The sequence below is a fragment of the Sphaeramia orbicularis genome, chromosome 13 (genome assembly GCF_902148855.1).
Source record: "Sphaeramia orbicularis chromosome 13, fSphaOr1.1, whole genome shotgun sequence".
Classification (NCBI taxonomy): Eukaryota; Metazoa; Chordata; class Actinopteri; order Kurtiformes; family Apogonidae; genus Sphaeramia; species Sphaeramia orbicularis.
In genome coordinates this window covers 24,918,235-25,062,413 of record NC_043969.1, presented here as the reverse complement: position 1 = coordinate 25,062,413, position 144,179 = coordinate 24,918,235, and the positions used below count along the sequence as shown (strand labels likewise).

The 144,179-nt window shown below is 38.1% G+C and overlaps 6 protein-coding genes and 1 long non-coding RNA gene across 10 annotated transcripts in view; 3 read left to right on the top strand and 4 right to left on the bottom strand.

Moving 5' to 3' along the window:
* cluha (CLUH binding protein of NUMT mRNA a) overlaps nucleotides 1-16,199 on the bottom strand; it is a 23,059-nt gene extending 6,860 nt beyond the window's left edge. Inside the window, exons 1-20 of one of the 3 annotated variants that reach the window (XM_030152062.1) lie at nucleotides 15,857-16,199; nucleotides 10,426-10,619; nucleotides 8,999-9,170; nucleotides 7,718-7,861; nucleotides 7,471-7,598; nucleotides 7,234-7,388; nucleotides 6,387-6,512; nucleotides 5,862-6,009; nucleotides 5,667-5,759; nucleotides 4,070-4,504; nucleotides 3,270-3,529; nucleotides 2,654-3,054; nucleotides 1,916-2,017; nucleotides 1,673-1,773; nucleotides 1,428-1,580; nucleotides 957-1,019; nucleotides 618-862; nucleotides 443-527; nucleotides 201-354; nucleotides 1-70 (exon numbers count right to left, since the gene is read on the bottom strand). The exon at nucleotides 1-70 is cut by the window's left edge and continues 70 nt beyond it. In XM_030152062.1, the coding sequence (XP_030007922.1) occupies nucleotides 1-70; nucleotides 201-354; nucleotides 443-527; nucleotides 618-862; nucleotides 957-1,019; nucleotides 1,428-1,580; nucleotides 1,673-1,773; nucleotides 1,916-2,017; nucleotides 2,654-3,054; nucleotides 3,270-3,529; nucleotides 4,070-4,504; nucleotides 5,667-5,759; nucleotides 5,862-6,009; nucleotides 6,387-6,512; nucleotides 7,234-7,388; nucleotides 7,471-7,598; nucleotides 7,718-7,861; nucleotides 8,999-9,170; nucleotides 10,426-10,619; nucleotides 15,857-15,992 (3,365 nt within the window). In that variant the 5' untranslated portion in view covers nucleotides 15,993-16,199. Of the gene's footprint in view, nucleotides 71-200; nucleotides 355-442; nucleotides 528-617; nucleotides 863-956; nucleotides 1,020-1,427; nucleotides 1,581-1,672; nucleotides 1,774-1,915; nucleotides 2,018-2,653; nucleotides 3,055-3,269; nucleotides 3,530-4,069; nucleotides 4,505-5,666; nucleotides 5,760-5,861; nucleotides 6,010-6,386; nucleotides 6,513-7,233; nucleotides 7,389-7,470; nucleotides 7,599-7,717; nucleotides 7,862-8,998; nucleotides 9,171-10,425; nucleotides 10,620-14,789; nucleotides 14,906-15,856 lie in introns of those variants that run through there. The other 2 variants (XM_030152063.1, XM_030152064.1) reach the window with 2 other exon arrangements.
* A 1,915-nt stretch (nucleotides 16,200-18,114) lies between these two features.
* Nucleotides 18,115-38,500, bottom strand: ccdc92ba (coiled-coil domain containing 92Ba). Its single transcript, XM_030151767.1, has 4 exons — nucleotides 37,871-38,500; nucleotides 37,443-37,582; nucleotides 28,088-28,135; nucleotides 18,115-22,307 (listed from the first exon to the last, which is right to left on the bottom strand). The coding sequence occupies exons 2-4, from the start codon at nucleotides 37,573-37,575 to the stop codon at nucleotides 21,577-21,579; spliced, it is 912 nt and encodes a 303-aa protein (XP_030007627.1). The 5' UTR covers nucleotides 37,576-37,582; nucleotides 37,871-38,500; the 3' UTR covers nucleotides 18,115-21,576.
* A 3,783-nt stretch (nucleotides 38,501-42,283) lies between these two features.
* Nucleotides 42,284-77,235, bottom strand: tlcd2 (TLC domain containing 2). The gene is made up of 4 exons (XM_030151768.1): nucleotides 76,656-77,235; nucleotides 74,400-74,482; nucleotides 70,296-70,378; nucleotides 42,284-45,496 (listed from the first exon to the last, which is right to left on the bottom strand). The coding sequence occupies exons 1-4, from the start codon at nucleotides 76,832-76,834 to the stop codon at nucleotides 45,116-45,118; spliced, it is 726 nt and encodes a 241-aa protein (XP_030007628.1). The 5' UTR covers nucleotides 76,835-77,235; the 3' UTR covers nucleotides 42,284-45,115.
* Nucleotides 77,236-80,178: 2,943 nt separating this feature from the next.
* Nucleotides 80,179-106,361, top strand: aifm4 (apoptosis inducing factor mitochondria associated 4). Of its 2 annotated transcripts, XM_030152881.1 has the most exons (19): nucleotides 80,179-80,282; nucleotides 89,178-89,271; nucleotides 89,389-89,498; nucleotides 89,582-89,691; nucleotides 90,842-90,886; nucleotides 90,998-91,079; nucleotides 91,633-91,745; nucleotides 94,433-94,519; nucleotides 94,604-94,695; nucleotides 98,652-98,782; nucleotides 99,301-99,416; nucleotides 99,507-99,578; nucleotides 99,665-99,728; nucleotides 101,610-101,686; nucleotides 101,900-102,017; nucleotides 103,552-103,650; nucleotides 103,738-103,813; nucleotides 103,908-104,012; nucleotides 106,118-106,361. In XM_030152881.1, exons 2-19 carry the CDS (start codon nucleotides 89,180-89,182, stop codon nucleotides 106,146-106,148), a joined length of 1,620 nt encoding a protein of 539 aa, XP_030008741.1. In that variant the 5' UTR covers nucleotides 80,179-80,282; nucleotides 89,178-89,179; the 3' UTR covers nucleotides 106,149-106,361. The 2 variants fall into 2 exon arrangements, with proteins under 2 accessions (XP_030008741.1, XP_030008743.1); XM_030152883.1 differs by lacking the exon at nucleotides 80,179-80,282 and having other exon boundaries at nucleotides 89,166-89,271.
* An 8,060-nt stretch (nucleotides 106,362-114,421) lies between these two features.
* Nucleotides 114,422-114,908, top strand: LOC115431472 (uncharacterized). The gene is made up of 3 exons (XR_003937105.1): nucleotides 114,422-114,467; nucleotides 114,555-114,719; nucleotides 114,811-114,908. It is a non-coding gene; the product is annotated as an uncharacterized LOC115431472 (long non-coding RNA).
* Nucleotides 114,909-121,671: 6,763 nt separating this feature from the next.
* Nucleotides 121,672-125,788, bottom strand: LOC115432283 (arsenite methyltransferase). Its single transcript, XM_030153183.1, has 10 exons — nucleotides 125,644-125,788; nucleotides 123,766-123,899; nucleotides 123,437-123,587; nucleotides 123,229-123,365; nucleotides 123,054-123,123; nucleotides 122,885-122,966; nucleotides 122,652-122,783; nucleotides 122,403-122,545; nucleotides 122,122-122,244; nucleotides 121,672-121,912 (listed from the first exon to the last, which is right to left on the bottom strand). Exons 1-10 carry the CDS (start codon nucleotides 125,677-125,679, stop codon nucleotides 121,835-121,837), a joined length of 1,086 nt encoding a protein of 361 aa, XP_030009043.1. The 5' UTR covers nucleotides 125,680-125,788; the 3' UTR covers nucleotides 121,672-121,834.
* Nucleotides 125,789-126,340: 552 nt separating this feature from the next.
* Nucleotides 126,341-142,876, top strand: prpf8 (pre-mRNA processing factor 8). The gene is made up of 43 exons (XM_030151691.1): nucleotides 126,341-126,513; nucleotides 127,205-127,325; nucleotides 127,418-127,586; nucleotides 127,721-127,885; nucleotides 128,050-128,268; nucleotides 128,390-128,602; nucleotides 128,766-128,891; nucleotides 129,037-129,142; nucleotides 129,452-129,642; nucleotides 129,796-129,915; nucleotides 130,054-130,243; nucleotides 130,420-130,539; nucleotides 130,690-130,824; nucleotides 130,953-131,082; nucleotides 131,223-131,419; nucleotides 131,523-131,729; nucleotides 132,195-132,358; nucleotides 132,467-132,593; nucleotides 132,755-132,947; nucleotides 133,082-133,269; nucleotides 133,524-133,762; nucleotides 134,359-134,505; nucleotides 134,587-134,797; nucleotides 134,920-135,036; nucleotides 135,381-135,628; nucleotides 135,746-135,925; nucleotides 136,209-136,344; nucleotides 136,431-136,600; nucleotides 136,812-136,941; nucleotides 137,038-137,184; nucleotides 137,329-137,489; nucleotides 137,639-137,830; nucleotides 138,110-138,347; nucleotides 138,478-138,606; nucleotides 138,929-139,042; nucleotides 139,139-139,312; nucleotides 139,495-139,688; nucleotides 139,926-140,165; nucleotides 140,641-140,782; nucleotides 140,875-141,015; nucleotides 141,130-141,269; nucleotides 141,737-141,939; nucleotides 142,224-142,876. The coding sequence occupies exons 2-43, from the start codon at nucleotides 127,217-127,219 to the stop codon at nucleotides 142,376-142,378; spliced, it is 7,017 nt and encodes a 2,338-aa protein (XP_030007551.1). The 5' UTR covers nucleotides 126,341-126,513; nucleotides 127,205-127,216; the 3' UTR covers nucleotides 142,379-142,876.
* Nucleotides 142,877-144,179: the final 1,303 nt, after the last annotated feature.

Genomic DNA, 144,179 nt, shown 5'->3' with positions numbered 1-144,179 from the left:
ATGGCTCCATACACATTGTTGAACAGGTTGAGTGCTTCATTGATCAGCTCGCAGCCCTCCTTTAGAAATCCTAGATACAGCAGGAGGTGCACTTAGCCAAAATCCAAAGCCAAAGGATGTGGTCTCCTCATTTCTTTCATGCAGAACTATTTATATAAAAACAACTTTGTGCATGTTAATATAAATCTACCAGGTCTCACCTTGCTGTACTTTGGCCTGGCCGCTCTGGAAGAAGTGGAAGGCGTCTGAGGCTTTGGGATTTACATGTTTCACAACAGGGAAAATATTTAGGATGTCCTCCTCTGTGAAGGCAGGCTTGTGACGGCTGTCAAAGTTATACTCCTTTATGAGAATCTGGAGGGGAAATCACACAGGTGTAAAAAATATGAAGGTCGTGTGACAGAGTAAGGTCAGAGGTCACTACTGATTAAATGGATGTTACCTGGATGCCAGTTTTGATAGAAATTTCTCTGAGCAGAGTGCTTTTCTGAAGGCCGTATTTCTCCACAACCTGGTCCACACTTTCACTGCACATGAAAAATGTTAACGAATTAAGCATTATTTGGAGAAGAATTTAGTACAAATTTAATTAGATCAGTGTTGGTACAGATTCTCACCACTCTATGGCGAAGTGATAGTAGCTCTGGGCTTCAGAGACAATATTCTTCCACAGCTCACTGGGTGTCAGACTGGCCCAGGCTGTGTTGTCGCCGCTGCCGGGGACCCTGTTGCGACGCTTGCGACTCTTGCGCCGAGATACCAGCTCGTCAGGAGGCAGATGGGCAACAGCATCAGGGAAGGAACTCAAGAAGCAGTTCAGGAAATGACTTACAGCAGCAGACAGAGCCGACAACTCCACACCCTGAATAATGAAGAATTACACAAATATATCCACCAGGACAGAAGTAGGGATTTCTTTTAACTAGAATAACTAATGCAAGTTGAATGCTACTAACCTGGAGGTATGTTTTGAAGATATGTTTTGCACATCTAGTGATAAGCTCACTGATTCCTATTCTCTGTAGAACAGAAAAAGGAAACGTTGACAAAACAATAAATTACATTCAGAAATGGTGTGATAACACTTGTTGACAAACATCTAGCTACTCATAAAATTATAAATCTATCATAATGACAACTTCATATTGAATATAGGGTCACAATACTGGTATACCATGTGGGAGACATGCCTTTTAATTGAGGTGCCTTGTTATCTCTAGCTTTGGAATTGTTTTTAATCACTTTTTATTATGTTATTGACTTCATTTCTTAACGTATCAAAATCTCCAAAAAGAAAATGGCTTCAGCAAAGGATCAGAGAGTTGTCTTTTGTCTTTTATTACTTGTCTGTACTGGCCTGGTCATACTCACTTTGAGCTGCCTTTTGTATTGAAGGAGATATAAAAATAAAGTCAAGTCAGACTCACATAGAAGTGCTCCAGCTGGGCTTTGGCAGGAGTCTTGTCCAAAAACTCCAGGACCGTGCCCAGATAACGGACATTGATGCCCCGCTGGTGCAGAGCCTCCGTCAGTGTGGCTCCATCCATGGGCAGAGCGCTGTGGTCCAAACAGTCTTTAACCTGGCCATGCAACACACACCGCATTAACAGACACAAAATCTGCAAATTTAAGATATTCTCCAACTTTTCTAGGATGAGAAGGAGGAGCTGACCAGTGAGGGGATCTGGCATGACACCAGGAAGGCAGCAGCATCTTTCAAAAGCTGCTTCTGTTTCTGGACGTCATCTGTGCTGTCATCTGGGAAGCGCACTCCTGGTTCAAAACAGTCATCATAAAATGCACTATGAACTGTCAATGACTTAAGAAAGTTTTAACAGCTCCAAAAGCAGCAAACAAATGCTGACAATTCCAGATATTAGTTGACAGAAATGCTTATGATCTCTATCGTATTTACCTGGAGAGAAGATGTCAGGGTTGAAGCGAATGTCAAAAGATGTGTTGCTGATGGAGCCGACTGCTTTGCAGGCGTTTAGGACGACTTCCCTGCTTTTGGGGTCTGTGTGAGATTGTGATCAAACAATGTAAGTATGGATGAGAATTAGTGGTGATAAATATTTTACTCTCCTGATGACACGTGTTAATTTTAGGCCACACCAAACAAATTATCACATTCTGAAAAACACATACACCAGACACTATAGATTGGGTCAGTGTGTTTGACAAGCAGATTAAGGTGATTTAGGATCAAATTGAGAAGCACACAAATCATTGAAGACAAGATTAAATTTGCATTCCAAACCACATTTGGATTAATGGACAAAAATGGTTATTGAGATTTTGGGGTCATTTGTCACAGCAGAAGCACTGCAGGCACATCAGGGAGAGATGGCTTGATTAGGAGCCAACACTCGTCCCCACTGAAAGCTGAGGACTAAACAGAGAGAGCCAGCCAGGTGGAGAAAAGCCACTATGATCCAGTACATGATACTTTAATACGCTATTCTACCTGATACTCTAATGGACACACAGACATGCACACAAAAACACAAATTAGTGTGTAGCTAATTTTATGGATTGATTCCAGCCTTTGCTGAACACTACTTGTATCTGTGCAGTCATCCACCAGAGCTGCTCTCTCCGTGTCCTCTTAGCTTTGTCATTTGTTTTTTGGGGTTTTATTTTTTAGACGTACCGATGCCAGATCCATCTTCGGCAACTAAGGTCTCCGCAAGCTCTTTGGCCTGAGCTAATCCTGGAATACTTTCCTCAAGCTCCTTACCCTCGAGTGGGCTCTTGCATTCTCCATTCTGTGTGGCTGTGGGGTCTAGAGGCCCATTAGAGGTGGGCTTCAAGGACTTTTCTTCACTGTCAGTTTCAGCCTGTGAAGCAGCAGAAGCACTGCTGTCTGAGGAGACCTCTGTGGTTGGTGCATTAGAAGAGTCTGAAGAAGTAGTGTGTGTCTGTGGGGTGTCAGCATTGCTCTCTGTGGGTGTGTTAGCATTTTCTGTGATGGCAGGCACGTCAGTCTTTGTCTCCTTGTTTGCTTTCTGTTGCATGAGCTGTAATGCAGCCATCTTCATGAAGAGAAGATACCTGTGAAGAATCAGAGGCAAAAGTTAAGTTCACAACTTCAAAGGAGCTCACATCAGTTGACCAATATTTTTTTTCTGGAGTCAACACTACCATTTCTAACACCAGAAGAGCACATAAAATGCTTAGTATCAGGTATGACAAATTAACCAGGCCCATAATAAAACAAACTATTTCTCAATGAAGATGATTACAAACGCCTCTACAGTAACACTAACCTGTGCTCTACAAAGGCCTCAATGAGCTCTTGGCGTAAACAGGCCAGGCGGTGCCTGTGTTGACGGGGGAACCCTTGACGTTGACTCTCTGGAGGCAGCTCCTCTCCCTCCACAGGCAGGAAGTTGAGGTCAGGAGGAAAAGTACGTAGAAGGTCCAGAATATAATGCCGCCCGTCGTTGCCAATGATGCCCTTACACTCAACAGAGGAGCACAGCTCCACTGTCTCGTTCTTCTCATTCAACACATTGTGCCTCTGGACCTAAGGTTGAGTCACATAAAAGAGAGAGGATTTAAATATGTAGCTTCTATGGGGGCTGGATCATTCAGCTCAATATAACAAGCAAAACAGGACACAATATAAATAATTTAGTGTGTCGTAAAAGATTTCTCACTGATCTACTACAGATATAGTTCCAATATAGCTACAAATTAACCAATTCAATTTATGTTAAAAGTGGTTATGTACAACAGTCATGGTCACAGCTGTTTGGCTTGTGTTTATCTTTTTTAATCTCTTTATTCAGCATACTACAATTTTTTGTGATAAGTAAGTAAGGTAATATAGTACCATTTCCTAAAATCTATTAACTGTCATAACTTAAAGACGCACCATACGGATAATATCAGGCTTTAACCTGTTTTTTTTTTCATGTAATCAGATTGGTGAGATCTTACAACATAAAATGGACCACTGTCTGCCATGAATCTGTACTTAAACTAATAAATAATTGTAACATAATCCCAAAACATTGTCTATGAATGATTTCTTACAACCAGAGATCACTATCTCATTACTAACCTTGAGAGGCCGGCTGGTCTTGTCCAGCAGCTCCAGGTATTTGTTGTGAGACACAACAGTCTTTCCAAAGTCAATCGAGCCATAGATGACACTTTGCTCTTGTTCGCGCTCCAGGATGCCTGGGATGATTGACTGTGCGGTGACACGGTAGCCTCTGTAATCCACCACCACAGTCCCCAGTGTGTACAGACCCTCCACATCCACAGCACCGTAAGCTCGTACGCCATTCAAGTCATTGGTGGGCGCTGCGTGAGCAGCGGCATCTCCACCCAGCTCACGATAGTGATCCCGCACATCAAAGCCCAGGCTAAAGAAGATGTTGTTCCAGATGAACATCTGCATGCGTGTTTCCTCACCAGGGTTTATAGCCATGACGTTACCATCAATGACTGCCATCGCACCGCGAGTGGCAGCTGCTGCGAAGTCACTGTGCACCTGCAGGAAGGCAAAAAAAGAGACGTTGGTTCATTCCACAACTCTCACCATGATTTTTGAAGTTTATCCAGTTCATGTCATGTGTTTTTGAAAAAGATCATAAGAAACCTATTAATATTGAGGGCTCTAGTTCAAATACTTTAACTGAATATTCACACTCAGAGTGAACTTTAAATTGAAGATATTTTAATTTAACAAAAATGAATACATTTTCATAGGCTTGCAATTAAATTTTTAATTCTTTATAGTATTAGAGGTACAATATTAGATGTTTTCATGTTTCACTTAAAATATGTCTGGTAAGTCATTATCTATCATCACATTAGTTGAATTATATGGAGGTTCTTGTAATGGAGTTTGTCAAGTGTCTGTGGCAACATTTCCAGAGAAAGAAATAAGCTCATCTACTGTGAATAATTGTGACGCAGAAGTTCCATCACTACAGTGACCTGTCACTGTGTGTTGTCAATGTAACAAACACACACAGAGGCGAGCTGTCAGCTGAAGGATGATGATGGATGACATCACATGGGGGACTGTTCCAAACTCTTTGAAGTGCAGCTCAGAACATACATGTAATTGCTATTTACCACCAACAGGGGCCACCAAAACAAAGAGGGTTTTTTTGAACCACTGATTTTTTATTTATTACCCCGCCTCCTGAAGGGGAGGCAAGGGGTACTGTTTTTGGTTTGGTTTGTTTGTTAACACTTTAGCAGCAAAACTATTGGTTGACTTCATACCAAATTGGATTTATAGATTGCCAGTGACCCAGAATAGATCTGATTACATTTTGGGAAAAGTAGGTCAAAGTTCAAATTTTTAAAATCTTGTTCCCCCCTCCCATTTACTTATAATGGCTGAAATTTGTCTGTGCTTTCTATGTCTATGCTGACATCAGCACACACATAGGCATGCTGACATCAGCTGGATTGATGCAAAAATAAACTGCAACACTTGCGAGGGGCGGGGTTTGTTGTGCCTGGCACCATTTGTTTATTTGTGGTTTCAGACGGACAGTTATTTTCACAAAGGGAGAAAACAAGTGCTGGGTCAGCTTTAACTGATGTATTGTTGATATACTGTTGACATTTAAAGGTGTACTCTGTGTCTACACAAAAGCAGCTGCTGCAGTACAAGTAAATGAAAACTAAAGACCCACCTTGAAGATGGCCCTCTCCCTCAGCAGACGTTCAGGCAGATTCTTTCGCGGCAGCTCTCTGGTCGTCTGCAGCTCCTCGTTCCAATCTCTGGTCTGAAAACAAACATATCAATTTAATCCTACAAAAATACCATAAAAATAAATACTAATTTTCTAGGCTGTAGCCTGATGATATCTGTGTGGAGCTCTGCTTACCTGTCCAGGTATGTGCTCCTCATAACCCAAGCGGGAAGTGTAAGCATCCTCTGCTCGAACACAGTCCATAGCGTGGTCGACCTGTGGAGCAGTCCAGCTGTACACCTGGAAAGGCGTGGCTATCCTCTCAAATGGGTGCCGCTGAACTCTACGGTAACATGCAAAAAGATGAATCACTGGTTTGATTCCTCACACAGCTGTGACTTAAGTCTTCATGTATATATTTGGACCTTTAGCTTGTTTTTTATGTCATCATTTTTACCCTGTTAATTATTTATGACAAAACAGTGCCTTAGACACCCAAATAGGTCAAGATATTCTTTGTCAACTCCCCGGTTAGATTAAGTTAATCAAATAAGGTTTGAGTCATTCAGCAAGGAAAAGCACTTGAAAGGGAAGAATGAAAATGCAAATGAAGACAAGTCTTGGTACACAGTAGGGAACAGTTTATGGAACACACCCTTGTTGGTCTGGATTACTAAAACCTGCAACCAAGGTCACCTACAATCAAAGTGAGATTTTTACCTTTTCTTTTGCAGGGCAGTGAAGTTCTTCTTGAAGGCAGGGCTGATCTGGCTCAGCAGCTCCACCAGAGAATGGCTCAGGAAGCTGGGGTTGGCTGGCTTAGGGTTGAAGGTGTAGGTAGTTGATCTGGAATACAGGCACAAATGTCATTATGGCTTTTTTCTGACAAATATCTTAAAAGAGATGCCCATGAAGTCAAAATAAAGAAATCACTGGATCCTCACCAAGCCTGCTTAAACACTGAAATGACCTGCTCTAAAACCGCTTGTTAGAATTGTATTAGTTTGACCCTAAGCACCAAATTATTACAGTAAAATTACAGATCTGAAGTCAAAAACACATAAAATGTTTGTCACTAAACGTTTAATATCTTGTTTGTGAAGAAAAAGACCCATACTCGCAAAAAGAATAAAGATGGTATCGATGAATGAAAGAATGGAATAAAAAGGGTTTTGACCAGACACATAGTTCAGTGAACCAGCTCAAGATGCTCACAGCAGACAGTTTGATCTAAATGTGAAGCTTTAATGAAAGGACTTCAATAAATCATCATAAGCATATCTCTTTCTGGGTGATTTTAGACTGAGGGTCAAAATACTAAAAAAAATTAAGGTTTGATTTGACTCTTCATTCACTGCGAAGGAGTTCTAAAATGCTCTGTATAATGAGCCATGAGTGGTGACTGTTTGTGAGACATTCTTTCTTAATGACTTCAGCTGGTATTAAATGTAATTTATATCCGTCTTGTCACATCTACTCATACGGAATGGGTAGTAACATTGAACAGGTGTCCAATCAGTAAACACATGAAGCTGTAAGGAGATACAATGCTGGAATGCAGACTCACTGGTTGAGGTAGAAGCCGCGTGTAGAGGCAGTGATGCTGACATGGCGCTCCTCCACAGTCACGATGTACAGGTACATGAGGTCCCCGTGCATCTTTCGGTTTCCAGGTGGAGGGTTCCAGCCACTCATGGTCAGGACCTTCAGGCACTGCATAGGCTATTAAAACAATTCATCACAGGATTAATTGCACAGTTTTATTCTTTCATACACAACCACAAGACAGAGCTATTCCTCCTACCTTCCAGTCCTTGTTCTGTGGCTGGAGGGGCACCAGGGGGCGCTCTTTGCTGCCAGGAAGGATGTGCTCTGGTGGGGTGCAGTCAATCTGCTCCAGTTCATTGCCCTTTTTCTTTCTCTTGCCGCTATCTGTGGTTGCATAAGGGCAAAATCTGCACATTACTGAATATTTAACCTGCTGCAAGTGGTCCAACATGACTGTGCAGGACAAAGTGAATCATAGACACACAGGTACCACAGTGTCCTACCTCCAAGATCTCCATCAGTGAAGATGCTGAGAAAGGACAGTGAGTTGCAGTCGACTCCGTTGTAAGCGTCAGAGGGGTCCAGGCTCTTCAGCAGGTCTCTGATGTGACGCACATGTATGCGGGCTTCACGTACTGTGTAAGGCTCTGGAGCCAAGACAAGAAGAAGACATGTTAGTCCACAAAGAAACAAAAGCAACAAATTAAGATCATTGTATTGAAGCCATTTACAGGCCAATACAATTGAAGGGTTGTCTGCACCTACTTATCAGTAAAACCTCACCATGCAGGCTGTAGACAGATGGTAAACACCAAGCAAGTGTATCATGATTGGCAAAAATACATAATGGGAAGGTGAAGTTCTAACAAAGCACAAAAAATACAAAACCCGAGGCACTCTCTTGTAATTTTAAAATGCCTTTATTAATTATGGCGTGTCTCAATGGACCTCAGTGGGCCCCATCGGGAGAAAAAACATGTTGGGGCTCAGTGAGGTCCATTGAGACATGCCATAATTAATAAAGGCATTTTAAAATTATAAGAGTGCCTTGGTTTTTGTATTTTTTGTGCATTGATGATGCCTTCACCGAAGAGCACCTCTTTTACCATTTTTCATTACGATTTTTCTTTACTGCCTGGAGGTCCATGAAGTGTTCCTCTTTACTGTTTGTTCAAGATTAAGTTCTAACAATGTTGGACATGGTGAGCATTAATTTTTCCTTCACAACCTGTATTTTAGTGAATAAGAATTCATGTCACTGGTCATGTGTTGTACAAATCCACTAAAATGCACTCATGTCACAGCCACCTCAAATGAAAGGATTCAAATTTTGTGTCCAGGCTTAAACAGTTAAACAGTAAAATTAAACAAACAAAAAAAACCCAGCACATTTACTGCAGCTTATGTTATCAAATGTCCTTCATGTTGATCAGGTTACGCCTGTCCTTTATAGCTATGCATTCTAATTTATCAGATGATAATCAAGTATTTGTTCAGACTGTCCCTTTGTTTCCTGGCAAAATGAAACCTAACACTAGCTGCTTTGTCATTTTCACTAAAGTTTTGTCGACAGTTTCAGACACAGACTACAAAGACCTATAAAGATGGTACCACAATGACTGACAGACTTAGGAGCAAAAAATGTGGCAAACCGACCTTAAAGGAACTTTCTACAGCCGGAGCATATTATATAGCAGACAACCCATCTTATAATCCTCCAAAATATAGCTTTCATTTCCCCATTCCCTACAGCAGGAGGAGTTCATGTGTGTATAATGTGTCACCTTCCACCACTTTGAGCAGCGAACCCTCTTGCAGGCCTTCGATGGACTTGAGCTCGGCAAAGTTGTCCAGTACGTTTCCATCCAACTGCAGGGAGAAGCAGGTGCGGTGGCAGGTGTCCTCACGGTCCATCAACACCTGATGGATCTCCTGCACCATTTCCTGGGGTGAAACCTGGTTCAAGTGTGAAAAGATGCAAATGAGGACAGGTTCTCGTACTCTGTGTGAGATGCATCAGCCAGCTGTACCATTATAATACTTCAGAATAAGGTATGGAATCTTATGCGGAAATTGTTTGTGGTAGACAAAAAAATTGGAATAATTTCAGCATTTTGAATATAAATGATGTATAGATGCATTAACATCAACACAGTTTCCTTAATGAAACAAATATAACCATCGCAATGTGTAATAAACTAAGGTTATTACACATTACAATACATGTCTTTAGTTTTAAGGCCAATTAAGTCTATTTAACCAGTTTTTATTATCAGCACCATGGCATTTTTATACAGTCAATCAGGTTCATTAGATAACAAATACAGACCCATTTGTTTTGATATAATGTCTATTTCACCTCATCAGTAAGTTAACTTGGCCAATATTCATTTTAAGTAGGCACTGCTTTAAGGGTTATTTTTATGCATTATGACAGTTAAGTCTGATGTTCACATATCATGTATCTCTAGTGTTGTACTTTCCACTGGTGTGAGTGTTCAGTGTTTGTTAACTGTCTCTCTAGATACTGTGTCTGCTTTCTGGTGCTTTAAATCCAGGACCTCCCATGATGCTTAGCCATACAAGTTGAACCTGTTGACACAACTGTATTACATTAAGGCCAATTAAGTCTATTTAACCTGTTGTGCTGCTTCATTCTCTTGCCAAATATATACAGCTTGAACAGGGTTAGTGTATGTTGAAGCTTGTTTTGATGCGAGTCTGTCAGAACTCAAAAGTATTTTTTTTTCTTGCCAGTGAGCCATAAACTGATGACTGAAAATGAAGTCATGCAGTAATCTGAGAAAGTGACTTTTATGAAAATTATATGAAATTAACTACTAAATAATTGACAGCATTATTACATACAGTATTAGTACAAGCATGCTGCATATCATTCTAAGTGTTGATGAGATTGAATCCTTATGTATGGAAATTTGATATCCAATGACAAGTCACTTTCTGACAATGGATAGTACTGAAGCAATTCAGCCATAAAAAGGTCAGTTTGGTACCCAAACTGGACAACACAAAGACTGTTAAAGTAAACTGCCAGAAATGTGTGTGCGCATGATGACACTGCCTGGTGTCATAGCAGAAGTTCAACCTGTGATGTGTAAACTCCTCACAGACATCCCACTGGGCTCACGGCATCCCACGCACAGGGCTCTTTGTCTGTTCTAGACGCAGTATACAGAGAGTTAATCCGTACCTGCAGGTCGAACGGCTCTGTTCCAGGTGCCTGGATTTTAACAGTGAAGCCTGTGTCCTGGATCACTATCACTTCCTGTTCGTTAGACTCCTCCCCTCCATCCGCTTCACCATTCCCATCCTGCTTTGAGTCAGATTCCTCCGTGTGCTCGTGGGCTCCATCACCATTCACCATCGCTGTATCTGCACTGTGTGCTGCAAGGAGGAAAACAGTGTCACATGCAACCAATATAAATGAATATCTTTAGTTCAATTAATCATTAATTTCTTATGTATTTGACAGAGTAAAAATAATTACACATAAACTCACCATCACTTAAGTTTTGTAAAACAAAAAAAATTTAAAATAGCTGAGACTTAAAGGCAAAATTCTTTTTTAAAAGATGTAAAATACTTTTAATGACAAAGAAATTTGGCTGCTGTTGGACAATAAGTTCACTGACTCCAGCTCAGACATGTAGTGATTCTTCAAAACAAAACGCACTCTGGTCCCACATTAAAACACTGATGCTGCCAGGCAGCCAAGTCATAAACAAAGCACAGACTCAAAGGCTGGATGACCTCACCAATAACCTCATCAAATATTCATGAATGGGTGAAGAGATCCGACAAACTCAGCTGCAGTGTGTGGGTGTGAAGGGCTGCTAACACAAAAGAAATTGGAACATCATGCAAAAGATGGATAATAAGATAGACACTTAGTGCCAGCAACATATTTTCATCATTTCTCCAAACACTTGCCATTATGTAACACATGTGAGCGTCTGTGACAAATACCAAAAACACTGTTTCAATGTTTGAGGATATTCATCTGGAAGGTCTCAAGGGACTGAAACCATCATTTCATCAATACAATGAGGAAATTAAAGAGATTTGTCTGGCTGATTGTGGCCCCTGCAATTGGAGAAAGACAACTTGCTGTGATTTGCCACTTTTCTCCACTTGGGAATATTTAACCCTTAAATCTGTTGATTCTTCATGTAGACCCAAGTCAGCTAATGCAAGTAAAATTATACCAGCAAAATAGTATCATAATAATTAATATCCTGAGTACTAATCATTTCAGTGATTTAATACAAAAACAACTAACTTTTGGACATCAAATGTTGTAATTCAGCCAATTTTCTGTCTCTTTTTATTAACCACAAAGGTCAGGGACATATGCTTAGGTTTTCAATTGTTGGTTGGTGAAAAGAAACATCCTGACAAGACATAATTTTGGGCAAAAGAAGATAACAAGGAGTTACTTTTACTAAACACACAATTACAAGGGAAAAAACACTGGATTAATCGGTACTCAAAATAAATGTTTCTTGTTTTAATTCTAGATCTGATCCTCTAGAGGAGAGGTGAGTAGGAATGTATACCAACTCGATGACAAATTATGCAAAATTAAATGGAATGCAGTGGACTGTGTGCACAACTGGGACACAACTGCTACCAGCCAGTGAGCCCTTGTTCACAGTCAAGGATATGAAGAAAGAGGGGCGAGCCTTAAATGCTAACCCCATGACCCTGGGTTGAAATAACTGCACCAAGAAGGTAGTGGAAAAGAGGAGGAGGCCATGCTCTAAATACAACACACAACAGCACCGAAGCAAGCAGACGAGTTAACAACGATACATGGCAGGAGAGTGAGGCTCGGTGTCAGGTGTTTCAGAGGAGTGTTCTTTATTAACTGCATCATGGAAGGTTTCATTTCAGCAGCTGAGACTGAAGCAATGTTGTAAGCATCAAATGCTTTGTGATCAATAATCCCAACTATTTCAAGGGAAAAAAATATTCACTTGCTCTATCTCAACGTTAGTTAAAAAGATCTTGCAAGCTTAATTTTTTCTTCCATCTTAAAGACAAAAAGTATATTAATGACTCAAAATCAGCATCAAACCTCATACTAAACCCAAGCAGTTGTCATAGTTTTACTTTTCTGTACAACAAGCTGTAGTTCAATTATTTTTCATTTGTGTTTAAATATAGTATAAACAGGCTGAAATGCAAGAGTGCAAAGTGCTAGAAACACTGTGATTAATGTGGTAATCAAGCAAGCCAAGTATTGCAAAACTGACCCATTTGGCCCCAGAGTAAAAGGGGGAAAGTTCAGCAGGAGGTGGAAGCTGTGACGCTATGATATCCACAGCAGAGGGCCAATGGTAGGTCTGACATTGTTTTAAGATACAATAGTGGTTTATGTATTTAATCTACTGGATTAGTTATAAAGTGTATCCAAAAGTTTCATTGAAAACATGCACAAATGTATTAAACACAGTATAACATTAGAGAAAATGCATTACCAATATTCATCTCTAAATGCCATGTGTTTGACTTAAAACTAACATTGTTTCATCCTCAAATACATCAGTCTTCATTAACCTAGGTGAGATCAACCTACCTGCCAAACTAATTCTGGATTTACTCATTATTTTAACGTAGAGCTGTAGCATAAAGATCTTTTGGCTGAGGAGCAAAATGAGACATTTGAGGAGAAAACCTCTGTTACCATTTCTGACATTTATACACAGGTAATTATTCAATTAATTGAGAATTGAGTCTAAATAAGGGCAAAACAACAGAAACCACCCATTTGTAACCTCAGGAGATTAAAAACATGCCCTTAAATAAACACAGAAGACCTTTCTTTTGTCACTGTGCTGTGGATTGTACTCTGTCCTTATTACACACAATCATATTCTACATGTTTAGTTTTTCTCAGATTTGACAGTTACCAGTCAGGGGCCACCAGAGCATGAAGTCAAGGCAAGGAATCAATCAAACATGAACAGCATCACACCAGTCCAAACAGCAGTGAAAAACACAATGACTCACAACAGAATAATAACTTCACTGCAACCTATTCACTTTTCATCTCACAAAAATGTTTGCCTGGGTCAAACTTCCTGCTTAGCCTAATATTTCACAGGACTGGCCATGTTATTTTAGATCCCTTGCAGCTGTGTAGCTTTTTACTGAACCAAAGCCCATTTCTCAACCACAAAATAATAAATCCAAAGCCAGTTATCTATCCACTCGACAGCCCTTGACATGGGGACCGTAGAAGCTGCCATGGCAACATTAACCAGCCAGACATCCTGAAAAAAACAAGGTCTCTCTGTAATCATGTTTACTGCACCACAAGGTGGCATTGTCATGGTGAACAGACAAAAAAAGGAAAAAAGACTGAGTCATGCATCTGCAGAGGAATTTTATAAAACTAACCACAAAAGGTCACTTAGTTAAAGTATTACAAAGCAGCAACAACCACAACTATGACCAACAAACGTAAGAGAGATAACAATCTACTGGAAGATCATATATTAAATCTCATTTTACAGTTGACAATTTGGGTCATTGACAAAACTGAATTGTCATCTTCCTCCAAATAAAAAAACATTATGATATGTTGTTTAAAATGAGCTTGTTTTTCCCAGATATTTTCATTATTAGTTGTATTAAAGACTGAGCGAAACTTTGAAAAAAAAATCTCCACATTAATCATGTTTTATTCCTGAACAAATTTTTAAGCAAAGACAAAAAATCCAGACTTTTGACATGACCTAATCTACCAGTGTGTCAGGGCCCTGAGGGGAAACTGTTATAAACTCTGTTTTCCTTTGCTTTTTCCAGCTAAAACTGTTCAACCGCTTTTACCATGTTTCAAAAGAGGCAGAGAAACATATAGACATAATAAATGTGAATGTGGACTAGTAAGGAAAATATCTAGCCAGAGGAGGAATAGTGCCAGGGTGTGAGGGATTATCTAGGTCACTCTTCACCCCACCAGAACATTAAGGCCTTTAAACCACTAAAAGTAACCTGCACCTTGATGCTGTGCCATGTGTTGTTTATATGTCACCTTACAACCCCTGTCACTGACATTGATTGACATGTATCAGCCTTGGCATCACACATGTTTAGACCATCAGTCCCATCTCAGACAGACAGCCTTCTACATCTTCTATTTCTAAGGGCTGCCTCTTCATATATATTCCCACAATATGTATTCATTACTTTGCAGATGCCCTTAAATGTCCATCTATTGATCCACATGATGATGAGCAAAATGTGTAATTCTGCAGGAACTGCCCTCCACATAAATAACCAGAAGATTGAAAAAGAAACCCGCACAAAGGTTTGCCTAGTTATGAAAAATAAAACCCTGCGGTCCGTCTAACTTTGAAACGAGGCAGGCAGTCAATTCAAGGTCCCACATGTGACACAGATCCAGACTGCAGTCACTTCTTATGCTGCACAAGTTGTGTAACATTAACTGTCACTTATGTCTTGACTCCACCGACAACACGCTGCTGCTCCACTACAGCCCCCCCCCCACACACACACACACGCAACTTTGACTGAAGGGATACTCACCTGTTTTACTCGGCCGTTCATGTATTATTAGCGTAACCTTCCTTTCACAGTGCACACACCATCATGACTTTTTCTGTAACAGCCAGCAGCTTCCGCTTCCCGGTCGAAGACGGACACCTGACTTTACCTCAGGCGGTAGGGAGGGGAGGGGGACCGGTCTGTGCGCTACGACCGACCCCTGGTGCATTATCGGCAATACACGTTTAAACTTGGACCAATAACATCAAATGTATGTGTCAATACTTCCTTAACGTAGCGTAATGACATATATCTAACAATTAAACTAAGCGCGTAGTGGCTGAACCCCCTCTGTTCCAGAGCATAATGTGCAGCTCCACTGAAGGTGACCTTCAGTTCATTCTCTTACTGAACATGTGCGTCAATACGAGTTTGCACAACACATGCTGCTACACCGTATTAACCCTGCAAGCCATATGCTGCACAGCCTCTGTCCGTTAAGCCTGTAAACCACAAAGTTTTTATGTCTACGTTTGTATTTTAGGCATAAAACCATGTACCTGCTGTGCTCTGCTACTTAGCTAACTAGCCTCGATGAGCTAACCGGCTACAAACTGACGGAGTATGCTAATGTTAGCATACCGGCTAACTTGTTTAGGTTAGTCTGCGCGCCGTACACTGTCAGTGTCTGTGCAATGCAAAAAAGCTCCAAAGTCATGAATACAGACATGGTTGTGATCAGTAGAGGCTGTTGTCATGTTAGTAGAGACAGCCACTTAAAGGGTAGACAGATGGTAGGTGCAGCCGTAAGAGCTGTGGATGCTCTTGGGACAGACTACCAAGGAGAAGGTTAGGAGGAGGGGATGAGCCAAACCCCACAGACCTCCACCTTGAGTCGGTCTGAGGACTTGGAAGTCAAACCAGCATGGAGAAAATGATTTAACAGATGCTGTGCAGGAACACAGCCAACGATACACATATTGTCACAGTAAAGTCGAGTCCATGCACGGAGATGCTGATCATGTGGAGATGTGTGTGTAATGTATGCATGTATGGATGGTGTATGTTCAGAGTGTGTTCAGTGTTGACAGAAGCCTGCAGAGCCTCACCACAGCCGCAGGAGTCCTTCACATGTGTCTTGCTGGTTTCTTTGCTGTCTTGGGCTCCATCCCCAGCTTCATCCGCAAGATCAACCGGATTACAGTTAGGCACTGACGCCGGGATGTCATCTGTCTTGCTCACCATGGTCGGCAGTCAGTGTGGCGACAGAAACCCCCCAGCAGCGATGGTCGAATAAGTCGATCTGTAAAAATACGAACTCTGCTTCTCAGGCTAACGCAGGCTAGCTGGCTACATGCGAAGGGTACACGCTTACAAAAACAAGTCTACCGAGGAAGGACAGTGCTGTACATAGTGGGGATCACACGTGGTTTCTCCTCCCCTCCTCTTGACCTCTTTGCCTTTGCGTTGCACTTCCCCACCCACTCGGCGTGGCGCTACGGAAAGCGACATGCGCCAAACTGTGTTTACCATCTCTTATTTGAGTAGAACTTTTTAGTGGCTTTTTAGGTATTTCTGTTAACTATTCTACAATAATGAGGGCTGAGTTTAAAGAGATAATGCCACGTATTGTTACTGGTAATAACACCACAAAGAGAGACATCACTGGATGACCTTTGACCCTTTGACCCAGGTGTCATCAGGTCTTGTCAGTCTTAGAGTCTTTTAACCCCCACAAAGTGACATCTGCAGCTTACGGACATGAATACAATGGAGTTTAACCTTCACAAGACTTAGTCACCAGTTAACCAGCAGTGGAATATGAATAGTAAACGTGTTGTACTTTTCAGGTAGTGTACTTGTGTACAAGTTTGAGAAAGCTGTACATGAGTATTTTCATTTTTATCCTACTTTATAATTATACCCCACTGTATTTATGGTACATTTTTAGTTCCTTCTCAAATGACGTGTGTTCCTCCCCTTCTTGTTCAGTGAAAACCTTGTGTGCTCCCCATAATGTTGTGTGGTTCTCATGGGACAGTGATCTTAATGAATATGATGCTTTGCTGTAGATCAAATTACCAACTCAAGTATATGAAGTAGATCAAAAGAGCTCAGCTTCAGCTGTCTACAGCAGTAAACTGTAACATGCACATTAACTGAATGATAAAATTATTTTAAAAACATCATAAATTATATTAAAAAACACTGTTTTCCCCTTGAAAGAGATAAAGTAATTATCTTTTTAATGTAGGAATCTATACAATTACTTTTCCTTTAGAGCCAAAATGTGTCAATAGGAGATTAAAAAAAAGATTTTTAAATTTTTGTTATTAGAGTGCCTTAAGCGTTTTTGATTATTCTCTAAATTATGTGTTTTTAGGGGTACAAATTATTGGGGATCTGGTGTTTCATTTGATCCAGCCCTGTCCTTTATAAGCACCTGATTCTTCTACGCTCATGTGTGTCACTATTTTTCTTTTGTGAAGTGGCAGAAATTCTAGAAAATTGGGGTAGCATATGATTGGCAAGAGGACCACATGGTGGCATTGAAGGATGGTACGTGTATTATAACCCCATATGAATGTAAATGGATTCAACAAAACATCCACAAAAAGACTTTTACATCACACCCTGTGTCAACACACTCACCAAGTGTTCTTAATGCACAACAGGAACCAGACAGTTTTCAAACAAAAGAAAACTGTGCAGATTGAGAACTTGAAGCAAAATTTAAACATTCCTTTAAAAGTAAAAAAAAATTTGCTCTGTAAAAATTACAGTAATAGCCTCTAAGGTGTAGTGGAGTAGAAGAAATGTAATTCCAATTAAATACCTCCATCTTGTCCTCCAACTTGTCCCCCTGTACAGCCACCCCTTCTTTTGACCCAGTCCACATCTCACTGTTAATTTTTTTTTTTTTTTTCAATACTTTAAGTGCATTTTACCAATAAAACACAGACACATTTACACTAAAGCAGGTTTGCATGGCATCTTTTACTTTGCATGAAATATTTTCACTGTGCAGTGTCAGTACTTTTACTTACATTAAGTAAAAGATCTGAATACTTCTTCCACTAATGCAGTTACCGAATATTAGGAATATAATTTTATTTTCTCTATACAAAAGTGTCTCAGCAGAAACCTTCATTTTTATTTGCTCATGTCATCATTTATTGTAATCCATATGACCAAAGAAACTATTACTTTGCCTCCAAAGGCAGACTCAAAAGTTAGTATTTAGTCCAAAGGATACAGACAAGAGGAAATATTGTTTCTGTGAAATTAAAAAAACATTTATCCATGCTTATCCATTGACATCAGTTTATTTGCAACAAACCATTCACCAAAAATAACAACAAGGAAGCAGACTAGATAATCTTTCATTTTATTCCAATTATGTGTACAGATCACTATAGGAAGCTAACACAGTATATGCGGTAATCGGTCAAAAGCTTATGCTCAACCACAAACCAGATGATACAGTGGCCGAGAGCAACATCTCTCTGCATTTTATGCAAAGTACTGACACAGCATTATTGCTAAAGGCCATGTAATATGTGGAAGAAGATACTTTGTGGTCCACTGAGACATTTCTCATTAAATGCGAAATAAACATAATGATCTAAAACCTGGGCTGAATGTAAAATGTGGAAGAATAAAAATGCCAGAGACAATGCTGCTTTGGAAAAATTTAATTATCATTACCACTATGGTTATATCAGCGTTTAAAGGATGGAAGACATTCTCTGTGAATGTGAGTAAAATATTTACTGTTGCTGTGTTTGAGAGGTGTGAAATATACTGTGATGTGCTGTGAAAAGATAAAGCAAATCAGGCGGTGAGGTTTTAGTCCCTTTAGCTGAAATAGTCATGACAAGACATCTTCATTAAGGCATCACACCATTAGTCTTTATGTTAATTTTAGTGATGGGCCTCTTTGGCTCATTAGCTTCTTCCCTCAAAGCAAACAAGTCATCAGTCAGTATGCAACGGTGCATACAGCTACCAGTCCGTTGATTATTTTTCCAAGATGTTACATAATACCAGAGTACAGATTGTTTATAATGTCAGGTAATGCTACAGAGTGATATGCAGTTTGCAAAGGGTGACTGGAGAGTTTAATCTACCTGCTGCTTCATTTGGATCACATTTGCTGCGACTAAATCATGAAGTATAACAGTCTAAATTCAGGACTCGTGTTGGAAAGCAAAATAGTTTCCGACAAGAGAGCCTTTTCATTTTCATCCCCTATTTTCTCATAAACTTGAGGAAGAATAGTGCACACAGTCATGCTAATGGCTTACCCGCTGAGAAGTGAATGAAAACCCATCTTCACATTTGCATTTTGCTAAAAAGAAGGTTTAGTTCATTTTCATCCAGGCAGTCTCAGGTGGCATAACAATATGCCCAAAAGCTTAATGCTGCGCCGCATGCAGCATATCATCAAACCCTACTTTAAATATGTCCCATAACATAATAATCATGTTCAAATTAAGTGACAATCAACATAAGCCAGTAAAGTTAAACAATCCATTAGGCAATTCAGAAAAATATTAAGCAAAACATACTTACAATAGCTCAACAGTTACAAAATACAAAGTTAAACAATCATAAAAATCTATTTTAACACCTCAAGTGTCCCCTAAACCACCTGATGTGACCTACTAAGTATATAGAAATATATTAATATATTGCTTTATTGAAGATATACTGCTAAAACATAATGCTATACTTCTAACCAGTAGCTGCTGAGGGTGAGAAAAGCCTCACAGCAACTCATCACAATTAAATGATATCTCACAGGAAGCCTCATTTCAGAGAGTACAGTCACTGATGCTCAGTCAAGTGATGGCTCAAGTATTGACAGACTGTAATACAACAGAAATAACTGAGGTGGTGTCACATAAAATACAGTAAAATTTCTATGCATATCCCAAATGGTTTCAGAAAAGTGTCAGTTAAACCAAAAGATAACATTATGACATTAAACACTGTGCCCGCTTCGACATTTCAGTAGCGCAATATAATCATTATATGCCTATGTGATGACATGAAAACGTATTTTCATTGAGATATTGCCAATTTCAGTATTAATGTTTAACATGTCATTTTGCACTTCCCTCTCTGTTCCACTAGGGGTCACTATGTGGATTTATTTTCATAACACAAGACACACATTCACACCTTTTGCAGGGTATTTTCTCTTGCCACTGATTCAATCTAGTTTTTCAGAGCTATGGTGGCGGTTTGTTAGTAATGAGAAAACAATGCATTATATATGGAGTATCCCCAATCAGATCACACCTTTAAAGTCCTGAGATGAGAAGAAGCCCTCAAACAGCTTCAAGCACAAATGTGGTAAATTAGTTGGATTTTCTTGTCTAAAGAGTAAACAAACTACATCATAGCAAAACACATAATTCAGTCATTCAGAGGAGATCATCACAAAAACAACAGTTACTACACAGGAACTGCAGCACACATGTACCTCCTTTACATCTGTAAAACATAAGGGCTGTGTATTCTACTGTTAATGGGTTCCACATGATAGAAATTATTAAAATAAGACATTGGGTGTTTTATGTTCATCATTCTGAATGTGCCTTGAGGAAGTTCTGTATGCAACATTCAGCATACGCTGGACACACAAGGCTGCTCAGATCCGTCTTCAGTTGTAAGTCTGGTTTGTCGTAGGATTAAGGGTTAAGGGGATGAGGAGACAGGGCTGCTGAGTCTGGAGCTGCATCTGTTGGGCTTGAACCAGGAAGGGATGACTGATTTTAGTGTCAACAGCTGCTTAAACGTTGTCTGCATCAGTTAAATGGGAACACGCTGAACACACCGAATTTCCAGTGAACTCTTACTTCACTGTTAATAACAGAGCACAGGTGTCCTATTTCAGTATAAAATAAGACAAACCAAGCCACATAGTACTTATTTTTCTTTTTTCTTTCTTTAAATTCCTTGAAGTCAAATTCATTGGATTCATGGTGCTTATTGTTTTATTAGTACACTGCAAATGATTACTTTTAGTATTGTATATTACACGGGTCACCCAATAATAAAGAAATATAGGCAAAACCCAAACAATTTTTTTTTTTTTTACATACAGCTAATGCCTTGAAAGATGAAAGATGTATCACAGTTCTTTCCATCTCAGTGTCACCAGATAAATTATTGTTAAATCTGTGGCAAAGCAATAATATGAAATACAGTTAAGGTGGATGAAGAAGTTAACATAGTGGCATATAACAGCTGTGGATTAAAAATTTGGACAAAAATGAAATGGTTCTAAGGTACTGTCTTCACTCTGGAATCATTTAGGTTTCTTAAGTAAAGGGAGTATTTATGTTTCACACGCAATTCCACACCTCAGATATTTTCAGCTGTGACCCAGTCTGAGGCCACACAAACATTTGGCCACACGAATCGATTGATGGTTGGCCTGAAAGGTCACAGTTGGCTTTGCCACATAGCAGTTGTCCACCTTAAATGACTGCCACTGAACGCAAACTCAAACATCATCAGAAGTCAGAAGGGGGGTTGCTCTCCAATAAGGCCCTACAGTACACAGAGCATATGACACCAGTGTAAACAGATACTGCAGTTCTAATGTAACTGAAATCTGACTTAAAGTGACGATTACTGAGTTTTGTTTTCCAAGTTATTTAAGGTAATATCAAAGTCCACGTTAGAAAAGTGTCTAAGGTATGTGTATTATAATTCATTTGCTAAAACCAGTCTCCATATCAATTCAGTCAAGGTGCAGGACAACAACATTAACAGTCTGACAGAATATAATCATACAGTGAACACACTGTAAAGTCTACTCTGCCTTGGTCTGAGCAGCAGGGGGCGCTGCCGCTGCAGACACCATGGGTCTGGCAGCTTCATCCTGGGGCTCCACCGGCCCCTCCCCACCTCTTTCCTCCTCCTCCTCCTCCTCCTCCTTTTCCAAGCCCAGTGGAGGCTGTCTGTGTGTGACGGTGTGCCTGGATCGAGCTCTGTGCCGTCGTGGGTGGAGGAAGAGGGCAGGGTCAGGCATGGCCGTGGGCTCTGCAGGGCCCATCACTTTCTCTATTGGCACACATTCCCTGGCCCGCTCCACTCTCAAGAAGGCCCTGGCACTCTTACGCTTCGGCTTAACCACAGGAGAAGAAGGGGAGGCTCCCGATGGCATTTGTGGGGTGACGTAGTCCTGCTCGGCACCGCACTGGGCCCCCTGGATGTTGGCCCTAGCTAGGAGCCCCTGCCTCTGCTGCATCCGCTGGTAGTGCAGTTTCTGCCGGGCAGCATGCAGCTGGAAGGAGAGGTACGCTGCTGCCTCTGTTTGTTTCTGCAGCTCTGTGTTCAGGATGGTCGAACAGTGGCTGCGACGCTTCAGCTCTTCCAGGAAATGCCGCTCCTTCTCCTTGAGGTTGGCTCGGAGGGCTCCCACCAAGGCCCCTTTGTGACTCAGCTCCTTGCGAAGTTCTCCGATGGTGCACTCCTGCTCGGTCAGACGGCTCTCCACCTCCCGACACCGGGTCTCTAGCAGCTCCTCTTCCTCCTGTAACTCTGGAACAGAAATGAATATTACTACTGATGTTTTGTAAAGCAAAATTCTGAATGATTATCACAACATAAAAAAAAATAAATTGAATGTCTATTTCACAACTGTAAACACTGCACAACAAAATACCACCCACAAATCTTTCATATCATGTACCCTGACAGGGCCTGAGGAAGAACTAGTTACAGACAGCACATATTAAATATAACTGAAATCTATTAGAGTTACTCAGAAAAATATGAGATTAAATTACAATTACTAATGGAAATTTTGGTTGATTACAAAGGGATTACATCCAAATGTGTTCTTTTGACAAAAAAAATAAAAATAAATGAAAATCTGTAACACTCTTTCTGTTACATTGTTTCTTCTATTAACAGTTGCCTTTGGACAGATTTGTGAGTTACACGGTCAGTGAAGGTGTTGAATTTGAGCACAGCATCATCCAATTATAAGATGACGCTGCGCTCAAATTCAACACATATTAGATTTTATTACGTCATGAAACAGCCATGATTCATTTAGTGGTAAGTGATGCACCACTTTCCATCTATCAGTCAAATCAATTATTAAAATAGTACATACTGCACTTTAACATGGTAACTTATTATATTCCATAAGCAAAATTCCCAAGTCTGTATGCAGATTAAAACACATATTTTATCTCAAAACAGGACCCCCACTCCCTTGTACATACAATATTAGCATAGAGTCTAAACCAGGACTTGACCAAAAGTTTTCCAGACCAGCTTGGATCTATTTAGCTACTTGTTGTTATGGGCCAAATTCTCTTTTTTTTTTGGGGTGGGGGGTGGGGGGTGGGGTGGGGTCTCATCATTTTAATTGCCTCATCATTTTAATTGCCTACATTGTGAGAACTTATATATATATATATATATATATATATATATATATATATATATATATATATATATATATATATATATATATATATATATATATATATATATACACACTGTATATATATAAATTTTATTTGTAACCATCGATTGATGAAAAAAAAAAAATCCCACACCCGTGGTTCTACTCATGCCTTTGCTACACCAGAGTGAGACAAACTTCAATGAAGCATGTATGTAAGCCTGCCCTTGCAGATCAACTCATCATAGATGGCAGGCTGATGAGGCAGTTTTTCAGACAGATGAAGGCTTGAGGCATCCTCTCCACTTGAACTTCAACCTCTGTGCCAAGGTCAGTCTGATCCACACTATACTGCTTATTTGTCCTTTTTTTCCCGCTTCCGTAGACAACCTTTGTGCTCTCCCATTCCAGTAAAACTCCCCAGAGGAGAGGGAGCTGCAGATGAAAAGACCTGAGTCAGTGCTGCAGCTCCAGGCTGATGGAGCTCAAGCCAGAGGAAAAGAAAAGGAGATTACATCCACAGAGGTCAGCGCCAATACCTCAACCTCAGAAATAGTCTAGGTTTGAGGGAGTGAAAGGTGGTGGAGGTGAAACTACAAAGACCGGAAGCCACTTTAGGCATAAATGTTACAAGGGAGTTCAGAGCAGGGGTGTCAAACTCACTTTAGTTTAGGAACCACATACAGCCCAGAATGATCCCAAGTGGATCGGACCAGTAAAATAATAGCATTATAAATCATAAATAATAAATAATGACAACTTCAAATTGTTGTCTTTGTTTTAAAGCAGTGATTCTCAGTCTTTTTCTGTCGGGCCCCTGGAGGATGAAAAATTTCCAGGCCCCCCTCAACCCCAACAACATTGTAACCGTGGTGCAATTTTAACTTTTATTGAAAGAAACATCAATATCGTAACAATACTTTTTGCTTTTCCTTTAGTAATTTGTTGTGCAAATCAAAAATAACTTGAGATTTACATAAGACTAAGATTTTTGCTTGAACAATACAAATAAACTCAACAAGACTGCTCCCTGAGACAATATTTTTCCAAATAAAAATAGGAAATATGCAATTATCTTACAACTATGACAATAAAGTTACTAATAAAGTTAGTTGGAAACAAAGATGAACATTTTAACAATATCAGTGGCTGTAATGAGCCCTTTTACATTGCACATCTCAGAACATCAAAGTGGAAACTGTACAAACTGTGCAAGAACAGAAACATTGCATATTTTTGTTTTCCAGTCCAATCCTTGTCCATTCTCCAAACCTAAACTCTTTGTCTAGTCTAGTGACAGATCACCATGGCAGTAGATTTGTTTGTTGTATGCCCCTAAAATGAGTCCAGGGTGCTCCGACACTAAAACATTAGTTCCACCTGCCGCATGTTCTAACCTGAAGAGAAGAAAGAAAAAACACCCAGGAGTGATCCCTGGGGGACCCGCCCCACAGTTTGAGAAACACTGTTTTAGAGCATTAAAGTAAAATTTAATTATGAAAATGTTTAACAATTTCAAACTATCCTTTCACAAAAAATGTAATTAACTTGAACAACCTGAAATTTAGTGGAAATATTATGTCTCAGCTTAGCATTTATACATGTGCATTACAGATCACAGTGGACCTACAAAGGCACAAAGCATTTAGTAACAGGCATAATCCTACTATAATGGACGTTGTGTGTGCGGTGCGTGTTTGTCCAGTGTGTGTTTGTCCGACGTGTGTTTGTCCGACGCATGTCCCGTTGTCCGACGCGTGTCCCAATGTTGCAGCACGGGAGGGCGTACAGGTGCAATGCCGCTGTTGCACCACAGGAGGGCGCTATCGTACAATGGCACCACGGGTACAATGCCGCTAGTATTGTTAAATTCTTGCTGTTTGTATCTATCCTTATTGATAAGTTATTATTATGCCGTTATTTTACTGCCTGTATGTGGCTCTTGAACAAGAATAAGTTTGATGCCCTTGACCATCAACATCTTCAGTGTAATTTTTGAAATTCACAAATTCATTCCCTGGGCCAATAAGAACTTCTGGTGGGCCTGTTTTGGTCTGCTGGCCATATGTTTGACACCCTTGGTTTAGAGCTTCATCTTTACACCTAACACCTCTTGTTACATTTCATTTCTATTTGTGTACTTTTCCTCTAATCATAATCCCTTTCAACACATTAAGCCCCTTCTCCGGTTTTATAATTTCCCGTTTTTACATTTCTTTCTATTTCCTCTATTTCATAATTTTCTTTTCATCTTCCAGGATGTATCCTCTGAGGACGACCAGTTCCAGGTTTTCTGTCGCCTACCACCACACCCTGCTTGAGCTCATATGCTAACTATAGACTACCTAATGTGATCTTTATATCCTTCCATCCCTCCATGTCTGCAGCTGACCGCATCCTGCCGCCTTGTCTTTTCCCTTAATCGCTCTCCTCTCTTTACCTCTCCCTTTCCACCTCTCGTTCTCTCTTCCTCTGGCTCTACATCTCTCTTGTTCTCAGCAAAGTCTGTAAACGGACACCTCCGCTGAGACCATGAGGAAAAACAAGAGCAGGAAAAGAAAAAGAGGATGGATCAATTTGTCAGGGTAGGAGGAGAACAGAGGGCTGTGCTGTATTGACAGGTTGGGGGATAACTTCTCCTGGCTGGAAAAAGGAGACGTGGTCTATTGGCTAAGTGAGGCAGCCGAGCACGACTACCCCCCCCCCAACTCCCAACATGCAGCCTTTTGACTACTCTCACCCTGATCTCTCACTCTTTCTAATTCACTGTGACAAAATGGTGCCAATCTATCTGTGCAGCTCTGCATCCGACACCACAGACAGTCCTGCAAATGTCAGCCGTGAACTGAATACGTGGAGGTGTGCTGACTTCGCAGATGTGTTTCAAACTTCACTGTAAGCATGTGCTACGGAAAAGACTGATGAACGCACATGCAACGCCATGGTCTGGCATAAAGACCTCCTCCTGCTCATGAGGAGAGATGAGGAAGGAGTGATAGGAAAGGATGGATGAGAAGAGGGAGGAGGGCGGCTGACAGGGATCTGTCCCCTGGGGGATGAGTGGGAAGGAAGGAGGGAGACAGAGAGGGATGCAGGCGTAGTGCCATCATGGACTGGGGGTTGAGATTCTGTGTGAAGACAAATTAAGCCCGAAGAGATACAAGCATGTGTCTGACTTTCTGTCTCGACAGACAGGGACGGCAACAGAGACAGGCAAAGACAATACTAGAGCTGAACGGTATGGATAAAAAATTTAATCTGGATTTTTTTAGTGTGAGGGATGATGATTTGGTTTTTATTTGTCTATATGAACTCAAGACAGAAAATGATTCTTTGGCTGTTTTCGTTTTCATATCTATTCACTGTGAATTCACATTATCCAAGGGAGTAGGTTTGATTCTGACATTGGCGGGGACACATACGTGCTCCAAGGCAGCACTCCTGAAACCTGATGTTTTTTTACTGTTGCAATCATAATTTCACATCACGTAGAGCTGATTAAATGAGCAAACAATCATAGTCAGAAAAAACTATTTGGTAATTGACATGTTTAGAATCCGGATCTGAATATCTAGAGACAATATAAGAATTCAATGCATTCTGCAGTGTTATTCTCATGACTAACATATCCATTTTTATTTAATCTCACCTGTGAATTTCCAGCCTCTCCTCCTCTACCTCCTCTCTCCTCTCTACTGTCTATCACTTGACATAAATATGTTGATGCATGATTAGGGATACAATGATCATAGAGTTTGATGGTACAGTTACTGCCTGAGCAAAAAAGGCTTTTACTTTTAATTATTACACATAATTTATTCCCCAAAAATATGGATAAAATCACATTTAGAATCACATTTAGAACCTAAAGTTTTATTGTATTTTCTCCACAAATTTTCTTTCTTTGTGCTTTTTAATCAGTCGCTCTCTTCCATAGAAATACATGAAAATAATTACTAAAAATAACTTTAAAAAAGTTTATCTGTTTGGCATTAAATAATGTCTTTTATTGTATTGATAGTGAGTACACAGTAGTGGCTGGACACTGGTAGGGATGTGTCCCTAGCGTCCCTACCCAATTCTACACCCCTGACATTATCACATATATTTTTACTGGATGCCAGTTATTCTAAAACATAAATAAATACCAACAACAACAAAACAGCTCACAACTGTGTTGATCTAAGTCATTTGCTTAATAAATGAAAATCAAGCCTCTAATTAGCAATGACTGGAGAGACATATTTACAAAATTAAGACAAACAGGCTGCAATAGGAATCACTAATCTAATGTATGATTTGATGATATGATGCATTTTAAAGTTATGAGAAAATAGTACAGTTGCTCCTTTGTGATTACTTCTAAATTTGAATTGACACTACAATGCAATATATGTGTAAAATCTCCCATGTATTTTTATATAGTGTATGGTGTTGCCTGGTCGTAAATGCACATTCTCACTTTTTAAATCAGTATTTTTTACTTAACCAATACTCAGTGCTTAGTATTTGTTTACTATTTTACTCATTACTTACAATTGTTGTAATTTTCATTTATTGTATGTTACTGTTCTTATGGGGTCTTTCATGAAACAAAAACTTGCTCCCATGTATTTGCCTATACTTACATGGTATTAATGATAGTAAAAGTGAACTTAACTCGAAGAAAATCTTTTAACTTGTACCTAATTACACCTTTATCTTTCACTGAATATGTAGATATGTAGAGACTGTATCCATTCATTTGTAATTTGTGAAAGTTGTGTGTACTGTCTTTATTTATTGCTGTAACACTTACTCTGTTGATCTACATGATAACAGACAATACACACAGGATTGCAGTGATATAGACAAGATTCCTAGTGGAAGAAAAACTGTTGTTGTTTTTTTTTTAATAACTTACCAATTTGGCTTCTTCCTGGAGGCTTCACCTTTGACTCACTTGTCAACTCTAAAACACACAAGAAATACAAGACAGTTAAAGATACAGATACAGAACAATGACATAAGAGGGGTATCAACAGTGATTAAACCCCTTAATAAAGCTGTTCTGACTTGTATTCAGTGTTGGTTAATACAACAGATGCTTGGTCCAGTTTTCAGCATATTTTCATTGAGCTCATCCATAATTCAGGGAGCTAAATCTGAAACTTAGCATCAAAAATAAGCTTTCACCAAGTTTTTCTTGTACAGGACTTGTCACAGTCTGGAGAAAAAGCTTCCTTTACTGTAAGTTCAAGGCGTATCATTAGCATTCCTTAGCAAAATCAATTTATGTATTAAAGAAAAACTACTGGCTTTGCAGTTTGTTTCAGGGGGAATATAAAAAAACCAAACAAGCACATAAAGAAACAGAGGAGTCCGGTACTTGTTTTCCATTAAGAAGAGCTGCTTTTGCAAAATATCTAATAAATCAGGCAAAACCTTCAGGAATATTTTAGAATTATTTTAACCCTGAATATTATTCTGTAAAGTGATGGATTACAAAGGTAATATAATGGTTTGATGTGTGCACGAGGACCTAGTCAATACTGCTGTTTTACATAAAATCTGGGAATGTATCTTTGTCTAGTCAGCTGATACATTTCAGGGTGGTTGGGAAAGTGTTATCATTTTTTTTTAGCTTACACATCAAGTGCTGAATTTGGACTATTTTATTGGTGTTAGGTTTTTATGTCTATATTTCTTATTTTGTTTATTTTTTTTTAATCAGCCAGGACTTTGATATGGTACAACTAATAACTTTTGTGATCCACTGACTTTATCTTTAGATTTATGGTAAAATGGGTCTATGACTTTTAGATGGGATGTGATAGTGTTTCAGCATCATCATCAGCAACAGTCACAACAACAGGTAAATGCAAATGAACTAAGACATTACATGCACAACTTTTATCTGCTATATACTAAAGGAAAACTTGCACAGTTCCCACACACCAACTAATCTACAAGAGAAGCATCTAATATAACATAATTTACCCTAATTTAAGAATAAACTGTGAGTGATACACAGGTTTCACCCCCACTAGTTAATTATTACAAACTGAAAATGAGCAAAGATGAGGAGAAAACAGACAGGTGGAAGAGTTGGTGCAAAATGATAATCAATGTCAGTTTCATGGAAGTATTTCAGCTACAGAAAAGATAATGCACCAAAAATGGGTAGTTTGTTGACAGTGCCTTGCAATTGTTGCCGCAATACGAATCAACACAACTAATTAGCTTATTATTTACCTTCAAACCACAATGGTCTGGAAGACAAGTGTCAGATCAGAGCATAAAAATGGTATTTTGGCCAGTATGGTTTTTAAAAATCCTGTCTTCTTTCATATTGCAAAATATATCAGAAACTGAAAAAATTGTTTATGTCATTAGTTTGTTTGTTTGTTTAGCATTACAACCACTACTGTCAATGTGAGCATTTTACATAAACGGTAAAACTTAACCCATAAGGACCAAGTGTGACTTTTGTGGTAGTTCTAAAATATTTGTTTCTTTATATATTTGTTTTTCTTAAGTGATTTATCACCACTTATTTATAATATTATTATTAATGTTTTGTGTTTTTTTCAATGAAAATCATGTATTTTCCTATATTTAACTCACTGATTATATAGATGTTCATATAAGCTTAGATTAAAGTTGATGGTTATCATATCAAAAACAGAGAAAACTACTGAAAACGTGCCTTTTTCAGTAACACATATCATTAACTGAACATAAACCAAGCATTTCCATCCACTGTCATTGATCAGACTCCATGGGTTTTACTGGTAAATCAATGTTGTAGAAGATGATGGTGTTTCCACGGTAACTACGGAACCTCTGAATGTCCAAATGGGTCATATCTGATGACCATGAAAAGATGACAACTGCAGAAAAGAAATAGAAACCGCATTTTACACCCATTATTTTCATGGATTGATAGGATTAATGGATGTACAGTTTAGATTAGTAGATAGTTTTGGTTGACAGTGGATGTTTGGGTCTTTATGGGTTAAAAACACAAAGTTATATTCTATCATAGACCAGCTGATAGATTTGCACAGTCTAGATTTGTTCCATATCAGATGGATTGTAACTCATGTGATGGTCTGGGTTTCATAGAGGATGATGGATCACATGGTACTCAGTCATGTTGGACGGCTGCTGATGAGGATATTTTCATTGGTTTCATTGTGGAGTTCAGGCAGACCATTGGTTGTGATTGGCCTGTCAGTCATATCAATGGTCATTCAGTCAGCACATACTCAGCCACAGAAAGGCCTCTGTCTGCACAGCTGCGGTCATTTTTAGATGAGTGTGGCTTCGGTTTGCTCTATTTCAATTTCCCAGTGTCAGTAATGTAGGCCAGTTCAGTCAGCAGGAGACGGATTTTAACATTAACACCATTAATCTACTAATATGTATTTATACACCAGTCTGTACTGCTCACTGAAACTACCCAACTCTACTTATTTATACCAATCTATCACCGATGCTGTTTTATCTTGTAGAAATAATTTTACAGTCCTGTGCAGTCATTGTATTTATGCCCAAACCCATGACTCCTGACTCAGATGTGCATCTCTCTCCAGTATTCCTGTGGCTTTCTTAGAAAAACTTAAAGAACATATGAATAGATACAAATATTTTAACCCTTTCACGCATAGTGGTCACTATAGTGGACAGATATTCTCCAGCTGTTCTCTTATATATTCATGGGTTTAGTTGTTTTAATTCCATGTCCTCCTGAGACACAGCAATGCATTTTTGTCCTCTGTAGGGGACTAAAGTTTGACAGTTTTAATTAAAAAAAAAAAAAATGCTGTTCATTGCAAAGGACATTCCATTCAAAAATAAGTAAATGAAAATAATTTTTAAAACGTATCTGAAAAAACTTGCATTTTGCAGTTTCCAATCAAGATGACTGTTTAATGTAAAAAAGCTACAGATTTTCACTTTATTGGATCTCAAGAGGATATCAACCAGCACAGTGGACGCTCATGCATCATCTACACTGATATTCAGACCATTACTGTAACTTTACTGTTCTTGATAAACCTGGTCTGCACTAACATGTTTGAGTGTAAATCAACAGCTAATTTTCTCAAACAAAAAGTTCTTTCTTTTTTTTTAATGTATTATCTCCATGAAATGAATAAAAACTAGTCTTAGAATATGAGAAAATATGAGAAAACATCAGATTAGCTGCATTAAAAATGTTTTTATTTCATAGTTTTCACACAGTATATCAGTTTATGATGATGGGTTTTAAATATATGTGTCTTTGTTTCAAAAAATTGAATGCATGGTGTCCAGCTGAGTGGACATTTTTGTAACTCCATGAAAAATAGATTCATAAAAAAATTCAATCGCATTGTTTTTTTCATGCCTAAATAGGAATAAAAACACTCAGGAAAAAAATCTTGATTAAGGTTCTCATAATTCATGCATGAAAGGGTTAATTAGAACATTTTGCTATCATTGTTGTCAGCCTAAGGCTATTGTTCTACTATTAAAATGTACAACCTATATACTTTTAATACACTGTCTTTTAATATATTACAATCAGACCTGGAGCCATTTTTTCCAAACGCAGATACTCAGTCTCCATTTGTTCATAGTTTGTCTGTTTCTAAGTAAGCATACACATCTCATAGTATTAGAAAAACAAAAAAATCCCAACACTCTTTCATTGTAGTTGTATGAAGTCTTAAATGCGCTACAAACTGGAATATTGTATTAGAAATGTTATAATACCAAAAAACAATGAATCGCTACCTTCTGGTTAAACATAGAAATTGTTAAATAGTTTTTCATTGCTGAGGACAGATGTTTTTATTTCTCGATCCAGTCAAAAAAGTCTTCAGTTTGTGAAGGTTGCTAATCCATAACCTAAACAGATAAAATACATGAAATATGATTCTAAAGAGAAATGATGCCATAATAACCTCACAAAGAATAAGAAAGGATGCTAAATTGTAATTATGTAAGACTTGGCGGCAGCTTTGTGCTATTTTCTAAAGACTGTATAATATCCTATAGGTCCAAAACATTTATGAGCAAAACCCTGTATGCTAGTTTTCAATTATTCATTCAATAGTTCATGTAAAGTGTATTTATAGTGTGTGGTGTATAGTGTGCATATTGATGGCATTTTCTTCATTCACTGCCTGTGATATACGTGCATTAAACTCTCTTGAATCTATCTTTAACATTAAATTATAATTTTCAGGAGCAAAAACGAGACTTATGGCTAAAAACTGTGAATATTCTGTGATTTAAAGCAGGTTATGTCCCATAAATTTTACGAGCTACACATACGTAAATTTCCGGAGGCACATCTGTGCAAATCGTACACAAAAGATCTAAGAACATCAGATTATTTGTAGCCTTTTCTTTTTTCTCCTGCTCTCCTTCTCCTTCCTCTGCAGTCAGCACAGCACGCCCACCCATGCAGCTGGTATGACAGAAAAAACAGAGGGTGGTGAAGAGGGGAGGAAGAAAAAGGCGAGGCAAGGAAGGAGGGACGCAAGAGCTCATCAGACAGACCCACAACTCTGACAACGAGACAGGAATCAGACTGCAGATAAACTACTGAACTGTGAATTCAGAATGTGTACGCTCCTGTTTTCTCTCTTTATTATCTCCATTCACAACTGAAAGAACAATTTATGAAGTTCAGTTATCTACACAAGTCAGCTCCAAAAGCTATTTCTTGAGTCAACAATATAGTAATAATGCACTGCTGACTGTGTGTAAAGCTTTGTAGGTCAGGCTTATCTTACGTACCAGGTTTTTGTTTAATGACTTGCATGTTGCACAGATATCTTGAAGGGCACACACACACACCCCAAACTGTGTGATGACAAAAAATGCACACGTGATTTTAGAGAAAAGGCCCACATTTCAATAGCGGGAGGGAAAAATTCATTTAGCTCAGCATTCACAGACAGAATTGTAAGCACCTTTCTGCTGATGAGGAAACACTGAGCGTTCAGGACGACAAAAAAAAAAAAAAAAGAAAAGAGGTCAGCGGTACAAAGGCACAGATAATATGCACAGCTACATCGTCAGCTCAACCTTGCAGTAACCTTCGAGAGCTACACGTTAGCAAACTGGCATCAAGCGGCGACTACATGTGCAAACAGACACTGTTTATAATTAACACTTCACTGAAAACAATCCAGCCATGATGACTTCTAAAGAGAAAAACACACCAATGTGACAGTGATAATGTAAACATGAAGATGAAGTGGATGTGATAGATATTCTGCTTTTAAGGCATTTGAATATATAGTATATAAACATACCCCATCTAATTAAATCAAGGCTTAAGTCTATCTTTCACAGCTTTAAGGTCATGAACAAAAATTGGTCCTTGAGATGTTTTTAATAATTAGAGTGAAATAAATAAATAAATAAAAAAACATAATGTGATATGTGAATTCATTCATTTGTTTTCTGTGGGGGTAATGGAGCCTACCTCAGCTAGCATTAGGTGAAGGTTGGGTATATGTGAATTACTTTCCTAAATAAAATAAAAGAACGGTAGTCTCTGGCAGAGTTCATAAATGCTCGACTACAGAAAAACCATGTAAAATGCAGGGGAGAGGCCTTAGTCAAATGAGATATAATGAGATGAAAACAACATAAAAGACATGATAAAGTGAATATATTGCGACGGTATAAAACGGAAGGAACAGAAAAGATATAACAAGATGAAAATGACATAAAAGATTAAACGAGATTAATACGACATATGGGATGAAACTAGACAGAAGTGTCACAAAAAGACAGAAAGACACATAACAAACATAACATAAGAACAAAAGACAGAGCAAAATGAAAATATAAAAGGATGAAAATGTCCCAAATGACAATATGACAAATGAGACAAAACAAGATGTGAATCTCCCATAGATTGATTCTACAAGTTGAAGAAATTAGGTGTAGTTTTCAATTTTTTAGTTAGTTTTACAAACGCATAAGAAGTTTTTCTTTCATTGTGACAAACTGTCTATTTGTACATGAGTTGTTATTTAGCATTGGGCTTGCAAAACCACTTTATTCCTTGAACCTTTAACTATTAAGAACTGATTTTATTTGCTTTTTTTTATCATTTTATTTCGAGTTACATGCTCATCATAGTTTTTATATAATTATCTTTTTAAAAAAATCATATTATTGGTTACTGAAACCCTTTTTCTTCAGCTAGCTTATCTTAGTTCATTAACTAAAAGAATCCTGATAGGCTTGAATTTCATTGTCCTTTGTATATGAATGTACAGTCACGGAAAAAAATTATTAGACCACCCTTGTTTTCTTCAATTTCTTGTTCATTTTAATGCCTGGTACAACTAAAGGTACATTTGTTTGGACAAATATAATGATAACAACAAAAATAGCTCATAAGAGTTTAATTTCAGAGCTGATATCTAGCCATTTTCCATGTTTTCTTGATAATAACCAACATCACTTCAGTTCTTACATCAATATCTATGGCATTGTACTGACAAAAACAGTGCTTTCAGGCATTCCATGTTTTCTTTTCTGTCTGTTTTAGTCACATGATACACACAGGAGTTAGTACTGGATTGCATAACCATTGTTTTTGATAAGTTTTGATGGTTTAGTCATTTTTTTCCGCGACTGAAAAATAATCAAATAACACATCTAATTTAAATGGAGCAGCAGTGACGTCTGGGTGTTTGGTGTTGTTTTTTCAAATATCACTCTGACATGATAATAGTATTTATTGTAACGGGCTGTAAATATGCTCAAATGGAAGCACATACTGATGGTTTGCTGTAGTGGGTGTGGTGTGATGTCCCTGCATACACAGTCCCACAGAAACCTCAGAGGAATGTGGAAATGAAAGGCTGTGTCACTGTTAGAACTGGGGGAAGTTTTATTGTTTGAGCTGATGCAGAAAAAACAATTATACTGGTGTTGATGAGTGACTGTTGACATTATGATACAAACTGTTGTTTCTCTGTAGATTTGACGACAAATTGTTAACAAAAATGATCAAACGATCTCTACACGCACCACATGGGCCACCCTCTGCTTAACAATGGGAGACCCCGCGGAGGCAGATGGAGGAAAACATCTACACATACACACTTTCTCTCCCTCTGCTGGTCTGGTTTTCTTCTTCTCTACACCTCTCAACACCTCCATGAACACACGCACACACACACAGACTCACGGTACCCACTGTGCACAGCTTTATTGACCAGATGCGACTGTGCAGCAGAGCTACAAAGTGACAGGAAGGAGGGGTCTTTTCTCAACACAACTGGTCACATTAGCTCTAAGCCATCACACACACCCTTCCCCCTGCTTCTCGCTCTGTATTCGTTTACTCCAATCCCCTCCATATGGATTACCAAAGCTATGAGATCTATGGATTAACCATGATAGCTGTGTGTGTGTGTGACAATACACAATTGCATGATTTTTTTCTTGCATCTTCTCCTTGTGTGTATAAACAATACACAAACAGGATTCACCTCTACCACACAGCATTTCTTTTACATCTCAAACATGCTTTTATGATAATAAAACATGAACAGTTAGTGTTATGTTAAGGTATGCGTTGGCTTCAGGGATGTGGCTGTGATAATTAATGACCACGAAATCCTCCAGGGAGTTCATAAAATCAAATAGAAGGTCTCCACATGGACAGATATCCCAACCTCACATCTGTGTGCATTGCTTGATTAAATGGACGGCATATCCATTAAGTCTCCTACAGGAAATGATGCAATCTACAGGAATTGGAGCATGACATCACCATGTAGTCATTGTCTGGCATTGATTGACAGAGGAGACCCACAAGAAGTGAAAAATGAAGCCGTGAATATACATGAGGAGATTTAGTTTCACTATTTGATCTAAAATGACACCAGAGGACAGGTAGTTAACACATGGACATTACATCAGCCTCTACTTCACATGTGGTCCATAAAATTATATGAGTGATCTAACTGGGTGGGATATGATGCTGTTTTCTTTAAAGTTTGGTTTGGATTTACTTATGCATTTGTAAGGGAACATGCACATCTGAAAAGTGTTAATCTTGGTATTGAATAATATATTTTAATATCCTATTTATGCACAGTCAAGCTAAAGAATAATACCTGTTTTAAGTCTGCAAAATAGAGTGATGGTTTGAAAAACATTGGTCAAATGCTCGGCAGAACTAATGGACACTGATAAAAGCTACAACTAGAGTGGTGTGCCCCACTTACATTTATTATTTTTACCCCAACCCCCGAAGGGGAGGCAAGGGGTTTTGTTTTTGATTTGGTTTGTATGTTTGCTTGTTTGTTTGTTTGTTTGTTAACACTAGCAGCAAAACTATTGGTTGAATTCATACCAAATTTGGTTTATAGATAACCAGTGATGCAGAATAGATGTCATTAAATTTTGGGAAAAGTAGGTCAAAGTTTACATTTTTCAAAAATTTTGAAAATCTTTTTTTTGTTCTCTCATTTACGTATAATGGGCAAGATTTCACATGTCTATAAAAACATCAATTTTGTTTCAATTTACTTCAAACTTGGCACATATAAAGAGGCAATTGATATGCTGACATCAACACACGCATAGACATGATGACATCAGCTGGATCAATGCCAAAATAAGCTGCAATATATGGAGTGGGGTTTATTGTGCTTGGCACTACTTATTATAATTTTATTTTATTTTTCTATTTTACTTTTTTTTTTCACCTTCCCAAGTTTCCATTTTGGAAACTTGCATTGTTGTGCAGTTGATTTTATTTATGTAAAAAAGTCAAAAAAGCACAAAAAATATATATAGTGATGGTATTTTCAATAAAATTCACTTTATAGGAGGTTTTAACAAGATTCTATGCAGGGTATAGTATAGTTAGTAACATGAACACCCAGTTACTGACAGGACTGGATAAAACAAGAAATTTGAAGATTGAAAAACGTTAACATACGAATTTCATTTTGTTATGAAAATTAATGGAAAAATGAGGGGTTGTAGAATCCTTTCTGCAGCACTCATAAATGACTGCACTAATGAAACCTTTACTGTCAGTGTCAACATGTAGCTTTAATCCTCATGAGCACTTCTTATGAGGATAACAGATTAATATAAGCCTGATAAACCCTATTAATGCAAAAGCTTCTGAGGTCACACTGAAATGACCTCTGACACACACACACACACACACACACACACACACACACACACACACACACACACACACACACACACAGCATCTCTCTCTCCCTCACCTGTGCATCGTTTCTGCAGGGACAGGATCTCCAGGTGGAGTCCGTGGAGCAGAGTGAGGTGCTCCTGTCTGAGGAACACCACGCTCCTTTCCACGCTTTCAATCTGCCGTGACAGGCTGCTGTCATCTGCCATGGCGAGTCTGCAGGAGGAAGCATCTTTAGTGGCTTTTAGAACTTTACATCCAACGCCAAAGACTGAACGTGCTGATAGGTGTATTTTTTTTTTTTTTTTTTTTTTTTTTTTTTTTTTTGAGTCCAGATCTGCTGGTGTCAGCAGTGGAGCAGGCCTGCAGTCTCTATCCTGAGGTCATGTGTGAGGTATAAATAAGATATTGATGAGCAAACATATCAACAGACGCGGAAGAAAGCAGGGAGCAGCATGGCGATCATTGATTAAATATTAAAGTCGAGTCAAATCCTGTCCTTACCTTTAATTGGAAGAGCCAAAAGTGAAGGAATAGGATTCACAGGGGTTATAAAAACGTCCTCCAGTCAGGGCATGCCGTCCTCCGGTGCTGGTCCAAATCCTGCAGGCTGCGGCATCCACGCAAACACATTTTATCAGCGGCATATAAAGTGCACATCAGCTGGATGTGACGCCGTTTGATCAACGGAGGAAACGACTGGATTTAAGCCTAAAAATGCACAACGGCGGCGATGCATGGCACCACGGACCTCTGGCAAAAACACTCCACGTTGCCATATCTGTACAGAGCGTCAAGAATCAGGAGTTGATCAATGAGGCCCGTGTGAAAGGTGCGCAGTCCATTTTCAACATGCGCACCTTTCTTTCCTCGCCCACCGACTGATAAAGCGGCAGCTGAAGACGACTGAGCTGGGAAATGATGAAAACAAGCCATCGTGACCAGAACACGCGAGAACATCGTACGAGGGGGAGAGGATGACAGCTGATTGGAGGGAGCAAACAGTATCAGCTTTACGTAGACAGAAGAGAGGATCAATACAGCTCAGAGAGAGTACAAAGACAAAATAAAGAAGAAATAAAAACAACAATAACAACAACAAATAAATGCATAACAAAAACTACTCAGTATATAGGCCTACATATTTTAGACTGTTTCTCTGGTTGCAAATTGGTTAAACTCATTCTTTCTGAATCCATTAGTGTAATTTTAATGGGTGTGATTTCAGCACCATGGACAGAGGGAGAGCCAACCGCGCCGCCGCAGTGGGTCTCAATCTGAGGGTCGCGGACTTCAAGTGCGATTTTTTTTTTTTTTTTTTTTTTTTTTTTTTTTTTTTTAGATTTTTAAACGCAATTATTTTGTTGCATATATTGAACAAACATGAAACAAGCCCCCATACTGAGTTGTGCTTACTTTGATCCCATTTTATAGAAACAGATAAAGGAGATATCTGTAACATTTTTATCATATGTGACAAGTCTGTTCCTGTTCTAAATGATTTTCAATTATTTTGTCACTAGTTTTTCTTTTCTATTTACAAATGGGCCTATAGTTGACATCTTTATTTCTGCAGGTCTGGAGAGGCAGTGGAATCCAGTATCTTTATCCTTAAGAAGATAGATAGATAGATAGATAGATAGATAGATAGATAGATAGATAGATAGATAGATAGATAGATAGATAGATAGATAGATAGATAGATAGATAGATAGATAGATAGATAGATAGATAGATAGATAGATAGATAGATAGATAGGTGGTGCAGTGGTTAGCATTCGTGCCTCACAGTAAGAAGGTCCTGGGTTCGATTCCACCTTCCTGGGACCTTTCTGTGTGGAGCTTGCATGTTCACCCTATATTAATTGGTTAATCTAAATTGCCCATAGGTGTGAATGTGAAAGTGATTGTTTACCTCTATATGTCAGCCCTGCGAAATGTCCAGGGTGAAACCCGCCTTCGCCCCTATGTAGCTCGGATAGGCTCCAAGCGACCCTTGTGAGGATAAATCGGGTTCAGAAAATGAATGGATGAACAAATAAATAAGTGTACAGTCGCAGAAAAAAATTATTAGACCATCAAAAGTCAAGAACAATTGTTATGCAATCAAGTACTAACTCCTGTGTGTATCATGTGACTAAAACAGACAGAAAAGAAAACATGGAACATCTAAAAGCACTGTTTTTGTCAGAACAATGCCATAACGATTGATGTAAAAACGTCACTGATTTTGGTTATTATCAAGGTGACCATGGAAAATGGCTAGATATCAGCTGTGAAATTAAACTCTTATGAGCTATTGTTGTTGTTGTCATTATATTTGTCCAAACAAAAGTACCTTTAGTTGTACCAGGCATTAAAATGAACAAGAAATTGAAGATGGGTGGTCTAATTTTTTTTTTTTTTTTTTTTTTCTGTAACTGTATAGGCCTACAATTGGTGAGGTTGTCCTAAATTACGATCAGAATAGGTTTATTGTTATTGCATTGAAAATACGATGAATTTGGAAGATAATCATGAAGAAGAATTTGGCCTGATAACTTTTTACATGATCAGCTTCAATGGTTCAAACAATTTCAATAAGATAGGCCTAAAAAGGAAGTGTGTGAAATATGACAGCTTCATGAGGCATCTGGAGTTCGAGAATGAGTTGAGTGTAGGTAAATAAATTTGTTGGTAAATAAATTTGTTCACAGTAACTTTTTTTGACCCCTCCACCCCACCCCCACCCTCCCCCATCACTACAGGTGATGAGCCTTAAGGACCCATTGACCAACTTCAAGTACCTCAGGCTGTGCAGACTCTGTTATTCATCTGAAAGTGAGTTTTCACAGTACATGAATAATCGGCACAAGAGTGTTTATGTTGGTTGTGTTGTGTGAGGAGAGATGCACAGTATTTCTATTCAATGTACTGAAATGCCTGTTCCCTTGGGGATGTGCTGGAGAAGACATTACACAGTGGTCTGACTATCTCTTCAGTATTACAGGCTCTTGGCCAAAAATTAATGCAGCTATGGATGGAATTAGTTTTATGACATTACTACGATTACATAAGCTTTGGCATGCAGAATGCTGAGCAAAATGCATCCTGGAATAAAAGCTAAGGGTGGTCCAATAAAATAATGTGCGTATGGCTTTTTTGGACGGGCAGTTTATGTGCTAATTATGCGATTTTACACATAAATCTATATTGTACAGCATTAGCATTTTCAATACATAAGACGTAGAAAAATCTAACAAAAATAACTATAAACTGAGGTTACCTCTTATATGAATCCTAAATGTCCCCAAAACATAATTAAATAGATGAAATGCAACAAATAGATGCATATGACAAATAGAAATAACTGGAAATTGAAATTATATTACTTTTCAAATGGATTTTAGACTTTAGTTTTTTTAGTATGTTCAAAATTACACATATTTTAAAATGAATGTTGCTTTAATCCTTTCATGCATGAATTATGAGAACCTTAGTCAAGATTTTTTCTAGAGTGTTTTTTTTCCTCCTTAGGCATGAGAAAAACAATGTGATTGACTTTTTTTTCATGGAGTTACAAAAATATCCCCTCAGCTACACCATGGATTTAATTTTTGAAGCAAAGAAACATGTATTTAAAACCCAATATCTGAAAGTGATATTTTAATATATTTTAATACTAGTTATTACTCACTTCATGGAGGAAAAAAAAAAAAAAAAAAAAAAAAAAAAAAAAAAAATATATATATATATATATATACACACACACACACACACACACACACACACACACACACACACACACACACACACACACAGACACAGGGTGGGGAAGCAAAATTTACAATATTTTGAGGCAGGGATTGAAAGACAGTGTATGACCAATTAGTTTATTGAAAGTCATGAGAATTTATTTGCCACAAGAAAATTTACATAATAGAAAATGTTTTTATTCTATGTGTCCTCCTTCTTTCTCAATAACTGCCTTCACACACTTCCTGAAACTTGCGCAAGTGTTCCTCAAATATTTGGGTGACAACTTCTCCCATTCTTCTTTAATAGTATCTTCCAGACTTTCTCGTAATAGTTTTGCTCATAGTCATTCTCTTCTTTACATTATAAACAGTCTTTATGGACACTCCAACTATTTTTGAAATCTCCTTTGGTGTGACGAGTGCATTCAGCAAATCACACATTCTTTGACGTTTGCTTTCCTGATTACTCATATGGGCAAAAGTTTCTGAAAAGGTATGGATAACAGTGTTAGGTATGATTATGACATCAATATATGTTTGGTTTCAAAACAATTGATGTAGTGCCTGCTGAGAAAAAACAACTAAATGTTCACTGTAAATTTTGCTTCCCCACCCTGTATATATATATATATATATATATATATATATATATATATATATATATATGTATATATATATATATACACATATGTATGTATGAAAAACCTTTGTGTTAAAAAAACAGTTAATTATAGTCTAATAACAATTAGCAATCGATTTACACTAAAACATGTTACTGCAGATCAGGTTTATCAAGAACAGCGAAGTTACAGTAATGGTATGGTTTGCAGTGTATGGGATGATGCAGAAGTGTCCACTGTGTTGGCTGATATGGAACTAAAACAACAAAATCCATGAATATACAAGAGAACAGATGTAGAATAACTGTCCACTGTAGTGACCTCTATGCATGAAAAGGTTAAGATCTTTTAGGCACAGATTATCACATTTTTATAGTCTTGTCACTTTTAATCCACACATGAACTCCTACAAATTACAATGACGTTCATATATTATATGCAACAGTTTCTACGGTACTTCTTGTATTCAATCTAAAGTGGTAGATCTAAATACTGGACATGCATCTAAATACTGAACATGCATTTTGATCTGCAGTTTGTTAATAAAAGAACACGCAAAGTTCCATTTGGATCTTTATTTTCACATTAAACAAAAATCATTATATAAACATACAAATTGGAGTTTTAATTACAAAACAATCTCTGGCAAAGCATGAAAATATAACTGTTGTCACACTGGAACCATTTGTGATACTCAGAAGAAGCAGGATTTTTTCTCTCAGGACCTCAGCTGGTCTCAGTTGCTTTATTATTCTTTTTTTTTTCTCCTGTAATGATGACTTTATAAGTCCATGACAAGCTGCACAGTGTGAAAAGTCCTAATTGCTTTATGTGTTTCATGTTAAATAGCAAACTAGGAGACTTAGAATAGAAGACTGTCAATGAAAAAAACAAGGAAAAGAGATGATTAGTTTTGTCTAAATGCTTTTACTCATTTCTTAAATATCACGGCGATTAAAAAAAATAAGTTCATTTGACATTTGTTGTGTATGATAAGAAGAACAAACCAGTGTGTGTTGATTATCATTGTAAAGTAGCTTTTGTTATGTCCATTATATATCATAGCTTCACCCTATGACCTTGGGACAACTGCATTTTTGCAACAGAAGCCATGTAATGACAAAATCTACAAATACACAGCATCAAAATGACCGATCTGGCATTATACATGTATAACATTGCATCGTTGTACGACACATTCACAACTATAAGACTGTTAGAAAAAACTTCATTTGTCACCATCCGTCTTCAATACAACCACGAAATTAAGCTGCCATTCAAATTTGCTGGAAAAAAAGACTAATTATTAAACAAAATCGACATTTACAATATTAATAATAAAAAATACTCTAACGCTTTGAAAGGCAGCTGTGAATCAGATGCAAAACTCAAGCCACAACTGCCTTCCTTCTTTAGAGGAGTGATGTCTGGATTTTAACACAGACGAACAGTTTTATCAGCCATCAGCGTCTGATTTCACGTCATCGGCTGCTTAAAACGGACTGTGTGTTCAGATGGAGTCTATTTTTTCAATTGTATTTGAGTCTAATTATGTCTAAATATGTTCCCATGTTTGGAGTGGTTTGGATTGTTGGGCTTGGATCATTTCAGGCTGATCAGAAAAGCAGATTAATACCCAAAGTGACCCGACGTTCTGCAACAACATGACACAATTACATCAAATTCACTATAACCAACCATTTCACAACAGGGAAATTTAATTGAACTTTTGCACATTTTTCTGTAATGCACAATTAATACAAATAAATTACTAATATACAAAACTGAAGCCCTCCCAGAAATTAACACACGAAATAACAGCACAAAAAATGAATGGCATCAAAGCTTTCTATACCATAGTAAAGACTGTACTGACATGATGCAAAATGAAAGCAGCCTTACAGAAGCTGTGTGTATAAATGTTTGCTGTATTCACAGATCTCAGACCTGTTGACTGAGAATCCAAGGCAGAATGGCATGAATCTGCACAGATGTTAAAAAAAGACATCTCTGGTGGTCTTGGCTTTGTAGAGGTCACTGAGGTGATGTTTAGGAGTGTACTGTCCTCCACAGGTCAGATTAAGAATAACAACCCCCCTGCCACGATGCAAAGATACAAACCACGGAAACATTATCGTCCGTCCGTAACGCAGCACAAACTACTGCCATTTAGCTTGTTTAGTTTTCCTGTTATTTTACAAGATTCAAGTGTACTCACAAAAACAGCAGCTGGTGTGAGGTGTGTGGTGACCTCCGTGTCTGCTGAAGTGATGGCTGATGGGAGGTCAGGCGGATCCTGATCCATCAGCCAAATGAGCCAGAATCTACTGCATTTAAAACTACTTCAGTTTGGTTCCTTCATAATCTATCACAACAACAACCTGTTTGGTCAACAGTACATGATGCACCAGTTACATTTTATATTTATAGTGAAAGTGAAACCTGTTAAACAACAGAAATTCACTTAAAGAATATATTTTCCAGGTTTTCTAGTATACTTTGGTGAATTCAATCATTCATGCATGACTTATATTGTTATTTTATAATTTAATAGCCAAATATATACTTTTGATTACATGAAGATTAACATTGACAGAGTTATATCTCCTGATTAGAAAATGCACTTTTTTACTCAATCTTTTTCTCTTCTTTCCAGCTAATAAGATCCTACCAAACACTGATGGCAAAGCTTGTATTAGAAGGAGGAAAAACTGTTAAGTGTTATCTGCTACAATTTTTCTGAGGTAGCAGGTGGTTTTTAGTAGAGGAGATTTGGCGAAAAAAATGGATTCTGTCATTGTGAAGTACTACTATTAAACAACAAGTTGAACCAGTTGTTTGACCAGTGCTAAATGAACTTGTCATATATTACATTACCCACGGCAATATATAATATATATCTGAATAAAATGCTGTTCTTAGAATCTGTACACAGTATTGTATATTGTTGCCATTCCCCATGGAAATATAGAAGTGTTACTTGGTTCCTTGTACAGAGTGCACCTTCACTTACAGTAAGCTACATTTAGAGCAGATCTAGCTGAAACACCCTGTGGGACAATAAGGCGTTTGGTGTTGTTTTACAAGGCTGAATGCTGTTCATATTATGACTCTAATGGCACTTGAGGATAACTGTACCACACATGTACAGAGGCCGTTGCTGCTAATGCGGGGTGTATAGTTTGTGTGATCTGTGTTCAGCGTGAAGCCACTTGATGTGATGATGCCTTGTGTGAAGAGTTAGAAAAACAAAAAGACTGCTCCATTTCCCAGCTGTGTACATGTCACACACAGGCAAAAACGGTACCAAATCTCCACCACAGGGTGCTGACATACAGTAACAGAAGTGTTTATGAGCCCAATCCTTCCTGCGTCCTTTCCTTGTCTGCTCCCTACATTTCTTTCTCTTTCTTGGCTTCACGGGTGCTGCTCTTAAGAAAGTCGCTCCTGAGCAGCCGGTAGAACAAGACGATATTCATGGCCGTCATGATGGCCATACCCACGCTGCCTAGCGTGTAGGCCAGAAGGGGCACCTTGTCCCTGTTGAGCACCAGCCAGCGGGTCATCCAGGCCAGCGTGTTGATCCGAAACACCACATATGTGCCCAGGTTGATCATGCTGTTGACGCGGTACAAGGTTCCTGTGGCGAGGCTGGCCATGCGCAGGATCTGCCGAAGGTGGAGGAACACCGAGTTTATCTCCACCAACAGGGCCACGACAGCGAAGCCCACGTAACGACAGGACAGCACAGACAGGCCGAAACAGGTGATCACCTACAGATGGACAGAAAAACAGAACAGGGAAGAAGACATTAGAATGGATGTGAATAGACTCAAATGCAATATTAAACTCATTAATAAGTGCAGTTCCCAAATGTTTTAAGCTCGAAACCCAAAAGACAAATCTGGTGTCTCCACAGGAACTTAAAGAAATATATCATCAAATGTCATAGATCTACATCTTTAATGACTCCATTCCTCTTCTTCCGACTTTTGGCCTCCATTGCTCAAACACTGTCTCCAAAAGTCTCTTGTTACATCTTTTATGTCATGTTCATCTAATGTCTTTTATGTTTTTTTCATTTTGCTACATCGTTTACATCATTTATATAAATTTTTATCTCGTCACATGTTTTACATTTTACACCCCTTCTCTACATTTTCTTTGTTTATAAACGTATTAACTCTTACAGGGAACACTTGAACACTTTAAAACACACTGGTTTAATTAGGAAAATGAACGTCACATAATACTGCCACATATTTTATTTAGCCAATTTATGACCCAATAAAAACTACACTGAACCCCATTTTGAGTCCTGATCATAAGTTTGAGAAACCCATTTTTACAGTGCAATAATATTAACACAAATCACTGCAGTCTATTAAATTTAGAATGTGCATGGTGACAACCCTACGGTGTGATATACAGTAAAACATGAAGACCTCATCACAAAGCTGGTGCAGAATGGATTTGGGAAGTCACAAAGAAAGTGTAACTATGAACATCATCTCTTTAGTGCTTCCAAAAGTGAACAATGCTATACATTTGCTGCTTGTGGTGGTACAGTTATTATTAATATCTGATATGTCTCCTGGCATTAGTTTGTCCCTTCAAAATGATCTGATACCAGCACCAATACAGATGTAGTACAGCCTTTGAAACATGACAACTTTAACATTATATGAGATATCAAACACCTTTTCTAAGACCAAGGAAAAACTGCCAATGCAAAACATAAAAAAGGTGACAGCTATGCAACTGGACAGAATAAATATGCTTTTGTTATCACTGACAAACCCACAACATATAACATTTTTTCACAGTTTCAACACTGATTTGTACTATTTTGCCCACTTTTTCACCTGTATAGTGTTTTGTTTTCTATAACCCTTACATTTATCTATTTCTTATCCTCACTTTGTGGAAAAAAAAAAAAAAATTATTAGACCTTCAAAAGTCATCAAAAACAATGGTCATGCAATCAACTACTAACTCCTGTGTGTATCATGTGACTAAAACAGACAGAAAAGAAAACATAGAATGCCTAAAAGCCCTGTTTTCGGTAGTACAATGCCATAGATATTGATGTAAGAACTTAAGTGATTTTGGTTATTATCAAGAAAACATGAAAAATGGCTAGATATTAGCTCTGAAATTAAACTCTTATGAGCTATTTTTGTTGTTATCATTACATTGGTCCAAACAAATGTACCTTTAGTTGTACCAGGCATTAAAATGAGCAAAAAATGTAAGAAAACAAGGGTGGTCTAAAAATTTTTCCAAGGCTATATATAGTATTATTATGTTTTTATCATGTTCATAGTCCTATGTATATACAGTTACCCTTTTTCTACGCTACCATCTGTATTTCCCCAACCAGGGATCAACAACATTGTTATCTAATTTTATCTTATCTTGTATCAGTGTATCTCTCACATGCTCATAATTTTAAAAGGATGCTCCTACAATAGAAATGTCTGTATTTGTCAAAGGATGTTGTGAAAGACATACTCCCATGAATGCTTTGTTTAATATTTGACAGTATTTTACTAGCACCTCAATTCCATCAGTCATTTCTGCTGAACAATGCTTATGAAATCACAGGCACAAACGCCCACAAGGTGGCAGCAACAACACAGCACGAGACATCACAAATCAATGCATGCCTTTTGAGAGGTAGGTGTTGTGAAAGGTGTTGTGTGCTGTTCAACAGCCTTACGGTGTAGGGTTAAAATCAGGATGACAGAAATGTGTTTATCCAAAAACAGACTGTTCAGCCAACTATCCGCAGGAGTTGACACAACTCACCCACTTACACTTAACATATTCACTGTCAGAGGTAAAATATGTGCAGTTAAGGACCGTTGTTACACTGCCACATTATGAATGTATGAAAACAGTAGCAGAAAATAACTTAGATTCATTCAAGTCCTGTATTAAGTACAATTTTTCATTTCATTCTACTTCATATATCTACTCCACCACTTCTTAGTTACTACTTAAATGAGGTTAAAGATTAAACCAGTGATCGCCAACCCTTTCGTCCTTGGACATCAAACAAAAAGCATTCTATAGACGGCTCACATTACACACATTGATTTTTTTTTCTCTCTGAATTTCTCCCAAAGGTTCAACAGGTGTTAAAATGTTCCAATGTCTCACAGAGAATCAAAGGGAAACTATCAAACACTATGTTGTGTATCAGAACAGATTGTCTCTATAAAACTGGATATACTGTAGGTTAAATAGCTCCATTTTCAGCAGCTATAACACCAATACTAACTTATGTCCCATTTTATGATACATCAGTCAGAGGCATAAAATTTGTTCTTTTATTCAGATTTTTCATGCAGGACTTTAACTGCCAATGCAGTGTTATTACATTATTGTATGGGAACTCTGAATGTTATCGCTACCACTGGTCCAACAAAAGTTAAAGTCTTAGTTAAAGTCTGTTAGTCCAGGCCATGGGATACATGGTGGTGTGACCTCTAATGTGAGTCACAATTCAGCTGATGAATCTTGTGTTTTACGTCTGTAGTTTGTGTAAGGTCACAGGATGTACTCAGTCACATGACACAATGTAGTAACTCTGCATTTGAGGAAAGTCAGCAGGATGTAGGACTCTCACTGCCCAGTGTTCAGCATGGACACAATCACCAACCCCAGTTAAGATGAATATACACCTATGGTTATATTGCTGCTATATTTTTACATTGAATGTCATTTTTAGCTTGCAATGTCTTTTCTATTGGTTTTGTCATTTCCATACTGCTACATTTTTTAAATCTGTACTTAATGTTACATCTTGTAAGTTTTTTTTTTTCCCCCATCATGACTTCATATAACATCATCATTTTATGGCCTGTTTCATCATTACAATGATGACTTAAATACATGTAGTCATCTTTTTTTCTCCATCTTATTAGGTGTTTTATATCATTTTCATCTTGTTATGTCTTTCACATTAATTTTGTCTTCTTACATTTTTATGATGAACTTTGACAAACTTTAAATCGGATTAGCTGGGCTGCTTTACTTCTCTAACCTGCTGCCGTTTACTATTCCTACAATAATTAATGGTGATATTGTGACAGGACTGAAACTGATATTACAGTTGGATACATCTACCCATAAACCTGTTGACAACCTCACTGTTGTTCCTCAAATGATGGAAGTCAGGGTTACCCTATAGTGACCTTTAGCTATATTATTCTAAACAGTGAAATACTAGTGGGGTTAACTAGCACGTGTCTTTTCCGTGATTCCAAAATATTGGCCAGTGCTGATTTTATGCCCATGAATATGTGTTCATAACTAGAAAAGGTGAGCTGAATATTAATATTTAACTGCTAGCTGCCTTTGTAAGGTATCAGCAATATTATTAAGAAGACCCACAGTGAACACTGTCACAGCAAATTACATGAAGTATAGTTTTTAGTATATGCTGTTAAAAACCTAAGCTTAACTGATGTAATTAATAGAAGGTCATATATATATATATATATATATATATATATATATATATATATATATATATATATATATATATATATATAATGCTCTGGAATATATGTGTCCAACTTGTTCAATTTGATAGTAATGTTTTATTTCTGAGTCAAGTGCATTGGCAAAAACGATGTGAAAATTATCTCACTTTAAGTTCATTCATTCATATAAGTTCGATTCATTATACATTTTGAGTGAAAATGTATATCTTTTCTAAATGCCTCTCATTTATACACCTAGAAATCAAACCAAACTCTTCAACAGTTCAGTTCATAATGGCTGATGAAATACAGAATGTATTTATGTAGTAATACTGTAACACCAGTTAGTCTACAGGTGTGTGAGAGGTGATCCAAAATAACCACCACAAAAACAAGGAGCATCAGTGACACCCTGTTATCAGTTCAGCAGCTAAAAGCCATTATACCTACATAATAACACACAATGACACAACATAGGAGGCAGAGTGTATGTAGTAAAAACACCTACTATTGTTTGAGACCTAAAGAGAAGAACCTAAAAGTCTCTGGACCTCTATCAGTCCCCTTGATCACACAAAAACAAGAGCACACCCTGATTAACCTGTGTTTATACCCACATATAGCTTCTATCACATCCATCTGCAGCTCGGATCTGAGGAGGTGAAAGGTGACAGAGAATGTAAGAGAAAGCCTTTACACAACCATAAGCTCCAGACACACTGGAAATACACCACTGCCAATAAAGTTTGAATGAAATATTTTTACTTGTTCTCATCTGTGAATGTGACAATGTGATTTATTCCTGATAGATAAAGTGTAACTGGGACTCCTATGTAATCATTGTACCAGGTCAAAGGTGATTTCTGACGTGTATAAAAAGGAATAAAAACAGGAATGTGTCTGAAAACAAAATTATTCAACACAAAGTAGATGATAATTAAATATATTCAGAGATGAATGATGCAACATTTTGAAATGTTGTATATTTAAGATCATGCTGTTAGAAATGTAAAGGTGTAAACTCTTCACATGTGCTCAAAAACAACGGCAGCAGCATTAGACACAACTCAACCAACAGTCTATGTGTTACATCAGTGTGTGTTTTTCTTCCATTCAGAAACACTAAAAGTCATGACTAAATACAACTAAATATATTTAATAGAGCATGTGGGATGTCAGGAGGATAAGTCATTAAAAGATTCCAACGTACTGATAATTGACTTTTGTGGAAGAAGCTGAAGGAAAACAAAACAGTTACATTTATTGAAGTTTTGTAATGGGGACACGTGTACTTTGGTCAAAAGTCATGAGTTTTACTACATTACAACAGCCAATGGCAGCTCTTGTTCACAAGTCATGGTATAAACACTGATAGCAAATGCATCTCAAGGCCACAATAACCATACATAACGTGTGTCAAAGTACCACAAACATAATTATTGCAGTAATGTTTTACCTTTTCAAGGTTACGGCAATAAATGTATAAGTGACAGGCCATAACATCAACTCTATTTGGATATGTTTACATTCAGTTCAGATTATTACTCAGATCTATTTGTTTGACAGCTTTAAAAGTGCCCAATCTATACTATACTTTTTTTTTAAATATAAAATATTCATGCTGATTTAATATGACTGCATATGAATGAAGTGTATCAATGTTGGTGCACATTTTTATTCTACTATAGTTGTTATGAATGTGTCATATCTTGTTTATAATATATCCAATGTGGAGCTAATGGAGACCCTTTCAAATAAACAAATGCATCATATTCTAGTGTGAACTGATCTGGTCCTAAACTGACCTGCATGCACAAAAAAACAAAAATATCCCAAGCAGCACGATGCCATGCTGGAGTAAACACAGAAGCCACTCAAGTCAGTGTTTATAGTTTCTATTATAAATAAGCTGATGTGCAATGGTAGGTCGCATTGCAAAAAATAGGACCAATGACCCTGTATCTCACTGGCATGTTCTATCAAGAATCAATAACAAGTTGAATTTGCTAGGTTGTCAAGTTCTGCTGCTATGTTAGCGTCCTGTGGTCTTGATGCAGGAGATCAATCTCCCAATAGAAGTGGGTGGTACTTTCACTGGGGGGGGGGGGTAACTCAACTAATTAAAAGAAAGTCCATGTCTTTTCTAAAACTCTAAACAATTAAATACATGTTGAGAGGGTGTACTGACAAGTTTTTCCACAAATTGCAACCCTTTATTTCTTATTTTACAAACTTAGAGGCTTTGCCCAATTGAATGTGTGCCTGTTGTCGTACTTTATAATACATAAGTAACCATTAATTTGGTGGGATTCAGGGTGGGAGGATGTAATTTGTTTATTTCATCATACATTTAATTTAATGTTTTTGTTGTTTTTGCTACACTCTAATTAGTGCTCTTTCATTTGTTTAGTATATATGTGTATGTGTGTGTAAATGTGTGTATATATGCTTATATGTTTATACTTACCAAAAAGGAAGGTAAATTGTAATTCTGTGATTGGAAGTGTCCTATTTTTCTTCAATAAAAATATTTGGAAAAAAAGAAGAAGAAGAAGAAAAAAAGAAAGTTCTTATACGTATAACTTCCTATTTGTGCTCAATAGTAACTATATTGATGTCTGTAACAATTTCCATGTTATAAGCCATCAAAATATGGACCATTATAAGTAAAGGCAATTTGTACTACTTGAAAAATTGCTCAAAAATTCCAAAATCTAAATTTCTCAAAAGTGTGAACACACTTTGTAGACATTGTCCCAAGGAGGCTACAGATAAAATTTGAAATGAAGTTGACCAGTAGTTTCATCGGAGAAGATGTTTGAAGAAATTGCTAATGGAGATGACGAGTGACACAGCACCCTCATAACAGCTCACGGCCAACTGACCTGGGAGCTATAAATAAAAGTAAAATGAAATACATAGATCTGACCTGAATCACGAATGAAAACACCAGATTCCATGTTTGTGCTGTTCAACTGTTATAAAAAAAAAACAGATCTGAGTGAAATATGAGGAAATATGAGGCCACTTTTGCCTGCAGCCATAAAACAGGCTTTGTGTTTAGAGGTCACCATCAACCACAGCGTGAGGTGACACTGACCTCATCTCAGACCAGATATCAGCATCTGCCCAAACTTATCCTGGCTGTTTTGTTTGCAAACATTGCTCAGGCCTCTGTTAATCATCCATGAAAGGTGGTGACCTGCTCCAACATCCTTTACCACTGTCAGAACCGACTAGCATCAGAGTAATCCCCCCCAGACCACCCATCGCCCCCCAGCTCTGGCTCTATCAGACAATTAAAATGACTCAGCGTTGGCTGGATCGTCCACTCTGACTCTGCTGAAACTGGGCTTTGACATTCAGCAGTTACGACAGTTTAACTAGTGACAGACAAATCACATTACATCACACATGGAAGCCAACAAGAGGATATTAATACAGATTCAGCTCTGCCACATCAACACATCCAATCTAATCTTAATACATAATCACATTATTTTTCCTTCGAGGTGAAAAGTTGGGAAATAGGACACTGGATACTGCTGGTAGGCCAAAAAGATTACACTATGAACACAGTACATCACACAATTTCTTGTTATTGATTATAAGATGAGTGCATTTGTTTTTGTTAAGTCATTAAAACCTCTGTCCTGCACACCTTAAACCTAATGTTAGAACCACCTGTATGAATTCCAGGCAAGGGGCTGAAAAACAAGGTCATGTAGGTGTTTGTTTCCTGCATTGTCTCTCTGTGGACTTAATTAGGTGTTCTTTGCACCCTGGTGAGGGACCTTCTCCTCTCCCCACCTATGGGGGGAAACACTGCATACATTAAACGGTGGCATTATGATGGTAAAGACCTGATGAATACAGATTGGGATCGTTTATATACTAATATTTCGTATAAGTGAAGAGATGGTTAATATCATAGTAATCTGATAAGGATGTCTGTGCTAAGATGGCAAGTATTGATAAAGATGCATTTAAAGAGAACCACGTGATCTGTACTTAGAGAGTTAAGCTGATGGAAAAATAAGGGCCAGATAAAGCATAAGTTTAGTATTAAGACTGCAAAGACAGATAAGAACAAGGAGCCAAAATGGTTCTGTGTTATATTTGCATGATAGCCAAAAGTAATTCTTAATCATAAAGACTTTCCTCTGTCACTTGTTGCTTTATGTTTGGCTCCTGTGAGTTCCAGATGTGATTATTGCTTCCATATTGTTGGTAAAGTTTCCTGTAAAAACACCCAAAGGCATTATTTTCCATCTGGACGCAAAGGAAAAAAAGACCTGTGATCATGACAGTAGTGTTGTTTCTTTAACTTGTATTTTTCTTCCTCTCTTGCTTTCAACCCCCTCCACTCAGACCTACATTTACCATTAATGACCACCTACGCATAAGTTTGAGCCATTTATGTGCGCCTGTGCAGATGAAACTCAAGGGTTAACATGCTGAAACACATGTACAACAATATGTCACTCAACACAGGCCAGGACTAGTTTTGTCACATACTTTAATAGCAGAGGGATAAAGGCCACAGATTTACACATATCGTCTTACTCTTTTGTAGTTGCCACATCTCTGACACCTTCGCTGCATAAAACACACACCACTAACATACAGGTCTGTTACAATAGAAGGTCTCATCTCACATCCTTTTGTAAATAATGATTGTTTGAGTGGCTCATACTTTGATCGCTTGCGTCTCCATCACACACTCAGATCCAGACTGTGACAACAGTAAGAACAGACACAAAAGAACATGAAGATTTCCCTAGTTTCCTTGCCTCCAGCTGATAACTCATTAGCTTCATTTATTATCCTTTTGAGAATTCCCTTTATGTCTGTTGTAGTTTTCAGACAAGCACATTAATGCTGGTGCAGGAATATGCAGATGACACTGTGCATAAATGTGTATAATGCCGACATGTCATACTACATACATAACATGCATACATGAACAAGGCTGATGCCATAAAAAATCCTTCTGCCTCTCTGAAGTCTAGCAGTAGGGTCAAAGGTTATGTGGTGTTGGCAGACAAGCCCTAAACAGCTGAGGGGAGAGTTCAGCCTCGCACCTGATCTTTTCTATAACCGACACAAACATGACACACATTTAGCTCCAATTAGATGTCAAATTACTCTTTACCAGAGGTGGAAAATCCCAGCTCCATAGAGTAAAAGTCCTGCCGTGTATTTGTTCCAACCACTCACTGAACCAGCACATTTTGATGAGCACAACTCCTCATCCCGGTAGATGGGATAATTAGTGGAATCCTCTGTGTTAAAGGGGTCATATTTAGCTAAACTCATTTTTATTAGTCTGTGGTACATTTATTTGTGTATTTGAGGACCCTAATAGTTCAAAAAGTTTGAATTTGAACCCTCCAGGTGCTGCAAAGCTATCATTATATTCATTCCAGCAAAACTTGAGTGGATTTCTACAACTCAATTAAATTCCTGCTTAATTTATTATGTTTTGTAACTAGGGGTGTAAGAAAATATCTGTTCTGCAATATATCACAATATTTCATTTTACAATACTGTATCAATATTAAAAAGTACTGTATCAAGATATTTAGGTGTTTATTCAAATGTAGATTTTGTGGACATTCATTTTTGTTTTTCTTTTTTGTTTATATTTTATTTATTATTATTTAATTTAACACTCTTTTATTAAATAATGTTAGTCCTTTGTTGGGATTGAACTAAAATAATGTTATAATGTTAGTTATGAACTAATAGAATATGAACATTTGAACAGGATCTTAAACTGTAATGTCTGTAAAACAGAATTTAAATTTGAACACAGGAACATTTTGTGATATAGCGTTAGATCCTGTTGTGATCAAATAAAAATGTGTTTAGGATTTGTGCAGATTTCGGGTGTAATTGAATTCTTCAAGGAAATAATAATTAAAAAAAGAAACAAACAAAACATGGCCTTTTTAACAGTATCATGATATATTGTGATATATCGTATCGTGATCCTAGCATCGTGATTTGTATTGTATCACCAGATTCTTGGCAATACACACCCTTATTTGTAACTAGTTATGTCACCACATTTGTACATATAAGGTCAAGACTTCTGGCGAACTGTTTGTCAGCAGCAGCGGTTGTAGTCCATACTGAAAATATGTCCAAACTTTGAGCCAAATATCTAAAATGTACAGTTGTTGGTTGAACAGAGCAGCACGGTCAACAACTTGGATTTGCATTTAAAGGGCCAGCGCTCCAAACGACCTGTCTCATGTCATCACTCAGAAATAGGGTTGAAGATGGACCTGTGGAGTTGAATTAATGAAGAATTCAGACCCAAGCAGAGCATTTACAGTTTATGTAGACCACAGGGAAATGTTCTAAAATGCATAATTCCATTTTAAAAAGCAAAATATCTCTCCTTTAAGTGAACAGGTAGAACCAATACATGACAGGACTTATACTCTATGGAGCTGGAATTTTCCACTTCTGCTCTTTACCTTGTGAAAAGAATAAATTTGAGAAAACCACCAAAACAATGTCAGCAGTAGCTTTCAGCTGCTTAAGTTAAAAGGATTTAAAGGGTAACCACAAGCACTCCAGATATTCCCCCATCAGCACTTGGAAAAAAGTATCTCTCATCATGTTTCACAAAAGTTAGCATGGTTTTAACCAGAGCTTGGACTGGAATAAAAAAGGTGCTACTCTGACTCAAAAGAATGATGGCAGAAGGTTTATTAATTATGAAACAACAGTAATTTTAAAAGGTAAGTAGTGTATGACCCTTTAACAGTAACAATATAAACACTCAAAAGTTTGGATTTACATTTAATCCTGAATTGTATATGATTAAATTGAACTGTATGCTTCAACTTGGTGATAGTATGATAACTGTTTGATAATGAAGGGGTAAATTTAGTAATGCTATTGTCATCAGCATATGATTACAGTAACAATACTGTGGGATTTGCAACAGGTATACATGTATCTGGATAATATCATTGTGACATTTATTTAATGAGGTAATAAGGGCTCAAAAACAAACAGGGATTATGGGCAAATAACAGTATACTAACCAACTAACAATAAAATGGTTACATGAGGGCATCATTTGAATTAAAATGACAATGTAGTGACACATACCACAGAATAATGAGCTGAAATAAGATGTTTTCATAGTATTACAGGTGTTTTCTATTCTGTAAGTAATTCTTTTTTTTTTTTTTTATAGCACTTACATTTCCATTCCTTTTTTCCCAGGTCATTTGCATTGTTTTATATTCAAAGAAGCTTTATAACATGACAAAAACAACTTGCTTTTTAACATAATATTAATATATATGCTGTACATGTTGCTTGCACTGACACCTTTGGTATAGAAATTTGGTGTAAAAAAACCCCAAAAAGCAATACATTTTTTGATACTTGATATGATCTTAGTTCAATGCCCAACCCTTTACTATTTATATTTGACCCTTTATTATGCTTTCATATACTTTTCAGTGTAATAAATCAAAGCTGAAGATTATTTACTACTACTTCCTCTTTACTGTCAAACTCTTACCCCACTATTACCATGCCATTTCTGTAATGTGAAGTCTTGCCTGGTAATGCTGTCTCCTTTTCCTTATACAACATAAGTAACTCCTATTGATTTTCTTTCCTGTTCCCTAAAAAGCAACTGACTGGGCTGGCAGCGCTTCCTTAACACGGGTCATAAAAGAACAGGAAATGACAGAGTGAAGTTGATAGAGAGAAAACTCATAGGAAACTCAATAGAGCGATAGACATCTGGCCATTGGCAGAGCAGCGGTGGGGTGATGAGCAGGTGGGAGGGTCTAACACCCGGAGGGATGGATGTGCAGCCTGGAAACATGATACATGGACACAGAGTTCAAAGTTCATCAAGACACACACACACACACACACACACACACACACACACACACACACACACACACACTCCTCTAGAGGACGAGAGCAGGATGGTCATGACTATTATCATGCGATTTTCGTTAACTCTCATCAGCTGACAGCAGCACAGTAGCCACTTCAACACTGTCACAGACATCTGGTTAGAAATCCACTGGATGAGCCCAAACATGATTATCTAGAGCAAATACCATCAATTAACATAGTGTGGATATTCATTAGTGAGGCTGTGAGTATTTTTCCTAATGTTTAGGGTGAAGTTGTGATTGTCCATGTGTGTGTTTTGGTGAATCGTGGTCACTTGAGGTATTCAGGCCCAGAGTGTGAAGGGAGGAGTATGTTCCGAATGTGTGTCTCAGCCATTACCTCACTTCTCTGAGTGGCCAACGAGAGATAAAAGCCAATGATGGCTTTTCCAGAGTGCGTTAATGCATGTTTGGAACAGGGGGCACCAGAAACCTCTTGAGATCTGATGATATTCCCAGAGTTCATAGGTGCAGTAGCTTCAGTTCCTGTTAATGCTACAATACGTTAACAGTTCCGCATTAAAGTATGTAAAACAACTAGGGTATATGTAATGTATAATGTCTGAGGTACCCTCTGTTTAGCATAATTTATTTACTGTAGGACGTCTATTTAATCAAAGCAATAGGGCACATTGAATTGCTACAAAAACCATGAAGGTAAAAACCATTGCAATAAATGCTGTTATTTTGTCTTCATCTCATAATTTTAAAACTTACAAAATCCTTTGTAATTTTACTAAGAAGGACTTAATTTTGCTCAACATTGAAGTTTTCTTTATGAACACAATTGTTCTACCTCTAGATATCTGAAACATTTGTCATGTTCTGATCATAATCATTTTATACCTCATGAAACGGTGTAGTTTCTGCAACTCTTTCTCAGGAGGAAAAAAATCAGTCTTTAACTTCAAGACATACTGGTTTATCACGATAATGACTAACGTGATCAATTAAATCATGATAATTTGTCAAATCAACAAGAAGGTGTGATGGGATTCAATATTTTAGTGTGTGTGATGACAAAATATGAAAATGTGATATATTTTGGGGGCAAACTTTGACAAATAATACAATACCATTAATATGTTTGTTTTTTTTGTACTTCTTCCTGAGCCATGTCATGCTCTGAAGTTGACCAGTATCACAGAATGGTCAAAAAACAAAATTACCTCAAGAACAAAAATCATATTGTGATCCACCAGAAGAAGCTGTCAGACAAAAGCTGGAGTAAATAACAAAACTAAATAAACAAATACAAAATCAGTATCAGCAGCAGTGAAATTATCATAAAAAACATTGGTATCAGCCCAGAATTTCACAAGCGGTATATGGTCAGAATAAACGTCATTCAATACAAGGTGAATAATACTTGAACGCAACACCTCATCTGTAAATGTGATTTCTGTCTGAGTCACATACTTCTTCACATCAGCCATTATAATTGTTTTGACCAATACACCCTAGTGACTGTAACAATTTCTATTCCATCACAAGCTTTGGTTTTGCAAGAAAGAATCATAAGATGCACCTGACACCAGACCTCAAAACCACTCTGAGACGGTTAATTCTACTACACAGGTTCTATGTAAAGTTCCCTCAGATGCTTTCTTTCACTCACACCCACACTGCTTTTGGATTCATACGCACAGACTCTGGTATTCCCAGAGCTGTTGGATCACAGCCAGGTTTGTTCTGTCTTTTCTATTTTCCGGTTTGAGGCCTCTAAGGTGTGGCAAACGGAGAGAACAAACTTGAGTGTTTCTCTTCGGCCCCACCTTGTTTGTCAGCTCTGACAGGCGGGTTTATAGAAAGACAACCTGCTCCGTTTCCCTCGCCTGCTGATGGATGGATGCTTCTACAAACAGCATTCCTGACTGCCAACGAAGAACAAATGCCACCTCGTTTTTACAGACGCTCTGTCTTCCATCTTAATCGAAACCCACATGTGTGTATGAGTAAAGAACCCAACTGCTGTTTGCTTCTCTCTACAAGTATTAAACACAATTTCAGCTGATTTTTTTGAAGCAGCAAGTTTCTGTAAAGCAACCTAACCCTAACCCAGCCATATTTTTACTGTCCTTTGCCTTAAAAAAATCACCATTTTCTAATTAACTATAAATATGTTGTGAGTTAACATCTCTACATAAAGCCTCATCTGAAAATGAGGATGTTTCATGATGGAAACCTTAATTTGTAGCTCTAAAGTTTCTTACTTTTTCTCGGCATAAACAATCATTCATGCCGTATATCAGTGTATATCATTTTCACTGATGCTTCTCAGCGATATGTAGTTTGTTTATTGTTTATCAGGATCACCCTTAGCTATGCCCTGAACACAGCTACTCTTCCTGGAGTCCACTTTTATATAGAAACAAAAAACCCCTTAGATGCTCATCTCAGAGTCTAAAGAAATGCATTTTGTATGAATAGTACGGGGGGGGGGGGGGGGGGGGGGCTGAAAAGTTCATAGCTTGACTAAGAAGGAGTTATTGCACAGCTATGAAACTTGGCATACATTAAATTCAACTTTTCCTGATACTAACTGCATGGTTTCCTTCCAGATAAACCCACAATGGATAAATATTTTAGGACTTTGAAAAGTAATACTACAGACATTTCATGAAAATGCTTGCTTTTCACCCCTCCCTCATTCTCCCTACCCCTCTTGAATTCCTCTTCCCAGTTTTGCACAGTTGATAAAGCTGGAGCATCATCCCCTATAGCAACCATGTCAGCATGAATGTCCTTGAGGGCTAACCCCCTTTTTATGCAGACATTTGATAAGACCACGGTGCCACGGATGGTTCACCAAATGTCTATAGTACTACTTTTCAAAGTCCTAAATTATTTATCCAATGTGGGTTTATCTGGAAGGAAACCATGCAATTAGTATCAGGAGAGGTTGAATTTAATGTATGCCAAGTTTCATTGCTGTGGAATAATTCCTTCTTAGTCAGGCTATGAACTTTACAGCCCCCCCCCCCCCGTTCATTGCTTTTACATCCACAAATGCATTTAGTTTAGAACAAATTCAGATCAGTTACAACAAAGCACATTTCCACTGATATATATGTATATATATATATATATATATATATATATATATATATATATATATATATATATATATATATATAGACAGATGATGAACATACAGTTCTGGAAAGAATTAGAAAGACTACAGTTTGTTCAATGTATAGGTATGTTTGAGTACAATTAACTTCTTTTTTATTATAGAAACTAATGACAGTATTTCTCCCAAATTTTAATATAAAATTCTCTAATTCACTGATGCTCCGTCTTACAAACAATGGCTTCCACTCATAGATGTATACTTGTCATGGAACATCTTACATATGAACTGAGGTTGAAAGAAAACGTCTTTATAAAAAACTGGGAAAAATGTCTGACATTCAGGAAAAAATGTGTCTATTAAAGGGCCTAAACACATTCTGACACAAACACAGGCTGTTCTTTTCATTTGTTGTTTTCTGTTCTTTTGTTTCTTTTCTTGCCTCTCAACCTGAGTAGGTTGTATTGTATTATACTGATGAAAATGAGAAATAAATAAAAATAAGAAAAAAAAGCTCTAATTCAGGGCATTTATTCTCAGAAACTGGATGGAAAATGCTGTGTTTTCAGAGTAGAATACAGTTTGACTCTGACAGCTTTTGATCACCCAGTTTCCATCTTCCAGTGGGGTTCTGGTCTGGAAATTTGGCGTTGATTTTTTCCAGAGCTGTGTATATTTCTCCATCAGATTCAGATTACAATGACAGCTCACGTGCTGGATTTAGCCTCACAGCAGCATTTCTGTCACTAATAAAGAGACAACTCGGTGCATGCAAGTATCTGTGCCGTCTGGATGTTTACGAACCAGCCAACAAGGAAATTCCTCAGTGTCCCAACACTCCAGACCACGAGAGACAAAAGAAACACAAAAACAAGATATAGTACTACGAGAGCAGAGGGGCTCTCATTGGTTTGTAGCCATGTGAGGGGGTGGTACGAGCTGCAGAGCGTAGGAGGGCAAAGGGGGGGGCTGGAGGAGATGTTTGGAGGCGATACAAGGATATGGGGGTGGAGAACAAGGCAGCGTGTGTGATATATGGAGTAGGGCTGCAGCTCAGAAATGTTCAGAGGGAGAGAGTGAATGCATTTGGAGGGCTCCTCTCAGGAAGCTGGAGGTTTGTGTGTGTGTGTGTGTGTGTGTGTGTGTGTCCCTCTTTTGGGAGCCTGAGGTTCATGTGGAGACCAGATGTCTGTCCTCCTGTTTGGTTACACTCACAGAATGGGGGGACCCGTGGGGTTCCCCGCCAAAGAGACACGACTGTTGAAACCAACACACACACACACACACACACACACACACACACACACACACACACACACACACACACACACACACACACACACACCACAAGCTTTACCCGCCAAAAACCTCAAGTACACACACATTCCTAAAAGCTCCTGCTCTCCTTTCCATCTTCTCTGCATTACAATATGTGTCTGTCTGTGCTGTCATTTTAGTTCAGTATGTGATCTGTCATGATATGATCCAATATCTTTTCATGCAGCTAACTGGAACCTCTAATAAAAGCTAAAAAGAAAGCAGAAAAACCTAGCTTACAGTTGTGTAGTAGTAGAAATAAAACATACTCTAGTTTAGTGGTTCCTAACTGGTCTCATTTTGGGACCTACATTTTCCCCTATTCATGAAATCACAACCTACTTTTATGGAATCCAATCAAACAAATGTATTATAGTATGCACAACAAAATATAGACATATTTCACTGCTACTTTCAGAGCAAATTAAAAGTATATATTAAACTGATTGAACATGTGCTGCTGATTCACGAATATGAGTAAAATTAATCTAAAAACTGCATAACTAACTTTACACACAAAACAAATATTAAGACCTATAAAACGTTTTCACTTAACATTTGTGGAGGCTGTTTCTAAATAATGATTTAATTTTCATGGTTTCAATTCCTCAGAGGGCTTCAGTCTCTTTTTAAATCAATGTATGGAAATCAACTTTTCCATCCTTGTAATGTGTCAATCAAATGCTGTTGTTACCATGGCAACAAATACATGGCCAACATCACATCGCTACACTTTTCCTTCCTTCCTTCCTTTTTTTTTTTTTTTTTTTTTTTTTTTTTTTGTGGGACCACATACTCTGTAACCCATTCCGAACCACTCTATGACTTTTGGGTCGTGACCCACCAGTGGAGAGCGCTGGCCCTTGTTCCTTGTGGTTTGTCAGTCAAACCAAAGTGTCGGTCAAAAGGAGGTGTGGCAGAACCCACATACTGTGGTTTGATGGAAATACATATGTGGGCTGGTTAGCAAAAATAAAAACATTCCAAACATGCTAAATGGGCTGTGACAGCGCCCCAGCCGTTCGATGAAAATAAAACGTGTAATCTCTACGCCTATATTATAAACTCTATTAATTCTCTTAAAGTTTTTGCTTCAACCATATAGGATTAATTCAGTTGAGGATGTACATCCATCAGGAAATAAACACCAGCAGGGCTTCGGATGTGTTTGTATAAACAGGGCAGCTTGGAGACAATGGAACCTCCAAAACAAATGAGACTCCAGGCTTATAACCCGCTTTTGTTTGTATTAACATTGTTGTTCTTTCATATCAGGCTAATGTTTAATGGTTCATTAGATACTTTTAATGCACAGTTAGAGGAAGACGTATCTAAAGCACGAAGTGGAACTGATTGGAAACACTGATGAACAGGATGCAGGAGACTGATGTACAGGATAATCAGGTTTTACAAAGTTGAAGGTGTGGAGATCCATGGCATTCCAGCAACATGTTGTCATGACGTGGCCAACCAAATACAGGATGTTCCTCTTTTCTATTACTGCAAAGCCTTGGCAACATGTTTCCATAAGTGACATTCCTTACTGACTATGTGAGACAGCTAAAGGCTCCTCCCACAAATATCTATTTTCATGCCCTGTAAACTGACACAAATGCCATTCTTATCTCTTATGACTGGTACAGGATGAACTTTCGAGATGAAAAATGTCACTAAGGTAAAATGAGGGCAATAAATCTGGTTATTATACAAAACAAAAGTACATATTATTGTTTCCCTCATAAATGAACCTGACTGTGTGTATTTTGTTGACAGAGGATCAGAGGTCGACTAAAAGTCGATTTTTAAAGGACGATGTGATAACATTAGTTGTAAACTGGAAAAAGCAATCAACTGATCTGTACTTTGTACTGTATACTCCACCAGTTTAAGACAGAGATAGTAGAAATGGAAACCAAATTTGGAAATGATCAATGTTACTATATTTATGCTAACTTCTGGCTTTGTACAATAAATAATGTCAAATATATGATCTTTTGCTCACTTAGTAAATGTAATCAGTTTAAAATATTGAATTTTTAATTAATTTCCTGACAAAATAAGGTTGTCAATAGCACACAAATTCTTAAACTTTCTTCCTCAGTATCAAATTTTAGGTATTTATATTGAGTATGGTAATATAGGATTTGCATATACTAGTTTTCCTCAAACTGTTGATCATTTTAAGCCTTTCAACCCACACAGAACACTTCCCAGACTGACTAAGAGTAAAAATAGGTTGAACCTCTTGTATTATATGGACCAGCACGTTTCAGTTGTGGTTTTCATCGGGGCCATGACCCTCTTTAGGACTTTGACCTCTTTAGACTTTTCCCTTCTCCATGACCCTTGGAAGCAGGTGAAATTGTGCCAGAACCCTGCACTCTGGTTCATTTAACTGACAAGTCACTCATGATCAAGAGAAAAAATGCACTTAGAGCCTGTAACAAGTTGATACAGCTAAACAAATAGGTTAATGACAAAATAGATTATTTCTTCTTGACCTGTTTATGGTGTCCTAATTATGAGGTTTTTATTAAAAGAATAAAACGCCAGTATTGCAACAAGTCTTGTGTCATCCAAAAATGAAGAAATAAGACTAATGATCATAGGTTTTATATTTCACGGTATTTGTGTCAGGCCACTTGGGGTAATTTAGTGACTAATACAATTCTGGAAACAGCAGAAGGGGGTTATAAAATAAATTAATTCCCCCAGTGGCTTTCAACATTCCTCTAATATACAGTATGTTTGCAATTGAAACTGTGGAGTGAAATGAACTGATGTTATTATTCCAAGTAAAAAAAACGATATTCATTTACGGCAACACTAATTTGAGTAAGTATTAAGAACAGATTAAGACCGTATTAGTGTGTATGTTAATCTAAAAGTGAAGTGAGTAAGGCAGGCTGTAGATGTGATTGGAAACAGCACGGATCCTTAAATAGCTGATTAACCTGTAGCGCCCTGATCTGCTTTAGAGGAGAATCAGCCTCACCCCTCTCTACGACGAAAATTAAATTCTATCTAATGAGAGAGGGATGAGAGGCATTTGTGGAAGGAAACAGCAGACACACTGCAGAACGTCAAACCCATGCGAGAGGGAAAAAGAGTCCAGAAGAGCAGAACGGACTATCTCCATGTTTTATCAATGAACATCCTGATAGACAATCCAAGGCGTACGGTTTCTCACATGCTTTCCTTCACGGAATGAAAAAACATAGTCATGCTTGTGCTTGGCGTCTCTCTCAGCTGGCTCATGTTTGTTCTTTGCAGCTCACTATTTCCAGGAGTCATGCACAACTGTGGCTGGAGCAGAATTAACATGGGAATGACGGATTTTTACAAGGCAACAACAAATCCTTACATACTGCAGTTAGTCTAAGCTCGCAAAACAGCAAGAATCACTTCCGTTCACTTTGCAGTTTCTTGAACACAATGGTATACTAAGTACTTTGAGAAATCCTATCAATGTATGCCTAGGGTAGGTACTGTATACACACTGGATATATATAACCTCCCCTAAAGAAAGAGCCATTTCTGACTGAATTATCAGGACTTCCTTTTTTTTTCTAAAGGAAACACAGGGTTCTGGGTGACAGGATCTTATCGGGCCTCAGTGACTACGGAAAAGCTGAATTTCTCAGACAGAAATAAGAAGCTGTAATCTCCACTTGAGTCAACAAGAAGCTAAAAAAAGTTTCCATGCAGAGTTTGACTTGATCATTTCTTCTGGGTTGCAACAACAGAGATCAGCAAAACTCTGCAACAGAAAAACCCTTGCACTAGACACATGTCAATTAACATCCATATCATCTAAACCTCAACTTCAATAAGTCATTACTATCAGGGGTGTCAAACTCATTTTAGTTCTGGGGGCACATACAGCCTGATAGGATATAAAGGGGGCCGGACCAGTAAAATAATATAAATAATAAGATAAGAACTTTTGAGTGAAAAAAGTAAAATTCCGTAATGAAAATGTTTAAATCCACGAACTGTACTCGAACATAACATGAACAAGTATGAACAACCTGAAAATTCTTAACAAAAATAAGTGCAATGTTAACAATATTATGCCTTAGTTTATCATTTATACATGTGAATCACAACTTAGAGGTCACAGTGGATCTACAAATACACCAAACATTAAATAACAGGCAGAATATTATTAAAATTTCACATACTTCTCTTATGAGAGTTCAGATATTCACTTTTTTTTTTTTATAAAAGGCTTGTCTATAAACGTAAATATTCTTGTGTAATGTAACTTTTTTTACACTAAAACAAAGAGAAAAAAATTGCATTTTCATAATTCATAGGTTATTATGATAGTATTTCACTGGTCTGATCATTTTTAGATTGAAATGACCTAAAATTATTTGAAGATCCTTGTTTGCTAATATCTTCAGTGTAATTTTTGCATTTCACAAATTCATCCCAGGGACTGGATTGAACCCTTTGGCGGGCCGGATTTGTCCCCCGGGCCGCATGTTTGACACCTGTGCTATAAATGATCAGATTTTTGATTGATTTTTCCCCTTGTTTAGACCGACAATGAGCACATTATGAAGGCTGGTGTTTTCCATTTTACAGTCGTCAGCATATGGATGTCAGCAACAATAAAGGTAATCAAATAGAACACAATAACTGTATGTGAGTTTTTCCACTTAATACACACACGCACACCTACCTATCTGCTTCAAAACTGACCCACTGCGAAAGTCAGATGACCAGCGGGCTTGTGTTGGCAGCCAGTGTTTGGTGCTTTATGAGTCTTATAAAACCCAACACAGTATCCTAATGTGTAATGATTACATAACCTGAAGGAGTAAAAGAAAATAGCCAATGAAACACTGAAGAGGCCAAACAGGGACAAAATATCAAAAAGTGGTTAAAAGAGGAAGCTGTTTAGAAACATAAATGTGAAACTTGAAGTGAACATCACAGCAAGGCATGAATGAATGTCTTGATGTCGGTTCAATAGACAAAATGAACAGAGTAAAGAGAGTTTGCTGGCTGACCAGTTCAGACAGCTATGTGAATGAGAGAGAAGTCTCCATCCCTCCCACACTCCAGTGACAAGCTAAAGCCAGCTGGCCTGACCAAAGGGCCTATTCAATGGGCTTCCAGGAAGTGAAGGAGTAAAAAAAACATAAGACTTTGAGGAAAAAATAAAGAGGGTGATGTGACAATCCTCTCTCGAAGTCTGTTAGGCTCCTGCCATCCAAAACAGGCAGCGCTGGAACTGGTTCTCACAACAAATGGGAAAGAGCATTTCCACGCCTGAAGTAATGGTTGTACCCATTAACCATTGGTTGAGCCTCAGGCGAGCTGGTAGCATAATAGTTAAAGTGCATATCATGTTACCATACCATATGGTCCATCCAGACATGTCACAGTCTACTCATTTCCTTTATTTCTAAGCTGTCAACTGTCACAATACATCAAAAGTAATATTGATAATAGCGTTCCAATATGTAATAATTATTAAGAAAAAGCATTATGAAGACACACAAATATTATCTATCTCAATATCAACATTATCAGCATACTTATTTAAGTGTAATATTCACAATTATCTTGACTCTGAACCAATACAGTCCTGGCAAAAATTCACAGTTTCCTTTGTTTATGGCATTTATTCCTTAATTTATGGCAATATGGTCAAATATCACCATAATGTTACACTTAACATGATTCTTATCTAGATACGGTTGTGTCTGTGTGACAGTTGAAGCTAACATTACACAGCTGTGTTGAAATCTTGATTCTGATCAATGACGACATTCTTCAGGCATTTATTTCTGTTTTGCACTGTTTACATGGCTACACAGTGCAGATCATAGCCTCTAGAAAGCATGTTCTAATCCATAAAATCACATTTAATATATCTAGTATTGAAACAAGTACTTAATCCTTGATTTCTTTATTAAGTAGCCATATAATAAGTAGGATAATGTGTAGTCAACTGGTCATTATTCAGGGTGATTCACAAGCCTTCAAATCTCTACATCCCTTATCTACATGAAAAAAGGTCAGACAGATACTTTATGCCTTGTTTTCTTTAATGAATTTGTGATCGCATTAAATCACCATGCAGTGTGGTGTATTTCTATTTACTTTGAACATGGGCTGTAAAGTATAAATCCACTCCAGTCCTGCTGGCAACAGAAGAACCAATAAAATTTTGAACAAACATCGCTTGTGTGTAATGTTCTACAATAAGGAGACGTGGGTCTGCCAGTGTGAACACCCACAGCATGGACTTAGATGTAGGTCACACAGCCAGAGGCACAGGGAAAATATTCAACCAGGTTGTCATTTTACATCCTTCTGCAATTTCCTTATTTTCTACAATGTCTTAAGAGCTAGATAGAGGAAAGGGTTAAATGATCTGACCTATTATTCCCTCAAAAAACATCTCCCATCATGACAGCCTGTTGTGGGTCACGATGTCATGTGGACGATGCTCTGATGGGAAAATTGGCCTCTGTTGTGTGTTTAAGTGGATGGCAAGAAACGGAGGGAATCGGGTGGAGTTCAGATTTCTGAAGAAATAAAAGAGGGTTGAATGGGTGGCGGGAGGGGGGCCGTCACACTGGAATTATTGTGTCTTTGTTCCTCCCTCCCTTGTTCTTTGTCACTTGACAAGAAAGACGGGTATTTTGTCTTTCCCATGTCTTTGCTTCTGACAGGTGCGTTGGTGATTCAGACCTTCACTCATGACTGGTGCGGTGACTAACGTGTGTTGGATTCACACAAGTGTAGCAGGTGTAAACTATACATACCAAACAGGAAAAAGTGTCATAAATTGCCAAAATGTTGTGAAATATAACGCCAGAAGAGATAATATTGACATTTCACACCAATTTATAAAAACATTTCATGAGAAAATGGCTCAATATATCAATCTACTGTTTTAAATCATTCTAAATCTGTCTGTTAAGTCAGGTTTCTTATTTGTATATTCATCCTATAGATTTTGAGGTTAAAACAAGAAGCATGCAATGTAGAATGCACTCATGTTTTTACACTTGGAGCCACTCAGTCAACACAATGTATCTTCCACTGTGTAGATGAGTATAAGGACGAAACTGCAGGAAAAGCAAGCTGGCTTACATAATGGAAAATGCGCCTGGATGCGGCAAGATATCCTGGTGTTTTCTGACATTTTACATTTGGCACACTATGTACTGCAATGTACGAACGTCATAAATCAAGATTGATCTCCACCCTTCATTTAAGAGCTGGAGAAAGGTCTGAATGAACCCATAATTACTCTGGATCAAGTGAAAAACTGGCTTGTTTGGCTAGTTTACATTACTTTAAATGAATCACAATGGTCTTGGGTGGCACACGATTTGCACGTGAAAACTGCGCAAGACAGAAAATATACCACTGTAACATATTGCCATATCAAGCACCAGCTTAACATATACAGTAAAGTGGCGGCCAAAATTATTAGAAGGCCTGCCCGCCAAAACATGATTTCATTCTGTAATGTTCATGAAAGATGCAGATGGTTGCTCTGAACACAACAAATATCAGATGAAGTAAGTCCTAGTGTTTTCATCCATTTTTAACTTAAATAATTACATAATGAGCAGCATCAGCCAGGTACATTCTAAAGAATCACAGTGTCCTAAGACTCACTATAATTTTAACCACAATCACACCTGACAATGAATATACGTCACTTGGCTTCTTCTGAGAACAAACATGATTGCATGATACTGACAGTGAAACAGGCTTGTTTTAACTTGTTTTTTTTGTGAGGAAAATGACCTAAATCTCCTTATGATGTCTCTATTCTATGGTTTATAGACCATAATGATGACTTTGTAGCTAGTTCATTCATTTTATGGGTATTTTAATGACCAATTAAAAAAAAAAAAAAAACAGATTAAACCTCTTAAATATGCAAAGTGTTCTAATATCCTGGCAAGATAATTACAGCAGACTACTTCTTGTGAGCCAAATTAAGGACAAACTTCTGCAGACTATTATAGTAAAAGAACACAGGGATACTCAACCATTTGGGTCATCTCTATGTGATGAAATATACTGTTAAACGTTCTCTAATCAGAAAAGTGCAGCCTCTGGCGCATGAGTGGGATTCTGTGAAACCAGCTCATTTTCAGATATAGGCTGATTGAGACTCATCATTCACAGGAGACTGCCCTCATCCACTCCTGCCCGGGGGCTAACGACCATATAGACTGAAGAAGAATCTCTCTTTGGTCTTCTGATATGCTACAGAGTTGTGTTGTACTACTGGAAACTAGTCCGGCCACTTTTTCAAGGTCTTGGTCTCATGTGCGTTTTTGTGTTTCAACCACTCATTCTTATCCATCTATCATATTTGGTGTTTGGTGGTTGTAATGCCCATGCTGTATGTCTACTCTAGTTTTGTCTGGACTTGATTCCTCTGCTGTCGTCTTCATCTTGACCCCTGAGACACTTGTTTTAATCTCAGTCCTCATTTAGGTGGCCTTACTGCTTCCTTTCCAGACCTTTTGTCTCCTGTCCACCCACTGTTTTTGGCTCTGAGTCGTAGCATTGCTCTATTAACTGAGAGCCAAACGTCTTAATTTCATCACCCTGGATGCTTCACACCTATACAAATGTACCTTTTTTCTCTGTTTTGAAGCCCACCATACACCTAATCCGTCATATTTAATCAACGCTCCATAACAGAAAATTTATTGACTTTATGATGAGGATTTTCTTCCACAAGACCTACCACAATGTGATGAAAAAGAAGCTCCCAGGACTGGCTCAGCTTCTGGCTTAGCACCATGTCAAAGAAGTCGTAGATGAAGTAACCTGTAGAGAATGACAGAATTTAACCTCCATTAGTGACCTCTTTATTTTAGGCAATTCATTAATCAACCAAAACACAACGTCTGCTCTCAACAAGAGCTGTCTTAAGAATATCAAGTGTGTCGGGGGGCTGGGGGGGGTGGGGGACCCTGCTTCCATGACGACTGCAGCGGCAACCAAGATGTGTCTTGGAGAGGGGCTATTCATATCCACCACCCCCACCCTTTCCCCTCCACCAGCTGTATCCATGGTGACGGCTTTTCAGAACGCTGGTAAAATAATGAAGTGTTGAAGATGGAGATGAAGGGGTACAGGGGGAACTTGGGGCTTTGCTGAGGCTGGAATTAAGCACATTGTATTAGGAATTTGACACCAGGACCCATCTACCTCAGTCTTGACATTTCTACTTTTAACTAAATATGTGTCTTAACAGTTGCAGGGCAAATTATTACAACATCGCCACCACAAAAGTGCTTGTTTGAACAGGTTAGTTTCAACAGGTAATGCATCAGTTGATATAAACCTGTGGCCAATTGTACTTTTCACAAGGGTGAAGTTCTGCCTAGAAACAGGCAACGGACACATGGCTGCTGGCTGGCAACCCCCCCCCCCCAAAAAAAAAAAACAAAAAACAAAAAAAAGAAACAAAAAAAAAACAGGAATCTGTCACCTTCACCAAAGAAACCAGTTAAATGGCAAACGGTGCCAAGTAATAACATGACATATAATATATGGTTTAAAATCCCTATTTATAGTCAAAATATGACAAATATTTCAGAATTCTTGACAACACAACAATTATTCAGTCACGGAAAAAATAATTAGACCATCAAAAGTCATCAAAAACAATGGTTATGCAATCAAGTCCTAACTCCTGTGTGTATCATGTGACTAAAACAGAAAGAAAAGAAAACATGGAATGCCTAAAAGCACTGTTTTTGTCAGTACAATGCCATAGCTATTGATGTAAGAACTTAAGAGATTTTGGTTATTATCAAGAAAACATGGAAAATGCCAAGATATCAGCTCTGAAATTAAACTCTTATGAGCTATTTTTGTTGTTAACATTATATTTGTCCAAACAAATGTACCTTTAGTTGTACCAGGCATTAAAATGGACAAACAATTGAAGAAAACAAGGGCGGTCTAATAATTTTTCCACGACTATAGGTATAAAAAAATTCTATTGAGTAGAATGAAGTAAAAACAAACTCTGAAGCCTTTTGTAGATGGTTTAGATGACAACATAAATAAAATTAACCCTAAAGAAGAAATAAAAAGGCTTAGAATGATATTTATTGCAATATAAACTATATGTATTGATTTGCAGCCAGGTCCTTTCAGTCATTAAAGATGTGAATTCAGTGTGTGTCCAAATACTTCAGTCTATACAGTGTAAAAAATATTTAAATAACTCAGATTAAAAAGATATGTTGCATATGACCAGAGAGGTTTTTAGTGCAGGATGAAAGTAAAAACAGTTCCATGTGAGACCCCTGGTATACCTCATTTATTCCATCAAAAAATTAGCGGGTATCTCTGATCATAATGAGGAGTAGGAACCGAGGATTTACACTTGACAGCCCTGTTTGTTTTAAGAGTAGCTATATGACTCATACGTATACATTATGACAAACCTGTATCTAAAGTGTGAGAGGAGGAAGGAAGGAAGGACCGTCAGAGAGAAAACTCATGTTGCATCAGAGTTCGTCTCTTTACGTTCTGAACTGTGCCAATGTGAACCACTGACGCCTACGCTGAAAACAAGGAAAACTGAAAATGTTATGATCTCTATTACCAAGACATTATAAATAAAATGATCTAAAATAGTAGATCTTTACTTACTAATCAGAATTTTTATAATACATCAGAGGGATGTGTGATCATTTGTATGTGAAGGGGGAATTCCTTTTAAAACAACCTGGTTTCAAGCGAACACATACCAACCGCACAACCCTGATGGAATAACCGACTTAAGATAATATTCTAAGAATGAGAAACCTGATTAAGACACCAGGCTCTGTCTGAAACTGACAGACCTCCTGTTGCATGTAAACATCTTACTGCTGTGGCTTTTTGTTTTCACAGTGTCTAAACTCAACTTGTGCTGCAATGAACAAAGACATAATGTCTCTTCTCTGCAATAACGATGGCTGTAATTTGGTCGTATGATTTATGCTTACATGTTTCGATGAAAAGCTAAAGGGCGGTAGAAAGTGTTTTCATTACAGGCTGTGATTAAATAATCCTTTAAAAAGATTATTTTTGTCAACAGGAACAGTCTACTTCCTCACACAGAGAATGAGACCCACAGTTCCGTCCAGTTACAAGACAAGACCTTCATTCAACAAGGGGACAGTCATTTATGGCGTGTCACTGGGACTCAACCAGGACTGAATATATATATCTGGTTTAAAAAACTTCTCTCTGAACTCTCACAGTGAATTTCTGGGAGGTTCAGGAGATGCATTCACCATAGATGACTCCCCTCTCTGCTACCTCTGGCATTTGATGCGATAGAGCCAAATAAATCAACTTCTTGCTCACTTGCTGCTATGGTGATGTCACATGACTGTACAGGGTTACGCCCGGTGCCAGGGACCGATCACAATGCCCTCCATTGATCATCACATACTGACACAGCCACTCGTTTTGCCAGCTTCCAGGGCCGGGGTTCTTGAAAGAATGTCAAACATCCTGGGAATCCCTTGTTTCCCGGCGCAGATCCAATAAATTTGCAGGATTAACAGAGCTCACGTGCCACTAGTTGCGCTAGAATACTTTTAATGATTAATGAGAAAATTAAAAACAGAGTGAGCTGCTATTTTAGGCATGTGGTGAAATACACCGATAGATTTGAGAAGTGAAATGAAAAACACAAGCTTTTAATTCAGTAAATGGAAAACAGACTGTAAAAACAAGTGAGTTAGTAACACAAATATCATCTATAGAGTAAGTGGACAAGTCAGTCTAAATGGATGGAAGGTTGTAACCCAGATGTAGTAGTAAAGTGATTTTTTTGATATACGGAAATGATTTTCCTTGGAGATCAGCAGTTATGACTATTAGAATATAAATATACCCTGTAATGACTAGTGTTATGATTGTCTTTTTGACATTACTGTCAAAATGCAAAATATTTAAATGTTTTGTTCTGTTTCACTCAGTTTTTCCATTTTTAACCCTTAAAGGCCCAAACATCCATCACAGACCAGAACTATCTACTGATGGAACTGTTTAATACCTGTTGATCCACTAATCCTATCACTACGTGTCAGTAATTGGTGTAAAACACAGTTTGTCATCTTTTCATGGTCATCAGATATGACCCATTTGGACGTTCAGAGGCTCTGTAGTTACTGTGGAAACATCGTCATCTTCTACATCATTGATTCACCAATAAAACCCATGGAGTTGGATCAATGATAGTGGATGGAGACACTGGGTTAATGTTCAGTTAATGAGAGACTGGACAGAAAAAGACACTTTTTCTTCAGTTTTCTCTGTTTTTGATACAATAACCCTCAACTTTAAGCTGAGCTTTTGTGAACATCTACATGAAATAAAATACAGGAAAATGCCTGGTTTATACTGATAAAATGCAACATACAGAAGATAGTATTACAATAAATGGTGATAAATCACTTAAGAAAGGTTAGATATAGCAAAAAATTCATTTGGGAACTGACATAAAAGTGGCGCTGGGCCTTCATGGGTTAATCATTCTAATTTTACATATTCATGAACGTTGTAATCAAAATAATCCTGTTTCATGTTCTACCTTTAGATTTCTGAGCAAACTTTTGACCATAAAGAACAACTTAACACTGCAAATAAGAGTCACAGCCCTACAACAACTGGCTTCAGTTAATGCAAACACAACACACTTTACAGACAGGTATTTCAATATGTCTCAGCTTGCAAATGATAAATGCCTTTTATAAAACCAACTATCTTTCCCTACTGATAACAGCTCCATATAGGTCTAGCTCTATTCAGTACTGGATGCTGTATGACCACTCACCGATTGAAAACGAAACCAGAGCATGTGAAAACACTGAGTGGGTTTCTATCAAATCTTCCGCCATCTGTGGGTGAAGGAAGAAGCTGAAAAGATAAATGGAAGAAGTTCAGAGTTAACTCTACTCACTCCAGTCAACTTTACATGTGCATCACTCATTATAAATCAGCAGTAGCCTATAAAATTCATTCATCCATTCATTCATTTGTTTGTTTATTTCGAGCATTTATAAAATGCATGCAAATTCAAAATTAAAAAAAAAAAAAAAAAAATCATTCATCTATACTCGAAAAGGAGTGGAAAGAAGAAAAACGTATTTAATCCCACCCCCATTCTCATCATCAAATAACTGAACATAATAACATTTTAAATACTCATTCCTGTCCTTTGACTTCAAGCCAGAACAACAAACAAAACAGAACAAAATAGGCCTATACCAAATTAGAATAAACTCATATGACAGTATTTACATTGCATAACCAAAATGTGTGTAAAAAAAAAATTGAAACAAAGTACATTCCTGGTGGTGTTACCACAGATAACAGTTAACCGTCAACTTACATGTTAATAATTACATACCAACAATGGTAAAAACAAAGAATAAAATAAACTTATGATGCATGCTACTTAATCTATTCCAAAATAAGATAAATCCTGCAAGAAACAGTTAACAAACAAGTGCACAAATGAAGTAAATAAACCATGCATATGCTACTTATAACAGCAGAACATGATTTAACCCTCTGGTATCCAGGTGTGCCTTTTAGGCACACTTTGCACTTTGTGTTAAAAAACTTCATATTATTTTTCACAATTTCAATAAAGTTAGAATTCAAAAGTTGTTCATTTTTGCACTATCTTTAAAATTCTGGCCACCAACTAAAATTTGCACAATGTAAACAAAAGAAAATTACCAGACTAGCATCTGTCTCCCAAGTGTGCCTAAAATGCACTATTTCTTCCATTTGATATGTATGATTAGGGCTGACCTGGATTTACAAAAATCAAATCAAATTAGAGCAGAAAAATAAATCAATATATAATATTTAATAGTTTGATTTATAGGTGTGCATTTTACGCACACTTGGTGACAGATGCTAGTATTTTTGAGCATTTGACCTAGCACCAAAAATAATGCAAATTAACCAGTGTTGCTGTTAATCATTGACATATGCCAGGCTGCAAAAATCAAATGCTATGTAACTGACTTTTTATGTAGTATACTGAAAAAAAAATTTTTTGTGTGTTTTTTGCATCCAAAAAAATGGTTTGTTTACATGACAAACACGGCATTTAAAGGGTTAAAAAATGTGACAATTAGGGCTGAAAGATATATCGTTATCGTGTCAATATCTAGATATGAACATTCACGATATTAATATCGAAAAAGCAACGATATAAACGATATAGATTTCCCCTGTGCTCGCCCTGCATGTACAGCTCTGGAAGTCACAACAAATTTCATTTATTCGTACTTTATGTTAATGTTGATGACTGGCAGTGAGTTCTTCTAAATAAAACTGCACTTTCCACATTCTTTTGTATTATGATGTTTGTATTTTTCTGAAAAATGCTTGGTTTTCACCGAACCTGTAGTCATATCGTATCGATATCGAGATATCTGGCATAAATATTGAGATGAAATTTTGTCCATATCGTTCAGCCCTAGTGACAATTATTGAGTATTTGGTATTTTATTTACGGCTCAAGTTGATGAAATAGAAAAAAAGTGTAAAAGAATTAAAAACAAACTGAATGAAAAAAATTTTGACAATATTCCACAAGTGTGCCAAAAAGGCACACTTGGTGCTTAGTAAGGACCTTGCTGGATGGGATACTGGAGGGTTAACAAAAACTACAGATAAAACAGTTGATTTGAGGTGTTTTGGGTTGTTTTGACTCACCAAAGCACAGCAGAACATGATTTAACCCTCCGGTATCCTGTCCAGCGAGGCCCTTACTAAGCACCAAGTGTGCCTTTTTCGCACACTTTTAGGCACACTTAGCAGACAGATGCTAGTCTGGTAATTTTCTTTTGTTTACATTGTGCAAATTTTAGTTGGTGGCCAGAATTTTAAAGATCATGCAAATATGAACAACTTTTGATTTCTAACCTTGTTTAAATTGTGAAATATAATATGAAGTTTTTTAACACAAAGTGCAAAGTGTGCCTAAAAGGCGCACCTGGATACCGGAGGGTTAACAAACACTACAGATAAAGCACAGCTGATGTGAGGTGTTTGGGTTGTTTGGACTCACCAGAGCACAGCCCAGACAGCAGTGATGAGGCTGTGCACGACGGATGTGGAGATATTTCTCCATTTCCATTCATTTCTACAGGCAGACTCAGGCATGGGGAGTTTACTGACCCCCAGGTTGACCAGTCTGAAAAACCCCACGGATCCCCCTGTTGTTAAAATCACTGAGCTGAACTCCATGGCTGAGGTGTTCTGTCTGCTGTGTGTGGACTGTCTTCAGTGGGAGCTGTGCGCGCGACGATAACCAACGAATCAAACCGAAAGTGGGCGACTTATTTTTGACGACCGCGTTAACATACCAGACTAAAAACCATATCTGCTTCTCAGTAAAACCAGGTCATACACAGGCTTTTCTACAACCAAGGAGGAAAAAAAAACAAAAAACCGCGTGTTTCTTTGAAGGCTTCTGTCCAGGTGGAGAAAGCTCCCACAGACACGGGCTGAGTGGATATTCCACTGTGATAAATCCACAGACAAAGATGCGTGTCCGCAGGTGGAGGTGAGAGGCTTTTGTAGGAGTCAGCCTGCCTTTATCGTTGTGAAACTCCTCTGTTGTCAGATCTCGCTTGTGTAACTTCTTGACATCAACAAAAACCAAACATCGCCGTCTCCCCGCCCTACTATAAAGGGGCGGGGCCAAAACCATGTTACATGTGCTGAGACACATTCAGATGCAGTCGGAAAAAACACTATCTATGAAGTATTATGAAAGGGGGTGTCAAAGTCATTTCAGTTCAGGGGTAAGTGGGCCAGAAAGTGAAAAAAAAAAAAGGAAATTATGAAAATGTTTATCCTCCTGAGACCCAGGGAAGTGAAAATTTGAGCTTTCTTACATTAAACAGTTGTCTTGATTGGAAACTTCATATCAGAAAAATTAAAAAGAGATCATTATACATTTTTCTTAAGAAAAACCAAAGATCAAGAGAGTGATTACTGAAGTATTAATGTATACCCAAACAACTCTTATAATACTAGAACCCCAGTAAAATAAATAAATAAAAATAAAATAAATGAATGAGTAAACAAACAAAGGTAGGACTAGGACAGAATCAATAACAAAAACCAAAAACAAAGAAACAAAATAATAATAATAGAAACACCATCACACCAGTCAGGTATTAATAAACTACAGTCAGCACATCGCAAGTCTGAACAGTGGTAGATAATTCTCCTCACACCAGGAGTAGCATAAACAAAGACAACCTTTGTGTCAGTCAGGGGTGAGTGAAAGCTCTGTCTTCTTGACTAATCGAAGAAATGAGTCCCATAGTTTCCCAAGAGAGTCTGATTTTTTCCAGTTTAAGAAAATAAAGAGTATCTCTAATCCAGTGGGTATGATGGGGAGGTGTTGTTGATTTCCAGTGTATTAGAATTAATCTTCAAGCTAATAGAGTAGCAAAAGCAAGTACATCCCCTTTGAACTTAGAGAGGTAAGGGGGAGAAACTCCAAATAATGCGCACAGGGCATTTGGCTTTATGGACAACATTCTTTAAATAAAACTGTCAAGAGGACAAAAATGAATTGCTGGGTATCAGGAGGATATATCTACAAAGTTTGCCTCAAAAATGTGATTAACATAAACATCCAAGAACAACTTGAAATTTATTAAGAAAAGTAGTGCAATTTTAACAATATTGTGCCTCAGCTTAAAATTTAAAGGTCACAGTGGATCTACAAAAACACCAAATGTTTATTAAACCGGCATTACAGATTGTTCATATTTGTTCAGGTTATTCATATTTTTTATGAAAGGATAGTTTTTAAATAGAAACATTTTCATATAATTTATTTTTTACACTAAAACAAAGAGAAAAATTTGGACTTGTCATTATTTGTAGGTTATTATGATAGTATTTTATTGGTCTGACCAACTTGAGATCGAATTTGGCAGTATGCGGCCCCTGAACTAAAATGGTTTGCAGCATTGAAGTGTTGGATATTTTTTCATGGGGCCCACTGGGACTCAGTATGTACGTAAGAGGATTAGTCAGAAGTCTGACTTCTTTCTCAGAATTCTGACTTTTTTCTCATAGTAATAATTATAGTAATAATAATAATAATAATAATAATAATAATAATAATAATAATAATAATAATTATTATTATTATTATAAATATAATTATTGGACCATCATTTTTATTTTTTTCCCAGTGGCCCTAATCCTCTTCTGTACTGTATGTAATCATTGCATCAGGTCAGAGGTGGTTGCTTATGTGTATAAATAGGAATAACAAGACAAATGTGTCTGAAACACTTATTCTAGCTTCGCAGTAAAGAGTGTTCGTTCAGATAAAATTAAGACATAAGTAAATAAAGAGGAGCAGGGAATTTCAAAGAGCACAGTTCAAAAGGAAATGCACTATATCCCTGCAAGTCTTTTTTCTGTTTTTAAAAACTGATTTTAAAGTTACACTTTCTCTTGCATGAGGAAAAATATTTCAAAAATCATTGATAAACCAGACAAAAGAGGATATACTATATCTCCATTTGTGCAGTGAAAATAAAAAAATAAAAAATAACTCAAATGTAGCAGAATCATTAACACAAGAAAGACAAGTAATCATCAGTCTAACCATCTATCCAGTGTGTAAAAGGATCATGAAGATGAATGAGATGATGCTTTGATTTTATGACATGATTGTTTGACATCCTTCCAGGACCAAGGGACATGGTCGATATTTTACAATCACGGTTGTTTCATTCACTAAACAGACGTGAGTGACTGATATAAAAGTTGTAACACAGCGCCACCTTTCGGTTCAAGTAAACTTGAGTTGTAACATTAGCCCTTAATTAGTAACCCTTCTCAAACACAGATGATCAATCATAATATAGCATTTCACTACAAATGCAAGCAGCAAAAAATACATTTCTCTGATAAAAAAAAAAGTAATACAAATTACTAATAATAAAATAAATAATAATAAAAGCTAGGACAGTTTCTACTATGATTCTGTTCTTATCACAAACATTCCTCACAGGCTCCTGTTTCTGAAATACTGCTGACTACATTTCAAACTTGTATGCACTTTTATTAAGATTTGATTTGTTTTAAATGTACTTATTAAACAAAGATCTATATCATATTTATTTCATTTTATACTATTTATACTGTCTCTCTGTAATTTATTACTTTAGTACATGCTTTGTTGTACATTTTCCAGCCACAACTAATTTGCATACCATTGCTTTCTAATTTAAGAATAAAGGCAAAAAAAAAACAAACAAAAAACAAACAAACAGAAAAGTTTAACACAGGAATGGAGACTAATATTAAGAGGAAAGGAAAAAAAAAACATGTCACTAAAGTCAGCATTTTACTATTCAAGCTTCTCTTTTTAAGCAAACTTCAGACCGGAGCCCCATCCTCAAATATTGATCTGCCTCTGCCGCTAATCTCTCCATCCTGGACCAGAATATTGACATCACCGGGAACCAATCACATCTGCGTCTCCGGGGTTACAGTCTATTATGGGAGGAGCCAGCACGGAGCACAGCACCCTGGGTGACTGTCACATGGTAGCCCGCTGGTTCCTGAACGCCTCATTTCTGCACATTTCTCCGATGTAAAGAGACAGCGAAAGAGAATACAACATCATTATCTGCGCGGTTTGGTGAAGGATAAGGTAAGAGCACTGTTATGGATATTTAGTGATGTTTCGCGGCTTAAAAGAAGCTAAATAAAACCACATTTGAGGCGCGTTTTTAAGGTGATGCACCTTGTAATTAAGGCATCCTAGTTGCAATGTATGTGTATTTGAGATTTTTTCAGTAAAGATCATTTCCTTATTATTATTTCTCCTAAAGCTTTAATTGTTTAGAAAGCTCTAAGGCATTGTTTCAGATATCAGACAGAGAACACTTAGTCCAGGAGGTTACGCATGGTCATGTTTCTTTTTTTTTTTTTTTTTTTTTTACCCCATGGCCAACTTCTGACCACAGGGTATTGTTATTATGAATCATTTTGTCATCTATCTGTCTGTCCATCTGTCTGTTTGTCCATTCAACCACATAATTGCATTATCTGAAGAATGCTTTGAGTTATCTGCACCAAATTTATGCTGTGGATGCATGGCATGGAGCAGAAGCCTATTGAAAATGGGTCACCTTGACCTATTTTCCCAAGATCAAATGGAGACATGTCCTTTCAACGATGCAGTCATGTTATCTGAAGAGTGCATTGAGATATCCACAATTTATACTGTAACTGCATCTGTCTCTGTCCGTCTGTCTGTCTGTCCATTCAATGGTGTAACTGCATTATCTGAAGAATGCTTTGAGATTTCTACACCAAATTTATACTGTGAATGCATCTTGACATGGAGTAGAAGCCTATAGAGGGAATGCACATATATCACTTCCCCCTTGGGCCACGCCCCTCTAAGTCAGACTGAGTGGTAAAAACAAACAACATGACGAAGCATAGCAGTAACTACAGTGAGACCGGGAAAAATGTGGAATATAACATGAAATTAAAGACAGCTGGACTCGACATACAAGTTACCAAACAACAAGTGGTCTACGAACATTGATATATGGACAGAAATCACGTATCCTGACATTTATATGGACCTAATTTCAACGCCAGGAAAATCCACAATGCAAAGGATGAAAGCATACAAAAGCCAAAGAGTTGTTGACATCCTTGTCATCGTTTATTAGAGGATTACAGCTGGTGAGTGCTTTCAATTCAACACACTATTGTTTTTGAGGTTTTATGTCAGTGCAGACGTATTTTCTTGGTGGTAATTGCCAAGGTAAAGGCCCAGCAGTAGTGCTGACAGTTCACTACTGATTTACTGGAGGTGAACCCTTCGTATTGACCCAAGTGAGTGGATGATCTACTGGTACTGTGGATATTTAAGTACAGTTAACATCAAATACTTGATACAACACAGCTACAACAGCTTTGTGCCAGAGTACCCCCTTATTTGGAAAACTAGGTTAGCCTCAGTTTAAGCTAGTTTTCAAATCATGTAGAGCACAAGGTTCAGAATCACACAACTGAAGACAAAAACGTTTCAGTTATGAAATATAGAACTAAATGACAGATGCTAACATTAAAAGCTTTACTAAGAAGTAATGTTAGCCAAAACGATATGTAATTTAAGGTATGATTTTACACAAGAATACAGCATAAATGAACGTTACCTGACACAAATCCAGGTTTCATTGCCTGGATTCCAGTTATTTCTACGAATTGCAGCGATCCATCTGCTTCTTCTGTCTTTGGCTTTAGGTAGCCACTAAAACAATAGCTCAGAGTGCTTTTTAAATGTATTTGCGCAATCAATGGCACAACAGCTCTTCCCGATTTTTTAGATTGCTCTAAAGTTTTCGCAGTATTCAAGCCAAAGCCACTACTCATCTCCCTCTTTCTGCCACTCAGTGGACAGAACCGTGGTGACTTCCGCTAGCGGTGACATCACGTGCATACCCTCTATTGAAAATAGGCCACTTTGAACTGCATTTGATATGGAGCAGAAGCTTATTATTGGATACATCTTAACATGGAGCAGAAGCTTGTGAATTTTAAGGTCAAATGGCGACAGTTCCGTTCAAAGGCATAAATATGTTATCAGAAGAGCGCCTTAACATACTTGCATTAAACTTATACTGTGAAATGCATCTTGACATGGAAAAGGAACCTATTGAAAATATTCAGGTATGTATTTGAATATATGTGATATATTTTTTTTAAATTTCATGAACATGGTAGGAGTAATGATGATGCTGTAACTGCTGACTAGTGCAACTTTATGGCACACTACAACAGTCTGAGCTTATCATATCATACACTCAAATTTACATAATATTGTTTTTGGATTTTTGTTACGGGGCTGTCCACAAATGTCAACATGTCCTCCTACTAAGTTAACCAAGCATTCATAGGGGGAGGGGGTCAAGGGTACATGGTCATAACTTTGCTAGAAAAAAATGTTGAAAATCTGAGCTGCCTGCCAGTTCTTAAAGCTGCAACATGTATGCTCAAGATGAATGATACAAAAAAAATATTTCCCATTTGAGTCAGTTAAGCACACTAACATTCTTTCTTATTAATCAGATGATAGTTCACAAAGGGAAAATCTAATCAAGTATACTTTTATGTTATTGCATACACTTTTACACAAAGCTTCTGCCCAGATCACAATGTATTATTAATGCTCTTTATTTCTTTTCAGAAAACAAAATTAACTGCTGCAATGCCGAAGACGAAGAAACAAAGCAGTGACATGCGAAGAAAATGCATAAGAAAACGAGTTCAAATTTTACGAGCGACTGTAAGGTGCAATGTGACAAGTGTTCCTTCATCCACTTCCAACCAGGCATCTGAAACTGAAACGTCCAGCATGGGGAACCTTGGAATTGTGATGGTACACCAAACAACAGACAATAGTATACAACAAAAGAAAAAAACAGCAGTTCACGAGGCTGAAGAAGGAAAAATACCTGCAGTAGAAGAATCAAAAGAAATTACTGACCTTGGTTCAAAGCTGTACTGGAAGGAACAGACGGAGCTCCAGAATTTGAAAAATGCTGAGAACAAACAGCATGAGACAATTTCTTCTTATGAAGCTAAGAAGAAGTATAACACAGAATGGAGAAGAAAGGCAAGATTGGATCCAATTAGAAGACAACGTGAACAAGAAAGAGATACAGCTAGAAAAAGGATTATGCGGCATAATCCAATTCTTAAAAAAAGAGAACAGGACCTTGATACTAAGCGAAGGTCACAAAAAAGGCAAGATCCAGCCGTGAGACAAAAGGAACAAATATCTAACACAAAGAGGAGAAAACTGGCAAGGAAAGATCCTGAAGTGAGACAAAAGGAACAAATGTATGACACAAAGAGGAGAAAACTGATAAGGCAAGATCCTGATGCGAGACAAAAGGAGCAAAATTTTGACATGAAGAGGAGAAAACGTGTGAGGCAGGATCCAGATGTGAAACAAGAGGATCAAAGTTCAGACATAGGCTACTTTTATACGTAGCCGGGTATTTTAGGAAACGGATATTTCCCCCTCTCTGTTTAAAAAAAGAAAAAGACAAAAAAACCCAAAACAACCTCATTCAGAAGTGATCGTTTTCAGAAAACTCTGCGTTTACACGGCCCAGTATATCTACATCCAGGTCTGTGGATGGCAGTGTAGTGAGACGATCGAGTACCATTAACCAATCAGAATCCTGCAAAGAATCACAACAAAATGTTACTTCTGATATGAACCTATGGGGATGCAGTTTTCCTGTGTCCAGGTCCAAACAAAGCATGCACCAAACTTTCCCTACTCTATAACATAACACAACACAATATAGTGTCACGTCCTATGATAGTTGCTCCGAGACACGTCCAGAACTCTCCCTCCATTGCTTTATTGTTGATAAAAAGAAAAAGAACAGATGACTGCAACTCATTAGGTGGATATAACAAAAACACCTGCTAATTTTTGAGAGAAATGGGAGTGTCAATGGAGGGTCAGGTTTACTATGTCCAGTGCAGTAAACTGACAGGTGACCTACGCTTGTACAGTAATATACGATGGTCCTTCCAGCAGGTGCAGTCAGGGAGTTTTTGCAGTGAATTCTTATAAATAATTGTATAGTCATAGTGCTGTTTTGGAGTATTGTGTGTTTTGCTATGTTTTTGTCAAGTTTTGCTATTTTGTATGTATTTTTCTGGTTTGTATTGTTCATTTATAGTTGTATTTTAGCTGTAAAGTAATATTATATATGTATATGAGGATGAAGCTGGTAAGTGAAGTTACAGCATTAAACAAATGAGAAAATAAAGAAGTTTGGTGCTAGCAAGTGTTATCGTCTTTTATGAAGTGTTTCCACATCTTCATGCTTCATATTTTGTTTATCTGTCCTTTATCTGTTCTGTCCAGTTCATTGAAAGGTAAATGAAGTAATAATTTACATCCATGCTGAGCGGTCTTCGAAAACTGTGACGTCCGTCTGAGATCTCCACTTCCCTCTGTTTATACGCAAATGCAAATATGGAGATTTGCCGAAAAATCTCCACTCTGGCTGGAGTTTTTAGAAACCTTAGTTTTCAGTGCGCGTGCCCATAGTTGTCATGTAAACGATAGGCACAGGCAGCAAAAAATCTCCATTTTCAAAAAATCCCTGGCTACGTGTAAATGTACTCTCAGTAAAAGAGTATTTGTATTATTTACTATTATTTCAATGAGCTTAACAGGCCTTGTTCAGCTCCACCTCTATAACTGGTAAAATAAAGTGGAAAATTGAAGGAAAAAAAAGAAATATCATTCCATCCTTCTCCAAAGGAGAAAGCTTCCAAGGCAGGATCCAGATGTGAGACGAAGAACAAAGGTCCGACACAAAGCAGAGACAACTTGCAAGGCTTGATCCATCATACAACGAACGAGAGAACGCTAACAAGATGCACTCAAGGCAGTCCTACACAGATAGCACACATACAACTACTATGGGTGAAGTGATAGACTGGTTTCACTAAAAGGTAGCTGAAGGGCCTGTTTATGCATGCAGCTCATGTGATCAACTATTTTATGAACACAGTCTGGTCTCTCATAACAATGTTACCTTGCTTGAATGTGAAGCTGTGGGAGATTGTACAGATAAAAGGCCTTATACTTGTTGGGTGTGTAAAACCTGCCTGAATCATCTGAAGAATAAGTGTTTTCCTCTGTGTTCAATCCCCAATGGCATGAAATTCCCAGAAGTACCAGAAGAACTAAAGGAACTTCACAAACTTGAATGGCGACTACTTTCTCCTAGGATTGCATTTAAAAAAAAAAAAAAAAAATACAGTCTGCACTAAGAGGAGGCCAGTTCAGAATTAAAGGTGGAGTGCTCAATGTCCTTACAGATACACTGACAATCACTACCCAGACTTACAAGTGAAGATGCAACTGTAAAGGCCAAGCTCAAGAGACATTGTACTCTCAGAAAATATTAGACTTGAGAAGGTCAGGAAGGCTGCTGCATACTTGGCAACAAAAGGAACATTCTTCAAGGAACAAGGAGTCGCCTATAACCCTGAATGGACTGAGGAACAAGGGTCAGAACCTGAAGAATCAAATCAGTGTCTAGAAGGCTCAGGCACTCTGCCTGACAAAGAGTCTACAGTTAAAACCATAAATACTGAATATGGTGTTTCACCTACAGCTGCTGCTGTTCATGGTACAACTGTGTCCGATCATACTTTTTCATCAGAAGAAACAACAGCATCAGTGGAGCCTGTTCCTGGTCCTTCAACAACAGGGAATCATAATGACCTAGAAACACCTGTTAATACAGATGATCCAGAGGCTCCAACCCAACTACAGATAATCTCATCTAAAGATGAAGACAGTGATTGGACTGAGTCTGAAGATGATGATGATGAAAAAGAAATGTCAGCAGTAATGGACACTATGCTGATGTCACAAGACTTTTTAGACAACAATGAATGTGATTTGTTACATGGTTTTTGCACCTGGGCAAGACAACACTCCCATCAGTATCTTCAGGGTTAAGCATTCTGAAGAACTGTGTTTTCCAAGCGCATTCTGTGGGGAAAAGCGAATGGATAATTCAGAAAGAAAAGTTCCGGTTTATTACAGTGAGATATGCAAAAGTGAAGCTCAGCGTGCTGATAGGAGAGTAGCAAAGGATGTAGATGACCTGTTCTTCAAAGTGAAGAAAATTCAGATGACGCAAACACTTGACAGAATTCAGATTGCTATGAGGAAGTGCAAGTCTAAAGGAGTCAAACTAAATTCAAAAACCTTCAAAGACAAGTTAAATCTTGAAAACTTTGTATTTTGAGACATAGGATACAGATTTCTTAATACCATCGGAGGGCCCCCTCCATACTTTCAGGCCACGAGTAGAAGTCTTTTCAGCATGATTTGCCAGATGGTCTCATCTCCTGAAAATTCTGGGCAAGGTGGTTGAGGGTCAAGAATACACTGACACACAAATCAGTGACATGACATGGAAGGACGAGTGTCGATTGATTTGTAGTGACCCAATCACTGTTGCACGACACTTTGATCACCACCAGTGCTAAAAAGTAAGCTGGCACCTATTGGAGAATGACAAGATTTCTTCAGGTGTCCAGAGTTTCAACAAAGAGGTAGTGGCCACATGCATTGTCTCTTCTGGATCAAGGATTCCCCCCAGACCTGGAACAGACTCAAAGACATTATCAGTTATGTCAATTCTGTGCTGACATGTTACAAACCAAATGAAAGTGAAGATGCAGAGCTAGCACGCTTGGTTTCCTATCAGATGCATCGGCATTCTCACACATGTAAAAAAAGGTACCAAAATCAACAGGCAGTGTCGCTTCAAATTTCCTTTGCCACAAATGGTGTCATCACAAATTTTGGAACTTCTGATTAGCAATGAAGACTCAGATACAGAAGAACATGAGAAAAACTGGAAAACAGTCCAAGCAGAGCTAAAGAGGATGAGAATGGGAGAAAACATATATGAAGAATTCCTCATCAGAATATATTTACAGTAGTACTAAATTGCCAAATATGCCTCATCAGGTATGTAAACATATACCCAATATATAGATAATGAATATTTGTGCCCTATTTGCAGTTGTAATGTCAAAGTATATTATAAATCCATAAACCTAATGTAACCTATATAAAGCTGTGTATGACTTTTGTCACCAAGCAAAAAAACGGAAATTTGTTGCAATGTTCACTGTGGGAAGCGGAATTCCACGCTTCTTTCACTTGATCGACATGTTTGTTGTTGCTGCTACTGTGGCTGTGTGGAGTTCCACTTCCCACAGTCCACGCCACAGCAAATTTCTGAAAATGCCTGAGTGACCTACCGGCTCCGTTTGTAAACACATGGAGTGTTTATGGTGGAGTGCACTTTGAAATTGTTCACTTTGGGAAGAGATTCAGATGGATAATCATGGAAACACTCATGGATTCGTGGTACTTAGGCTGTGACTTGGGCTTTACAAATTTGATGAAAAATTGTTGATGAAAATCATATGCAGCTTTAAGGAAGGGAAACTTAATATTGCCATGCATTCTCACAACTGAGCGACTGCTCTATACAAAGAAAGGTGATATCATGTGAGCTTTTACACATCACAAGCAGTGAACATAAAATATTACTGTTGATGTCACAACACCCTGAAAATAAGAAATAAACTTTTTTCTTCAGTAATTCAACAGTTATATTGGTTTTAGTATAGGCTGATAGAAGAAAATAAATTATTCCACATTTTTGAAAGCTTAATTAACTCTAGCAGTGTTAAATTGCCAGTTGTTTGGTTTTTGCAGCACCTTAAGACACCTGTAGCAAGGGCCAGACTTGACTCACAAAGACCTATTTCCAGATCTGCAGTACATTGCATTGAGTATTAAAATGTTTTGCGTGCTGGACGTGCTCACAAAAATATTTCCATAGGTTTGTTGGGGTGATATGTTTTGCTTGAAACAGCCTTGTGCATTTATAATATCTGAGTACTTTAAAATGAAAATATGTATGTAATAAGTTTTACACAAAGACAGCCTAATCAAAATTATAGGGCACTAACTTTCAACAGATTCTTACACTATATTTGGCTGAGGGGTATTAAAAGTGCACATCACATTATGTTATTTGTCCTCTTCTGCTTGGTTTGCTTATAGTTCTGTCCTAATATATCATAAGAATGAAGTGAGGTTAAGAATAATGCTAATTGTGAGTAAAAAAAAGCTGTAGTTAAATCAGTCTACAGTGACAGGTTCAATGTGATGTGTGAGATTTTTGTTATGGAAAAACACAAATGTTGGAAATGTTGGAATCAGTTTCAGTTCTGTGGACAATTTCAGATGGTTACAGACAGACGGATGGTTTCCCCCGTTTCTTTTTTTTGTGTTTTGTTTTAAGCTTCTTCCTCTTACAAATATTACTCTTTTATTACCAGTCCTTTTGCTTGTGTGAATGTAATGGTCTGAAAACAAAGATAAGACACCATACCTGACATTTATGTAGATAGATTAGACAACCAGAAAGAAGACTATTAATAATACAGTGCAAAATGAAAGACAGTGCAGCAAATTGCCACTAACATGTACTGTAGGTAGTTATTAAATAGATTAAAGTGTCTAAATAACATTTGCCATTAAAAACATGTTACAAAGGTGTCATTGAATCTTCTACCAAAGTTTACTGGACAGTAGGCTGAAGCTATTACTGTTTAATTTCTTAAAATCAACAACACTAGTTACAGCATCAAATAATAAAGTATGAAAAGCACCTATATAAAGTCTTATTGTATGTATTAATAGTAAAATTCACAAGCACAGAGTGCAAAGAAATTAATCAGAAAAGTGATATGACCATGTACTGTATGTTACACCTTTTTGTGGCAAAATAAACTGAAGTTAGACAACTTCTTCAAAAACAAAACCTGTTGAAAGAGGAACAACAAATCATCAAAGTTGACACAGTGTAAAATAGGGTGTGTTTGTGGTCTGTGCCACTGGATAAGCCGGTTGGACTGATGATGATCTCTGTTTTGATTTGTCTTACAGTTATGAATCAGAGTCATGAAGAGGGAGGAGGAGGTAAAGAGGAGGAGATGATCACAGCATTAGTGTGTCCAGAGGAAGATCTGAAAGATGGAGAGTAAGTCATAAAAGACTGACATTGAGAAAACATGTGATGGACTGGACAAAGGGTTTATGACGTGGCTGTCTTTTCTTCCCTCTACATCTCCCTGTTTTATTCCTTTGTGATCTAAAGGATGAAAGTTGTGACTGTGGGGGATCAGAAGGTGTTGCTGGTTCGTACTCATGGTCAGTTCAGTGCTCTTGGAAGTCAGTGCTCTCATTATAATGCCCCTTTGGTTAAAGGTAAACCCTTCTCCTAGTTTCTCGGTCTCGCATCACACCAAACCATATGTAAAATAATAAAATAATGTTCTCTAACAATCCAGGAGTACTGATTGGTGACAGAGTTAGATGTCCTTTTCATGGCGCGTGCTTTAATGTCAGAACTGGAGATATTGAGGAGTTTCCAGGGCTGGACTCTCTTCCCTGTTATAAGGTAAAATTTATCTGGATGAGCCAACATTCACACTCATTTATTTGTATGTTCATGTGACAATTCAGGAAAAATAATTATGCTTTATGGTGGTATAGGTTGTTATTATGTTAGTTATTGTCTAGTTTAATGCATATACCGTACTTTCCAGGCTATAAGGCGCACCGGAATATAAGCCACACCTGACTATAAGCCGCAGGTGTCCACGTTGTGACATGAGATATTTACACAGAAAGATGGTAAACAGAAAGATTATTTAAATATTTATTTCCATACCTTGACTGCTTTTTTCCAAACAGTGCTTGTAACACGGCAGTAAAATGGCAGTAACACGACTGGTTCAAAAACCCAGAAAAGTCATTGATCTTTATCTTCATTTTCCTTCTGCTCATTGAAACCACTGCAGTTGTCTTCTTCAGTGTTGGAGTTGAACAGCCTCAGAAAGGCTCTGTCACACACCTTCTACGTCTCTCCTCCATTGTTGCTCAATGGCACTTCCGTGCAGCAGCTCTATTTCCTTCTTGGACAGACAAATCGATTGCTTTTAACTTAAAATCTGCATTTCTTCGTGTGTTTTCCATGATGAGGGTTTGTGCATGACACGCAAAATGATTGTTAAAAGTTAAGATTAAAACTTCTCCTCTTCATCACCTCTTCCACCTGTCTCAATTTTGCGCTTCCTGCTAGAGTACCCCCTGGTGGCTGTTAGCTCGTATAAATCTATACTCGAGCTGCATCGCTGTATAAGGCGCAGGGTTCAAAATGAGAAAAAAGTAGCAGCTTATAGTCCGGAAAGTACGGTATATCGCTATTTGCCACTTTGCAGTTTGTCATTGAGTACTTGTACCTGAGCAGTGATCATAAAATTAAATATGATCTAAAATCTACACATGTCTCATGTAAACAATTGACTAAACAGTGTGTGCTGAGTATGAATAGATTTGTAAAACAGTGTACGGGAAAACTTGCACAGAGAGTAAGTTTTCATTTTAATTCAAAAGGATTTCTTTTGTGATCAGTTTTTCAGCTTATACAACTTTTATAAAAAAAACAAACAGCCCTGATTATATTTCCAGATGAAAACCAAATGCAACAGTTTTTAGAAATATTTTTTGTCATATATTATCTTTTTAATTCACCTTATATTTGGCAGGTCAAAGTTGAAGATGGCCAAGTCTATGTTTCCATCGACAAAAAAGTAAGTCAAAGCATGGTAAATAGAAAAAACTCTAAATCATGTGTTCCCTCTCTGTTTATTTGTTACATTACAAAAAATAAGCACATATTTGCTTGTTGATAATTCCTGCAGACACTGACGCTGACCAGGCGGGTGAAAAAGATGTGCACGGTGGCACCAGATGTCAAACACATTATCCTGCTAATAGGAGGGGGTAAGGACAGAATGTTAAAAATGCAGGAAATTCCACTTTGAACCTTTGAACTTTCTCTTAGATCTTGGAGACACCACACATTTTGATAGAGAGCTCATGTGGTTAATGCAATATTTTACTGATCTCCTGTATGATAAATATTTTCAAATCGGTAAAAAGAACCTTGTAGAGACTTTATTAACAGGTGACGAGGTGGCGCTCATCTAAACTTGGTCTATTGATCAGTTCTTAACTTACCGGCCGATAGGCTGTAAAAGCTATTGTCGTCATGCGGCCTCTGGCGTCGTCGTCGTCTGTCGTCGTCGTCGTCTTCTTCTCCAAAACTACAATTCCGATTGACTTCAAACTTGGTGTACAACTTCTTTATGATGATGTCAACAAAAGTTAGTGAAATTATTTGGATCTGGATCTGATTCTGGATTTGGTGCGACTTTGAAAAATTTCCCCATTATAACACATAAGAAGTGCCGGTAAGGTACAGGGCCATTGGTCGTATTTTTCTCTGAGGAAACACTCTGAACAAGAAGAGTGACTGTACATTTTGTGATTTCAGGCCCTGCTGCCCTTCTTTGTGCTGAGACACTGCGGCAGAACTGTTACCAAGGACGCATTATTATGGTTACCAAAGATACCTTACCTCCTATTGACAAACCCAAACTGAGTAAGGTGAGAACCCAAGCACACTCTGTATAAATACAATGGCTTCATGTATGCCTAGATAAACTGTCAACAAAGGCAAGGCAAGGCAAGGCAAGTTTATTTGTATAGCACATTTCAGCAACAAGGCAATTCAAGGTGCTTCACACAGGACATTGAAATAAAAGAAACAAAAAGAAACACATTTAAAACATTATAAAAGAAACATATAAAAGGTGATTAAAAACAGCAAGTAAGAAAACAACACATAAACTCAAAAAACAAACAAACAAACAAAAAAACACACATATTAAAGTAAAAGTTGCAGTGCAGAGTTTCAAAGAGAATATAAAATTTAAAAAGTCAAAAGCCTTTTAGTCAAAGGCAGCAGTGAACAGGTGAGTCTTTAACCTGGACTTAAAAGAACTCAGACTCTCAGCAGACCTGATATTTTCTGGTAGTTTGTTCCAGATATACGGAGCATAGAAACTGAACGCTGATTCTCCATGTTTCGTTTTGACTTTGGGAACACAGAGCAGACCTGTACCAGATGACCTGAGTGGTCTGGATGGTTCATACTGAACTAGAAGGTCTCTAATGTATTTTGGGCCTAGACCATTCTGTGCTTTATATGCTAGTAAGAGAATTTTGAAGTCTATTCTCTGAGAGACAGGGAGCCAGTGTAGAGACCTCAGAACTGGGCTGATGTGGTCCACTCTCTTGGTCTTAGTGAGGACTCGAGCAGCACCATTCTGGATCAGTTGCAGTCGTCGAATAGACTTTTTAGGCAGACCAGAGAAGATACTGTTACAGTAGTCAACTCGACTAAAGATAAATGCATGGACAAGTTTTTCAAGGTCCTGCTGCGACATCAGTCCTTTAATCCTAGAAATGTTCTTGAGGTGATAGTAAGCTGACTTTGTAATTGTTTGTATGTGGTTTTTAAAATTCAGGTCTGAATCCATGACAACACCCAAATTCCTGGCCTGGTCTGAAGTTTTTAACTGAAGTGACTGGAGCTGTATGCTGATTTTAAGACGCTCCTCCTTGGGTCCAAAAACGACTACCTCAGTTTTTTCTCTGTTTAACTGAAGAAAGTTATGGCCCATCCATTCAGATATTTGCTCCATGCATTTATCCAGCGCTTGTATGGGGCTATGGTCACCTGGGGACATTGAAATGTAGAGCTGTGTGTCATCTGCATAGTTATGGTAATCTGTTTTGTTTTTTTCTATGATCTGAGCCAGTGGAAGCATGTAGATGTTGAACAGAAGGGGCCCCAGGATGGAGCCTTGGGGGACTCCACATGTAATTTTGGTCTGCTCAGATTTAAAGTTACCTATTGACACAAAATAATCCCTGCCCTTTAAGTAGGATGCAAACCAGTCAAGAACTGTGCCAGATAGTCCCACCCAATTTTCCAGTCGATCAAGTAATATATCATGGTCGACTGTGTTGAATGCCGCACTGAGATCCAGTAACACTAAAACTGAAGATCTGCCATGATCTGTGTTTAAGCGAATGTCATTAAATACTTTGAGCAGAGCTGTCTCAGTGCTGTGATGTGGTCTAAAACCTGATTGAAAGATGTTAAAGCAGCTGTTGACTGTTAAGACGTAATTTAGCTGTTGGGACACAGCCTTTTCAATGACTTTACCTAAAAAAGGAAGATTTGATATCGGCCTGTAGTTGTTCATTGAGGTCTTTTCTAGAGTGTTCTTTTTTAGGAGCGGCTTAATAACAGCTGTTTTCAGGGTCTGTGGGAAGACTCCTGAGCTTAGAGACACGTTTACAATCTCTAACAGGTCAGATGCCATGACGTGTGAAACTTTTTTGAAAAAATCTGTGGGTAAAACATCTGGTCAAAGTCTAGTCAAATTTACTCCCAAACCATGTGATATATGTATATTTGTTTAGTCAACAAAAAGCTAAAAACAGAATTAATGGATGTATTATTGAGTTACACTATAGAAAAACATACATTTGGAAATATATGATTTATGTTTGGTTTTCAGAATCTATCCAGATAGACCCAACAGCATACGTTTATGGATCTTTCAGATATCCACAATGAACAAAATGAATTTAAAAAAAATCTGCACCATCACAAATGCTTATCGATGACGTTGTCCAGATCTCCAACATATCCATTAAATTACCAGAGTCATATATCACAAAGATCACAGATCTGGAAAAAATTACATGAACAGATTTTCAGAAAACTGCCAGTGCTGTTAGAGTGGAAATGTGACCTTCACTGTTACTAGTCTGAATGATGTCGACAACTGAAATTCAGATTTATTACTCTTTCAAAAGATAGATTTATCAGAAATGCCAAATGATATCACTGTCAGGTATCTAGTTTTAGTTGTATCAAAGATCCACTTAATATGTAAAAAGATTAAAACAAAAACATCTTAAGTGCATCCAATTTCAATATATTACATACAGATTTAGGATGTTTATGGGTCAGTGTGTTATCTTTTTGACACTGTCTATATCTTTAAAGAACATGAATATTTCACCCCTGTTTTGGGATATTTTGAACAATCAAGTGATGTTTTAGCTTTTTCTTAATATCTTTAGCATATATAGGTTATTTGTGTCTACCTAAACTTTTTGAGTCGATCGTCAGTATGTGTGTATGTTTAGATGTTTGCTGTCAGTGAATGATGCTTTAAGAAAGGATCAAACATTTTACAGATACATCTTTACAGGCTTTAAATCAGGACAGCAGCAGCATCCTCCTGCGGTCCAGTGACTTCTATCAGCAGTATGGTATTGAAGTGTGGACACAGAAGGAGGTAACTAGAAGCTAAAAGCCTCTCTTGTTTCTAGTGTGGTCAGATGATCCATGGTTGCTTTAATAAACCCCTGTTGTTTTGCAGGTGGTGTCAGTGAACGCAGCTGAGAAGGTGGTGAAGATAAGTGACGGGACTTTACAGCATTATGACCAACTTCTCATCTCAACAGGCTGCAGGTTAGATTCAGTATCACCTTACAATCATTAGAAGTGTCACTGACACGACTGAAGACTGGAAAAAATGACTGTTGAGGAGGGATGGAAAATAATGAAACACTGTATACTTTTACCTAGCCTCCTTCAGGTTTGTATTATTGCACATCACCAGGAGTGTAGAGGAAGACAATGCACTCTCCATTCCATTTATTAATATTCAAATGAGGAAATTACACAATGGATACTATAATAAGCTTTAAAAACAACACATTGTTAAATAATAAATCAACCTTTTCCCCTATATTAAATACATATATAGTTATATAAAAAAAAAATTGTATGTGTCTTTTAAATTGAGATAACACTGTGGTGTTTAACCCTTTCATGCATAGTGGTCACTACAGTAGATGGCTATTCTATAGTTGTTATCTTGTATATTCATGGATTTTGTTGTTTTATTTGCATATCAACCAACACAGTGGACGCTTATGCATCGTCCCATACACTGCAGTTCATACCATTACTGTAACTTTACATTATGTTCTTGATAAACCTGATCTGCAGTAACATATTTGAGTGTAAATCAATTAGACTGTAATGAACAGTTTCTTTTAAAACAAAAAGTTGTTTTTTTTTGCATATTATCTGAGTGAGTAATAGCTAGTATTATAGTATGTTAAAATGTGAGAAAACATCAGATTAGCAGCATTAAAAAAAAATATTTCATAGTTTTCATATAGTATGACAGTAAGTACATGTTTCTTTGCTTCAAAAATTAAGCAAATGGTGTCCAGCTGGGTAGATATTTTTGTAACTCCATGAAAAATAGGTTCATAAAAATATTTCTATCACTGTTTTTTTCATGCCTAAAGAAAAATAAAAACACTCAGGAAAAAAATATCTTGATTAAGGTTATCATAATTCATGCATGAAAGGGTTAAGCTTATGATCCACTGACAGTATATGGAAGTTCTTATATTCACAGTTTTATGATCAGGGTGTCTATAGCAACCCCCCCCCCCCCCCCCCCCCCATTAACACAATAAACATAATCTGTGAACAGCAGTGATATGTGTCCGATCACCATAGTGACCTACCAGTGTGTGTGTGTCTGTGTAATTAACACAGACACACACACACATAGAAGTGAGACGTCAGCTGACTGATGATGCTAGATGACATCACATGGGTGACCGTTCTGATCTCCTTGAACAGTACTGACGCATGTCTTATCACCATGGTAACCAGTGACCAGTCACCACACGTGTTAATTTAACACCTGAACACACACAGAGGCGAGGCAGACAATGTGTACCAAAAATTCACTCACAAAGACTTCAGTGGGCGCCAGTGATATTAATGACCGCCAAAGTATCTGAGGTTCATAATGAATATTATATGTTTACCTTCACCTGGAGGTACAGTCTGCTTCAGGCTAACTTCACCGGACAAAGACACATAATAAACTGAAAATACCGTAGGTGTCCTAATGTGAGCTCAGGAGGCAAGACATTTAATGGCAACACTAATCATCATTAATCATCTGGTACTGCCTCAGTCAGAGAGTAGAGTCTTCATGACAACACTGCATGCTTTATATGCAACTGTATTCATGAAAAAAATGCATTCCCATAGATTTATGAGTCTACACATACATACACATAAAGCTTTTTATACATGTGTTCATACACTTCATACTTATGGTTTTACATTAAAGGTGGGGTCTGAGATCTTAGAAAAACGGTTCGAGCAAGCTACATTTTGAAAATACTCAATTCAAAAGTCCAAACTCCTTTCTTCGGACGTCCCTCCGAAGTCACGCCTCCAGAGTAGTGGCGCGCGCAGTGCTTATTCCCGAGGGTTCACGAGCACTGCACAGCAACAATACGCCGGCTGAGGCTCTGCTCTGCTCCATACCTGAGTTGGGCTCCGGTCCGGCCGAACCGTCTCCGACACCGGCTGAGGCTCCGTCCCCTGCTTCGCTCCTGTACGCCTTGGGCTCCTACCCCAACTACGGCCCCGGCCGAGCCTCCGGCTGGCGTATCCATGCATAGCTCATTCACTTTCCTTTAACACCTCCGCTCTTCCAGAACAGCCCCAGTTCAGACCTATGTGACTAATGTTACATTTCCTACTGATTTATGTTAGTGACAAAACAGTTTGCCGGTGAACTTTCCATCCTAATATAACTAATATAGCCAGGTTCTGGCTACACTTCCTGTACAAGCGCTCCAGCCTCTGGGAACGTGAAGAGGGGTATGTGCAGAGGGGGGAGGGGTGAATGGCAGTTGAGTTTGATAGACATATCACCATCCAATCATTTTGAGTGGGCGCTCAAAATGATTGGATGGTGTTTTTTCAGTCCTGCCCGTTCCACAGGTGACTGATTTTTAAAATTTTTGTTAGAGCATTTAATTAATTAGTTGTAATCGGGGTGTGAAGGGGATTTTGAGGAATGTAATAAAAAATGCTTCAGAAAAACATCTCAGACCCCACCTTTAATAAAGCTTAAACTGTAACAAGAGAAGAGTCTTATTCTATTATTCTTTTACTACTGTTAAATGCAGTTCTAGTAGACTTGCTCCAACAGAAACTAATTCTTAATGTAATAAATATAACATCTGTGGCTGAACTACTGTTAGATTATCAGATGAAGCATTGATTATGATGATGGCTCAGGATTAATTCTACTCCAACTGATTCCATCTGTATATGATAGCTGAGTCTATAGAAAAACATTGCTCCATGAAAGTGGGCTAACTAAACACTTTTGGTGTTTACAGATCAGATGCACCACCACAGATAAAAGTTTCTTTAATGGGAGTTGCTGTAAACATTATGGTATCACAGGTTCTAACAGTCAGATGACTGATGTTGCTAAATGGCATCACACAGGTGATGGTTTTATTCTCTTTAAAATGTAGGACAAACAAAGCTGCAGTTACCACTTATTAATAGGAGTCACAACAGAGAACAAAACCTTAGAAATTGTTACTTATGATACGGAGCCCCTTTGGTGAAATTGGGGGAAAAAAAAGCGTGGCCACGAGATAAGTAACTCATGGCCATGAGCTACTTATCTCATGGCCATGAGTTACTACTAATACGTGACCATAAGACGTTTCACCCATGAGATTGCTATACAGTGTATCACATTGATTTGATGCTCTTACCAACATGGAACAACTCAATTTGATTTCATTTTACTTTCACCTCGGTATGAACTACCGTGATATACTTCAAATACTTGCGGTAAGGCCTGGGGTTTTAGTATGGGACATTAGTAACTCGTGGCCACACCTACCTTATCTCATGGCCACACATTAATATTTTTTTCCTCACATGTCACCAAAGGGGCTCTGTACTGTAAAGTGGTTACTATAAGTGGCAAAGATTTTGTTTTTTGTTAATTTTTTTCTACATTTCAACGTTTTCATTCTACATTTGTCCTTTTGGTAATTTGTTTTTGAACTAGACAAGAGATCTGAATAGTCACCTCTGTGACATCTACCATCATTCGTCAGCTGACAGCTCATCTGTGTATGTGTTCCTTACATTAACACACATGTAATTGCAGGCCATTGGTTTCTGTGGCGATCAAACATATAATGCTTTTTTTGCAATCAAATTTTTATTTTCATTTAATAAATTAAATCGAACAGAGATATTTCAGGTTATATAATATTACTGGAATGGATTCTCAGAGCAAGAATACGATCAAACATATAACTGCTGTTTACAGAAGGTAATTTTAGTTTTCGCTAGAATGATGTCACAGATGCCCAGATCATGAAACTGTAAATACAAGGACTGTCATATAATATTGTTGGTGGATCATAAGCTCTGTCACAACAGTTTTATGACAGGATAATCAGTGCACATTGTCAACTGCAGGACCTTAATTAGTTTTCCACAACTGCTGTTGAATTGTTGGTTTCCATGTGATAACGGTAGTATAATTATCCTTTTGCCTACAGAGCACGTTCACTCAGCTGTCCTGGGTGGGATTTAGAAGGAGTGAAGATGCTGCAGTGTTATGAAGATGCCAGAGACATTGACAGCTCCTCACTGGGCCAGAGGACTGTTGTCATTGGAGCCTCTTTCATAGGTGATTCTGAAAACTGGTTTGTCAGGGTGTTTATTTTTCAGACTGATTAGCAAAAGGGCCTGTTCTCTGAATATTTACTTAAATTTGGTAACATGAGATGAAGTAATTTTGCGCATATTTTATGATGTTTTGAGGGTTCTGTAAGCTGTGTTTTTTACCAACAGTGTGCAGCTGTTTACATTTTCACCATGTTGGTAGAATCAACTGTGTTTTTCCAGACAAGCCAAAATGTGTGCTGTGAAAAGGGTCTGTAATATGTGGACTTTGTCATTGGTCCATCTGTCATATACTGTCTTCCTTAACTTGCAGTTACAACTTTTGAAAAATTACCTCTGAAATGGAAAAAAATGCTTTAATTACTGATCAGTGAGAAATACTCCATTTCTGACTCCTTTCTCCTGAGCTTTTACAGTTCAGACAGATGTTTTCATTTTCAATGAAGAGTGTTTGTTTGCGGCAGAGTTGCAGCTATAGTTGCAGGCTTTTATAATTTATTTTATTTTTTTGGAACCAAACAGGTATGGAAGTGGCATCTTATCTCTCAGACAAAGCCGCCAATGTGGCTGTGGTTGGCACTTCCAGATACCCATATGAACGGTCTTTTGGATCAGAAATTGGGAAGATGTGTATGCAAGTAAGACATAATAATGACAGTAGCCTTTACCTGACACAGCTGAATGTCCCTTGTTTGGTTTTATTAAATTTCTGAATCTGTTTCTTGAAGATGTTGGAGGAGCGTAATGTCAAGTTGTACATGAGTGATGGAGTCAGTGAGATCAGAGGGCAGAACGGGAAGGTAACGCTACCTTTACTCTCAGTATTAACACCCATATTTAGAAAACCATTCAGCTGTAGATCCATTTACTTTGTTCTTTGCTGCAGGTGAAGGAGGTGGTGCTGAAAAGTGGGACAGTCCTGGAGGCTGATGTAGTGATTACAGGAATCGGTAATTTTTTCTGCTTCTCTGTGGGTGGGGTATGCAGTATTAGGCAGCAAGTGAACATTTAGTCCTTGAAGGTGATGTGTTAGAAATGGCAAAATGGGCAAGAGCATGGATCTAAGCAGCTTAGATGAAGAAGAAGTTGTGATGGTCAAATCACTGGGTCAGAGCATCTGAACATTATTACCATCTGTCTAATATTGTCTAGGTCCACCCTTTTCCACAAAAACATATCTAACCTGAGGCTTAGACACCACCAGACCTCTGAATCCGTGCGTTTCCATGACAACTTTTATTCCTGGTTTAATCTGAATAAACGTTAGATCCTATTTAAGATGCCCATGTAAACACCTTATTCCAGTTGAAAAAGAATAGTTTGGATTAAATTTAAATCCGAATAAAGTCACTGGTTTAATCCACTTTTTATTCTGAAATAAATCATTCCTCGGACATGTAAACCCTTTATTCTGTTTGGACTTTATTCCTGCCATTCTACACATGCTCGTTGTCTTGTCCTGTCGCAATGACGCACACATTCTGCGCTGGCGGAGGAATATGCACTGCAGTCTAGTCAACCCAAACCGTTCCAGTGGGCTATTCTGATGGGATCTACCAGCCTCTAAAACCCTGAAGGAATAGTTCACCACTTGTTTTTTATTAATTCATTTGTCATGCACTAATGAGTTTGATAAGTGGGCAACTCAGTTTGCACTGCAGTGCACCGACTGCTTTGTTCTCGCAGCCCTTCTGTTAGCTTAGCTTAGTTTAGCATGATCACTTCATTCCTAAGGTCAGACGTAGTCAGGCTTTTATAGATGATTTCGAGTATTTTATGAGTGATTTTGTGAAATTCTGTTCTCCCTAATCATTACTTTAGTCCGGTGAGGTCAGTATGATCACAAATTGAGGCTCAAATCATGGCGATGTGACTTACTGCAGTAATAAAATCTTGGCAAATAAAAACTAATGCAAAGCTAAAACGGTAAAGCAAAGCTAATTTAGCGCATGCATCCCTTCCAACAAAAAGATTTTCCAACTTCCATCAACACAACAGTCCCAAGATTGTATGAGTGCAGTAAGTCGCAGATCTAAAGAAATAATTAGGGAGAATCGGATTTCAGAAAATCACTTACAAAAGACTACAAATCACCTTTAAAAAAAAAAAAAAAACTGGCTACGTATGACCATGGAAATGCAGTGACTATGCTAAGCTAAGCTAACAGAAGGGCTGTGAGAACAAGGCAACGTGAGCACTGCAGCGCAAACCCTTTTACTCACTTATCTACCTCACTAATACCTCATGTAAACCTTTATTTGGGTTTAACATTTCCATGTAAACAGAAGAGGAAATACTTTAGTTCCGAATTCATTTCTTCTGGAAAAATAAATCAGATTTAAAAAACATCATGTAACCGTACTCACTGTGTGCTGTGGTATCTGGACCAAGACGTTAGTAGCAGACCCCCGAAGTCTTAGAAGTAGAGAGGTGGACCTCCATGGATCAGATTTTTGGTCAGTTGTGGCAGATGCTCTGACCTGGTCACCACCATTGGTCCATGTTAGAGTGACTCAGTTCGTTAAGTTGATCATTTTTTCCAACACATCAGCTTCGAGGACTAAATATTCACTTACTGCTTAATACCCAACCCAGTGTAAGGTCCCATTGTAATGAAATAATCAATATAATCACCACTTCTCCTGTCAGTGTCAGAATGTTATGTCTGATTGGTGTGTGAAAAGACTATTACAAGACATTAAGCAACTTTGAGAGTAATTTAACATATTGGGGATTCACTTTTAACTTCTGTCTTGGTGGTATACTGAAATATATGAAATATTTTCTGTGGAGTTCTGTACAAAATAAATTTACACATCTCTGTTTCTCAGGTGTAATCCCTAATTCAGATTTCCTGTCAGGAAGTGGGATTGAAGTGGATTCACACAAAGCTGTCATTGTTGATAAGGTAGTCACACAGCTATCACATGACATAACCGAAAGCTGAATTAATTACATTGACTTGAAAGAATGCAGTTGAAGTAAAGCACATCCTTTTAAAGATGTAATAATGTAAAATATTTTAGAGAATTACGCTTGAGGACAACATAGGCAGACATAATCTACACTTTCTTGTTTGTTTACTAAAGCTGTGCTGTAAACAAATGCTCTTTTCTAACAGTTTATGAGGGCCAATGTACCTGATGTGTTTAGTGCTGGGGATGTTACTGCCTTCCCTCTGACCATGCGGGGAGACCAAAGGGTCAGCATCGCCCACTGGCAAATGTCACATGCTCAAGGTAAGAGACCATAATACTCAAAGAAACATCATGATGCATGTTTTGACTTTATGTATGATGCTTGGAAATAATATTACTATGGTGTAATATTTGGGGTCAGCAACTCATAATACTCTTAAAAAAAAAAAACACTTTTCTAGTAATTATTCAAAACCGTATTCCTTCATAAAATAGTCTGTAAGTGCAGACTGTGTGTTTTTCAGTGGACATGAATCACTGTAATTATACATTATCAGTATAATGAAACTCCCACTTCATTAAAAATACACTTAATGTCCAGCTCATCTAGCTTTACTCAATGATGTTATGGGGCACTTGCAGCTAGAAAAAATACAATACTCCCTAAAGGACAAAGTAGGCATATTTTATTCAACATGGCAACCGTATATACCAGGGGTGTCAAACATGTGGCCCGGGAGCCAAAACCGGCCCGCCAAAGGGTCTAATCCGGCTTGCGGGATGAATTATTGAAATACAAAAATTACATTGAAGATATTAACAATCAAAGATGTCAAAATAAATTTAGTTCAATTCCATGTAAAGCGGGTCAGACCAGTAAAATACTATCATAATAAACTATAAATAATGAAAACCACAGATTTTTCTCTTTGTTTTAATGTAAAAATAGTAAAATTACACAAAAATGTTAACATTTACAGACTAGCCTTTTACAAAAAATGTGAAAAACCTGAACAAATATGAACAACCTGAAATGTCTTAAGAGATTTAAGAGTAATTGTACCAATATTCTGTCTGTTATTAAATGTTTTGTGTGTTTGTAGATCCACTGTGATCTGTATGTTATAATGTACATGTGTAAATGATAAACTGAGGCAGAATATTGTTAAAAATTACACTTATTTTTTCAGTTTGTTCATGTTGTTCACATCTTTTGAAAGGATAGTTTGTAGATGTAAACCTTTTCATAATGAAAATTTACTTTTTTCACTCTAAAACAGAGAAAAGTTTGGAGTTGACATTATTTATATATTATTATGTTATTATTTTACTGGTTCGGCCCACTGCAGATCAAATTTAGTTGAATGTGGCCCCTGAACTAAAATGAGTTTGACACCCCTGGTATATACCGTATTATATTAAAAATAACTCATCATACATAGGTAAAAAAACAAACAAACAAAAAAAAAAACAAAGAGCATATGACATCCTGTTTGTGTTTTTTTCCTCTCTCTCTCTCTCCTGTTGTTACTTTGTTTTGTCTTGTTTTGTTTGGTTTGGTGCATATGTTATGTGTGTATTTATTTATTCACTCATCTTCCATTTCCCCTTTTGGGAACTTATAGTATTTACATATGTATCTCGTTGTACCTTGTTTGAATTGTACTTGTATTTGTAAAACCCCAGTAAAAAAAAAAAATACACTTCATGCCTTGTACCCAATCCCTCCAAAGTCCTCATTACATATATGAGTCTGTGTAGATGTAGATGTAAACTATAATTTGACTGGTTGGTGGGGGTGCAGAAGCATGCACTGTTATTTTAAATTTTCCCACTTTTCTTTTCTTTGCTGCAGGAAGAGTTGCTGCCTTAAACATGCTAAAGAAACCAACCAAATTAGAGTCGGTGCCTTTCTTCTGGACTGTGTTACTTGGGAAAAGTATCAGATACACAGGTAAAGTTTATAATGAGACCCTCCCCCTTGCTGCTTGCATTATATAATTTATAGATGGTAATTTCTCCTTCTCCTTCTCCACTCTAGGTTATGGGGAAGGATACACTGAAATCATATTTAAAGGCAAAGTTGCAGAACAGAAGTTTCTTGCATTTTATATAAAGTGAGGGAAGAACCACAGATACAAATACAGCACAGACACAATACGAACACATGGCAGTTACACTGAATTGTTGGAAATTTTCCTTCATTAACAGAGATGAGGTGGTGGTAGCAGCAGCTAGCCTGATGTTTGATCCAGCTGTGGCTCGACTGGCAGAACTCATGGCTAAAGGCCAGATTATAACAAAAGCACAAGCACAGTGAGTGTCACCTTATATTTACACAAACTAAACATTAGACCCATGGTAACATTATGACTACTGACAGATGAAATGTTATTAATATAATTTTGTGACAATAGCACCTTTCTGGCAGCAGGATGTATAAGGTAGCAAATCAATATTTATTTGATGTGTAGAAGGAAAATGGACAGCATAAAGATCTGAGTGACTTTGAGATCAGCCAAATTGTGATTGTGTGATGACCAGATCAGAGCATCTCTAAAATAGCAGGTCTTGGTGTGTCATAGTAAGGATCCTGAAATAAGTGACCTAAGAAAAGGCAACCCAGTTTAAGTGCATTTGAGCACGTATGGAATATCCTGGACAAACAAATCCATTCCATAGAGATCCAATGCCACAACTCACTGGTTATAAAGGATCTGCTGCTTATATCTGCTGTTGTTTACTCAATATTAGACAAGTGGGAGTCATGTTATGTTTGCACAGATGCTCGATCTGGTTGTCCTTATTGTAGGATATAAACCACTATAGATCAGAAACACCCAACATGACCTGTACTTTTGGAGATGCTCTGTCATTTGGCCATCAAAAATCTAGCCCTTGCAAGCTGTCTGTGATCTTTATGCTTTCCCATTGTACTGTTTAACACATCAACTTGGAGGGCTAAATGTTCACTTGCTGCCTAATATATCCAACCCACAGACGGGTCCCTTTGTAACAAGATAACATTACAACCACTATACCTCTTAGTGCGGGAGTGTCAAACTCATTTTAGTTCAGGGGCCACATTCAGCCCGATATGATCTCAAGTGGGCCGCACCAGTAAAATAATAACAGTGAAAAAAGAAAAATTAAATTCTGATAATGTTAACATCTACAAAAATCTGAATAACATGAACAACTGGAAACATCTTAAGAAAAACAAATACAATTTTAACAATATTATGCCTCAGATTATCAGTTTATCATTTACACGTGTGCGTTACAACTTACATTACAATTACAAATGAACGAAACATTTAATAAAAGGTAGAATATTGGTACAATTGCATTTACTTATCTTTAGACATTTCAGGTTATTCACATTTTTTGTAAAATAACAGTTTTTTAATATAAACATTTTCATGTAATTTTACTTTTTTACACTAAAACAAAGATAAAATTAGCTGTTTTCATTATTTATAGGTTTAATATGATAGTATTTTACTGGTCTGACCCACTTGATATCTAATTTGTCTGTATGTGGAATCTGAATTAAAATGATTTTGACATCCTCGATTGTTAATATCTTCAGTGTAATTTTTGTATTTCACAAATCCATCCTACAGGCCAGACCTTTGGCGGGCCGGATTTGGCCCCCAAGCCGCATGTTTGACACCTGTGTCTTAGTGGGTATAATGCCATGCCTTATTGGTGTATGTGTATATATACTCAATGTGCATTATATATGACACTGATGGATTTCACAGTTGTGATACTGTCTAATGTCATGTAATGGTGCTATTGTCTTATTAGTGACATTAAGGGAAAGAGGACATTGCACAAAACCAGAAATAGATGTTAGGATATTTCTTACTTTAATTATTTTGCAAAACTCTCTTTCCCTTTGTTTTGTCTTTGTCTTAGTTTATCTAATGGGCCTAGTCCTGAGTTTTTCCTCCTTCATTCTCACTAATAAAAAAATCCCATCCCATAAATGTTAAATAACCAGCAATCCAGATCATTTCAGCTCAGCAGGTGGTGTTATTACCCTAAAGCTATATCAGTATGTTGCACACTGACAGCCAAGGTGATAATAGCCTGCACTCGACTTAACGAGCCAAAACAATAAAACTGCATTTGCATGTAGACATAAAACCAAACGTCCATGTATGTGTGGGCTAAGCCTGTATCTCTGTTTGCAGTTATGTTATGCCTACACATTACATTGTCCCTAAAAGTTCATTATATGAAAAATCTGAGACTAAAACTAGAAATATCTTTCTATCTCAGTTTTGGCTGCCATTGTGCATTTATTTTGATCCTAATCATAAGTATATAGAAATGAAAGTAATAGATACAATCTGATGCCTGTGAACATATTATTTGTTGAATTTCTCTTTTGTTACTTCCCGTTTGTTCAGAGCCGATGACCTGAGCTGGCTGCAGATGTAACCACAGCTTCCCCATATCCAGGAGGAACTCGTTGGACTGATCTATTGTTCAATTCTTGTTCCATTTACTGCCTCAGGCTTTTGGAAGGGAAATCAGAGTGCCATTACCATAGCAGCTATCAAACCATTATTGATTTTTTTACCTTTTGCATCCTGTAAATGATCTGTCAAATACGTAAAGATCAGATAATCCTAACAGACTTGCAGCGTTTATTCATTACCTCAGTACTGAAGTGGGATTTCTAAACAATCACATATTGATATTGTTAATGAATATATTTGGTAACAATGACTGTACAAGACATTTTCTGTCAAATAGTACTGAGTAGTAAAGACATATTACTGTAGTAGAATTTTAACGGTTTATTTACTTAAACTTTGAAAAATGCTGACTGTAATTCATTTAAACATTGGAGGAAAAATCCTGATTAAAATGTTTATTTTAAATTATATTCTGCAATGCCTTAATACTTTATACTCCTACTATTTATATGAAGAAATGTAGCATGACTTTATCAGTTACTGTAAGAAAAGATTTATTTACTTGGTGTTTTATTACTTTATCGTCAGGGCTTAAAGTTCACAATAGGACAAGGCAAATAAACTCCTCAGGTATTGAACATATTAAAAATTTCCACAACATTTATTACAGTTGTTTGTTGCACTCACATAAATGATTTATTATCTATAAATCACATGTGTATTTGCTTTAATTGGTCATATGCTATTGGGTATATGCCTTTGGGATTATTTAGAAGTATTTCTAAGTCAAAAAAATAAAGTTGGACAAAAATCTTTTTTTTTGTCTGGACCCCCCCCCCCCATGATTTCCCATACTGGTGGTCGAAAAGGACCCTCTTCAAAAATGGTTTCAAACACTCTGAAATACCTCACATGTGACTAAATGATACCTTTGGAATTATTTAGAAGTATTTTTAAGCAAATAGAAAGTTGGGCAAAAATCTTGTTTTTTTTTCTGGACCCCCCCCTAATGATTTTCTTTTTGGTAGTCGAAAATGACCCCCTCAAAAATTTTTTTCAAACAGTCTGAAATACCTCACATGTGACTAATTGATGCCTTTGGGATTATTTATAAGTATTTCTAAGCCAAAAAAAAAAAAAAAATTGGACAAAAATCTCTTTTTTTCTGGTTTTAGATCCATTGTAAAAACAGGTTTTTATCATCTTAAGAACGTAGACAGAGTCTGTCCAATTCTCTCTCGAGCCAACACAGAGATGCTGATGCATGCTTTTGTTTCCAGTAAAATTGACTACTGTAATGCCCTGCTTTCTGGTCTTCCCAAAGATAGAATTTCACAACTCCAACTTCTTCAAAATTCAGCCGCTCGAGTGCTGACGAAGACCAGAAGGCGGGCTCACATTACACCGGTTTTAAAATCACTGCATTGGCTCCCTGTGTGTTTATGGATTTAATTTTAAGGTCCTTTTAATAGTTTTTAAATGTGTTAATGGTCTTGCGCTTTCTTATCTTTTAGACTTGCTTGTACCTTATGAACCCTTGCGGACCCTGAGGTCCTTTGGCACTGGCCTTTTAACAGTTCCAAAAGCTAACACAAAAACTCATGGCGAGGCAGTTTTTCAGCATTATGCTCCTCGCCAGGGCTGCAGAGAACGTTGACATTTTTAAAACCAGGCTCAAGACCCACTGTTTTAATTTGGCTTTTAACTAATGCCTCTGTTTTATCCACTCTAATGTTTTATAGTTATATTTTAATATATATATCTTAAGATGCTTTTAACCAGTGCTTCTGTTGTATCATTTTAATGTTTAATATTTTTATTATATTTATATGTCTTACGTTTAGCTTCTTTTAATCAGTTCTTTTATATCTGTTTAATGTATCTTATCTATATTCTCCAGTGTTTCATGAGAGGGAGCCCTCCGTGCCGGGGGGGCTGTGGACTCTGGTGGCTGTGGCGCCTTCTTTCACTGGGGTCTGCTCCTTGCTGGTGGGTGGGGGTCCCAGTTGGCCCTCTCCCACTGGTTGGGATGCAGCGCTGTGTCGCTGGTGCCTGGTTGCCAGGGTCGACGGCTGCCTCCTGGTGCGGATGGCTCCCTGAGACAGCGCTGCCTCTTTTACTTTTACTTTTTGGTGCTCTTGTGCTCAGTCAGTCTTTTTAAGTATGTGTGAGCTTGTGGGTTTGGATATGTGTGCGTGTGTGTGTGTGGGTGGGGTGTGGTACTGATTTTTCAACTTATATGTAAAGCACTTTGTGCTACATTCCTTAATGTATGAAAAGTGCTATATAAATAAATATTGATTGATTGATTGATTGATTGAACATAACCCCCCTTATGATTTTCTGTTTCGGTGGTCGAAAATGACCCCCTTGAAAAATGGTTTCAAACAGTCTGAAATACCTCATGTGACTAATTGATGCCTTTGGGATCGTTTAGAAGTATTTTTAAGCAAAAAAAAAAAAAGTTGGACCAAAATCTCTTTTTTTTCCCGGACCACCTACCCTTACGATTTTCCGTACCAGTGGTCGAAAATGACCCTCTTCCAAAATGGTTTCAAATCAACTGAAACTTAAGGATAATATAAGGTAAGGATAAGATAAGGAAAGGATAGTTTAAGGTTAGGATAAGTTAAAATAAGGATAAGATAAGGTAAGGTTAACTTAAGGATAATATAAGGTAAGGATAAGATAATGAAAAGAAAAGGTAAGGATAAGTTAAGGTAAGGATAAGGTATGGATAAGATAAGGAAAGGATAGTTTAAGGTTAGGATAAGTTAAGGTAAGGATAAGATAAGGTAAAGTTAACTTAAGATAAATTTAAGGTAAGAAAAAAATAAGGAAAGGATAAGTTAAGGATACGTTAAGGTAAGTATGAGGTCAGGATAAGATAAGGAAAGGATAGGTTAAGGTTAGGATAAGATAAGTTTAACTTAAGGATAATGTAAGGTAAGGATAAGATAAGGAAAAGATAAGTTAAGGAAAAGGTAAGGATAAGTTAAGGCAAAGATAAGGTAAGGATAAGATAAGGAAAGGATAGTTTAAAGTAAGGATAAGTTAAGGTAAGAATAAGTTAAGGATAAGATAAGGAAAGGATAGTTTAAGGTTAGGATAAGTTAAGATAAGGAGAAAATAAGGATAAGGTTAACTTAAGATTAAGGTAAGGAAAACATAAAGAAATGATAAGTTAAGGATAAGGTAAGGATAAGTTAAGATGAGGATAAGGTAAGGTAAGGAAAAGTTAAGGTAAGAATAAGGTAAGGATAAGATCAGGAAAAGATAAGCTAAGGATAAGATAAGGAAAGGATAGTTTAAGGTTAGGATAAGTTAAGGTAAGGATAAGATAAGGTAAGGTTAATTTAAGATTAATATAGGGTAAGGAAAAGATAAGATAAGGATAAGGTAAGGAAAAGTTAAGGTAAGGATAAGATCAGGAAAAGATAAGTTAAGGATAAGTTAAGGCAAGGATAAGGTAAGGATAAGATAGGGAAAGTATAGTTTAACCTACGAACAACCTACGAAGACCCTATGAACAACCTATGGACAACCTAGGAAGAACCTGAGAACAACCTACGAAGACCCTACGAACAACCTGTGAACAACCTACGAAGACCCTACGAACAACCTACGAAGACCCTACGAACAACCTACAAAGAACCTACGAAGAGCCTACAAACAACCTACGAACAGCCTGTGAAGAACCTACGAAGAGCCTATGAACAACCTACGAAGAGCCTATGAACAACCTACGAAGAACCTACGAAAAAACTACGAAGAATCTACAAAAAACCTACAAAGAACCTACGAAAAATCACCAAAAGCCTGAGTCACAGAGAAAAACCTAAGAAAAACCTGATGAACTCTGGTCGTTCGTGCAGCAGTGCATGCTGGGAGTTGTGCGGCGTCCACACAAACACAGGTTGACCTTTGACACCTGATTAATATTTTGCTTGTTAACTCCGCCATCTTGGCTTATTAGTGACATCACCCTAGGACCGCCCCCGGAGCCACATCTTGTACTCACTGCTCATGTCCAGTTTCTTGCAGATTCCCGGCGTCCTCGCCACTGTTGTTCTCGTCGCCGTCATCCTCCATTTGGCGCTCAGACATTTGGAGGCTGACAGTTTGGAGGCGGTGTGCAGAGACTCCACCCTCCCGGCGCTCATGGTGGATCTGCTGGACCTGGTCTCTCCGCACGAGGCTTTCTGCATGATGGTGGGGTCCGGCGTCGGAAGGGCGCGGCGGGAGGGGCCTCGGGTCACCGGGGCAGCAGCGGGAGGCGAGCAGGGAGGGGAGGGGGGCAGGGAGGGTTTGAGATGGGAGGGGGCGGAGTCAGCGGATCCAGAATCCACTAGGTCCTTAGGTAGGATTGCCTTGAAGGTCCTGGAGTCCCAGGACATTTTGACGAACAGCGTGTCCTCATCACATGATGCCTTTGGGATTATTTAGAAGTATTTTTGAGCAAAAAAAAAAAAGTTAGACCAAAATCTTGTTTTTTTTTCCAGACAACATACCCCCCCTTTATGATTTTCCATACTGGTGGTCAAAAATGACCCCCTTGAAAAATTGTTTCAAACAGTCTGAAATACCTCACATGTGACTAATTGATGCCTTTGGGATTATTTAGAAGTATTTTTAAGCAAAAAAAAAAACAAAAAAACAAGTTGGACCAAAATCTCGTGTTTTTTTTTTTCATACCGCGCCCTTATGATTTTTCTTTCTGGTGGTCAAAAATGACCCCCTTCAAAAATGGTTTCAAAAAGTCTGAAATACCTCACATGTGACTTATTGATGCCTTTGGGATTTATTTAGAAGTATGTTTAAGCAAAAAAAAAAAAAAAAAAAAAAAGTTGGACAAAATTCTCATTTTTTTTCTGGACAACATACCCCCTATAATTTTCTGTACCGGTGGTCGAAAATGACCCCCTTGAAAAATGGTTTCAAACAGTCTGAAATTACTCACATGAGAGTAATTTATGCCTTTGGGATTACTCAGAAGTATTTTTAAGCAAAAAAAAAAAAAAAAATTGGACCCGGATGACATACCCTCCCCTTACAATTTTCTGTTTCGGTGGTCGAACATGACCCCCTTGAAAAATGGCTTCAAACAGTCTGAAATACCTCACATGTGACTAATTCATGCGTTTGGGGTTATTTAGAAGTATGAAACGATAGCTCTGCCTTGAAGGAGTACTTTTACCCATTTTTAATCTGTTTTTAAGGACATCTCCTACCTTTTTACCATCTGAGCTTTAACTGTATATCCCTGGGCTTTTATAATTCAAGTGTTTTTAATAATCAAGCCTCTGTATCGAACGATCGCCGATTAAGAAACCGGGTACACATTGGCGCCAAATTCACATCTGGAGAGCCTGGTCTCCCCATGACTGGAGCTACAATGCCTACAACACCTCACTTTGACAGTGAGCCTCTAAAAAAAGCAAATAAGAAAATAGCAGACCTGAAGGAAGATATCCATCGTCTGTCGGAGGAACTACGAAGGAAGGAGTCCCTCCTGTCCAGCTTCACGGCTCGTTCGACAAGTGTGGCATAAAATACGGACCTTGTAAAATTTGGACTTATTTGGAATTTGCGCACGCGCGGGTGTGCACGAGATTGTTGCGCATGTGCGCTAATGAGCTCAGCCTTACCGGATGTCAGGTTCAGCGAGGCTTATGAAATAAGTACCTTGCGAGTAGAATTGTGCGCTTTTGGGTTGTTATCACGTTTGTCTCGTTCAGATTAGCTCCCCAAGCTACAATTAACACCGCTATTATGAATTCCACACCACCTATTTCTTTAAACAACAAATTTGTTACAGTCATGAAACATAGGTCCTGTATCGCTAAGGGGACATGGGTTTAACTTTAAGCATTTGACAGTTAGCACTGTTGAGGCCTATCCCCTAGCTCTGCTGGACGTGCAAGATATGTATGTGGCTTCATTTTACTCGGTTTAACCTGACAGCTACTCCTGATAACTGGAATAGCGATTGCAATTAGGATGCTCAATAAATCCGCCTGTGCCGTAAGTGCTTGTGCCAAGTTTGGGGCTTCAGTGACACTGTTTTGGTAAGTAACCCTGTGGCATTGTTTTGGCATGACAGTTAATTTCTAAGCACCTATATATATTTCAAGTTAGGTCATAGATCTATCATAAAGTCTAAGCAAAATCAGTGATCATGGGCAGGAAAGATCCCGACACACAAATAGAACACGTGTATCATTTTTTACTCAAACAGAAACCCCACCCAGACTGTCACAAAGCAGAGTACAATGGTATCAGAAAAGCAGCTAAGAAATTCATTCTTGGCAAAGGTAAGTTTACATGGCAAATATTAGTCTATATGGCCTAACCCTAAAGTTTATACCTTTATACAATACACTACAAATAAAGTTATTTGATCCTTTAGCATGTTTATACATATCAGAATAATAGTTATTATTGATGAAAAGGAGACAGAAAGAAATTTAGGCATACAGACTATATATAATGTAAAACAATAAAAAAGGAACAAATTAAAATAAAAAAAAAAGCTGTCAGTTTATATGATCCAACAGCAATATGACGTATAATAGCAAACTATATATCTTTTTTAGCTGTAGTTGTTTTCTTAAAGCATAATGGTTTTGCTTTGCTTTTAGGCCAGGACCTCTTTTACATTGGACCAGATGGAAACCAAAAGCGACTTGTTATACGCAGTGATGCAGACAGAGAGAGTGTTTTGAGAGAGTGCCACAATGATGCAACAACTGGTGGTCACCGAGGCATCATTATCGCGCAAAGAAAAGTGGAGGCGTCGTACTACTGGAGTGGTATCACAGAGAGTGTCAAGAACTGGGTAAGTGAAGTTTGCACTTAAAATGTGTCTGGGGTACTTATTTGTGAACGAGGTCATACATGTTTGTTATTGCTCGACATGTCGCGCAGGACGTGGTGTCTTAAAAATGTGTTGGGTTATGTATTTTACAAAACGGGGTACAAATCTTACAAACAAAAATTCCATATGTCATTCCAATTTTTGCTAAAAGAAAATGTTAAGTTTATTTTTATTGGGTGTTGTTTTCAAAGTTAATTGATTGGTTTCTGAGATCATACATGCACGTTATTGCAAGACATGTCATGCATGCCTTAATGACTTGAAATGTGATGGGGTACATATTTTACAAAATGGGGTACAAATCTTACAAACAGAAATGCCATATGTCATTCCAATTTTTGCTAAAGGAAAATGTTAAGTTTATTTTTGTTGGGTTTTGATTTCAAAGTTTATTGATTGGTTTCTGAGATCATACATGCAACTTATTGCAAGACATGTCATGCAGGCAAAATTAATTATAATGTTTTGGGGTACATATTTTACAAAACGGGGTACAAATCTTACAAACCAAAATTCCATATGTCATTCCATTTTTTTGCTGAAAGAAAATGTCAAGTTTATTTTTTTTGGGTGTTGATTTTAAAGTTTAATGATTAAATGCTGAGATCATGAATGTATGTTATTGCAAGACATGTCATGCAGGCAAAATTACTTATAATGTATTGGGGTACATATTTTATGAACCGGGGTACAAATTTTACAAACAAAAAACCCATACACATTTGAGTACTATTGTTATAATTGTTCCAGATCAAACACTGTGATAAGTGTCAGCGCGTCGGACACCTGAAAACGGTTGGCCCAGAACTGCATCCGATTACAACCGATGGCTGTTGGCAGGTTCTGGGAATGGACCTAATCGGACCATTTGCAGAAACTGAGGCAGGGCATAAATATGTCTGCACACTGACTGATTTGTTCAGCAAATACGTCTACGCAGAGCCAATCCCTTCTAAAGAAGCTTCATCTGTTGCAAAGGTTGTTAGGAACTTGAGCCACCTGTATGGACCACCTGGCCGGATCATCACAGATCAAGGAAGAGAGTTCAACAATGAGGTTTGTATTGTGAATGTCATATAGTCCTAGATTCCTAGACTTGAATGATTGTAAGGTAATACACATTCCATGAGTTATGCATCTACTTGTTGTCTATTTCAGCTTAACAAAGACATTTTCCAGTTCTTGGGTATCAGACACTCCGTCACGTCAGCTTATCACCCGCAAGCAAATGGCCAGGATGAGCGCACAAATCAATTGGTGAAACGGGCCCTGGTCAAGTACATTAATGAGTAAGTGTTTCAAATGTCCCTTGCTACTGTCATTTTAAGATCTCTTGTAACAGGATTTAACTTTTGTTAAATTCGCTTCAGCGATCAAACAGACTGGGACGAGTATGTCAGGCCGGTGGTATACAGTATCAACACCTCCTACTAGCGCTCTACCAAACACACTCCATATGAGGTATGTTATACAAAGTTCCCTACGCAGTTTAGCTTTGTACAATGTTTAGTAATAAAGACTGTGATGGCATGTATATCTTGATTACAGATCCTTTTGAAGAGGGTACCCCAGTCTGTGACAATGCTCAACCAAGCGACAAGTCATGATGATCCGGACCAGGAAAGCATGCCAACCATCCAAGATGTGCCGCCTGAAGCCATAGACGACCACATGGATACCATGATGGCACAAGCAGAAAAAATAAATGAAAAGGTTTGTTTAATATATCGACGACTGTAATTCCAGATAACTCTCGTACGTATAACATAAGAGAACATTATTTTATTTGTGTTTCATATTTCAGATAAAGGAGAATATTGGTGTGGCCCAAGCAAGGCAGAAAAAAGAATATGATCAGCGCAAGCAGAAAGGTGTTAAAAGTTTCAACTTTTCCGTGGGAGATAAGGTACTAGTTTATTATGTTCTTCATGATCAGTATCCTATTCATGACCATTGTTCATAAGGATGACACTATGACCTTTGACGACAGCAGGTAATATTTCATTTTATTTATCCAGGTTCTGAGAAAAAACTTGAAGAAGCTCGGCCGGAAAGGTAATCGCTTAGAAACCGACTGGTTGGGGCCCTACCAAATCGTGGACATTACTTCTGCTGGCCAGGTCGCTTTGTCTAAAGATGGTGTACCAGTGAAAACCAAATACAACATTCAGCAACTCAAGCCATACTACCAGTAAATAATTTTCTTTTGCTCAATACATTGTGTGAAATTTTAGGGGATGGTTACTATTTCTGTCAATTGTATCTCAGGACGGAAAGAAGTGATAGCCCCCCCAAACAGCCTGAACAAGAACTAGAAAACCAAACGCCAACAGCCAGCAATAGTGGACCTGTGACCGGCACGGACAAAGTGACTCCTTCTTTTGAGAAGCAATCTTCTGAAGTGTAAGTGATTTTATTAATATTATAATAAGACTTGTATATTATTATACTAATGTGACTATTCGTTACTCATTTTTTAAACATAATCTTGCAGACACACTCGGAAGGCTTCAAAAAGAAAGCATGATGGAGAAATTGTGTTGACCCCAGAACAGTGCCTTGGTCCTGCTGTTCCAGATCACCTGGGCATTAGCCGATGGCCCACGCGGCATGCTACACTTTCAAAGGATGTGGAAACAGCTTCTGTTGGGGGTACCACCATCACCAAAAGCGACCTTGATACACTCAAGGCCCAAAACTGGCTCAATGATCAGGTATACGATAATGTCACTTCATGAACTAGTTACTTATTTAATAAACAGGAGTAGTAATCTATTATTGATTTGGATCAAAACAATAGTCTTTAGTTGGTGTAAACAATTGTAAACACTTGTTTTGCAGGTGGTGCATTCGTATCTGGGCCTGCTTATGGAGGAAGCCAACAAAATAAAGCCAAAATCAACTTTTATACTTCCATCATTTACCGAGGTGTTGTGGGGGAACAGGAACATCCGCAGGGCTTTCTTTAGAAAAGTAAGTTTTTCATAGGGTAGGGTCTGCTGTGTGGCATTCATATTGTAAGACTGTTAAAGGTTTATGGCTAAACACATGACATTTTATCCTTGGAATAGGTGAAGTTTGAGGAATACGAGCGCCTCCTGATGCCAATCAATGTGAACAGAAATCACTGGGTGTTGTTTGTAGCCGATGTGCCTTTCAGAACTATAGCCATCCTAGATTCTCTGGGGTCAACCACAGCTGAGGCTTACCTCACCAGCTGGGAGTAAGTGAATTTTTGATAAAGAATTATATTGCTTTTGATTAAGTTATATTGCTTTGCCATTTTGCTCTAAAAGTTATCCAATATCTTACCTATGCTCCGTCTCCCTTTTAGGAAAGTCCTTCAAGACCGAGAAGAAGCTGGCCTCGAGTCACTGGCGGGAGGATGGACAACCACCAATATGACAAGCACACAACAAACAGATGGCCACAGCTGTGGTATTTTCACTCTAATGGTATTTTCACTCTAATGGTATGTAGCCCTCTTGTGTGGGGTAGATGTGTCTAAAGTTACAGCGGCACATGCAGTCCACTACCGACCACACATAAGCCACAGGTTGGTCAAGGCAGTGAGGGAAGATGATGGAACATGTGAGCTGCCACTGTGCGAGAAACCTACCGGCCGACGTGTCCAGTGGGTCCAGTGCGACCGCTGTGACAAGTGGAACCACATTTCATGTGCTGGATTGCACAAGCCACCACCCAGTTCAGAGACTTACCAGTGTATTGTGTGTTTGGAGTTGCAGTAAATAAAATGGTCTCAACTAACAGCTAAGAAAAAAGGTGTCTCAGTAAAGAACATTTTTTTTACATTGTATTTGAAATGGCTTATTGTGTTGTCTGTGATTTCATATTACTGTGATTTTATATTACTATATTTTTTTCATATCAAATGCACATTCATTGTCTTATGTCATTCAAGATCAATAAACTCTTAGACACTACCGTGCTAGGACACATATATATATATATAAGATGTCTCAGTAAAGATCATTTTGTGTTGTGTCCTTTGAGATCAAAATCTATATTTGAAATTGCTTATTGTGTTGTCTGTTACTTCATTTATATTAGTTTTTTTCATATCCAATGCAAATATAATGTGTTATGTCCTTTAAGATCAATAAAATCTTAAACACCACAGTGTTTTGTACTTGATCATAATACACATTTTTCATTTCGAGAGGTAATTGTTTGGTCATTGACAAGGGTACATAAGTCACAAAGAGGGTTTCAAATTTTAAGTTGCTATCAGATGGGACCATGGATCTCTGTCCATCTGACCGATAAGTTCAACATTTTAAAAATGAAATAATCATAGAGTTAATAAAATGTGAATGCTAGACCTCAGAAAATATGATGGACCAAATACAACTAATGTCACCTTGTGTCCTAATTTTGTAGGTAAAAATAATTAATTTATATGGCAGGAAAGATACGGGTAATACAATAATAACATATATCAAGGTACACAATTTATAGATCAGGGTACCAATTTTACAGTTTCAATTGACCTATAATCATGAATAGTTTCGATTGTTTTGTTGACCTGGATGCTTGTAGTCATTAATTGCCATATTCTTACAAAGTTATTAATGTCGTATTTATGTTATATTATTTGTAATCTTACCAAAATTAAGTTGCATTTATAACGCATTATGTCATGTACTAGTAGCATGTGGTAATATAGTCTAGTTAACTGTTGATCACACACACACACACACACACACATATATATATATATATATATATATATATATATAGTTATTTCTAGGGGTAACTACTAAACAACGCGCAGACAAATTAGGGGTCTATTGCACGTGTAGTAGATCTAAGTACATAGGATATATCACAGGAGATTATACGGTACATATTTCACAAGGGTACAAATTTCATGCGTATACGCATAAAATATGTACCGCTGATTTTCACGCGTGCGCAAAATCGGCAGGGGTACAAATTTTATAGGGGTCCATATTTTGTCCGACACCGGCTTCATTGTTGCGGAGCACTCTAAAAAGTTCGTAACAACATTTAGTGCAAGCCTTCAGGATACACTCCCATGGGATATTCTAACTTCCCGGCAGCCCTCCTGGTCAACCCCTAACTGTGGGTCATCCTGGGCCGAGGTGGTGGTCCGCAGCCGTAACCGTAGCGCTGATGGTGCCGCCGTTCCCCCTCAGCTCAGCCTCTCCATCCGCTTTGCTGTCCTGGATGATGACAACCCGGCTCACTCAGCTGATGCTCCCGCTCCTCATCTGTTCACGGCCCGGGACACCTCTCCGCTGCCAGCTGATGCCAAGACGTCCACACTGCCGGTGGCGGATACCGCCTGTGGTGCCCGATTGGCCCAACGTCCTTCCAAACGGACCACAACCTCCTCCACCCGGCACAGGACCCTGAAGGAGGCCGTGCTCCGTCTCTCCGGCGGGCTTCCTCGTCCGAAAAAGACCGGGAACCCTCCCTGTCCTGAAGCCGCCAGCCTGCCTCACTCCCCTGCCGGACCACATAGTCCGGCAGCCTCACCCACAAACCGTGAGTACCACTACTCCACGTCTCCTGGTCCTCTGTTGGAGCCCTCCACTCTGATAGTGGGGGACACTATCACCACACATTCGCTTCGCCATCTCCATCACACGCTGTTTTCCTGGAGCCACAGCCGCAGACATCCTGGACAAACTCCCGGACCTGTTGCCTTCACCTCCACCCTCCGTAAAATGGATAATAGTTCCCGTTGGCTGCAATGACACAGCTCGTCGGCAGTCTGAGCTGACAAAAAATGATTTTAAGACCCTTTTAAGTTTCCTTGAGAGCTGTGGTAGGTCTGTTTCTGTCACTGGTCCAAAAGAGGATATGCACATACGTCACTTCCGCCCGGGGCCACGCCCCTCTAAATCAGACTGAGTGGCAAAAACAAACCGGGTCAAAATGGCAGAGCATAGCAGTGACTACAGCGAGACCAGGAAAAATGTGGAAGATAACATGAAATTAAAGACAGCTGGACTCGACATGGATCCATACAAGCTACCAAACGACAAGTGGTAGTGATGGGACTTTTGGCTCTTTGAAGGGAGCCGTTCACTGAAAAGAGCCGTTCAAAAGATTGGCTCTTTTATGTTTTTTGCATTATTTTGAAACACCAGTGTTTTAATGACTAAATAGGCTACATGTGATGATTGACACTACATTTTAAAGATGTTGAATACCCCCCCACCCCCCTTATGATTTCCCGTACTGGTGGTCGAAAATGACCCCCTTTAAAAATGGTTTCAAACAGTCGGAAATACCTCACATGTGACTAATTGATGCCTTTGGGATTATTTAGAAGTATTTTTAAGCAAAAAAAAAGTTTGACAAAAATCTTGTTTTTGTTTTCTGGACCACAATGCTAAACAAAATGCTGGATTCCTGGAAAAAGATCATTAAAATCTGTCAAATAGATAACCAGATCAAAATACTTAGGTGGTGCACCTTTGACTCACCATTTAAACCAAACAAGAGTGATGGGAGATTCAAAAGATGGATCAGGAAAGGACTGACCACATATGACTCATTCATGCACAGAGGGGTGTTTCAGAGTTTTGAAGAACTTCAGAGATCTCATGGGTTGGAAAAGGATGACATCTACAGGTATCTGCAGGTTAGATCTTATTTTCACCAGAATCTACAAGATACCTGGGAATCAGCTGGTCTTAATTTCTTAAATATGTTTTTATCCATGTTGGAATCTGATTCATGCACCAAAGTTGTTTCCAGATTATACAATGGTATTCTGCTGTCTAAAAAGGGTGATACAGACCACATTAGAAATAAGTGGGAGAAAGAAGGAAATCTAGTTATATCACCTGAAAGATGGGAAAAGATCCTCAAATTACAATGGATGACCTCAAGCTCCAACGATTGGAGGGAATTCTGTTGGAAAAGTATTGTTAGATTTTTTGTAACTCCTGCCCAGAATAAACATCAGGGCAGTGGAGACACCTGTTGGAGACTCTGAGGGACAATGAACGCCAATCATCATATTTTCTGGAGTTGTCCAGTGATCAAACCATTTTGGGAACAGTTGTGTGAACATTTAAATAACATTTTTACTGAAAAAATTCCTTGTAAATGTGAAGCCCTATATTTAGGAGATATTTCATGTGAGAACTGGACTCTGAAAGATAAAAAACTGTTGTTAATGCTTTTGGCAGCGAGTAAAAATACTATCACTAGAAAATGGTTAAAGCCTGAAGCACCCACAACGGAAGAATGGATGGACATCGTACAGGACATTTACATTCTGGAGAAGCTGACATTTTGTTTTAAGGGTCAAAAGGAATCTTTTTTCACTATTTGGTCAAAATGGACAAACTATGTTAAATTTGTAATGGATGTGAATTGAATACATCGGTGATGTGAATACTTTTACATGTGAAACATTTCTGTTTAGAGTGATGTAAACATACACACCTTATAGTCTTGTATTTTCGATGAAGTAATGGAGTAAGCCCTCTCTTTCAGCCCTCTTTTCTTTCTTTCTTTATTTTACACGTTCTTTATACAACAAAAAATCTTGGATAAGCATTTTTTCATTTGACGTGTAGAAATTGAACTGTGCTTGTAACAGAAGTTTTGTAACTTGTGCTTTTCCAAATAAACAAAGAATTAAAAAAAAAAAAAGTTGGACAAAAATCTCTTTTTTTTTTTCTGGACCACATACCCCCCCTTATGATTTTCTGTTTCAGTAGTCGAAAATGACCCCCCTGAAAAATGGTTTCAAACAGTCTGAAATACCTCACATGTGACTAATTGATGCATATGACTTTAGACAGTAAGAGACAGTAGTAACATAATTTTTTATTTTTTTTTATTTCAAATTTTATTTTCAAAGTTTAATAGCAAATATAAAACTCATGTTATTTCTACAGCTACATTAAATCAATAACACCATCAGCCTTTTACCATCTCTAAAACATTGCCAGAATCAAAGGTTTACTGTCTAAACCAGACTTACACAGACTTATCCATGCATTTATCTCTAACAGGTTAGACTACTGTACCGGCCTTCTCACTGGACTCTCTGAATGAGCTGTCAAGACAGCTGCAGTCCATCCAGAACGCTGCTGCTCGGGTCCTGACTAGAACCAGGAAGTACTGCCATATTAGTCCTGTGCTCAGGTCTCTGCACTGGCTTCCTGTCACTCAGAGAACAGACTTTAAAACAGCTCTGCTGGTGTATAAGTCTGTCCATGGTCTAGCACCAAAGTACATCTGTGACATGTTGGTCCCATATGAACCATCTCGGACCCTGAGAACCTCAGGGACTGGTCTTTTGCTGGTACCCAGAGTCAGGACTAAACAGGGTGAAGCTGCATTTCAGTTCTATGCAGCTAAACTCTGGAACAGTCTTCCTGATGACGTGAGAGAGGCCTCTACTCTGACAATGTTTAAGTCCAGGCTGAAAACAGCTCTGTTCAACTGTGCATAGAACAACTGAAAGGGTTCTATCTGCATTCTTCTCTTTTACTTTATTTTAATTGATTATTATTATTATTATTATTTTATTGATCATGTTTTGTGTGTTTTTAACTTGTCTCTTTTCCATTTTTCTAAAGCACTGTGAATTGCCCTGTGTATGAATTGTGCTATACAAATAAATTTGCCTTGCCTTGTATCCGAGTATTGATTTTTATTATCACAATACGTAGGCAACATTCTAACCATGAGATTCTTCCCAAATTATCTGACTAGCGACAAAACTTACTGTAAATACAGAAAAGGCACATAAAAAATTTGACAGATTACTTTCTATGGTCTTTGTATTGTTTCTTGTGGATTCGGGTGCCTCTTTATTTGCCTGTTTTGGAGCATTGTCTCACTGAGGATCCCAGTTTATCAGCCAGCAGGAATGGGTTCAGGTGACAGTACTGAGAAAAGAATAAAATAATTCCATGACCACATCCCTAATGTGACACTGATGTACTACAATGAGACACATGAATCATCTTTTGGAAAAGAAGTTTGCATAATATTTGCTACAATGGTTATCACATATTTTTTATTTGTATATGAAAAGTAGTTTCTTTGTGGATTCAGTCAGTGGTTAATAATTCAGAATAAAACATATAACAGTTACCTGTGTTGATGACTCAGAACTGGAGTCAGCTTTGTCCAAAATCTCAACCTTGAAATCAGAGGAAAATCGAGAACTCTGGAGAATTGCTGCCATCTCTTCATCTACTTCCACTGGAACATCTTTCTGCCCAGCACAAAAATAAGCATAGTCTAGTATGAGTGATTGTTTAACAATGTGAATATACATGATTTTTTACATAATGGTTTGGTGGATATAGAGACTTGTAACACACTTAAGTAAACATTAATGTTTAAATCTGGCTCTGGTTGCATTTATTATACCTTGAAAGAATGACATGAGTCAAAGTCCAACTGATCTGGGAACTCTGCCACAGTTCCTTGATAGGTTACTTTTGCTTTAGACATGACTGGATTTTTTGGCATCTTAAAGAGCCTGTAAGTGCCTGATGCATATCTGATATCACCTGCAAGACATAGAGATGGACAAGACTAGAAGAGGTGGCTCAATTAAATGAAAAAAAACCCAAAACATTTTATCAGTCATTTATAGTGAAAACTGTTTTGTTTTACCTGCTTTTTCTTTAAGTTCACTGTTATGGACCACAATATGAGTTGCAGTGACCAAGTGTGGAGTGCTGAACCCCACACTCTGGGCCAATGAAATGAGGTCTTGCCAAAAGAGTGACCCTCCCATCCCTTCACCTAGCAGAGAAAAAAAAGAAAATACAGCATGTCAGTGATTCAGGATTTATTCCTTTCAGCAATCTTTTGTTTTTTAGTCTCTGTTCAACAGATTTATTTACCCCACAGAACTATATCGTCCTTCATGTGATCAGGAATAACTTTGCTGGCGTACATGTCACTGTAGTACAGCTCCCCTCCCTCCTGTGAGACATGACAGTCGCAGTTTAATACATGTTTATGAAGGGTCACTTTAGTGCTGGATATTAAAAGTAGAATTAACAAACAAACCTTGAGGACATTGAATGCTTCCTGAAGCACAGCTCTTTTATCAGGACACAAGCAAATCACACAGTTTGACCTGGACAGATCAGAAGGAAACAGGTTTATTCATTTACTCATCTCTCCATAAAAAAAAAAAAAAACGACAACAGAAGTAGTTGTTATAACCGTGTTTTAAACCTACAGCAAAATATCCATTGAGTTGCTTTGTACGCCTGCTTCACTGAGCTTCTCCATATATCCCTGGACAAAGGTGACATTGGGCTCCTTGTAGCCAAACTTCTGTTGATGATACTCAATGTATTGCCGAGACACTGCAATCTACAGAAAGAGAAAGTAAATCAGATACAAGAACATGAGCATCACATGTGTACATGTCAGTCTGTAATTACCAACTCCTCTGTCATGTCAAGCCCTGTGACATATCCACTCGGTCCAACAAGTTTACTGAAGGCAAAACAGTCTCTGCCAGAGCCACTGCCGAGGTCCAGGACTCTGCAGCCCTCAAGCTTCGCAGGAAATGGAAGACCACAGCCAAAAAATCTGTAAAACAAATTGAAAATAATAATTAAATTACAATAATACTACTAATTCTGTTGTTAATAGTTTAGTGGTTTAATAATATGCTATTTCAATGTGCCATCTATCAGTTCATAGTGCTCCTAAAAACAGCTCATTCCTATGATCCTACAACCACCATCACACATTATTATCTTCATACCTTTTGGTTACCTCTGGGTGAACGAGGCTCAAAGCTTCAGTGACACTTTTTGGCACTGGGCGGCAGGACAAACTGCATGAAGCGGCACTTGTTTGCAAATCACAAGAGGACTCCAGTCGATTGCCATAGTATTTCTGCATAGATCACACAATGGTGAAATACAAAACCATTTACTCAAGTATGCAGTACTGAATTCAAATATGAGATGCTTGTGCTTGACAATGCAACTTTGAATATTTCTTCTGCACTTCATCTCAAATTAGTTAAAAACACACAAAGCTGAAAATATGACTGATTTTGTGAACTCATGAATAGTTACCATTTTAGAGATACAGTACTGTACAAATGTCTGAGGTTGATTTTAGCTTTATTGTTTTTTCAGAGTTGTAATGAGCACATAAATATTTTCAGTCTCCTTATTATGAGGCAATGAGACAATCTTGAAAATATGTAAACAATATTAAAACACACACGCAATAATCAGTAGGTATGTTAGGTAGTGATGTGGCGTTCACAAACAAATCGAATCTTTTGAACGGCTCTTTGAAATGAACCATGGAAACCAAGTCTTTGTAAAGAGCCGTTCATTTTTTTTTTAAGGAGGGAGTGTCCGATTGCCTGTCAATTTAGCGTCACTGGGGAAAATGCACTACAGTTGTTAAGGTATTTAAGTAATTGCAATGATCAATCGCTTCTGTGTTTTGTCCATTTTTTCTGTATGTTTACCAACATACTGTTCTTGTTCTGACAATTGCAATACAGTTCTGGTATTTAAGTAATTGCAGTGATTATTCACTGTTGTGTTTTGTGCAATTTTTTCCGTGTGTTTACACACATGTATTGTTCTTGTTTTGAGGAGAATAAAATGTTATTTCATAAGAAAATGTTTTATTTTCTTCTTCGTTTTTAGGCTACAGACTAGTCCACATAATGCACCGTGATGTTTTTTGTCAAATTCCAGCATTTGCCTAATGTCACCTCTCATGTCATGTATTTAGCCCACACTTTTTTAACTAACTATTCTTTTTTATGGTTAGATAATACTTACTGCCACCCCAATTAAACACCTTTAAAATGTAATGTCAATCATCACATGTAGCCTATTTAGTCATTAAAACATTGGTGTTTCAAAATAATGCAAAAAACATAAAAGAGCCAGTCTTTTGAACGGCTCTTTTCAGTGAACGGCTCCCTTCAAAGAGCCAAAAGTCCCATCACTATTGTTAGGTATCTGGAGATATTTGCAGGTAAATGCTATTTAGAGGGACCTCCATTTGGATTTTCTTCTTCTTCAACAAACTTGGTCTATTACACCACGACTCTTGCAGAACATTCCTAGAGTTTCTCTTTGCACTTACTTACTTACTTACTTACTTATTTATTTATTTGCATATATGGTCAAGATGTTCCCATTTAACTGATGGTATATACATATTTTTCTGAAATGTAATGTATTTTAATATTGTTTGCATTTCTAATGGTATATAATAATAAATGTATATGTACCTTACTAAAACAACAAATTTGACTTTTGCACAGTACTGAAGGTGGTTCTAACAGCACAGTAACACCTCAAACGTGGATGCATTAAACTAGTAACAGTATAGAAGTCCAATCAGAACAACCACAACAACAATCACCTGCACCAGTAAAATTCAAACACTTTTACAGATTTTACTGTAATAGATTGCGATTTGGAGAAATGTCGTCTTTCAATCTGACATTTGTGCAACGTCAAAACAAGTTGCTTTTTCTAATTTCTGCGTCATCAGCACACTTTACAATGACAGATATAAAGAACTTTGACACCCGAATCTGAAAACGTATTTAGTGGAAATAAAACTCATTCCTGTTTAGTCAGATGAAACTGTGCACTACCTTAACATTCTCCCGCACATCATCACAAGTCGCCATTCCGAAGAAAGTGGAGAAAGTAGGTCCAAAGTACCGAGAGGCAAGATAAGACGTATTTAGGTCAAATCACAGACATGCCTTGTTTCACCAACAACTCTTTTCCGGTCAATTATTTTTCAGAATAAAGACCCAGGATATCATATTCTCAAGAGCACAAGAATGGAAAAAATTAAGACGATAGAAATGTGTTGATGGATGACTGTAAATTTAATTTAATTAAAAACGTTTGACATATGCTCTTCAGTTGATTGGTATTTGTCACCTGGTGTTGGGAAGGAAGAAAAGTAAAAGTGAGGATTTCTGATTTTTCTATTAACAAATGTCCATATGATGACGACAATTTATTAGATTTTCTTTTGCGTATATTTTCTGTGTACCGAATATCCAATCAGTTGTCTAGGTTTTGCTAACAGTCTAAAATGAGTGAATAAACTTAATATATGTTTTAAAAAAAATTAAAAAGCTGTAAATGTTTCATCAAACTCCACCACTCCAGGAGGCAGCAACTTACCGGAAGTAGAAACATCCGGGTATTTGCCAAAGTGCGCTTACCCAACGTTTGCGTAATTTTTTTTAACGTAAAGCCCCTTCCTTTGTTTGGGTTCAGACGCGTCGATTTGGCGCATGTAACGTCTGTGATTTCCACTGAACTGCGTGCATCGTGGGGCCGCCGTTGTTCGTCGTGCGTGATACATTTCTGAAAGACAAGTTAACACAACAGAGTCAGAAAGAGGGATAAGAATACTGTGTAACAGAGAAGTTATGGTAGCTGGACGTCTGTGAAAAAGACTGTCTTCAGCGTTGGGAAATCGCCTGGATAGAGAAGACAGCGAGGTTTGTTGTGTTGTTTGCAATTAGCTTTTGTTACTTTACACCGACTGGTTAGCAGCCAGCTAGCATTAGCATTCACTTACCGCTTCATGCACGCTTGGCCTAGTCAACAGTTCAGCACTAATATAAACTTCATGATTAAGTAGACGTGTCTTAAGACTTTCCGAATAACAAATTATATTCCTAACGATCGATCGGGTGATGTGTATATTGTTAGAAGTGTGCCTAACAATTTAACACTTTTGCACCAATAAGGAAGTAATGTTGTTTAGCTAGCTAGTTAGCAAAGATTTTCATTATGGTAGAATGCACACGTCCCAAAATACACTTAGAAATTAATGTTTATCAGAAAAAAGTCATTCATTCAGAGCTGGCTTGCAGAGCTTATTTGAAACATTCTATCGCTTCTTGGTGGGTGTCATCTGTTGTAATATAAACATTTTAGTGATCTGTATGTGTCAGTAGACGCACTTCGTAAACATAAATAGGTAGATAATTCCACACTTTGTTGCATGCTTAACTAAATATTTTTACATGCTCAAAACTGGACTTATTTCAGTTAAATTCAACTTTATTTATAAACCACATTTCATGTACAGGGCAGACTCAGTGTGCTTCACAACAGGTATATAACTTAAAATATGGATATGAAAACATTTACATAATTTAAAATTGTGACTTTGTTGGCTTTTAGTTGTGAGGCACCATGGCAGCTACCTTCCCCTTCAGAGGAGTACCTGCAGGGATTCCTCCAGGTGTGCCGCCTCCTGCGCCGGTTCCAGATTTCATGACTGAGGAAAAACTGCAAGAGAAAGGTTTGTATTGTTCATTTGGTGCATTATTGCTTCTGTTTCCAAGTTGCCATAACTGTTTTTTGTAATTGTGTACATTATGTCTTGCTCTGTAGCAAGGAAATGGCAGCAGTTGCAGGCAAAGCGGTATTCAGAGAAGAGAAAGTTTGGCTTTGTGGATGCTCAGAAGGAAGATATGCCACCTGAGCATGTACGCAAGATCATCAGGGACCATGGAGACATGACCAACAGGAAATTTCGCCATGACAAGAGGGTTTACCTGGGGTAAAAATTAATTATTCAGTGGTAGACATATCACTACTCATTTTCTAAATGGTAGTAATCTTAATTGTGTCCTTGGTGCACAGTTGTTTTTATTAGTTATGAAAATAACTCTGTGTCTTTCTTTTTTTACACAGTGCCCTCAAATACATGCCCCATGCTGTTTTGAAGTTGCTGGAGAACATGCCAATGCCCTGGGAACAGATCAGAGATGTGCCTGTCCTCTACCACATCACAGGAGCCATTTCCTTCGTCAATGAAATTCCTTGGGTTATAGAGCCAGTTTACATAGCACAGTGGGGGTAAGATGAAGCACCATGCCTCACGAGTGTGAAAAATTTCTTACATTTTTGTATTACCACAACAGATCTTTTCTACCTTTTTTTCATGCATAGATAATACACAAAAATTAAGTGTCAATAATTGTCTATTTGTTTATATTATGTGTTTATTCACTCACTCTTAGCACCATGTGGATCATGATGCGTCGTGAGAAGCGTGACCGACGTCACTTCAAAAGGATGCGCTTCCCACCATTTGATGATGAAGAGCCGCCTCTGGACTATGCTGACAACATTCTTGATGTTGAACCACTTGAAGCAATCCAGATGGAGCTGGACCCTGAGGAGGACAGTTCTGTTGTTGAGTGGTTCTATGAGCACCAGCCCCTCAAAGACACTGCCAAGTAAGACCTCACTTTTCTCTCATATTATCCCTAAGAGACCCACAATGCTGCTCCTGTACACGATATGGTAATGGGTATTTATGAAAACCCAATGATGATTAACTTCCTTTTCCTTTTTTAGGTTTGTGAATGGTACAACCTACCGTCGGTGGCAGTTCACTCTTCCCATGATGTCCACTCTGTACCGCCTGGCTAACCAGCTGCTGACAGACCTGGTGGATTACAATTACTTTTATCTCTTTGATCTCAAGGCCTTCTTCACTTCCAAGGCCTTGAATATGGCCATACCTGGAGGACCAAAGTTTGAGCCCCTGGTTCGGGACATTAACCTCCAGTAAGAGCCTTCAGCATTTTGTACATGATTTAATCCACAGCAGAAATTGACTCTGTCTCTGTCAACCATTATTGCTCAATACATTTGAAAAAAAAAACCATTAAAGCTTTTAATAGGCAAGTATATTGGTACTTCATCTAATCTTTCCCTGATTTATCTGCAGGGATGAAGACTGGAATGAGTTCAATGACATAAACAAGATCATCATCCGGCAGCCCATCAGGACAGAGTACAAGATTGCCTTCCCCTACCTGTACAACAACTTGCCACACCACGTTCATCTCACCTGGTGAGAAGTGGTCCTGATTTCTTTTAACCAGCACTGAATTGGAAAATATTCCCAGATTATTTAAAAAAAGAAAAAAAAAATTTTGTTGTATTTATTTAATTCTGTTAATGAATTTGTTTCACTTAAATCATCTTTCTCTCTACAGGTATCACACACCCAATGTTGTGTTTATTAAGACAGAGGATCCTGATCTTCCAGCGTTCTACTTTGATCCATTGATCAACCCCATCTCACACAGACATTCTGTTAAGGTAAGACATCAGGGAAGATGAGCATAATGCCTCGCAACAAAACAAAGTCCTCTTACAAAGGCGCACATGTATTGGTCTGCTTGCCTGTGCGTAAGAACTGGAGGAATATAAAAGTGAATGGTGTCTCTTTTTAACACTGGCTACATTTGAAGTCAGGCTTTCACCGTTCCTATATTTTGTCTCTCTGGATTTAAAATAGAATTTCTACCAGAACAACAAAGAAGATACCTCTCTTCACATTTAGCTGTTCTATGCATCAGACATTATTCTTAAATTTAGCACTTATTGGCTTTCCCTTTGTGTGGTCAGAGTCAAGAGCCTCTACCAGATGATGACGAGGAGTTTGAACTTCCTGAGTATGTGGAGCCCTTCCTCAAGGAGGCACCTCTCTACACAGACAACACAGCCAATGGCATCGCCCTACTCTGGGCACCGAGACCATTTAACCTCCGATCTGGTCGTACAAGGCGTGCCATTGATATCCCCCTGATCAAGAACTGGTGAGCAAACAAAAACATGACCAAGAAAATGAATGTTGTAACCTCATGGAAAACAGAAGAGTTACATGTGTAGGAAATTTAGGTTAAGTCGAAGTAAAATTGTCAATTTCTTATATTTTTTTAGGAAATATAATTCTATGAAATTATTTTCAGGTATCGTGAACACTGCCCTGCTGGACAGCCGGTGAAAGTGCGTGTGTCATATCAGAAACTTCTCAAGTACTATGTGCTCAATGCTCTCAAACACAGACCACCCAAGGCCCAGAAAAAGAGGTGAGAATCTGACATTTAATGTTTGTTGTTTTTTTTTTTGTTTTTTTTTTGCGTTTTTCTGTGTGTGTGATTAAAGTTTAAGTTAATTTGCTTATTGGCTGGTTGTTCTGTAAAGATTGTTCAACTTTTTGCTTCCAGGTACTTGTTCCGATCATTCAAGGCCACCAAGTTCTTTCAGTCCACCAAGCTGGACTGGGTGGAAGTGGGCCTGCAGGTGTGTCGACAGGGCTACAACATGCTCAATCTGCTCATCCACCGTAAGAACCTCAACTACCTGCATCTGGACTACAACTTCAACCTGAAGCCTGTCAAGACCCTAACCACAAAGGTATGAATTTCAGAGACAGTCTATTACATTGTTTTAAAGGTCTTTTGTAGAGCTTCTCAAGACTGACATCTCTGTTGAAAGTTTCAGAGGCATACTTTGGCGTATGATGTGAACAGTTTTTTGTAGTAGCCTAATCAGTGTTGACTGACCATTTTCATCTTTCTTCTGCCTTCTAGGAGCGTAAAAAGTCCAGATTCGGCAACGCTTTCCACCTGTGCAGAGAGGTGTTGCGTCTCAGCAAGCTGGTGGTGGACAGCCATGTGCAATACCGACTGGGAAATGTGGACGCCTTCCAGGTATGTTTTGTACAGCACATAACATCAGTAATGTAGCTACACTTGGCACTATTTTAACCTTGGCTATTGTGTAACTAGGTCACTGTTACACTATCTCCAGCAACAAGGAGGCAGCTGTGACTAATCTTAGGCTTTTTCCTTGTATTGTAGTTGGCTGATGGACTGCAGTACATCTTTGCTCATGTGGGCCAGCTGACTGGCATGTACCGTTACAAGTACAAGTTGATGAGACAAATCCGAATGTGCAAGGACCTGAAGCATCTCATCTACTACCGCTTCAACACTGTAAGTCAAAGCTCACTTCAAGCACACACATTTACTATTTTCTATGAGCAACATAAATATATTTTCATGAAGAGAGGCTTTAAATCAAACAAGGGCTTCATGAATGTATTTCTGTTTTTCATTTTCAGGGTCCTGTAGGCAAAGGTCCAGGTTGTGGGTTCTGGGCTCCTGGCTGGAGAGTGTGGCTCTTCTTCATGAGGGGCATCACTCCCCTGCTGGAGAGGTGGCTGGGAAATCTGCTGGCCAGGCAGTTTGAAGGTATGCTTTCATCTTTCAGCTGCTATCTTTAATTTGAAGAAAACAAAAACAAAAAACATATGTGTAATGTGGTTCACTATTTGTAATTTAAATAACACCTTTTTGTCTTTTTTTTTTTTTTTTTTTCTTCTCCCTTTTAGGACGTCACTCCAAGGGTGTTGCAAAGACAGTGACCAAACAGCGTGTTGAATCTCACTTTGACCTGGAGCTGCGTGCTGCTGTGATGCATGACATCTTGGACATGATGCCTGAGGGAATCAAACAGAACAAAGCCAGGACGATTTTGCAGCATCTCAGTGAGTCCTGGAGGTGCTGGAAGGCCAATATCCCCTGGAAGGTCAGATATTTTAGAAATTGCTCTATCTTCATATAGTTGGTTAAAATGTTTCAGCAGCAAAGTTTAAAACAAATATGTTTTCTTTTACATCTTACAATTTTAGGTGCCAGGCCTGCCCACCCCTATTGAGAACATGATCCTGCGCTATGTGAAGGCCAAAGCTGACTGGTGGACCAACACAGCCCACTACAACCGTGAGCGAATTCGTCGTGGAGCCACTGTGGACAAAACAGTGTGCAAGAAGAACCTGGGGCGATTGACCCGTCTGTACCTTAAAGCTGAGCAGGAGAGACAGCACAACTACCTGAAGGTAATTCATACAGACTGATATAAAAAAGGGCCTTTGCAGAAAGTATGAGTGCTGTGATTTTTAAGATACTGTTACAGACCTTCCCTTTGTTCTGTTTTGCTGTTTTACTGATTATTTAGAAATTGCAACATTTGTAATAAGTTAAGATTATCATCACAATAAATCCTAGATGAAAATGATTGATGTCCTCTTACAAAGGCGCACTTGCATTGGCCTGCTTGTCTGTGCATAAGAATTGGAGGAAAATGGTAATGAATGGTGACTCTTTCATCACAGGCTGCACTGGCAGTTGATCCCTCACCAGTCAGATATTACTTTAATAGTTTACACAGTAAAGGTTCAAATTAATGTTGATTAAAATGGATATATAAACTATGTGAAAAATAAACTCCTAATCAAATGCAAACTGCCCAGGCTGATTACATTTTGTCCAAGTATAGTAAAGTGTGTACATTCTGCTTTCAGGATGGTCCCTACATCACAGCTGAAGAGGCAGTGGCCATTTACACCACCACTGTACACTGGCTGGAGAGTCGCCGCTTCTCTCCAATCCCCTTCCCTCCACTGTCCTACAAACACGACACAAAGCTGCTCATCCTGGCTCTAGAGAGGCTCAAAGAAGCCTACAGGTAAATATACTGTGAACATCTCGGGTAGTGAGTTTAAGTTGAAATCAAGCAAAAACAATCATCAGAATATATTTCCTGCCTTATTTAACTTTGCCTTGTTTCTTCCAGTGTGAAGTCTCGTCTAAACCAGAGCCAGAGGGAAGAGCTGGGTTTGATAGAGCAAGCTTATGACAACCCACACGAGGCCCTGTCCAGGATCAAACGTCACCTGCTCACCCAGAGAGCCTTCAAAGAGGTCAGAACTGAGATGTAACTGTGATTCATGTACATTAGTATGGAATTTAAAATACCCTATTGGTCACTTCTGCTGTTCAAAAGATCACACACCATTATTGCCAGAAAGTAACTTGAGTCCTCGCAATAAATTTAATTCTCAACCACTCTGTCTTTGTGTAGGTGGGCATTGAATTCATGGACTTGTACAGCCACTTGGTGCCAGTCTATGATGTCGAACCCCTGGAGAAGATCACTGATGCTTACCTGGACCAGTACCTGTGGTATGAAGCAGACAAGAGACGACTGTTCCCACCTTGGATCAAACCAGCGGACACTGAACCACCACCACTGCTGGTATACAAATGGTGCCAAGGTCAGAGCTCCTTAAACTCTTATTTTAGGTGGAATAAAAGTTTCATGCAAGATAATGGCATGACATTTTTCAGTTACTACGTTTGCAGACAAAACTGTGAAATAATCTAAAGCCCTCCTCTTTTTACTCTGTAGGGATCAACAACTTGCAGGATGTGTGGGAGACAGCAGAAGGCGAGTGCAATGTGATGCTGGAGTCCCGATATGAGAAGATGTATGAGAAGATTGATCTGACGTTGCTTAACAGACTGCTGCGTCTCATTGTGGACCACAACATTGCTGATTACATGACAGCCAAGAACAATGTGGTCATCAACTACAAGGTTATAACACTTTCATTATATCTCTTTAGTTTTAAATCTTGAAAAAAATTTGTTAAACAATTTAATCAGTGTTTTGTTTAAATAAGATAGAAAAGATAAAAAAGATAATGTTAGAAATATCACTACTTTAAAGTACGGTACTTAAAGCTTATGACTTATTACAATTTTTACAAGATTCCTAGTGAACCATAGCCTACTATATGCAGATTCAGTCCTCTCCAAGTGTAATGTCTTCTGGTCTTTTGCCTGTTTAGGATATGAACCACACCAACTCTTATGGCATCATCAGAGGACTCCAGTTTGCCTCATTCATTGTCCAGTATTATGGTCTGGTGATGGACCTGCTGGTTCTGGGTCTGCACCGAGCCAGCGAGATGGCTGGCCCACCCCAGATGCCCAATGATTTCTTGAGTTTCCAAGACACAGCAACAGAAAGTGCTCACCCAATCCGACTGTACTGCCGCTACATCGACCGCATCCACATCTTCTTCAGGTACGATTGTCTTACATTGTTTAGTTTTAATGTGTGTTAGTCTGTATGCAACAAGGGCCTTTGCAATGAATGTAAAAGGGATTCATTATCGTGCATTGTAGATATTTTTTTGTATTGTTTGACTTATTAAGATGTGGTCCTGTGATAACATTTCCTTGTAAGATGAATAAAGTCTTTCATAGATCTTAGGTGAAATTTTTTCATTGGAATCCTCTTACAAAGGCGCACTTGCATTGGTCTGCTTGCCTGTGCGTAAGAACTGGAGGAATAAAAAATGAATGGTGTCTCTTTTATTACTGATTGCAGTTGCAGTTGGTCCTTCACCAGTCAGATATTAGTTCTAATTGTTTTACAACACTGAGGTTTCCCAGTGCGAGCATTGAGCTGTAGCTGCTAATTAAAACCTGAAGTAAGATGCAGTAATAGATGAAAAATAAAAATCGGTGCATCCCCTGTCACAAATTGTCAAAGCACAACTTGTTTATGTTTTGAATTGCATGTTGGCATGAGATTTTCAGTTTGCATGTGTGAAGACAAATGGAAAAAGGATTTTAAAAGAAGTTTGTAGTCATGTGACTCTTCTGTTGCTACACCAGGTTCACTGCTGATGAAGCCAGGGACCTGATTCAGAGGTACCTGACAGAACACCCTGACCCCAACAATGAGAACATTGTTGGTTACAACAACAAGAAGTGTTGGCCCCGTGATGCCCGCATGAGATTGATGAAGCACGATGTCAACCTGTGAGTCCGCCCCCACATTACCTGAATGTATTTTTAAAATTTTGAGTGGGATGATAATTCTTATGATCTTATTCTTCTCAGTGGACGTGCAGTTTTCTGGGACATTAAGAACCGTCTTCCCCGGTCAGTGACCACTGTCCAGTGGGAGAACAGCTTTGTGTCTGTCTATAGTAAAGACAACCCCAACCTGCTCTTCAACATGTGCGGCTTTGAGTGCCGCATCCTGCCCAAGTGTCGCACCAGCTACGAGGAGTTCACCCACAAGGACGGTGTGTGGAACCTGCAGAATGAGGTAAGGATGAAGGAGATGGTCGGCTATAATGGGATTTTGGGGAGTTGAGGCTTCTTTGGTTGTTCCTCAGTGGACGTTGTCATATTCCTGTTGAAGTTTTTACATTCTGTTTCTACATGCAGGTAACCAAAGAGAGGACAGCACAGTGTTTCCTGCGTGTGGATGATGAGTCGATGCAGCGCTTCCACAACAGAGTCCGACAGATCCTGATGGCATCTGGGTCGACCACATTCACCAAGGTAAGTAGACAGTTGTCTCCCAAAAACTGAACTTTGACCTCTTAGCCCACTACTTTAATTGGTAGTTAAAATGTTTCTTGTAACTGTTCATCTGTAAATGCATTTTTACAAAATGGCATCAAGTTACTTTTTTAGACCTTTTGAATCACCCACTAACAAAGAAATAGTTTGAGTTTCCTTATTAAAAATCTTAGCATTTACAAAAATACAAACAAAATTAGTAAATCTACCTAAAACAGATTAAAGCTAAACTGACAGTGAAAACAGTCAATCAAATAGAAATACTAATGACTTTGGTAGGTAGACTATCAGAATATCTCACGGGGTCCTGTTCTCATTTTCAGATTGTAAACAAATGGAACACAGCTCTGATTGGCTTGATGACATATTTCCGTGAAGCAGTGGTAAATACCCAGGAGCTCCTGGACTTGCTGGTCAAGTGTGAAAACAAAATCCAGACACGTATCAAGATTGGCCTGAACTCCAAAATGCCAAGCCGATTCCCCCCGGTAGTGTTCTACACTCCTAAAGAGCTGGGCGGCCTTGGCATGTTGTCCATGGGCCATGTGCTCATCCCACAGTCAGATCTGCGGTAAGTCAACATGCTGATTAACTTCATATCGTATCAGTGTGTCTCTTACATTGTGGTGTTTTTGTATTTCTAGGTATGAAATAAAAGGTTTTGATTTATTCTTTCTCTTTGGTCCAGGTGGTCCAAACAGACAGATGTGGGCATCACCCACTTCAGGTCAGGAATGAGCCATGAAGAAGACCAGCTGATTCCTAACTTGTACCGTTACATTCAGCCGTGGGAGAGCGAGTTCATTGACTCTCAGAGGGTCTGGGCTGAGTACGCCCTCAAGAGGCAGGAAGCCATTGCACAGAACAGGTATGGCCTCAATCAGATCAGCCTGTCAACCAGACAGTCACTTTATATTTGATGTATTTTTGCATTCCAGTCTGTACAAGCAGTGGGGTGCTCATGTAAAATGACTAACAACCACTTAAATGTTGAAAACAAGCTATGTTTGAGGTTATTTGTTCATCATCCCATAGTTTGGATTTCCAGTCAGTCTTCTCATCAACTGTTTATGGGATGGACCTAGTATATGTTCAGTGAATGTGAACAGAAGCTAGATGAGGCCAATAACAGTGTGTTTTGTCTGTCTTAGGCGACTGACTCTCGAGGATTTGGAGGACTCTTGGGACAGAGGTATCCCTCGTATCAACACTCTGTTCCAGAAGGACAGACACACACTGGCCTATGACAAAGGCTGGAGAGTCAGGACAGATTTCAAACAGTACCAGGTATGAAGACGACCCTGATGTGTCAACCAGTACCCTCTTCAGTTATACTTGTTTTCACATCAATTTTGATATTTTTATTAATGTAGGTGCTGAAGCAGAATCCATTCTGGTGGACCCATCAGAGGCATGATGGTAAACTATGGAACCTGAACAACTACCGCACAGACATGATCCAGGCTCTGGGGGGTGTGGAGGGCATCCTGGAGCACACGCTCTTCAAAGGCACTTACTTTCCCACCTGGGAGGGTCTTTTCTGGTGAGAACACTTTAGTGCTGAGAGTGTTTTCTTGTAATACTGAAAAAGAGAGGTACATTAAACTAATATAATACATATTAGTGTTTAGATTAAAAACATGTTGAGATTAAAAAGCAGATGTCATGGTGATTTTTTTTTCCTCTTTAAAACTGTGGAATAGTTTTACATTTAACTCATTGTGGTAAACATCTATCATTTCTGCTGGTTTTAGGGAGAAGGCCAGTGGCTTTGAGGAGTCCATGAAATGGAAGAAGCTGACCAATGCCCAGAGGTCTGGTCTCAACCAAATCCCCAACCGTCGCTTCACCCTCTGGTGGTCACCCACCATCAACAGAGCCAACGTCAGTACAACCACTTGCATAAATGGGATTGAATAGTGTAATTCTAAAAAAAAAAAAAAAAAGTGAAAAATCATGAAAATGTCTCTCTCCTTTTAGGTCTATGTCGGTTTCCAGGTGCAACTTGATCTGACTGGAATCTTCATGCATGGCAAGATCCCCACTCTGAAGATCTCCCTCATTCAGATCTTCAGGGCTCACTTGTGGCAGAAAATCCATGAGAGCATTGTCATGGATCTCTGTCAAGTAAGTTTCATTTTTTAAATGGACATGCTGGTTTTATGCTGCGTGATTATACAAACCTAATGTTGTATAATTATAACCAAATGTATGTTTTACTGTTTTCTGCCATTAACTTACTGTGTATAAATCTTCTGTTTTTGTCATTAGGTGTTTGACCAGGAACTGGATGCTCTTGAGATTGAGACTGTGCAGAAGGAGACCATCCATCCTAGGAAGTCATACAAGATGAACTCGTCCTGTGCAGACATCCTCCTCTTTGCCTCATACAAGTGGAATGTCTCTCGACCATCTCTTCTTGCTGATTCAAAGTATGACTTTTTGGAGCTTCATTCGCATGACTTAATGTGACTTTTTACAGAAAAAAAGAGACATTAGACCAATAAGGACTATAAAGATAAAAACTGTACTTGGTGATCTCATGAAACCATTCAATTCAAATGTCCTCTTTACTCTGCAGAGACGTCATGGACAGCACCACCACACAGAAGTATTGGATCGACATTCAGCTACGATGGGGTGACTATGACTCCCATGACATTGAGCGCTACGCCAGGGCCAAGTTCTTGGACTACACCACAGACAACATGAGTATCTACCCCTCCCCCACTGGTGTGCTCATTGCTATTGACCTGGCTTACAACCTTCACAGGTTAGTTTTATTTTCGTTTTGATTTAAGTGACTGAATATAAACAGATAAACTGTTGCACATATTTGACAGGGTTGCATGGATTCTGGCACCACCTTGTTTATGATTACAAGTATGTTCTGCAGCAACAGTTTAAGTTTTCACATGAGCTTCCTAACTTGCTTTACATGGACATTGCTGTCTTCAGCCATAACTCATATTAGACTGAATGTACTTCCATGTAAAGAAAGAACTGCAATCAAAGATGCTGTAGTAAACCCCTCATCATTCTCTCCCTGTAGTGCTTACGGTAACTGGTTCCCTGGAAGCAAACCTCTGATCCAGCAAGCCATGGCCAAGATCATGAAGGCCAACCCTGCTCTGTATGTGCTAAGGGAGCGTATCCGCAAAGGTCTGCAGCTGTACTCTTCAGAGCCCACTGAGCCCTACCTGTCCTCACAGAACTATGGTGAACTCTTCTCCAACCAGATCATCTGGTTTGTGGATGACACTAATGTGTACCGTGTCACCATCCACAAGGTGAGCTGCAACATGTTTTCCCTCAGCTGTTATTTTATGGGCAACTGTAATAAATCAACTACAAATTGGTATATTAAAACACTTTTCCTTAATTTTTAGTCACATGTGCTCTCCATCTCTCTCCCATTAGACCTTTGAGGGTAACTTGACCACAAAGCCGATCAATGGGGCCATTTTCATCTTCAACCCCAGAACCGGTCAGCTCTTCCTCAAGATCATTCACACCTCTGTATGGGCAGGACAGAAGCGTCTGGGACAGGTACAGTCTTGCTCTGCTACTGTCAAAATGGCATGCTGATTGAGTCTAATGCACAGTACTGATATATACAACAATATTCATACTCTACTATTAGTATATTTTCTGTTTTCAGCTTTGTCAGCATTCTACTTTCCTTGTACTGTAAAAACTAGATGAAAGGTTCACTTTACTAGAATAATATTCAGTTTTACGTAAGCAATGGTTACCTGTCGATTCTTTTTCATATACGTCTCTTGCCATCATGGGGATAATCTTTGCAAGGCAGTAAGTTTTTTGGTCATGAAATCAAGTATGTGATGTAATTCATGTTTTATCTATGTAGCTCGCCAAGTGGAAGACAGCTGAAGAAGTGGCTGCCCTGATTCGTTCACTCCCTGTGGAAGAGCAGCCCAAACAGATTATTGTCACCAGAAAGGGCATGCTGGATCCTCTGGAGGTGAGGTTTTCATTTTAACAATAATAAGCTGTAATTGGTCACCCTGACTAGTTTTTAGGCTTTTAAGGTAAAGTGTAACTGTTGTTCTCTGTGCAGGTCCACTTGCTCGACTTCCCCAACATTGTCATCAAAGGCTCCGAGTTGCAGCTTCCCTTCCAGGCTTGTCTGAAAGTGGAGAAGTTTGGAGACCTGATCCTGAAAGCCACAGAGCCTCAGATGGTGCTCTTCAATCTCTATGACGACTGGCTCAAGACCATCTCGTCTTACACAGTGAGTTTACATCCATCCTAAAAGATACTTGGACACAAATTAAATGAGCTCTTTAAATTTGTTAATCTGCTTGTTTTGTCCATACACCTTCTTTCTCTCTCTTATTTACAAACAACAAAATAAACCCTCAGATAGACATCAACTGTTGCACTGTATAAATAGTTGACCTCTTCCATTTCTAGGCTTTCTCCCGACTCATCCTCATCCTCAGAGCACTTCATGTCAATAATGACCGTGCCAAGGTGATCCTGAAACCAGATAAGACAACTATCACCGAACCCCATCACATCTGGCCCACTCTCACTGATGAGGAGTGGATTAAAGTGGAAGTGCAGCTCAAGGATCTTATTCTGGCCGACTATGGCAAAAAGAACAAGTAAGTGCTTAGATCAGAGTAAATCTCTGATCAGTACAGCTTATAGTTGGGGTAGTGTACTGCACTGTCTGATGCTTTAAATTCTGTTGCTGTTTTCTGGTCTTTGACATATAAAATATTAATTGCCTACAGATCATTCATCACTGTACAACTCTGAATAATTGGCAGTGATAATGCTAATGACTGACACTACATTTTTTAAGCCCCTGTTTTACTGTTTAACTTGTCGTCATCCAGTGTCAACGTGGCCTCACTGACCCAGTCAGAGATCCGTGATATTATCCTGGGTATGGAGATCTCAGCTCCGTCACAGCAGCGCCAGCAAATTGCTGAGATTGAGAAGCAGACCAAGGAGCAGTCACAGCTTACTGCCACTCAGACTCGGACTGTCAACAAGCACGGTGACGAAATCATCACCTCAACCACCTCCAACTATGAAACGCAGACGTTCTCATCCAAGACAGAATGGAGAGTCAGGTATGCAGGTTTAATTAAAACGTCACTGTTGTTTTGGAAACCGTTATCAACTTTACTCATCAGAAAGCAGAACACTTACACAAGCATAGTGTAATATTCATTCCTAAAATAAGGATATTAGTGTTGTCATCAATTTAGAGGAATCCCAGTATTTGTAAAATTAGATGATTCAGATAATCTAATTTGAAATTAGCATTTGGTATTGCTTCAGCTAACATGACTTTGGATTCTTTTGGTAGACGTATATTAGCATAATATGAATATCCCTGTAGTGTAAATAAAACCTTAATGAAATATGATTTCTATCACATTTTGATCAGTAATGTGGGTATATACTGTTCCTCTCATGATCCTACTTCACAGTATTGACATTTTGATTGAGAGGCCTCTAGCAGCAGAAATGATCTCAACAGTCAGTATAGCAGTTACTTTGCTCTCCAATTCACTTGACTCAAATGATTCTTGTTCCTTTCAGGGCCATATCTGCAGCCAACCTCCATCTGCGAACAAACCACATCTACGTATCCTCTGATGACATCAAGGAGACCGGATACACTTACATTCTGCCCAAGAACGTCCTCAAAAAGTTCATTTGCATCTCAGATCTGCGAGCACAGGTGTGTATGAGACTCCACTGTGTTGCAGTTCATAGACAAACACCTGAGTTATCTCCTGTCTACTGATAGTGACTGTGTCTGTGGTGTTCCAGATTGCAGGTTACCTGTACGGGACCAGTCCACCAGACAACCCCCAGGTGAAAGAGATCCGCTGTATCGTCATGGTGCCACAGTGGGGGACGCACCAGACAGTCCACCTGCCCAATCAGCTGCCTGGACACGAATACCTTAAGGTAATGCACGGGTATAGCTCACGCTATAAAAAACTTTCATTAATATTCATTTACCACTTTTTAAAAATAGTGCAATTTTTAGTTTCCAGATTGTTAACTTATGTTCTGAAATAGGAAATGGAGCCCCTCGGCTGGATCCACACTCAGCCTAATGAGTCACCCCAGCTGTCCCCCCAGGATGTCACTACTCATGCCAAAGTCATGGCCGACAACCCCTCCTGGGACGGAGAGAAGACCATCATCATCACCTGCAGGTAGGTTTCTTCACTGTATCCTCATCTTTCAGTTCAGTTTGGTATGCTTTATTGATATAAATTTAAAGGAAATTAGCAATATTTTAAAGGCTTTGAGCTCAATTAATAGTAAAAACCAAAAATATTGAGCAAAACAAAAGACTAGACCAGGACTACAGCTGATTTTCAGACTTCAGCGTTGTATTATGGGTTACATATCAGTATAATGTTACTATAAGACAAGTGATGTATTACTATGTTAAAGTCGAAGTGTTGGAGAATGACTTTTGTACAAACTATTGATTTAAAATCAGTAATGTTTGTCAGAATCAAAAGAATCACAAACCCAACACTAATACTTAAGTGTATCACTGTTCATCTTGAAGCCAGACTATCTGCATACTTGTTTTATGCATATTGATGAGTAATTGTTTCAAAGCAAATGGAGAAACTTAAAAAGCTGTGTTTTTTTTCCCCCCATTTTTCAGCTTCACTCCAGGCTCGTGCACACTCACAGCTTACAAACTGACACCCAGTGGTTATGAGTGGGGTCGGCAGAACACAGACAAGGGTAACAACCCTAAAGGCTACCTGCCATCGCACTATGAGAGGGTGCAGATGCTGCTCTCTGATCGCTTCCTGGGCTTCTTCATGGTGCCAGGCCAAGTCTCCTGGAACTACAACTTTATGGGTCAGTAGCTGTAGTTTTCTGTTTTTATAAGGTGAACTGTTAAATGTATGGTCTGATGGGTTATGTGATATTTTGTGTGTCCTCAAAGCACCCACCATGTTCATTACAGAAATCAGTACACTACATTGACATTTCCAATGTGACCTAGGTCTGATTTTTATGGATTTTCTTTTCACATCAGCTTTTTTCTTTGTCCATACAAACCATAGAATGCAAACAGTAAATGACTTTGCTGAAGAAACTCTACATTAAAACTCAACATTATGTTTACTGTGTTTTTATAGGTGTGCGCCACGATCCCAACATGAAGTATGACCTGCAGCTGGCCAACCCCAAAGAGTTCTACCATGAAGTCCATCGGCCTTCGCACTTCCTAAACTTTGCCTCCTTGCAGGAGGGCGAGATCTATAACGCAGACCGTGAAGACATGTTCGGCTGAGTGGATATTCTGCATGTGACAGATTTTGTAGATAGCTCTGCCCAAATCCTGATGCGCCAGTCTAGAACAGCTCATGTAATATTTCTATTGAACACATATAACTGTGATGTTTGGAAATTTTAATGTAAAGGCTAAAGGTCCTTTTTAGGAGTCTGGTAACTTTTTTGATATTTTCTACAAATGTTATTTCCCCCTCACACTCTTAAATGTTTCCGTGACGTTCTGCACAAATTTGCAGGCTTTAATTTTTTTTTTTTTGTGGCTTCTTATACATTCAAGCATATGTGCATTTGTGTGTAGTTTTCAGTACACAGTACATCTGTGTAAAATTTGATTACATGGGTTTAATAAGGGTCAGGACTTCCCCTCAGCCCTTGCAGAACTGAAATTGAAAGTTGTATCTTCCTGTCTGTGAGGCCCGTTACTATGTTGTACTGTACATCTCGTGACAATGTAACTTGGGTTTAAATAAAGATTACACTTTTTTTTATATAAATATTTGTCTACTCTGATTCCAGGGTTTTTCTAACAGTCATGAGGTAAAACCCAAAGAGAAGTTAAGGTACTTTTAAGAGAAAGTTTGAACTTCTCTCTTGCAGGGAAGTTAAAGGTCAACACTACATCAGGTTCCAGTAACTTTAGTGACGTAACAAACACATTTGCTTTGTTTTTTCTTATAGAGGTGCAAGTTTCTGAGTCGTTCAGCAGCTTTGAATTTAGAATTTGCGCTTGACATTTATTGGACACTTACAGGTCAGTATTATTGGAGAGGAAATTCACTTTTCACGCTCTGGTGCATGCATCAGTATGCTCGACCTGGCAGGCGAGTTAGCGCATGTAGGTTTGTGTGGGTGCTGGAATTACATTGGTCAGGCTAGGAGGAGGATCTTGTAGTGCAGGGGCGTCAAACTCATTTTCTCTCGGGGCCAAATTTAGCCCAATTTAATCTGCAGTGGGCACGACCAGTACAATAATAGCATGATAGCCAATAAATAATGACAACTCCAAATTGTTTTAGTGCAAAAAATTACATTCAGTTATGCTGATATTTACATTTACAAACTATCCAAACAATAAGGATGTGAATAACCTGACAAAAATGAAATTTGATAAGAAATATAAGTACAATTTAACAATATTATGCCTCGACTTATTTATACATGTGCATTACAGGTCAGATCTACAAAGGCACAAAATATTTAGTAAGTGGCAGAATATTGTTAAAATTGTGCTTAATTTTCTTTAGACATTTTAGGTTGTTCATATTTGTTCCGGTTATTAACGTTTTATTGTTAAAGGATAGTTTGTTAATGTAAATATTTTCATAATTTAATGTTTTTTGCACTAAATCAAAAAGAAAAAATTGGTGTTTTCATTATTTATAGGTTATTGTGATATTATTTTTGAGTTCGATTCCTCAACTTACACTTAATTCAAGATTTTTTTTGCTTAGTTCAAGTTTTTTTTTTCCTTAATTCAAGGTTGTTTTTGTTTTTGCTTAATTCACGATTTATTTATTTATTTTTGCTGAAATCAGGTTTTTTTTGGGCTTAATTCAAGATTTTTTTACTTGAAGATTTTTTTTTACTATTCCACATTTTTTCCTTAATTCAGGCTATTTTTTTTTTTTTTCTTAATTTGACTTTTTTTTGTTTAACACATGATTTTTTTTTTGCTTAATTCAAGATTTTTTTTTTTTTTTGCTTAATTCAAGTTTTTTTTGGCTTAATTCACGATTTTTATTTTTTTTTTGCTTAATTCAAGATTTTTTTTCTTCTTTTGCTTAATTCAAGTTTTTTTG

Coding starts and splice junctions, on each gene's coding strand:
- ccdc92ba (XM_030151767.1), bottom strand. CDS start 37,575: ATGGCAGATGACAGCAGCCTGTCACGGCAGATTGAAAGCGTGGAAAGG. Junction 28,136..37,442: donor CCTGCAGAAACGATGCACAG/GTGAGGGAGAGA, acceptor TGTGTGTTTTAG/AGTTGACAAGTGAGTCAAAG. Junction 22,308..28,087: donor TCCAGGAAGAAGCCAAATTG/GTAAGTTATTAA, acceptor TTTCTGTTCCAG/AGTTACAGGAGGAAGAGGAG.
- tlcd2 (XM_030151768.1), bottom strand. CDS start 76,834: ATGGAGTTCAGCTCAGTGATTTTAACAACAGGGGGATCCGTGGGGTTT. Junction 74,483..76,655: donor GCTGTCTGGGCTGTGCTCTG/GTGAGTCCAAAC, acceptor TTATCTTTTCAG/CTTCTTCCTTCACCCACAGA. Junction 45,497..70,295: donor TTCTTTTTCATCACATTGTG/GTAGGTCTTGTG, acceptor GTCCATCTGTAG/GTGATCACCTGTTTCGGCCT.
- aifm4 (XM_030152881.1), top strand. CDS start 89,180: ATGAATCAGAGTCATGAAGAGGGAGGAGGAGGTAAAGAGGAGGAGATG. Junction 89,499..89,581: donor TAATGCCCCTTTGGTTAAAG/GTAAACCCTTCT, acceptor CTAACAATCCAG/GAGTACTGATTGGTGACAGA. Junction 91,080..91,632: donor TATCCTGCTAATAGGAGGGG/GTAAGGACAGAA, acceptor TTGTGATTTCAG/GCCCTGCTGCCCTTCTTTGT.
- LOC115432283 (XM_030153183.1), bottom strand. CDS start 125,679: ATGGCGACTTGTGATGATGTGCGGGAGAATGTTAAG. Junction 122,546..122,651: donor TGAACTTAAAGAAAAAGCAG/GTAAAACAAAAC, acceptor TATGTCTTGCAG/GTGATATCAGATATGCATCA. Junction 121,913..122,121: donor GTTCTGAGTCATCAACACAG/GTAACTGTTATA, acceptor TTCTTTTCTCAG/TACTGTCACCTGAACCCATT.
- prpf8 (XM_030151691.1), top strand. CDS start 127,217: ATGGCAGCTACCTTCCCCTTCAGAGGAGTACCTGCAGGGATTCCTCCA. Junction 130,825..130,952: donor TCTACTACCGCTTCAACACT/GTAAGTCAAAGC, acceptor TTTCATTTTCAG/GGTCCTGTAGGCAAAGGTCC. Junction 132,359..132,466: donor AGGCTCAAAGAAGCCTACAG/GTAAATATACTG, acceptor TGTTTCTTCCAG/TGTGAAGTCTCGTCTAAACC.